The 144,179-nt window shown below is 36.6% G+C and overlaps 2 protein-coding genes across 5 annotated transcripts in view; one reads left to right on the top strand and one right to left on the bottom strand.

Annotated features, from left to right (window-relative positions):
• KCNJ1 (potassium inwardly rectifying channel subfamily J member 1) overlaps positions 1–46,882 on the bottom strand; it is a 57,654-nt gene extending 10,772 nt beyond the window's left edge. Inside the window, exons 1-2 of the mRNA XM_074303826.1 lie at positions 46,675–46,882; positions 13,529–13,696 (exon numbers count right to left, since the gene is read on the bottom strand). The gene's annotated coding sequence lies outside the window, so the exon portion shown is untranslated. The remainder of the gene's footprint in view (positions 1–13,528; positions 13,697–46,674) is intronic.
• Positions 46,883–90,792: 43,910 nt separating this feature from the next.
• On the top strand, positions 90,793–143,838 carry KCNJ5 (potassium inwardly rectifying channel subfamily J member 5). Of its 4 annotated transcripts, none has more exons than XM_074303824.1 (5): positions 90,793–91,094; positions 93,719–93,810; positions 126,098–126,184; positions 130,418–131,361; positions 136,115–143,838. In XM_074303824.1, the coding sequence occupies exons 3-5, from the start codon at positions 126,177–126,179 to the stop codon at positions 136,414–136,416; spliced, it is 1,254 nt and encodes a 417-aa protein (XP_074159925.1). In that variant the 5' UTR covers positions 90,793–91,094; positions 93,719–93,810; positions 126,098–126,176; the 3' UTR covers positions 136,417–143,838. The 4 variants fall into 4 exon arrangements, with proteins under 4 accessions (XP_074159925.1, XP_074159923.1, XP_074159926.1 ...); XM_074303822.1 differs by having other exon boundaries at positions 130,336–131,361; XM_074303825.1 differs by lacking the exons at positions 90,793–91,094; positions 93,719–93,810 and adding an exon at positions 105,105–105,450.
• Positions 143,839–144,179: the final 341 nt, after the last annotated feature.

The following is a 144,179-nucleotide window of genomic DNA, read 5'->3' as shown; positions in this document are numbered from 1 at the left end:
TAGATGTATGTTTCTTTCATGTACCTACTATCCTTTCTGACATTGCCTAGCAATTAAAGAGGAATGGGATACAGTGGAAAGTGGGATGGAATTGGAGTCCAACAAATTCAATCTAATCCTGTGTCTCACTTGTATGACATTGGACAAATGACTTAATTTCTCTGGGCCTCAGTTGTCTCATTTGAAAAATGATTATTCTGCCAGTTCTAATTGTATAATCCTGTGAACCTGTTGTTTACTATCCATCTTTCAACCTCCCTTATGTCAGCTGTATTCTGAATTTTGACCAGCAGGAGATAATGAGTTTTTAAGTGTTCATATAGTGTCTATACACATATACACATACATATACACACACGCATGCATGCACATACAGAGAGATAAGTGCCAACTAACATTAAGATAGTTTCAGGGGAAAAAAAAGATTTGGCATTAATTTCTACAAGCAACATTCACTATTTCATTAGGGAAAACCTGTGGTACTTTCTCACTGAATTCTTTGAACAAAGTATGGTATTTATACAGAATGCTTTTTACAAATACTTGGTTACCTCTTAAGCTATCAATTTATTCAGTAGTGACAGAATTCTATAGAAGATGATAGGGTACAGAAGAAATTCATCCTCTACTAAACCTATTATTCCCATAACAAACCTATTACTCACCTGTCCAATGTGATTTATACAATAGAGAATAGTTCAGTCTAACCACAGATAAAGTTAATATATATTTTACAGATTATTAAGAGATTAGTGATGTTATGTTATATAATATGCAAACACGTTTTTAGGTTCCTTTCTGTTGAAATAAGCAAATTTCACTAACAATCAAAACTGTACCTGGGCTAATATTTACCAAGGTATTCTTAGTGGATTATATTATTACTGTTTTTTTCTCTTCAGTGTTTGTACATGTTGTAATCAGCAAAGCTCCTTACAATTTAAAACCTTTATGTAAACTTCCCAGTGTTACCTAATCTATATATTTAGTAATACCTAAGTAGTGTATGCAAAGATTGGAAGCCTAAAGGTTGAGGGGGAACCAGAATACCAACCAGGAAGCCTCAGTGGTGAGATCAAAAATAGGAATCCTCTTCCTGAGTTCTACTAATTTAGCAAAAAAGTCTATATATAAACCTTGAAACCTCTCAGGAGTTATATGAGGAGGACTTTAGAGATCATCTCTCTTGTCACACAATTATCTTTTGCCACATCTTCTTTGGCCACTAGCACCTAGGTATTACAGTTGCTAGTTAAGTACCAAATTGTTGCACTCTTCAAAGATCCACATGCAAGTTAATTTGTCATGCTATCTGTTTCAGTCAGTCTATTTCTGCCTCCTTTTAAAGACCAAGTTCCAACTCTGAAAATTCTTATCCTTGAAGTGTGATCTAGATATTTTCAGTACAGCTATTGCTGTGATCTTAGTCAATATCAGAAAAAAGGCCTCATCAATAAGGCAATAAGGACCTAGGCCAAGAGCATTCACTCTTTTTTCATATCATTTTCATCTTGGCCAAGTAATTCACATTGAATTCAGGAGATAGTAGGGAAAAAGAGGGATTTCCCTAACTTTATTTGGCAAATGCCCAGAATATGCCTGCTACATTTTCCCCTCAGCTAAAAAATGTTCTTCCTACATTTATACATCAGTGGCGTCTTCTACTGAATACAATGTTCTCTGTACCAGTAAATAGGAAGAAGATTCAATGAATAACACCTTTGATCATTATTACATATCAATCTATTCATAGGCTTGGCAGTCTGGGCATTTCTACAGTTACCTGATACTTCTGAAGAGTTCATCTTTCTACCTTCTAAATGGGGAACAAATTGCTTAAATATCCTTTCCTGCAGCACCAATTTTGAACTTTCTGGATGGCCTGAGTTGAATGAAGCTATTAAAGATTCAATCTCTGCAAGTAGTTCCAGTTCCATTAGAACCTTCAAGGATAAATTAGTGGATAGTGTGATGTTCGGGCTAGCTTTCTGGAGGTCCTCCGGGAGGGCCTTGGTCTCAGCAGGATAGTCACCATGAGGATGGACAAGAATAGAGTGGTTTAAAGTCTTTATTGTCTCCTTCACAGTCTGTCTCCTTCACTGTCTGTGTCTGTCATAGTCTGACCCAGTCTCAGTCTGACCCAGTTTCTTCTAGCAGTCTGCCAGTCTGCCAGTCTCAACCAGTCTCAGTCTGAGTCTGACTTTATCTGCAATTCTCTCAACCCTTAAATACCCTATTACAATTACATCATTACAGAATACTGAGTATATGCCAATCTAGAGTAATTATATCATATATCAAACTAAAGTGATTATATCATTATATCATACCACATATATATACATATATATATGTATATATATATATATATATATACATATATATATACATATATATATGTAAACTAGAAAACCATTATCTCATCAATTCCACAGAGTTAACACCTTTTTTCAAGTATACTTCTCCAGAGTTTTGGCCCTCTTCAGGATAGGAAAGGGATGACCTCCTCCCTCTTGGCCCAAAAGTTATTTTCAGACCAGGGAAGTCTTGGTACAATCTCCATTTTCTAAGACTATACCCAAATTTCTCTTCCTCTTACGTAAATTTTGACTCAGAGCTTTCCCATATGGACCATTTTATGGCAATACATTTGCAGGTCAGGCGCTCTTTCCAGAGTCACAGCTTTTCCTTGCACCTGTCTTCCTATTCAACAGAAAAGCCATTGAGTTCCCGTATCAACAAGGAATGATGGGGATGCATTGTCAACTGGGAATCTCACTTATTTTCTGTGGCTATTATCTAGACTGGCAAATTAGCTAATCTCTTGATTATTTAAAATCAGGTAGCTTTCCAATGATCTTCTATCTTATGTTTTCCTGGGACATCATTACTTTCGTAGTAAGACTCTAGGCCATCTGAGAGTAAATCTGAAGATTATGTGGTTGCTTTTTCTTCACTGTGTGTGTTTCCAAGAGGCATCACTAGATAGTAAATCTCTTTTATCTGGTCTCTCAGTCAAATGATATATTGGTAATGAGTCACACCTTTGGTCTTGCAATTAACCACAAATGTATTTCCATAATCACTGAATTTTTTTTATTTGATCATAAGTTATTATCATTCCATCTTTCTATGCCTAACTAGTCTTAGCCTATTCTTTGTCTTCACCATGACACCATGACCTTCAATCCTTCTACCTCTTAAACTAGATCCTTAGTCTTCACTTTCTTCCCTTCCAAGACTTAACCCTTTAGTGAATCAGTTCAACTTTAAACTACTTCCACTCCAAAATCCCTTATTCATTTGCCCTATCACAGTTCATGCTTTGCCAAACTCCAACCCTGAATTACCCTGAATTACAGATGTTATCATCTGCCACCTTAGCTGTTACTCACAAAATGCTTAACAGATCTAGAGGAAATCATGCCTCCAAATATACTATAAATTCATGTTATCTAATCTTAGCTGAGCCTTCACTGCATCAAGGACTTTGTTATTGTTCAGTCATTTCAGTGACATCCAACTCTTTATGACCCTATTTGGGGTTTTCTTGATGAAGATACACAAAGTGATTTGTCATTCCTTCCTCCAACTCCTTTTACAGATGAGGAAACTGATGCAAACAGGGTTAAGTGGCTTATTCAGGGTCACATAGTTAGGAAGTATCTGAGCCCAGATTTGAACTTAGGGAAATGAGTCTTTTTGATTTCAGGCTCAACATTCTATGCACTGTGCCACCTGGTAGCCTTATTAAGGACTTTTCACTTCCCTATCTGATTATCCTATTCTTCACAGTGGCTATTCTAAAAGTATCTTTTTTCCCCAAGATTCCCATATTACTCTTTCCATGACTTCTCTCAGCTTAACAACCCTGTCTCACACATTAACAAATTAATGTTTTTCTATGAATGGTGTATCTTCTTCCCCTTTGCCAAATCTCATAATTGCCTAAAGTCATTTTTCATTTATTTCCTCCTTTACTCAAGTGCTTAATGACAAACTGGTTTTTCTCAACAACATATCCCATCTTTTCCAGCAGATTATTCCTTACAATCATTTCATTTATCTCACTAATTTTCAATTTCCCCCTTTCTACTGTTTTCTTTTCTGCTGCCTACATTCAATAACCCCTTCCTTAAAATACCTTTAATATGTATCAGCCCATCTATATCCATAATTCCATAAGCCTGATTCCCTTGTGGTTCTGCTGGCATAGGATTTCCTTCTAGTTTCTATTCTAGTTTTGATCTGTATACACAGAGTCACTCCAGTTCTTAGCACAATGCATGGCACATAACAGACACTTAATACTGCTATCATACCCTGAATCTGGCCTGGATGCTGGATCCAATGAACTTGTATGTGGCTCATATGCCTTTCAGAAAGGATCAATTTACTAGAATTCAGTGTGATCATTATAAGAATTTCTCATAGTGCATAGTAGAAAAATCTAAATACTTTTGTTCTCACAACAAGGTGGGATCTGAAATAAAAAGCTGTGATGCCATGTAGGATTTGCACAGTACAATATGGTTTATGTGGTTAGTGAGCATTTTCAGGTAGAGCTCTAAGAAGACTAGACTGTGTAGACTGAAGAACCTTGAATAAGATAATTAAGGAGAACCAGCACACCTAGTCACAAGTGTAAGATGACCAGAAATATAATCTGGAAGGTCAGTAGTTCTCATTATTAGAACTCTGAAGCAAAAACTTTCAAATTCTCATGGTAGACAAAAACAAGATGTCTGGTGGGATTCTACCAGTTCTAATAAATGTCTCAAAAGGTTTTCAGGGGGCCCTGGTGCTTTTCTGTGACTCATGGAAAAGGTAGTAAGTGACACAAACTGCTTAGAGATGCTTATTTATTGGGACAATCTCATTATTTTTAGATGGATACTGGAAATGTGAATTGAAGCTACTGATAGCGTTAGATTAACTAGAAACTTGTGACCTAAAGCAGTCAATAGAAAAATGTCAGTGTGTCATCTATGGAAGTAAATTTTGTATCTGTAGGGGATGATAGGGGATACACACACACACATACACACACACACACACACACATACACACACACACAATAAGAGCCAGAGCTATGCTTAGTATTTTCAAAGGAAAATTCAAACTATTTGAGCTGCTTCTATAAGAAGCAACTCAAACAACATCCAGCCTTTGGATCCTGTTTATAAATCTCTGGATGGGGATTGAAAGGGCATGAAGAGCAGACTATGGGTGACTAACCACTTTACACAGTATACATAGGCTTACCCTACCATAAAGCAGAGGTTTTTCCAAGAAGCCAGAGAATTATGGAAGAATTATTCCTCTGTAGTGATTCACCTACTTAATTTGAATCAAGTTTCATAGATTTGAAAATAGAAAGGACTTCAGAAACCTTCTATCAAATCTCTCTTCCCCCATTTATAGATGAGAAAAACTGATGCTAAAAGAGGTCAAATAACTTGTCCAACAGCTAGGAAATATCTGAAGTAGCATTTGAACTAGGATCCTCTAACCTCCAAAAACAGCAATGACCTAGCAGAAATGAAGACCACTAAAGCAACTTTACCCCATCTTCAATTTGACCACAGCAAGTAGATTTTAATCACTCCCCTTTTAACATGCTAGGGACATGGATGAACAAGGAGAAGGCTTAGTGGACTCAACATGTGGCTTTTTAGTGCATTCCAACCATGCTTGAGGAGGTGGCCAAAATAGAATGCCGAGACCAAAATCAATAAGTACTGAGTTCAAATCCAGCCTCAGAAACTTACTAGAAGTGTGACCTGGGACAAGATATTTAATCTTTATCTGCTCCAATTAGCGCCTACATGCAAAGTTGTTATGAGGATGAAATGAGATATTTATTTTTTATTTTTTTATTTTTTGAAATGAGATATTTATAAAGCACTTTGCATAGTGCCTGGAACAGAGTAAGTATTTAATAAATGCTTGTTCCCTTCTCTTTCCCTTTAGGTTGATGTTTTAATGAGAGTTTGGCATCCAGCAATTGTAAGCCTTTGAGGATAGAGAAGATAGAAGCTCATTAGTAAGCATTTCTTATAGTGATTACTAAGGAATAAGCATTTATTAAATGTTCCTATGTTCCAGGGACTAGGGATACAAAAAACAAGTAAAGTGAAAAAGTACCTGCCCTCAATACATTTACATTTTATCAGGGCATACATACATAGATATATACAAAATACATACCACATTGGTACATGGTGTTGGGATGGGGGGGAGAGGCATCAGCTGCTAAGTAGTTTAGGAAAGGATCTACACAGAAGATGGTGCTTGAGCTAAGTCTTGAAGGGAACTACATATCGCTAGAGGCAGAAGTAAAAAGGGAGTGAATTTTAGGCATGAGAGATGCTAGGAAATATAGGTCATATATGAAGAATAACAAGAGAACTCATTTAACGGGATCTTAGTTTACATGAAAAAGAGTAATGTGGAATATGGCTAGAAAGGTAAATGATTGTGAAGGGCTCTAAACACTAAGCAAAGTCTTATAGTTGCTCCTAGATTTAACACAGTTAATACAGATATTTGTAATGAAGTGGTCAAGAATGAATTTTAAGAAAATCAGTTTGGCAATTTGTGGCAATTTGTGCAGTGGAGCAAGACTTGAGTCAATGAGACAAATTGCAGGGGCAGAAAGTATTATAGTAGATTAGAAAAGAGAAAATGAAAGCCAATTCTAGAGATGAGGACATTTGCAAGACATGTTACAGAGGGTAAATAGTAAATATTTGGCAACTGATTATATTTATGAAGTGAGGAACAGTGAGGAACTGAGGATGACATCCAGGTTGTGAACACAGGTCTTTAAAGGTGATGGTGCCCTCAACAGAAAATTGAAAGTTTGGAAGAAGAGTCGGTTGAGGTGGAGGCAGAGGATGAAAATGAATTGTTTTGGACATGCTGAATTTGAGATAACTCTTGTACATCCAGTTCAATATACCTAAATCAGTTAGTGAGTCAGGGCTTGAGTTCAGGAGAGAGACCACGAATGGATTTCTAAATCTCATTGTTAGCTGCATAGAGATAAAAATTGAATTAATGGGAGATAAAGAGATCACCAAGTGAGAAGTTAGAGAGAAGAGTACTGCACCTAAGACAAAACTTTGAGGCAAATCTACATTCAGAGGCTGTGATATGGTTAATGTTTGAAAAAAAAAGAACTAAGAAGTAGCAATCAAACCAGTGGATAATTTGTCCATTAGATAAATTGTCAATGGATATGAACAGAAATTTCTTAAAAAGAAAAAATAGTCATTAATAACCATGTGAAAATAATGCTGCAAATCTTTTTTTAAAAGCAAAATTTAAACAAGTCTAAGGTCCCATCTCTTTTCCATAAGATTGACAAAGATGACCCCCCCCCAAAAAAAATGAAAAGTGACAATTGTCTAAGGGATTGAGAGAAAAAAAACATATTAATGTACTGTTGGAGATACTATGAATGCGTCCAGATGCTCTGCACTATATACAAAATCACTGTGTGATTTTAGAAAGAGAAAAAGGATCTGACTATCCAAAATATTTATAGCAGCTCTTTATTCTAACAAAGAATTAGATTGTAAAGGGTGTATATTGATTGGGGACTGTCTGAACAATTATTGTGAGTGTAATAAAAATAATGAAAATCTAGTTTCAGAGAAATTTGAGAAGATATTCTTGAACTGATATAGAGTGAAGAAAGCAGAGCTCAGAGAGTAAATTCTATAATGATAACAACAAAAATCATATAAAGAAAAGCAACTTTGAAAGGTTTAAGAATTCAATCAATGCAATGACCTATACTATTTCAAAAGACTGATGATGAAGCTTACTGTCCCACAACTTGACAAAGGACTGAAGTTTTATAATTTATATATGTATGCATGTAAATGCATATGTATGAATGCATCTATTATTTGTATATATACATATGCATATATATACATAGAGATACACAATAAATGTGAATGTGCTTTTTTTTTTTTATCACTATGTAGATGAGTTACAGAGGTTGGATTTTTCCCCCATTGTTTTAGGGCAGAGGAAATTATAGGAGGATTAGAAGGGAGAATTCTACTAATGGAATGCTCCCCCCAAAAAACTGAAAAAGAGGAAAAGGGGGTCATTTGAAACATTTAAAATGCAAAACAAAAGGATGTTCAGAATGAAATACAGATAAATATCTGTAAAAAGCTACATGCTGAGTTTATTATATACTAATAAGAAAAAGAAAGCTATGTGAAATAGAGATTTGTGGTTTCATGCTCAAAATTATTTTTATGTTTCCTTTGTACCTGGAAATGCTCTTTTTTGATGCTTGTCAAAATTGGGGATTTTAAAAAACTTTTAGCAGAAAGAAAGGGAACAGGTGGAAGGAGAACCAAGAAATAGTGTGTCACAAAAACTTAGAAAAGAAGCTGCAGGAGAAGAGGTCGGTTAACAGTGTCAAATGCAGGAATGTTAAATGATGAAGATGAGGATTTAATTAAGACAAGGCTATGAGATTTAGAAATTGAGATCTCACTGATAATAGCTGAATGATAAGATTAGAAATCAGATTGCAAAAGAGTGAGAAATGAGCAAGCAGAGAGAAAGTGTACCCAACAAAAGAAGAAGGCTATTTCAAGGAGTATGGCTGAGGAAAGAGGATAAATACTGAATATTAGCTGGTCTAATGTTCAGCTATTAGAAGGTCTAAGAAAGTTTTGATAAAGCTAAAGGGAACTTGGATACATCTGTAGACAGCAAGAAAAAAAACCAATAGAGAGGAAGAGATTGAAAATCAGAAAATTGAAAAAATTAAGAAAATAATGCTTATGGAGGCAATCTTTTGGAGAAGATGGGAGGGAAGAATTAATAACCCATGTAGAGCATTTTGCCTTGAGGGGGGATCTACTTCATCATCAAAGAATGAAGTAAAAGAAAAAAGAATGCAAGATAATGTCAAGAGATGATGAGATAAGGGAAGAAAAATAAAGGCCAATGGTGAAAGTCCTGATCTATACCAGTATCATCATCATCATTATCATAGATAGCATTTACATAGTACTTTAAAGTTTGCAAATATTATTTCATTTCATCCTTGCAGCAACCTTGAGTGGTAGGTGCCAATACTATCCCTATTTTACAGGTGATGAAACAGGCTATGAAAGATTGAGCAACTTGCCTATAGTCTCACAGCTAGTCAATGACTGAGGACAGATTTTAATTAAAGTCTTCCTAAACCCAGGTCTACAACTCTATCCCCTGTTTATGCAGAAACAATTAGGGAACAAAATTAAAATAGGTATAAATATAAGCTGTGATTGACTAAAGGTTGCTATCTCAGGGACAAAGAGAGAAGTGATCATTCTAAAGCAAAAATAATATATAAAATGTGGTCTTTTAATTGGATCTTTAAAGATGGAAAGGATTTCACTGAGCAGAGAAGAGCATTGACTATGGGAGCACTCATGAAAAAAGTAATGATAGTAAATAAGAAAAATGTTGAGTATGAGACTGAAAAGAATGAGATAATGAAGAGACCAGACTAACTGGAGCAGAGGCTACATAATAGAAATAGAAGAAAATAAAATTTAAAATGGAGTTTGGGAAAGAGTGTTATGTGATACAGGAATCTGAAGCAATAGGACTTAACAGAATGTTTTGTTATTTTTTGTCCTTTGTTCTCAAAGAGGACCATGACATCAAGGAGATGATGCCATGAGATGCAAATGAATTGGATTTAAGTGAGGGAAAACTGTGCAAGGTCATCTGCCTTACTTTCCCCTCCAAAACCATCTGGATCCAGTGGCCAGACAGAATGCTTTACTGAATTAAAAAAAAAAACCTGGTTTCAAATATTTACATCTTTAATACTAGCTATTCAAACAAGTCACTTACACAATGAGAGATTCAGTTTCTTTATCTCTAAAATGGGGATGATTGTGATAAGTATTTATCACTCTGGCTTGTAAGGATCAAATGAGATAATTTATGTAAAATGTTTTGAGATTCTTAAACACCATAAAATATGTTATGATTATTGTTGTTATTGTTGAATGCCATACTGAAGAATTAGTGTCAAAATGAAGTTGAATTAAAGGAATTAAATCACTTTTTATTATAATGACAACATTCAGGAGTAACTTCAGCTAAAAGTGGAAAAATATCCAGGATTTTTGTTGACCTTCAGAGATTTTATGGTTTACCTCATGCTGGGATATGCCTCTGTTCTGAATTAATTATAGGCTATTACCTGAAGTTATGGGTATGGGTCACCTTCACTTTCCCTACCAGAAATCAGCTGTGGTTGGCACAGTGCCCCAATCTATAGGCATGAGACCTTTTATGCCTCATTGGACAAGAAGAATCTGCCTAAAACTATGAGAGAAACATTAGGGATCCTAGTTATCTAACCTAGAGAGAAACAAGATGAGTGGTATTTTTTTTTCCTAATCCAGTATTTATAGAATATGAACTAGGTTTCATCCATTATGAATTCAGGGCAGTGTAGGCTGGCATACAATATTGGTGGCCCAAATTTGGCAAAATTGTGAAAGGATAGAATTATGAAATGGTTAGTCTTCTGGGATTCTTTCCTCCTCCTCCTCCTTTTTTAAAAGTAAACTTTGTCTCCCAAACTTCTAGGCTCCCATTGCCCTCATGTTGCTCTATTCTAAAACTTAGCTAATTCACACTAAAACATGACTCAGTGGATATATTCTTTTTCAAATGGGAAATGGAAAGAACAATTTATATTCCAAAGGCACAAATCCCCAATTATGGAATTTTAAGCACTGTTGTACCTAAATGTGAGGACAGGGAGGCTATGGCCATGTACCATAATTTATTTTTTTGTAATTGAACACCCACTCTGCCTCTTTGCAAGCTTGGCTTTCTATATAACTCAGATCTCCTCTGTCCTCAAACAAAAAAAACATTATTTGCCCCTAGTATTTCTCATTTATTATTCTAGGTCTCTTGAGACTCCCTTTCACAGCTTATGATCCAGAAAAAGGAGTACAAACTACCTGTTATCATCCACCCCATGACAGCTCTCCTCTGATAGCATTAGCTTATTAAAACTTTATTTTTCAAGGTTATTAGTGATCTCTAAGTTGCTAAAACTGATACCTTCTCATAGTCCTCCTCCTCTTTAACCTTTCTTAAGGTTTTGGCATTTTGTGTCTTTCTTCTGGAGGATCTGTTTTTTGCTTCTGTATATTTTCTTCTTCTCTTGATGACATCATTTTCTTGCTCTTCTTCTACCCCTCCTACTATTCTTTCTGTTTTCTACACTGGTTTTTTCTCTTCCTCATCCCTAATGCCCATCTCTTGTATCTCTTTTCTTTATAATATCATCCAGTCCCTTGGCTTCAGGGATCTCTTCTTTTTTAGTTCACATATATATCTGCCTATCCAAATTCTACTCCATGAATTGAATCCCTGTGCAGCCACCTCCAATACAATTTCCTAAATTCCAGTTCCATATCTCTACCACAGTTACTGATCATTTCCACAATTTCTTATTGTTTTCTCAAACTTAGCAGGCTCAAAATTGAACTATTCTGTTTTCACCTAAGTTTGCCCATCGTCCTGGAAGTCCTGTTCCAGGAGAATTACTGGGTTTTAGACCAAAATAGAAACAATTAAAAATTAACATTCACTCTGAGCCAATCAGGGCCAAATAATAATCAAGTGGGCTTTGGCTTGGGATCCCTGCGGCGCTCTGCTTAAAGGAATGTAAATTTTCATAGCTGAGACCTTTCAAAATATCTTGGAGTTTATGGGCTAGGACCAAGTTTTAAACCCAAATCTCTTAAGTCTCTTAAATTGATCAACAATAGGTACCAGGCCAAGCCCCACTAGGTCACTGTTTGGGCTGGATTGACTCAGAGTGAATGTATAGCAATTGTTTCCTTACAAACCAGAAAGCCTGGGGGTATTCCCCTTCCAGATAGATTTTAGGGCAGTGTAGGTCATTCTCTGCCTCATTTCTTCCCTAGCCTTAATTATTAAATGAACATTGCCTCAGTCAGATTGAAATTTGTTAAAAACTTAAAAAGGCCAAGGTCTCCCATTTCATCCAGGGCTATATCCAGTCATCCTGATCTGTATTTTACCACTGGACCCAGATGGCACTGGTAAGGAAAGTGAGGTACACTTTCCCTTGCACAGCTCTCCCTCACTTACATCCAATTTTCTTGCATGTCATGGCATCATCTTCTTGATAATATGATCCTTTACAAGAATAAAGGACAAACAACAAGCCCTTCCTCCTAGACTCCCTGTTTCTATTGATGGGCTCATCATAATCCCAATCATTCAGGCTTAAACTTTTTAAAAAATCTTTTTATTTTCAAAACATATGCAAAGATAGTTTTCAACATTCCATCAGAATTGATCATCACATAATCTTGTTGCTTTGCACAATCCTCTCTTGGTTCTATTCATTTCACTTAATGTCAGTTCATGTAAGCCACTCTAGACCTTATTAGGCTTAAAATATTAAATCATATTTGACTCTTTTTCTTGCCTCAACATTCAATTAGCTGCTATATCCTGTAGAATCTATTTCGATAGTTTCTCATGTTTGCATCTCTATTAACATAGCCAACACCCTAGCTTGAGCGCGCATTTGTCATTTTTTACAAAACTATTTTTAGTAGTCTCCTTTCTGGTCTTCCTGTTTCTTGTCTCTCCTTGCCCTAATCTGCTCTAATACAGCTATCAAAATAACCTAATGCTATGCTCAGATGTGACCAAATCATTAATTCCTTTGCTCAAAAACTTTCTGCAATTATTAGCCACTGAATAAAATATAAACTCCTTAGCCCAACCTTTAAAGCTCTTCACCATCTTGTTCCAATCTACCTTTCCAGTCTTATTTCTCATAATTTCCCTTTAACAACCAAATTATTTCACCCAAACCTGAAAATATCTGCCTACAAGTAACATACTGTCCCCTCTTGTCTTTTATGCATTTGTGCAGACCTGAAGCATACTCTGCTTGATTAAATATTTCTCTTCTTTCAAAGTCCATTTCAAGTACCACCTTCTTCTTGAAGCTTCCCCTAATTTCTAGAGCTAAAGGTAATTTCTCTCTCTCTCCTCAAAGTTCTCCTTTGCCTCTATCACACTCTACTCTGTATCAAGTCATTTGTATAAATGTAATATCCTATCCTTGACAGCTGGGACAAAGTCATTTTTCACTTTTGGATCCTTAGTGCTTTGTACATAGTAAGCATTTAATAAATGGATAAAACTCTGGATCTGGAGTCAGAAAGACTCTAAATTCCAACTCATGCACTAATTAACTCTATCTGCCTCACTTTCCTCATGTATAGAATGGAAATAATAATAGCACCTACATTCATGGTTGTTGTTAGGATAAACTTTGTAAATCACTTTGCAAATCCTAAAGTCTTACATAAATGCCAGCTGCTTCTATTATTATTATTAAATGTTTTATGAATTAATTTGCACTAGAAAAGGACTGCTTTAACGAATACCTTGTTGATCTTTTAATTTTCAAATTACTTGCCTGTGTCCCTCAGAGCTCAGCAGATAGTTCTCAAAGCAGCATGTGGTGCTGATACACTTGGTGTCTATTGGGAGAGGTGATGTGGTTGGGATCCCAGAGTCTTGGAGCCTTCAGAGATGACCTGCTCCAATTCAGCAATTGAGGGTGAAGCTGAAGTTGCCAGGAGACCTGATGAAATACATCCACACAGTCAGCTGGAAAAAAAACCTGGAGAAAGAACTAGCTTCCATAAACCAATGGGTCTATAAATGGCAATACTTTTGATCAATCCAAATTGGAAAAGGTAGAAGGGTCAAGATTTTAAATTCTTATCCCAAATCTGCCTCAGAGTGATTGTGTGGTCTTGATTTACCTCCCATCTGTGTTCTATAAATCCTTCTGTTTCCTAGCTATGAAAGCTTTTACACATCAAAGTTTTTTCTGGCCTCAATGGTTGGAGAAAGTTTAGCTCTATTGAATGATGCAAAGAATTTTCCAGTCTCATTGAGCCACTTCTGTTATTGAAGGACTACAGGACAAAGATTCTTACAACAAATAAAATTATAGTGAGAATATTAGTATATTTTATTTTATGCATTAGATATGATGCCAGAAATTGTTATGTCAGTAGAATTTTAATCAGTAGAGATTTATTATAGATACTTTAAGAAAGAGGCAGCTTGTGATAGAGTGCTGGCCTCAGAGTCAGAAAGATCAAGATTAAAGATTTCTGTTTTACTTACTGATTGTGTGATGCTAGACAAGTCACTTAAACATGTAAAAGACCCAAGCAACTCTTTCAGACTATAACATTTAGAGAAGGTGACATATCTACATTGGCAGAAATGGTATTTCCTCAGCAGGAATATACAATTTCAATAATCACAGGTTTGGTTTAAAAAAGATATGGTGGAGGGAGAAGGAACTGGCTAAAGAAATAGTATGATAAAGTAGAAAAAGCATTAGATCTGAAATTGGGAGCCCTGAGTTCAAATTCTGACTCTCGTATTTCTGAGATAAATGACCACTGACTAGACAATTGAATTCTTTGAGCTTTTGTGTTCTTGTCATTTGTTGTTCAAAGCTATTTTCACTTTTTTTGTGGGGTTTTTCAACTGTGAAAATTTCAGTTTATTTGAAATGTATAGTCTCTCAGTTGATTGAAATCATAAAAATTTAAAAAATCTTAAAATTTTTCTTAAATGAATTCTAATATTGCCCCTATGTGCCCCAAAGCAATTTAATATTCAAATAGTCATAAATAATGGTTGAATAACTACCAGTAGAAATCCATATCTGAAATTCTGTTGATAAATTGGTAATCCTGGTTCTGCTTTTATTTAAAAGGAAAGGGTTTGGGTTTCTTTTAAAATTTTTGGTCAGTTATGTCCAATTCTCCATGACTCTATGGAGAGTTTTCTTGGTGGTTTGTCATTTTCTCCTGCTATTCATTTTACATATGAGAAAACTGAGATAAACATGAAGTGACTTGTCCAAGATCACATAGCTAGTACATGTTTCAGGCAAAATTTGAAAACTTAGGAATATGAGTCTTCCAGATTCCAAGCTCAGTGTTTTAGCCACCATGCTACCTAGCTGTGGTATATGGCTGGTGTCTGCAATGCTTAACAAAAAACTGGGCACAGAATACTCATTTAATAATGCTTATTGACTGACTCACTTATAAATGAGGATAATATTTTTGCATTATCTTCCTTGTACTGCTGGTGCTAAGAATGGTACTTTGTAAATCGTAATACACTTCATAAGTGTGGACAATTATTGTTTAAAGGAAGTCTTGAAACTGAAGATTGTAACTATCTTTCTTTTCTCAGCTTCATGACCCCCTCCAGGTACAAAGTATTAAGGGTTTAGGAGTCCAAACAAAAGAGAATTACATCCTACAATCACAAATCAAAGTCAAGGACTTTTAACTTCTGGACTTATGCAGAAAATTTAGATTTGTTGGCACTACATGTCAGTAGAGTTGTATTTTTTTATTATTGCTTTTTATTTACAAGACATATGCATGAGTAATTTTTCAGCATTGACAATTGCAAAACCTTCTGTTCCAACTTTTCCCCTCCTTCCCCCCACTTCCTTCCCTAGACGGCAGGTAGACCAACACATGTTAAATATGTTAAAGTATATGTTAAATGCGATATGTGTATACATATTTATACAGTTATCTTGCTGCACAAGAAAAATTGGATTGAGAAATAAGGTAAAAATAATCTGAGAAGGAAAACAAAAATGCAAGCAGACAATAATAGAAGGAGTGGAAATGCTATATTATGGTTAACACTCATTTCCCATAGTTCTTTAGCTGGCTGTAGCTGGTTCTCTTCATTACTGAACAATTGGAACTGATTTGGTTCCTCTTATTGTTGAAGAGTGCCATGTCCATCAGAGTTGATCCTCATACAGTATTGTTGTTGAAGTGCATAATAATCTCCTGGTCCTACTCATTTCACTGAGAATCAGTTCATGTCTCTCCAGGCCTTTCTGGTCAGTAGAGTTTTGAAGAAGTCTCAGTCTAAGTCAAGACACCTGAGCTCTTAAACTATTTACTTGCCATACAAACAAGTATTAAGAGCTTACTGGGTGTTCAGAATGAATGCAAGTTGTAACTGTGTCTGTTTTTGGCCAGAGAATCTTCCTGAACAATCTTCCCCTCCCAGTTTGATTAAAAAAAAAACTAGGTAAAAAAGGCCATTCTTTCCTTCAATTCTTATTTAGTCTTAATCAGTGATTGCATCAGTCAAAGTAAGACCTGGAAAAGACGTTAGCTTAAAAAGACCAAGGGTTACTATTATATCTGAGGCCATCTCCAGTCGTCGGGATCTATATCTTGCCTTTGGACCCAGATGACTCTGGAGGGGAAAGTGAATGGTGATCTTGCTCAGCCTTCCCTCACTTAAACCAGTTCATGTATAAGTCATAGCATCCTCTCCCTGATGTCATGGTCTTCTTCAAGAATATAGGACAGACAGCAATAACAACTGGTTACAAAACACTATACAGGCCTCTAAATTGCCTGATAATTCAAGGTATCGAGAGTGAGGTGGATTGCTTCAGGGAGTAATGGGCTCCTCTTATTGATAAGCAGATGTTCCATTGAGCCCTTCAGCATTGGACTAGATGAGATGGACTTTCAGAAGCAGTTTAGTGGTATTGTGATGTAGAGTTAAAGAGACCTGAGTTCAAATCCAGTCTCAGACATTAGCTATATGACCCTAGGCAAGTCAATTAAACTCCGTTTACCTCAGTTTACTCCATTTTAAGATGAGGATAAGAATAGCACCTATTTGGCAAGGTTGTTAATAAGGATATTAGATAATATTTGTAAAATGCTTAGCACAGTGTTTGGCACATAGCTTTATAAATGCCTATTTATTTCCTCTTCCTTTCCCTTTATTTCTTGCCCTTAGATTTTGTGATTCTTTTTCTTTGTAAAGGAGGTAATTTTTTTGTAATGCAAAAGCAAAACAAAAAACAACAACTACTAAAAAATCCTTTTGTTTTTGTCTTGGAAGGTGACAGCTTTTTCAAGCCCTAGTTCATGATCTCTTTATTTTGACATTTGATAGGCTAAGAACGTTTTGAAACTGTCTTGGAGCTCATTATCATTGACTTGGGCATTCTTCAATCTAAACTCTGATACCTCATTGTGGCCAGACTGATCCATCTATGCCCTGTGATAGAATCCAACTGAAATTATTAAGAAGGATCAAGGTTGTTAAGGATAATATGATCTAATGCCAAGGAAAAAAAAGTTATATAGCTAGAGATACTGAAATATGTGATGATGATGATGATGATGCTGGTGGTAGTGGTGGTGGTGGTGATGCTGGTGGTGGATATTATGCCTTGGAGCACTTCTAGGAGTCAATGATTATCCATTACTACACTTCTGCTGAGTTATCAGAGGCATATTTTATGGCCTCCTACACTCACTTCTCTAGGCCACATGTCCTCCTGTGTAATAAAGCCACTCTATGGTTATCATTCTTTACTCACTTCTCTGACACCTTTTGCCTGGAGAATAGTTTTTCTTGGGATTCTATCTGAAGAAAGTATTTATTTTTCTTTCCCTCTCACCTAGTCTTTCCCACCCCCATCCCCCAAAAGACCTTGTACCAAGTATGCATAGTCAAGCAAAACAAATTTCCCAAAGGTAGTGTTCATTCTCATTCTGCATATTTAATTAAGGAATAATTCAGGACTTTAAAGTTATTGTTATTATTCAATCATTCAGTCATGTCTGACTCTTCAAAACTCCATGATCCCCAGTACACAAAGGCCTCCTGTCCTCCACAATCCCCCAAAGTTTATATCCACGCTCATGTTCATTGAACATACTGAACCACTTCCAACCTGAGGGGCTCATCTTTCAATGTCATATCTTTTAGCTTTTTAATACTATCCATGGAGTTCTCTTGGCAAAGATACTGGAGTGTTTTGCCATTTCCTTCTCTAGTAGACTACCTTTTGTCAGAACTCTTTATTATGATTTTTTTTGTTTTTTGTTTTGAGTAACTCTGCTTAGCATATAAGGTCCATAGTTTCCTTGAGCTACATAAGCCCCTCCACCATGACAAGGAGGTGATCCAGGAGAAGTGAACTTAAGGTGCTTACAAACAAATAGATAACATAAAATGAACTTAATATCAAACCTCACTGACCATGATTTAATTATTGTTCAGTGATTCAGAAACTCCTCCATTGAGATTAAATGGATAGGTCATTTTTGTTGCTTTGTTTTGTCTTCTCATATTTTTCTTCCTTTCATCATTGAGCACCAGAAATTTGCTAAGTACCTCTAATTATAGAATCTTGAGAGCTGGAAGGGACCTAAGAGATTGTCAAGCTCAGCAATTTTCAATTTTTAAAAAAATCTCAGGACACCTTTGCACTTTAAAAATTAGTAAGGACTCCCAAAAGGTTTTTGTTTTGTGAGTTCTATCTAAGGGTTTGCATGTAAATGTTCAACTACTAGCTCTCTAGAAACATATATATATATGTGAGACACTAGTTGTGAGATTAACCTGCATTACTGACATTTCTCCATCACTTTCTTAATCTTGACAAGCTACAAAACAATAAATTAAGCCTTGATTTATAGCTTTTCCTGATTTCCAACATATTCATACTGAAAATTTAATATTTTTAAATTAAAAATTAAAATTAAAAATTTAATAAAATTTAATAGCTTTGAGCTAGCTCCAAGGCATCCCTGAATATCTTATCAATATTTACAATATTAGATATTAAAACATTTTAATATTATTATGAAAATAATTTTGACCTCATGGACTCCCCACTCTGAGAATCTAATCACATTCCCTCATTTTAGAGAGGAGGAAACTGAGACTCAGAAGGGATAATCCACTTGTCAAGGTCACATAGGTAGTAAATGCTACAGTCATGATCAGAACACAGATCTCCTGACTTCCAGTCCAATACTCTTCTATAATGTCACATTGCCTCCCTTGAGGTTCAATTATTGACATAAGGGCATTACTGTGTCCTAGTTTTATCATTATAGACCTTAATTACCATTATTTAGGACCACAAACAGAATCTCAGTTATTTGACCTTTCTAGTTGTTTGCATTCTAAGAAAATGGAACTGTACATTAAATCTGTGAGTCTCTATTTGGCATACAGATGAATGCTAGTTACCATGAGGAAAACTTTAATGGAGATTTCCAACTTGGCAGAGTTCCCAGCCTTTGGACGAACTCAGAAAACTGACCAATTTCTGTCCTCTGCTCCCTTACCTTGCCTTTTGTCTCCAAGTAGTCACTATCTAGTGGGTTTTGGACAGGGAAGAAGAATAGGAAAGATGTAAGGTGTGCTTTATTATGGAGAAGTTTCAGAATTCCAGAATGTTTCTTCTTTCTCTTCTCTTTTCTCCTCTGCTCTTCTTTTACCCTTTTTTCTCTTCTTTTTTTTAACAACTCCCTTTGCTTCTTTTCTGTTTCCTTTTGTTTCTCTTACAGTCCCCCATTCTTTCCTCTCTTCCCCTCTTCTCATATACCTCCTCACTTTTCTTCATTTTTCATCCCTCTCTTTTTCCTTGACCTCATTCCCCTCCCTTATTTTCCTCCTCTTATCCCCTTTTTATCATCTTCTTTCTTCTTTCCCTTCTTTATTGTTCCTTTCTTTTTCTCTTCTCATTCTTTATGATTCTTTTTTCTCTCCTTAACTTCTTTGTCTCCTTGGCTCATCAGTTCCCCCCTCCCATTATCTTCTTTCTCTTCCCTTAATCCCTTTGCTCTACCTCCCCTTTCTTCCTTTGCAATGGCACTTTCTGCCATCCATCTTCCCATACTACTCTCTAAGCCCCATTGTTTTTCCTTTTATGAGTTCTCGGAGTTCTCCCTGAAGTGAATAGGCTTTCTGGCATTACTGTAGCTACAGCTGCTGACATGTTCCTTTTACTGGTACGGCAAGACACTTGGGGGAGTAGAGAATGGAAAGAATTCTTCAATGTAAAACCCAAGAAGGGAAAAATAAGGGGGGGGGAGAAATTGGGGTATAGAAGCCCAAAGGGAGAGAGAGAGTGGGAGAAACTGGATGGTAATCAATTGGAATGAATGGTCTCTGGGCTGCAAAGGAGTTTCCAAAGGCTTGGTTATTTGTACTGGCAGGGAATTCATATGGCCCAGAAATATGGCACAAACCAATGATATACAGCTGTGCCATCTATGGCCAGGCTCTTTCCAGATTTCATAGACTGGGGATATGTAGAGCTTGAATGAGGCAGACCTCCACTGCTGGGGGAAAATGGTATTGTCATATCATAGTAGGGAGAGTTCCTCCCTCTGAATTAGCCCTAAAATGACTTTGAGAAGTCCTGATCCATTAGAAATAACTGTTTTTGGGAGAAAACACTATAAAGCAAAGGATTGTTCTTAGAATTTTAGATTAAATCACACTTCTGTGATGTGATTTGAAAGATTCCATAAAGATTTCTCCTTTCAGCTTTGTCACTTGTTATAACACTTGAAATTCTACCATGATAGGTTCCTTCCTTTAGGTTGGGGTAGCAAAGAAAAAGGATCATTGTATTTTCACATTCTTGACGTAAGTACAGCTATCCCTTCCACATCAAGATTTACCGTATTGTGGTTTTGATATATCTAAAGTTGGCATAAGAAACTAAATAGGAATTTGGAGGAAGTTTTGCTGAAGTTTTAGATGATTTGCAAAGGCTAGCAGGCAACGCAGAGCCTATGACAACTCAAATTTTACAATAAGGCATTATAAACACCCCATAAAAGAAAAGACTTTTTCTCTGGTACTGATTTTCCAGATCTCTATACCCTTAATAGTCACAATGTAGAAGAGATAATTGTAATATCAGTTTAGATTGAGTCTCCACTTAGTTTTAATATTACTTTTTAATTTATCATTTACTTATTTTAAACATTTTATGTTCTAGACTCTCTCCCTCCCAACCTTTCCCTACCTACTAAGAAGGTAAACAATATGATATCATTTATACATGTTAAATCATTCAAAGAAGGAAAAAGACTCACATGTGCAAAAATATTTATATCAGTCATTTTTTGTGGTGGCAAGAAATTGGAAATTGGTGCTCATCAAATGGGGAATGACTGAATAAGTTGTGATTTTTTATTGTAATAATATTGTTTGAAAAGAAATAATGAGCAAGCTGATTTCATAAAAGCCTGGGAAGACTTACATGAACTGATGCTGAGTGAAGTAAGCAGAATCAGGAAAACATTGTACACAGTGGCAATATTGTGTGATGATCAACCATGAAAGACCTTCGCTCTTCTCTGCAATACATTGATATATTAATAGATCAATGATCAATAGATAATTCTAATTGACTTGGGATGGAAAATGCCATCCACATACAGAGAAAGAACTATGGAGATTGAATGCAGATTGAAAACATACTATTTTAACTTTTTTTTTCCATTTTGTGGTTTCCCCCCTTTTATTCTGATTTTTCTCTTACAAACCTGACTAATACGGAAATATGTTTAAAATGATCGTATGTGTATAAACTATATCAAATTGCTTGCTGTCTTGGGAGGGGGGAGGTAAGAAAGGAAGAAAGAAAAAGATTTGGAACACAAAATCTTAAAAAAAATCACTATTGAAAATTATCTTTACATGTAATTGAGAAAAATACTGTTAAGTGAAAAAAATCACTCATAACCTATTTCCATATTAGCCATACCATAGAACAAAACACACACACACATATTCATGTACATATATATAAAATAAAATAATATTTCAATTTGTGCTCAGAATTCATCATTTCTTCCTCTTGATCAGAAAATTACATGTAACTTTTGCCTTCCTTTACCCTTTGCTTGGACAAAGACAACCCACTAAACATTCAATCTATTAACCACCAAGTATTTTACTAAGTACATGTTATGTGCACCTGATAGCTCAGAATACAAATACAAAATGAAGTAGTCCATTCCCTACTTTCAAGGAGCTTATATTCTAATGGGGAATATATCAAATACTTATATAGGTTTGTAGAGAATAAATTCAAATAAAAACAAGGTAGTTAAATATGATAGTTTCATGATAAGGGTAGCTGAAGACTAGAGGATTAGGATTTCACTTACAAGGTGATTCTTGAGTTGTGTCTTAAAGAAAGAACATTATTTTTTGAAGTGGTGGTTAGGAAAAGTTCATTCTGGATATAGGGTGACAAGAATAAAGATATAAAGATAGGAGATGAAGTGTTTTAGAGAATGAAGAGGCCAGTTTGGCAGGATTAGAGTGTGAAAGGGGAAGTAATATATAATAGAATTGAGAAAATAGACTGGGGCTAACTATTCAGAACCTGGAAGACTAACAGCTCAGAAAGCCTTTTTATTTCCTCCCTTGAAATGCCTCAAAATGTCCTCAAGACCAATGACTGGGTTAGGTTGTGAACTTAACCTGCCTATTTTTGATATGCCATAAGCAGATTTAGGAAATGGCTCATATTCAGCATAAACACTATGTGTCACTATTTTTCAACTGTTGCTTCTCCCTGTCTAGATTTGTAATTGTATAAGGATAAACTTTTTACTGACATATTTTGAAACATAATAAAATGAATTTTCACATTATGACAAGGTTAAACACAATCCTTCCCAGGAGTCAGAGCCATAACTAGGGTGCAGTGACTAGGACTTTGACCAAGTATTTAGAAATCTAGAGAGTGATGTCAACAAAAATTTTAATGATATAGAAACAATTGAACTTAGCATCTTGTACATAAAAATAAATTAAAATAGGAATCTTGAGAATGACCACAGCTTTGCTCCACCACTGCCCCACCTCAGGTGAATTCTCTCCTTCTCTCTTTCTCCATCATCACTGTCATAGGATCAGACTGATTGTTTCTTGAGATCTCCATCCAGACCATAGGGAAGGTATACTATTGTTTCTGATCTATGCTTTACTCACACATCACCACTGCCGACTGAATTTGTCTTTTAAAAATTCATTTAAGATAGTTTTCATGATGTTTGTCTTAGTTCTGTTTTCAAAATTTGTTCCAGGTGAGAAGAATATCACTATGGCAGGAGACAACTCTCAAAATTTGAATGCCTCTAGGAAGGGACATTTTAGCCCCATAGACTACCAAGACTTTTATATGAATAGTCCCTAGTCATGGCAATTTACTGAGGGGTACTTATCTGAGATCAGGGCACCAAGGAAGGGGAGTATTGATGCAAAGAGAAGAAGATAATTTGGAACATTTTCCCTTTCTAGGGAGACCAGCATTGAATAATGTATCACAAAAGAGGGCTCTGGGAAGAGTTAATAGGTACTTAAGATGTGAGACAGAGGAGGAGGGAAGACACTGGAGACAAATTTTGCCTGCTTTCTATTTTTCCCTGTGATAACAACCTAGGTTTCTTTGGCTATAGGAGATATTATGTCGTGCAACAACCTGGAAAATCACAGCCTCTGTCCCAATCTCCCCTAATTATTTCATATGAAAAAAATAGTTTTTCCTGAGGACTCTTTTATTAATAATATTTGCTGGTACTTTATCCATGTTACTCCCATTAATTGTGGGCATCAAGGGAGCAGCTATGTCTGCAAATAAAGTCATGAGCCTGGAATCAGGAATATCAGAGTTCAAATTCTATCTCAAATACTTACTGGCTGTGGAATTTTGGGGAAATATCCTTTGCCTCAGTTTCCTCATCTGTAAAATGGAGATAATAATAGCACCTACCTCCAGGTACTGTTGTGAGAATCAAATGATATGCCTGGCACACAGTAAGCACTATGTTTTAATATTATTCCCCAAAGCTCCATAATGACCTTTCTTCTTTTTTGTCCTATACTCTCTCACTTAATGATTCCATCACCTCCCATCGGACCATTTATCCATATCTATGCAGCTAATTCCCAAATCTCTATTGCCAGCCCTAATTTACCTCTAGAACTACAGCCCTATATCATCAATAACTCCCTTTTGTACATCTCAAACTGGATATTCTATGGGCATTCAAACTCAACATGTTCAAAACAAAACTTTTTTCTCCCATAACTTCTCCTCTCTTTACAATTATCCTATTACTCTTAAGGTTACTACTATCTCCCTCAGGTAACCAGCTTATAACACTGATAGCACCCTTGAGTCTTCAATCTAACTCACCCCACAAATTCAGTCCATTGCCAAGTCTTCTGCCTTCCTAACATCACTCATATTCGTTTTTGTCTCTACTCATTTAGCCTCAACCCTGGTTCAGGTCCTTATCACCTGACACCTAGGTGATAGTTGCAAAAGCCTTCTAGAACATCGGCCTCTTTGCCTCAAAGCTCTCCTAACTCCAATCTACCTTCCACTCAATAACCAAACAAATTTTGCTGAAGTGTAGATCACCGCTAAACAACAACCACCAATGCCTCCCTAATTATCTACAGGATCAAACATGAAGTTTTCTGTTTCATATTTAAAGCTCATTCTAATCTAATTCCTTCCTGCCTTTCCAGTCTTCTTCCACTTACTCCCTTCTTCATATTCTATGATCCAGTTACACAGATACACTCACTAGTTATTGAACACAAGCATTCTATCTCCATAATCCTAGCCTTTGCAATAACTGCCCCTATGTCCTCTAATCTACTTACTTCCTCATCTTAGCTTCCTTGGCTTCCCTCAAACTCAGCTTATATCCAAAGCCATGCCCTTTATCTTGGGCCATTATCAGTTGTCTTAATTTATATCTTGCCACTGGACTGAGATGATTCTGGAAGAGAAAATAAGGCTAATCACTTTGTACAGCTCTGCTTCACTTAAATTCAAAGTAAATACAATTCAAGACATCACTCTTATAAAGTCATTGATCCTCTTAAAGAATGAATGATTCCACCTCCAACATCAACAATAACAACAACGTATCCCACTATATGTGGAAAATTTTTCCCAGTCCTTCAAGTTGTTTATGGCTTCTCCCTTGGGATTACCTCTCATTTATTCCATAGATATCTTGTATGGCACTTAGGGTGCTCTATAAATAGATCTGAATTTAAATCCAGTCTTAAAGATACTTATTAGCTGTGTGACCCCAGTCTAATCATTTAATTTGTCTCCCCCAGTAACTCCATCTGTAAAGTAGGGATAATAATCGCATCCACTACTCAGGCTTGTTGTGAGGGTCAAAAAAGATAAGCACTTATTATCTTATTTAGCATGTGCCATGCAAATAATAAGCACTATAAAAATGTTAGCTCTAATTATTATATGATGGTTATTTGTATATTGTCTTCTCCACTAGAATATGAGCTCTTGATTAAGCCATTCTGGAGCCAAAGAACTATCAAGCTGTGCATATCTTTTGGTCTAGCAGTGTCATTAATGGGTCTATATCTCAAAGGGATTATAAAAGAGAGAAAAGGACCCACATGTGCAAAAATGTTTGTAGCATCTCTTTTTGTGGTAGCTAGTAATCGGAAGCTAAATGGATGCCCATAAATTGGGGTATGGCTGAACAAGGTATGGCACATGAATGTAATGGAATATGATTGTTCTATAAGAAATGATGAGCAGATGGATTTCATAAAAACCTGGAAAAACTTGCATGAACTGATGCTAAATGATCAGAACAAAAAACATTGTACACAATAACAGCAACATTGTATAATGATCAACTATGATAGATCTAGCTTTTCTCAGCAATACAGTACTCCAGTACACTTGGGATGAAAATGCCATCAACATCTAGTGAGAGAACCACGAAGGCTTTCTTTCTCGTGTTTTTTCCCCCTTTAGTTTGATTTTTCTTATGCAACATGCCAAATGTGAAAATATGCTTAAATGTATATGTATAACTTATATGAGATTGCTTGCTGTCTTGGTGAGGGGGAGAAGGAAGAAAGAAAAGAATTTGGAACTCAAAATCTGAAAAGTGAATGTTGAAAACATCTTTACATATAGTTGGAAATAATAAAATGCTATTAAGTGAAAAAAAAAAGAATATGAGTTTTTTGAAGGTAAAGACTATTTGTGCTTTTCTTTATATCCCCAGTACCTGGCACAGAGCAAGTTCTTACTAAGTGTTTCTTGACTAATGCCTGACTTCCTGATGTGATAATTGCCATTGTGTTGCTTCTTTTCCATGGATAAAGTTTGTATAGCCCTCCAGACTATAATAACTGAAAAATCCCAAAGAAGGCTATGTTTTGAAGTAACAGAACAGCTTATTTTGATATTTTAAGATTTAGAAAATTATTTCCTCACAAGTCTGCAAGGTATGTAGTTCAAGTATTGTACCCGCTTACAGATCAGAAAACTGAGGCTGAGGGAGGCTAAGTGACAAGATAATAAATATTCTCAATTTTACTTTACCCAAGGAATTCAATATACTGTAAAGAATAATAATACTAGGGGCAGCTAGGTGGCGCAGTGGATAGAGGACCAGCCTTGAATTCAGGAGGACCCGAGTTCAAATGTAATCTCAGACACTTAACACTTCCTAGCTGTCCCTGGGCAAGTAACTTAACCCCAGCCTCAGGGGGGGAAAAAAGGAATAATAATAATAATAAAAATACTGAGAACCCTCTGCTATCCATAAATGCCTCCTCCCCAAGAAAAGCAAAGAATTGGAACTAAATTTTAAAAAAAGCATGAGGGTGGGCATTCAATACTTTATTCTGTATGAAATATGCTACAAAGAAACATGCTAGAAACTTTGAGAAGTTTCTGCCCCTTGGAGAACTTGAAAAATGTAGAAAACTACTATTTTATCCTGAGTGTCTTAATAATAAAAACTCAATAGCCCATTAAGGTTTACAAAGCACATTCTTCATGACAAACCTGCAAAGTAGGTAATGCAAGAACAGAATTATTATCCCCATTTAATAGTTGAAGAGACTAAAACTGAGAAAATTGAAGTAAAAAAGTAATATATGGCTCTCAGTCCTGTTGAACTCATTGCCAGGGCTTGGGTTCAAAGGAAGGTGGATGGAGAGGTAAAAGTGATTATTCCAGATCAACTCCATAGCTAATATCAGAGTTTGATCTCAGGTTTTCTGTTTCTCCTGTTCATTATACATTATACATCATTATATGGTGTGACCTCCCCTTCTCAAGGGAAGCTGGTATTTTAATTTTTGATTACAGAACCATGGGTTGTCAGTGCTTTAGGGCAAAAGTGTCAAACTCACATGGACCCACAGAACCAGATAAAAATGTTTTAATTGGGAAACATTTGACAAAATAAATAAAAATTCAATGGAATATGTTATTATTCAGTTGTTTCAGTCACTTTTGATCTTTTGTGACTCAACCTGGGATTTTCTTAGCAAAGATACTGGAATGGTTTGTCATTTCCTTCTCCAGATCATTTTACAGATGAGGAAACTGAGGTAGATGGGGTTAAGTAATTGCCCCAAGTTTTCATAGCCAGTATCTGAGGCCAGATTTGAACTTAGGAAGATGAGTTTTTCTGATTCCAAGGCCAGTGCTCTATCCCCTCTGCTACCTAGCTTCCCACAATGAAGTGTAGTTAATGTTAATATGTGATTTTCTAAGTAGTTATGTGGCCCACAGATATCCTCAGGGGTCATTTTGTGGTTCAGTTTTCATTTGAATTTGATGCCACTGCTCAAGAGAACCTCAGATAACATTTAATCCAACCTTTCAATTTACAGATGAGAAAACCAAAGCTAGTGTTGTATTGTTGTCATAGATTCCTTGGATCCTATCTTATTGGCTTTAATATGTCACCACAAACCAAACAAAAAAATCTCCCCTAAAATAGCGTGAAGAATGGAGCAGCTTCAGGTGAGACACCAGTGAGGTGATGTCTTGCTTTTATTCTGTAATCATAAGTAAAGTACTCATCTGACATTGTCCCTTTTATATGCTTGAAGATCTCTAAATAGTAGCTTTCTGACCCCCTAAGAAGCCTTCATGGGTCAGCCAGGGAGAGCTGATGAATTTGGGAATTTCTGGAGGGTCTTTATCTTCATTACAATTCTTTTATGTGTCTACATAACAATATGAATACAAATTAGAATTAAAATCTAAAGGTCCAATATTTGTGGTCACTGGGCCTGACCATCCAATTGGGGAAATGAAAGGAGAAAAAAAAAGCATAAGATAGCTCGGGTTTCAATGGGGGATTCTTAGAGTTCCCTGTCTTTTCTTTCTCTGTTTCCAGCTTCATTTTACAATTTCCTTTTGCACACTCTAAACTTCAGCCAAGTTCAAATACTTTGTTCTCAAAATATTCACCGTGTGCTTCCTTTGTCCCTTTGCTTATATTGTTCTTGATGCAGAACCAAAACTAGCATGAGGCAACCAAGACTATGATCTAGGAAGTGACAAAGAAGGCATAGGAAAACCCTTTTCATACCCCCTTTAACACCTGCCATGCTACTGGCCCCATTCCCTCAGCCTCAGCTACCAGCCTCAGACTCCTGGGGTCATTCATAACCATCTTTTAGGGCTGCTTAGAAATTACACTCTGTGTTTTCAGTACCTGTCTTGCAAGAAGAAATTGTAGGGCCAATCTAGGATGAGAAGGAAGCAGTGATTAGCAAGGAGGATTGACAGTGGAGCTGGTTTCTGGGCTTGCTTCTCTTCCACACTTAGTAGAGGTACTGCGTAGAATACATGGCCTGAGTTCAAATCCAACCTCAGACATTTACTAGTTGTGTGACTCTAGGCAAGTCATTTAATCCTGTTTTCCTCAATTTCCCCAAGTGCAAAATGATATGGAAAAGGAAAAGGCAAAACCTCCAGTATCTTTGCTAAGAAAACTCCAAATGGGATCACCAAGAGTTGGACAGGTTGAAAAATAACTGAATAATTATATACCGAATTGAACTTTGGGTACCTTTGCTTCCCTTTTTGAAATCACTTTCCCCCCATAATTATCCATTCTTTTAGTCCTATCCAGAATGGACCTTGTCCTTCCTAGTTTCTATTTCCCTTTGAAGTCCCTATGCACTATGACTTCTAGAAACCTTTCTAGATCCTTTCTTCTTATAATCTTCTTGTACTTCGTGAAACCTAAAAAGCTCCCGTTTCTTGCCAAGGCTGAATGATCTTTCTTTCATATCCCCAGGCACTTGTGGTGGGTAGAAGGAATTGGCCTGCTCTTTACTTCTCACTTCTGCTCTCAGACCCTTCCTCTGCTACCCTCATTCAGCATTCATCTCTCTTCCTTTAATATCTGCTGAGTCCTTGTTGTTCCTCTAGCCTGCTATCCTGAATGCATCACCAGATATATTTATATCCATCCAGTACCTGACTCTTCTTTAACCCAATACTTCCTCCATTCAAACTACCTGATCTCTCAGTTCCAGTTCCTCAATCTCCTCAATCCTTGTGATCACCTCTAATTTCTGTCTGTCTCCACCATGCAAAGGAATGATCCCTTCTTAGCCCTATAACCAAATGAATTTACCATACATATCAGAATTCCTAGGTATGGTGCTTTTTTTCGTACCAGGAATGTCTTTTCTCCTCTTCTACACTTCTTGAATTCCTAATTATCCTTTAAAGTCCAAATCAAAAAGCATCTCCTCATTGAAGCAGATACTTCCAGGTTAAAATGACTCAGATTCTTTCCCCTCTGCAGAATTCACATATCATTTTTTTGGGCAACTCTTTAATGTATTTGTAACATACTTGAAAGAAGTCCTAGTCTTATCTAAATAGTACATCTCCCCCCAAGTCTTAGCATAACTGTGCATATTATAAGTACTTAATAAATGTTTGGTTTTTGCAATAATTAAGGTTTAATCATGTGTTTATTAAAATATATTTATCAGCATCAATCACTTCCAAAAGGCAAAAAAAATAAAAAAAATTTAATGAATTTAAAATGCTTAGTTAGAAAGAATTGAAATAAAAGAAATGAAACACAAAAGACAGCAAGAGATGAGCTCCCAGGTTTTCAGGGAATGGGTATGTGTTTGTATGGTTTTGAGATTGGGGGAGGTGATATTCAATGAGAACAGGTTGCAGACAGCACCTCTCAGTAACAAAAATCCTCCAGTTCTCTTTCACAGCACCTCTCAGCAACACAAAACCCTCTAGTTCTCTTTCCCCCTAAGAATCCATTAGGTTAAAGGAGGGAAAGGCTGAGAGAAGCTTTTATTAACAACTATTATTGTAACTTTTATCTGCCCATCTTTTCTCTAACATATAGGCAAGTCATCCCTGTTTCAGTCTTTCCAGGACTTCCCCCCCCCCCCAGCACTGTCAGTATATCCTTAAGGACATCTCACCATGCCTGAAGAGGAATGAAGATGTAACCAACATTCTGATTTGCGAACCACAATGAACAGAAGCCTGTTCTTCCCGGATGCAGGGAATAAAATTAACAAAAGGAAAAATGAGGATGGAGATCAGAAAGGAAAAAGAAATAATGACAATAAAAACATGAGATTAGATTAGATTGCAGAGATCAAATTGTAGCAGGCCAATTGGATTTCCTTTGAGGATTGCATGACAGAGTGTCTGGGTAAAGGAAAAGCTAGAAATGGATTCTCTCTGGGTTTTGATGAGCTTTTTTTGACAACCCTACAAAATCATTCTACCAACAAATTCCTATCTGGAGCTATATTGATGTCCTAAATCTAATTGAATACCATAATAACATGGAAAGGTCCATGCCTAATTTGAAAGTCAAAGTAGAGAAATAAGAGTGGATTATTGCCTGCTATCTCCCAAGTGAAGATTCCAAGGCCAATTATTTTACAATATGTTAAAAAATGTCTGGTTTAAAAGAAACATTAAAGATCTTTTAGCTCAACCTTTTTGGTTTTTAAGTGAAAAAATTGAAGTACGGAGTTGGCCAGTTATTCGGCATTTTATGGTTCCCTGACTCTGATTCCAATGTCTTTCCTCTGCCTCTTTAATTAATATAATTCAATCCTACATGATTATACTGTTAGGTACCGTAATTTTAACTTATTATACCTCCCAATGTTTGTCCATCTTGGATCCTATCCAAGGGGGTTTAATGGCTAGAAAGATGTTATTAAGGAACAGTCTCATTTATAACCCCATTCTATGACCCAGACCTCAAGGAGTGTATCCAGTAAGGTTCCAGTATCCTGGTGGGATCATTAGAAACTGGGAAGAAATAGTGTTGACTCTAAGCCAAGGCAGAGTAGGTGGCCACCTATGTGGTATGGTTTTTAAGGGTAGTATGATGATACTTTCACTTTATAGACTTGAGATTTGCAAGGCTGGTCATTAGGATATTGTTTTATTTCATCTTAAACACTTTACTCATAAGTCATATTTGTTACCACAGTTTGGACAATGATGCATTTTGGTTATGGCTTACGGTTCCTAAAACTGGGATTTCCATCAGCCATGCTAACTGGAACAACCAATCAATCATACTCAAGTATTTTTTTAAAGTTTCTCCTATAGGTAGGACATTATATTACTCACTAGAGACACAGATATAAAACTGAAAAAGTTCCTGACTTCAAGGGAGGCATTTTTAGACACTCTATTGTGTATTGCAAAATATATACATGAATATGGATGTTATGCAAATAAATGTCTATATCTGTGATCTTATCTGCGAAGTTATCTTTTGTTTGAAGAATTTCCTTTATCAATGAAGATTAGCCCCTTTTATGAAATTTGTAATCTAAGAGACTATTAGTTTAAGTGCCCAGGACACTGAAAGGTTAAATTACTTATCCAGAATCACACTACTTCCTTCCTAGAATGATTTTTTAACTAAGTAAAAGAAGACATTTTTTTTGCCCCAGTTCTTACCTAGTTTTAATAATTGAGTGGCTATTACCTCAGTCAAAATGACACCTGGAAAGGAAGGAAAGAGCTGAATTGGCTAACTTGAATTGGCCTTCATTTTGCACACGAGGACCCCAGAAAATGAGCCTACAGTCACACAAAGACAGATCCCATAACTCACAGTTGAGCTTAGTTTCATCACAATGTATCACTTTTTACAAACAACAACTCTTGGTTGAGCGATAGGGTGATTCAAATGGATATTTGGTTTGAACCTAGAGACTAGAATCCATCACCTCTTCTTCCTGTCACTGCACTACCTAGATAGAAACTGAAATGAACCTGGGAGTGAACCCCAAAAAAGCACATTATAAACAGCTTTACATACAATTGAAAGGATCAGATGTGTTAAGGATTCTGTCCTCCATGCTCTCTGATTCTGGAGATTGCAAAGAAACAATTGCATGCTCATCCATGTTGGAGTCTCTGGGTGAGAGGAAAGAATTGAGTAGCACTGCTTAGGGAGACAATGGAATTCAATGGAAACACATGAAAAATCAGGAATCAGTGACTTGCCCTGGTTCTCTTGGGAATTAGTTTTTACCATCTTAGGTTAGTCATTTGACTTCTCTCTCTGGGACTCAATTCTCTACCCCCTCCTTCCTTGGAGGGTTTTTGTAAAAATGAATGGAATACTGTCCATACATGAGAACATTCTGGAAAGTTAAATACACTATACAAGTAGATGGGATAACAGTTATTAACTCTGGGCATGGCAAGTAAAAATCTATCATGTCATTCTTTGCTTCTCTGCCATGACTTTTCTCCATCTCAGACACAAGCAAAGCCCAAGAATAGACAGCACAGTCAAGCTTTTAGCCTCCAGTCACCAGTAAAATGTGCTTTGAGTTTAATATATTTGCATTTGGAAATTAGCTGGGCTCTGGTCTGACTGTTAGTGTCCCTGGGGCCCCCCATCTCACCCACACAGTTGAGCAGTCAAAGATGGAAAATATTGTGCTGCCAACTTCCACCCACACCCCTTTCCAGAACTGAAATGACTAGCTGAGGAGACTAAAACAGGACAGTTTTCTGAGCTGCTCCGGTCTTCTCTAAGGGAATTCTAATGAATGGAATACAGGTAACTCGGACCAGCCAGGAGTAAAGATTAGTATCTACAATGGGAGAATGGCATGAAGGGCTACATGATAAGGACAGTGTTCATTTCTAAAATGCTGGAAATTTTCCTGCATGTGTAAGAAGGCCAAATGTGAAAGAAATGGTGTGTTCTGGCATAAGGAGTAGATGGTGGAAAATTGGGTAGTGAGGAGGGGAATGACCTAAGGGAAGATTCGCAACACCTCTTGGCTGGCTGAAACTCAGTGGTGCCTCTGAGATCTTAAGGTGTCAAGTCAGGGTGGGAGCTATGGGGAATTTGTATTCTGTGAGGAAAGCTGATTTATGGTAGAGAGTTTAGCAGCTTAAAGAAATTTTCAAGCCCCAAGAGCTGGCTGAGAAGTATTTTGTCAATGATCCAGCACCAAATTATAAGTCATTTAAAACCCTTCTTTGTTCTTGCTGTCTGGCCAAAATGAATTGAAGTATCTGGGGCAAACCACCTGTTACCAGAAACATATTTAGATGAGTTCATGGACTTGGAGTCCAGAATAGAAAGGGACCTTCAGTGGTCACCAAGTACATCTCCTGCTTCCAAGCAAGACTTCATCTATATCACTCCTGCAAGATTATATTACCTGCCTAGCCTTTAAAAATTCCTAAGAATCATATTACATATATTGCTTGGAAATTCATTCCAATATTCCTGGAATTCCTTCCTAATATTTTACCAGAATCCTTCATCTAATAATGGAAGTTTGCCTCCATTTTGTCTCTTGGAAACTGGGAAGCAACGAAGCATCTCTTCATATACTTGGAGAATCATCCATTTAAAATTTGAGGGGATGTTAAAGATTATCTTGTACCATCCATTCATTATACACACAACCTGAGTCTCCCTCAGCATAGCCCCTTGGAAGATATTCATTGGCTCAAAGGACACCTAGGGTCAGCATCTATTCAAAGCTCCACTGAATGAGCCCCCACTTAATGTTTTCTTTAATATCAATAGAATATATTAATTCAAGGCAATGATTCAATAAGTTTTTTATTAAGTGGTTCCTATGTTTGAAGCACTGGGGAAAGGCAAAAATACAATATTTGCCCTAAAGAGCACATAGTCTAATGGGAAAGACAACATGTAAACAATTATATATATGATAGATATAGACAGTAATAAATCTATATATAGCTATAGATGTGTCTATATATATACATATATATAGATCTATGTATATATCTGTCATATATGTACTATGCATATAATACAAACATGAATATTATAAATATATATAGTAAATATATATAATATATACATACTACATGCACATATCTGTTAGATGGGTAAAATAGATCTATATACAGTTATAAATCTGTATATTTATATGTATCTATAGATCTATCTTTTATACACATAAAATATATAGTATACACACTCTACATACAATGTAAATATATAATATCTAGTATATATATGTATATATATATATACAACATATTATATTACATGGAAATATATGTGTGTGTGAGTATTTATGTTAGATAAATAAGAGTAAATGGGAGGTATAATGGCTGGACTAACTTTCTGGAGGGCCTCAGGATCAGTCAGAGTCTGGATCAATCAAATTGGTCTTTAGGGGGAGACATGAAGGAGGCAGACAAGCTTTCACATGGCTTGCCAAAGATGAATCCTGGACTCTAGAGTCCGAGCCTCAAGCCTCTCTCCCCCTTGTCCTGCAACTGAGTGACCCTGACTTCTCCCCAGCCCTCCAATCCTTGCCTATGATGACCTCAACACCAAATATTCAGCAAGCACTAATCATGAGGAGAGCCAATAGTTTACCAGAATCCTTCATTTAATAATGGAAGTTTGCCTCCATTTTGTCTCTTGGAAACTGGGAAGCAATGAAGCATCCCTTCATATACTTGGAGAATCATCAATTTAAAATTTGAGGGGACATCTCATCTAAATATATGTATATAGAACTATTATCTCACATCGAATAGGTAATTACCCTTCAGTGCTCTGTGGTCTCAGATTCAAATACACCTTTTCAGAGTTCAGAGCCATAGGAGTAGAAGAACCAGAAAGGTTTCTTGCAGAAGATGAGATTTGAGCAATCTTGAAGGTCATGGAAATCAATAGCAAAGAGGAGAAAAGAGAAAATGTCTGCTATTAAAAAGACATGGATCAGTCAGAAGATGGAGTGTTAAGTTAAAGAAATCACAAGAAAGCTAGTTCAGATGGATTATAGAACAGTCTATGAAGGGAGGGTGAGGTGGTACAGTGGAAAGAGTTCCCAACTGGAGTCAGGAAGACTCACTTTTGAGATTTCAATTCTAGCCTCAGACACTTAGTAACTATGTGATTCTGGGCAAATCTCTTCCCACTATTTGCCTCAGTTTCCTCATATATAAAATAAGCTGGAGAAAGAAAATGGCATATCACTTCAGTATTTTTGCCAAGAAAATTCCAAATGGGTTCATGAAGAATCAAATATGACTCAACCACAATAATACATGACCAAAGAAAGATACCAGAATAGTTTGCTATTTCCTTCTCCAAACTAATTTTACAAACAAGGAAACTGAGGCAAACAGGGTGAAGTGATTTACCCAGGTTCATACAGGTAGAAAGTGCCTGAGGCCAGATTCAAACTAAGAAAAATGATTCTTCCTGACTCCAGCTGGTACTCTCCACTGCACTACCTAGCTTCCCCAAAAGAGAATCGGGAGAAAATAATGTCGCAAAAGCCTAGAGAGAAAAACGAGTATCTAAAAAAAAAAAAGAGAGAGGTCTGTAGTAGTATCAAGGCTACAGAGAGACCAAGATGTATTATAGGAATACCAAGACAAATAACAAGAAAGAAATTCCATTTTCTCTCTATCCCCACAAACATTTCCATAAAGTTGCTTACTATTTTTCATTTTATCAAGGAGAAAGAAAATACTTGTAACTCAAATTCATCATGCTCTTAGGAACATGTCTTAACTGAAACACCTTTTTGCCTTCAGAGCTAATGCTGCAAATTTGTTGATGTCTCCTGAAGGGTTACTTTCTCCTTTGAATTCTTTTGATCTAATCTGCTAGGCTGCTTTCTCTGTTAATTTGCTGTCTGCCATTCTCCACCAAATTCTTTCTGTGTTCTACTATTTCTCTTCAAAATTACTGTTGTTCCTTTCCAAAAGAGAAATAGGGTAGAACATTTCTGTTGTACCCAAGAGCTTTTACAGCTCTTTTATATGTATTCTACTTCCCAGACTGCTGGATGCTTGACAGCCATGCCCATGAGTCCTCGGCTCCTCCACTTAGACCATCACTTGCACCTCCTTCTTATCAGAAACCTGGATTTAACTCACTGAGTCCCTCCACTTTGAAAGCTCAGCTTTTCTCTTCTCTCCACACACCAATCTTCCACTTCCATGACAGGGCACACTCATCACATTTCTCCCTTTCTAACTCCTCCTTATAACTTGTCTTCCCTCACTAGAATGTTAGTTCTTTGAAGTCAAGGACTTTGTTGCTTGCTTGCATTCTAATCCACAGTATTTATCCCAGTCCCTGGTACATAGTCACTGTTTAATAATTACTCTGTCTATCTACCTATCTGACTTATGACTGCACCTATTCAACATAGCAGTGAGCCCCTCAAACCAAATTTATGTATTTACTTCCTTCTCAATAGGACCTCGAAAGATCCACTTAGCAGTTGCTTGGAATAAAGAAATCCCTTTAAAATCCTACTATAATCTCGACTATCAAAACAATATAGATTACTTGGTTTATTGTTCAGTTATTCAGTTATATGTGATTCTCTGTGATCCTGTAGACCATACTATCCCTGGGGTTTTCTTGGCAAGGATACTAATGGTTTGCCATTTTCTTCTCCAACTAATTAAGGCAAACAGGGTTAAGTAATTTGCCCAGGATCACACAGCTAGTAATAAATGTCTGAGATCATATTTGAATGAATGGTCTTCCTGACTTCAGGCATGGTGCTCTATCCACTGAGTCCTCCAGCTGCCTGGAATAAACTGGTTAAGAGACCTGGCCAAGACCAAATAGAAGCAAATCAAGGTCCCAACTACATTCCACTATTTCTCAGATTAAAATCATTTTCATGCTTTCCACTCTTTTAGTCTTAACTTTCCAAATGTTTATTTAATTTCTAAGTTCTGCCTCCACTGATTTTAGTTTATGCTCATAAAATATATGTTTACTCTTTTTTATTACTTCTCTCTCAGGTCTCACATTATTCCAAATAACAGCATCTATCAGGCCCTTCCCATCCACCTCCCACCAAACAGTATAAGGTTATTATTTCTGTAGACACCCAAATTGGCAAACATCACTATTGGCTCCAAAATAAATAATAGTCAAAATAAAAATATTTATCTCACAATATAAAGGTCTATAAATTCCAAATACTGCACCAAGTTTGCATCATTTTTCAGCTGTCAGTTTTAGATTTCTACTTACCTAGCACATCCCATAATTTGTCCCTTTTTTTTTCAGTTGTTTTTTGGTCGTGTCTGACCTCATTTGGGGTTTTCTTGACAAACATTCTGGAGTTGCTTGCATTTCCTTCTCCAGCTCATTTTTATAGATGAGGAAATTAAGGCAAATAGGGTTAAGTTACTTGTCTAGGATCACACAGCTAATAAATTGTTGAGGCCACATTTGAATTCAGGAAAAAGATTTGCCTGACTCCAGACCTAATGTTCTATCCACTGCCATCTTGCTGCCTCTACCCCTTGTTCCAGCATCATGTAATTAGGGAATCCTAGAGTTGAAAGGAATTTGAGAGATCAACTTTTAGAAAATTATGGACTACTGATCAGCCACTACTTCCTTATCTCTAGTAACAGAGAATTCATGATTACCAAAAGCAATTATTTTCATCTCTGAATTACTATAATTGTTAGAGGCATTTACATATATTAAACAGAAATATTCATTCCTATAGCTTCTTCTCATTTGATCCTAGCTCTATCAGCTGATCTTTCAAATAAGAGTTTCTCAAAGAGAATGTGATTTCTTAAGGGCAGGCATCATGTTTTTGCCTTTCTTTCAAGACAACAAACGTTTATTAAGACCTCACTATGTTCCAGGCATTTTGCTAAGACAAATAGGAGCATAAAGACAGTCCCAATTCTCAAGTAACTTACATTCTAATGGAAAAAGACAAAGCACAAGAGGGATTGTAAAAAGAATAAAATAAGGAACCTGAAGAGGGGGTAGAATAAAAAAAAAAACCCAGTGAGTAAGGATGGTAAATCTGAAGGGCAATGGAGACATAATTGGCTTGGGCTTCCTCCTTTAAATGGTGGTTCTGAGAGTTGATCAAAGGGAATAGCTTTAGAGGTATAGATGTGTTAAGTTTGGAGGTGAAGTGGGTTTCCAGGGTGAAGAGATTTCTCTGATATGGTATAGAAAGACCCAAAGAGATATAGGAATGCAGTCCATGCAGGAATTTATCCCAATTTTTTTGTATCTCTAATGCTTAAGAGAAGTGGCTGACACATAGTAAATGCTTAATTAACATTTGCTAATTGATTGTTCATTATAATAATTGGGAACTGACTCCTCTTTCACCTGACTACTTTTCAGATAGTTTCCACATATATTTACCCCAGATAAAACATGCCCTGTTGCTTAAATTTCCAGTCCTCTCCCCACCTTAGTTTAGCTTCTTCCAGGTATTTTTTTGCTTCTCAATATCCTTATTAAAATGTCAGGTTCAAAACTAGTTACAATGCTCTGGATACCATTGAAGAAGGATAGGTCCAGGGATCTTACTTCCTTTCTATCAATAAATGAGCTCCAAATTAACTTCCACTCTGGCTTGTAGATTTTTATGGAATACTTCATTCAGTGTTCCTTTCCTCTATCAATATGCAATGCATTATTCAAATCGTTCAGGCTTTGCTTCTTTCAGGAAGCCCTTCTAGATTACCAGAGCCTTAATTAAGTATATTCATCTTTGAAATTCTTAGTTTGTTTCTTTTACTTTGTCTGTTACTACATGCTGTCTATAGTCATGGCTCTTGTTTTTGGAAAAGCAAGATCCATCATCCAACCCAACTAGGTTGTATAGGATCTCCTGCCAAAGATCAAATAGAGGAGGGGAAGAAGGGGAAGCTGGGCCACAATTTAACAATTGCAAAGCTACCATCTCAGCTTCATTTTCCAAGTCTTATCTCCCCAAAGCAATTTCAAATTCATTGAAATCACATTTTTACATCTTGTGAATCTCAAACAGGTTCATTGAGTTCTTCCTTTTTGTAATGGTACTATTCTATTATAGAGAAACAAAAGAGAAATAAATATAAGCAATAATCAGATCTTATACTCCCTGTTTATTGGGACAAACCCAGAGTAGGGGGAATGAGAGGGACTAGGTCTATGTTTTCTTTTTTTATTGAAAACTAGTTGATGAAGAAACTTTTCCCCCATAATTTGTAGTCTTAGAGAGTTTCCTACAGTACTAAGAGGTGAAGTCATTTGCCCATGGTCATATAGCCGGTATATGTTAGTTTTCATATCAGAATTTGAACACAGCTCTTCCTGGCTCTGAAATCAGCTCTCCACCTAGCTGCCCCCCAGATAAGACTAGCAGATTAAAAATCTCTTCTATTTCCAAAAAAACTTCTGAAAATATAGTTCCTGTATCTTAAACTTTCTACATTCTTCTTGGACCATCCTTTAATTGTCTTCTCCAAATCCATTTTAGGTTGTCTATACTCTATGCAAAATTCATCAGTAACTCAAACCACATTGCAAAAGCAGAATATTCTTCCTGACCTTTAGAGGGTCAGTTGGTGCTTTGAAGCATGAGATTGTGATTACTTTTATCTCACTGAACATCTTGTTACTAGTTACAATGGATGTGGCCACCAAATGGCCAACTTTTATCAGTCTGTCTTTTCCTGTGGGAGGCACTCTCATTAGTAGAGAACTTAGGTCTGTTCCACCACTCAAGGACAAATAACAGATCTGGATGGAGCCAGAAACCTCTGAGAATTTAATCACAGTCAGTGAACCATGGGAATCTTCCCTTAGGGGTGATCACCTGAGAGGGTTTGGAGAGTTTAAATTCTCCAGCTACAATATCCACCTGATGTTTCCCAGGTATAGCATCCCATAAACAAATCCATTCTGTGAAGACAAGGGTACATGTTGCTGGACAGGCATTAAGTATCATTACTAAGACTCTAACTAATTGTTTTGAGATACAGAGGGAGAGAGTGGGAAAAGAAAAGGACAGTAAGTAAGTAACAAGGTAAAATTCCCAAGGCAAGGTAATTGTAGTTTTTGGCTTGGGATACTAATATATCCATAAAGATAAACAATTTTTCTAAGTAAAGAACCAACACGGGGAATTACCATGGATCCTTGGTTGCAAAACTAGAGACGGAAGAAGGAAGAAAAAAAGAAAAGTGAGGTAGATATTATTTATCCACAATGACCTTGGGAAAGCACATTCTTTATTCTTAATGAGGATGCCAAATGATTTCCTTTCCTGCTGGGGTTTAGATGTTGTATTCATAACAAGAATATTTGAGAAGCAACAAATTGGAATTGAACAATTGAGGAAACTAGAGCTGTTTAGCCTGATGAAGAGAAGACTTAGGGGAGACATGATAGCAGTCTTCAAATATTTGAAGGGCTGTCACGTGGAAAAAGGATTAGATTTTTTTTTTTTTTTGTGGTTCCAAGGGGCAGAACAAGTGGGTAGAAATTACAGAGAGGCAAATACAAAGAATAATGAAAGATGACTAAAAAGGAATTGGCTTCCTGTAAGGAAGAAAATTCTCCACCCCTGGAGTTGTTCAAACAGAGGCAAATTGACTATTTGATGGGGTTGAGTACTGAGCTAGGTGTCCTGGGTGTCCTAAAACTCACTAGCTATGTGGCTTTGGGCAAGTTAGGGTTCTAACTGGACCCAATCTGTAAAATAAACTGATTGCACATAATAATTTCTAAAGTACTTCCTGGCTCTCAGTCTCATTGATTCTATGTGGTAGAGGGACTTTCTACTTCAAGTACAGCTTGTACAAAATAACCTCGAGTACTCTGTGATTCAATTTACATAGAATCATGAATCTCTCACCAGCAAATCTTTTCACTTTTCTTAATGTAGACAAACTAATGGGGAGAGCAACAGACCCTGAAAATGGTGTGTCTTAAAGCAATTTTAAGTCATTCAGAACAAGAATAGTAGTATAGAAACAGTAGTAATTCACATTTTGTATCACTTCTTACAACTTTTTGCAAGTATTATCATCTCCATTTGATAGATGAAGAAATTGAGGCCCAAGGAGATTAAATAGACAAGTCACTTATTTTCTGTGGACTTTGTCACATGTTTGACAATTGGAGCCAGCACCAGAATCCAAGTCTCTTGGCTCCAATACCAACACTCATTCCATCAAGGCAGAGATTTTTTAAGCTTGCTTTTGAGACATGGATCATTTTGTAATCTGATGAAACCAACAGATCCTTTCTCAGAACCAAATTTTAAATATGTAAAGTAAAATATATAAAATTGCAAAAGAAGCAAACAAAATTGAAATACATTTTTAAAATATATTTTTAAAAAGTTCATGGACTCCAGGTTAAGCAGCAGAAGAATTAAAATATTCTCTTTTCCCCCTTCACCAAAAAAATAAATAAATAAAATCCAGTTTCCATGTTATTCCACTCTTCCTCAACTCCTGAGTGTAACTGAGAATGATTGACAGAAGAGTACTGTGGGAATGCCAAGTATTATTCAAAAGGGAGTGAAGGGAGCCAATGAAAGAGATGGACAGCATGGCCCAGATGTGGTCTAAACAACATTGCTATGAATATTCTTGAAATGAGTAACCCTTCTTCCAGATTTTCCCTCAGCACTCATTTTACTCCCCCTCATGCCTGCAGTCTGGAAGGTAATTGAAAATGCAGACAGACCATGCCACATAGAATTTGCCAGTTTCTGCCCCTCGTGGGTGGAGAGGCCCAATTTGAAGAAAAAAACCCAAAATGGCTCCAAGGGAAGCTTTAAAAAACCAATTATAATTTTTTCTCTTCTATAGCAATTTAAGCCATAAGCCATTAGCCTTTATTAATTCTTTAAGAAACCCTCTGATTAAGGGACCAACAGATCTGTTCATGATTTGCTTGTCACTCACAAGAATAATAATTAAGGTCTAAAAGATCCTAAATATGTACCCAAATATTCATACCAGCACTTTTGTGGTAGTAAAAAAAACTGGAATCAAAGTGGGTGCACATCAATTAAGGAATGGCTGATGAAACTGTGGGATGTAAATGTAATGAAATATTATGGTACCGTAATGTAGCATTACAGTGTTTCAGCAGTAGTGTTTCATCTCTGTGGGAGTAATAAGGCCCTAGAAATACCCACTGAGAGAAACAGAATTGACGATACTGAAATGTGCCAAAATCTAAGCTTGAGGCTCCCTATGTCCTTTTTCTTTTCACTCTAAAGAGATTTTTAGCTTGCTATTCAGGCTACAGAGAGTAGAGAAAACCAGGTCATTTGAACTAAGGCATTTTGCCCACTGTGTGAGCTGCCATGTGAGTAAGTGGCAATAGACTGTGGAAAAAAGAATCCTAGATTGCTGCTGTTTGGGCTTACCCTTCTGTCTATAATGACTGGGTCCAATGTCAGGATCCCTGAGACTGAGGCCAGGCTTTTGAGCAGCACAGGCCATATCCTAAGCCTCCTTATCTTCAGTGCTTGAGATTGGTGATAAGGATCATTGTCAATACCAATGCTGAGCCTGGAAGTGAAACCAAAGCATGAGGACATCCCCAGTATCAAACACTTGTCAAAAAGGACAGTCATTTGATTATCCCCCTCCCTCTACTTCTCTGATGTATTTATATTTGAAGATTAAGACCTGGGGGACTAGGATGCACATATCTTGCCAAATATTTCTTCTCAACAGTCTGTGAATATATAAAATTCCCCCACATACACCCAAGAGTAAATAAATAGTAGGTGGGCAGAGGGTTCCATATGGGACTGCTTATTATGCCTAATAAATAATATAACCAAATATGATGATAATGGAATTCTAGATTTAGAAGTTAAAAGGGATCTCATAGACCATCTAGTTATAAATGGGGAAAGTAAGGCCCAAAAATATTGAATGACTTACCCAGCATCTGTATGTAATAATTGAAAGAAGCAAGATTTGAAATTGTTTCCTTTGAGCACAAATCCGCTTCTTTTTCTACTATGAAAAATCAATCAGACTAGAAATGAAAATGGGACCCAGTCTAAGAGGAAGAACAAGATGTCAGAGATTACTGGCTTTTGCAAAGCCATTGTACCTGTATTCAGTGATTGATTGGGTTTGTTTGTCAGAAAGATGAAATTCTAGATAGAGGTGGGCTAGAAGGATAGAGTTCCTCCTTTTCAAAATATTCTGTATCATCCCCTAGTCTAAATTCAGAATCTGACATGCATGGGTTTTAAGTTAGCCTGATGCTCTGAGTTAGTGAACAATAGAAGTGAGAAACTCTTATGAGGCCATATTGCAAGTGGTTCAATTATAGTATCTTCTGGTAGGGCAACTCAGAGATTATACTCTCTGGCTAGATAATTATTAGTGACATACTGCCTTCTATAGGCTTGAAAAGAGTAATTTGTGCTGCTTATCCTATTTCTAAACCCTAATTGTCACCCACAGCCCATATGTGTCAAGATACAAAATAGCATATATAAGAAATTCAGAGAAACATGGTAAAATGTATGTTAATATATACAAAGTAAAATAGAAACAAGAAAACAATACACACAAATGGCTACAATAATGTAAACAAAACAAGAATGAAAACAAACACTTCACCATTGTAATGATCAATCTCACCCCTGAGAAGAAATAAAGAAATAAGCTTGCTTTCTTTCCTTGGAGAGATGGGTATAGAATTTTGCATATTCTATCCTGTGCCGTCACTTTGGCATTGGTATAATTCAAATCACTCATTTGTGGGGATGACATTCAAGGAGGAAAATACTAAAAATGATTAAAAATGAAAGGCAAAACTAAAATTTTAAAAATTAAATAATGTCTAAATTTGGCATATTTTCTTAAGAACTTTGAGTGCCTTATGGACAGCAAGATTTCCCTAGAGAACTTATTTCCTAAATCTTGTTCTGTCCAGTCATAAGAGAATAACTCTAGCATTAGGTAGAATTGAATCCATGATAATATTAAAGTAATTGGCAAGTTAGTGTCAGCCCCTAGAAATTAAATCAAATATTCTAGTCCCTTTCCCCATCCTTTCTAACTCACCCTTTGAATTAAGTACCTGTACTGGTGTACAATGTAATTTATCATACTGGATAAGAGGGGGCTGCAAAAGGCCAGAAACTAGGGTTGTCAGAAGTTAACAGCAAGGCCTTAATAAAATCCCATATGTTAAAAAAGAGAGGAATCGGCTTAGGTTATTTTGGGCCATGCTAGTTCTATTCCTCTTGTCCACTCTATTGAGTGGCTAGACAAGGTTTTATATAAGCCACTTAGGAGAGTGAGTCTCTGGAGAAAAGAACTCCAAGAATATTCCTGATTCTTTCTGAGGTCTGTGATCTATGATTCCATCTTCATATTTACCCACCTATAAAACTGGGCCAAGAGACTGGAGCAGTTGGGGGAATAAATATGATTTAAAATAATAGCAATTATGATAAATAACATTTATGTAGTACTTAAAAGTATTCTACCCATATTATTTTTTTGAGTCTTTCAATACCCCAGTGATATAGGTACCCTATGCATGATTATTCCCATTTTGCCAAAGAGCAATCTGAGATTCCAGAATTTGTAAGTAGCCTAGATGATGAAATATACTTCAGAAATCTCTTGAAAGGAAGCAATCGTTTAAAGCTGACTTATTCATTTGGGAGGCTTTATGAAGAAAGACAGCATGTATGTAAAAGTATAATAGCATTAGGCCTATTAACAATAATATAGCTAACATAATAGAAAAAAGAATGATAGTCTTCATGAAGACTAAAAACAGCAACAAAGATTAGTTTCTTAGATAGTCATGGAATTAAAATTTGTGACAAAACAAGCTTTTGGGGGATTTGCTATCTTTCCATTTAAATAAGGACCCCAGTTTCCTTTGCTATAAAATAAGGGAGTTATATTGAGTAATTTCTCAGACCCCAGATTCTATGACTGATTTCCTTGCCAGGATTCCAAAAACATCCCAGGAATCTGAGACCCCATGGGAGCCACATCATGGGTAGGAACCAGGGAGCATAAAATGGAATTTTGATCATTTAAAAACAACCAAGAAAACCACTGAGCTATCTGTAGACAAGAACAAGAAAACATATTGTAAGAAAAAATAAAAGGGGAGGGGGACACACATGAAGAGCTTTAAGATTTAACTTTTCAAAGTCTAGTAGACTTGGTATTAGCAAGTACCTTATCATAAAATCAGAGGAAAAACAAAAATACATCCACATCCCCCCAGTTTGACAAAGCTATGACTTTCCCCCCTTTCTTTCAGAGTTTTGATCTTCACTTGAGATAATGGGACTTTAAAGGTATCTTTACATGCTTATACTTTCACTGAATATCTCAAGTACCCAAAGACGGGATTGCTGGTATCATTTATTCTTTCCCTCTTCCCCTTCCAATATTTTACTGTTAAAATCAGATCTGGTTTATTTGTGGAAAGTTGATACTCTAGCAATGCACAAGAAAATAGGGCAAACCAAGCTTATATTTGAAAGGGAACCCACTCCAAGCTAGTTGACTCCTCTAGTACATGAGTAAGTGTAGATCAGCATGTCGGCATGATATATTCTTGAATTGCAGTCATGGACTGTTTTTCTTATTCTGTTTTGCTTATTTAGCGGAAAAATATTGGGGGAAATAGGTTTTTTTTTCCATAACCAAGGAATAAAGACACAAAATCCATATTGATCAAAGCCTTTGAATGTCAAACACAGATTGGACCAGTGTGTATGAGGTATGAAGAGATTTTCTCCTGTTTCTACTTGTTCTTGGGGCCATATAAAACATACCAAATGGTCAAACACCTGGCATCTGCTGGTGTTTTGAATTTGTCAGTTCTGTAGTTAGAGGACTAAATCATTATCAAGAATCCCCCATTCATTCCTCCCAATCCTTAAGAAGCTCCCCAAAGAAGTCCTGTTTTTTATGTGAACATATTAAGCCACAAGACTTATGCACAATAACAGAATATATTCGCCTTTCACCTGTCTAGACTTTCATTGCAAACCTCAACTAGTATCTTTATCCCCACTCTAGCAATGGGCTACCCACACAGGTAAGTTTAACCATGCAAGGCCACCAAAGACAGAATTCCTACATAACACATTTGTGAACCCTGGAGAAGACTGCTTCGGGTCTAAGGGCATTTTCTAGAGATTTCTTGCTAAGTAATGAGGTGAACCAGAAGTTACAAATGTCCAGGCGCCTCTTCTCCCTTTAATTCTAATGAATTACCCATGGGAATAGAGGAAGTCAGATTTTCTCCCCTCTTCCTTCAAATGTAATGTCATGATATAAGAAAGATGCTTTGGTTGGCATCCAACTTCAAAGCAGTGAGATGTCAAGAAGTGACAGGAGGCAATGAGCAAGGGATTGTCTATGCAAATAAAACAGGAGACTGGGATGGGAGAGAGACAAATTTAGCATACTCTGATCCAAAGAAAGAGGCTAGACAAATAATTAGGGTACAGGGGAAAAGGCTAAATCTCCCCAGTTTACATTTCTTTTCCCCCAAAGAAACAACAATATAGAACACCTCCCCTTACCTTGTGGGATGCCAGAATTGCTGTCAGGGCAAAGCCCAGCTGTCCTGCTGTTTTCCCAAGAGAACAGCAGATTCCTGGAGTGACAGGTCCCTTGACACTTTGGTCCAACAGTTCTAGTATTTGGAGTGAGACAGCCTTAGGCCCTGATGGTTTTTATGAGTCAACAAGTCAGCTCAAACTGGTTGCCAACTCATCTGTATGCAACCGCACAGCAAGAGAGCAGTTTACTTTATAACCGGATTTAACAAGAGTAGGAGTGGCTGGTTAAATGTGGTAGATAACATGAAGGTGTTGAGCTGCCAAGACTAATTAAGGGTGATTTGTTTATAAAACTAGAGCTCAAGACTGGGCACCTGAAGAAAGCCAATATTACACAAGGCCGACCCAGTCCAAGATTTCCAAATGACTTGAAGTTATGGTTGAATGAGTTTGAAACCCTCTGACAATTGGTACACTTGTAGGTAAAGAGTAAAGAAGGCTTTGGACAGGAAATGTCTCTAGAATGTCTACATTATCCTTTCATAGGATCACAAAATTTTTCAACTGGAAGGCCACTGAATGTAACCTGAACTCAGATAAGAATTTCTTCCACCACATATTATACAAGAGTGATACTGTGCAAAGAATGATGATTGAAAAGCCAAGGACCCCAACTCAACTGTAGTCTCTTTCACTTCAGAGCAGTGTGACTTTAACCTCCCTCCCCATCCTTAATTTCTTCATCTATAAAATAAGAGATGTAGACTAAATGACCTCTGAGATTTCTTCTGGCTCTAAATCTATTCATTCACTTATTTTATTTCTTCTTTTAATTTGATTTATGAAATAAAATCTAAGCATTTCCATAACATAGTATAATAAAAAGATGGTTACATATATACAACTTACTGTTCCTTTTAAATATAATAAAGTTATCATGTACATTTCTTTTTTTCTTCTCTCCTCCCACTCTAGAGATGGCTACCATTAGACACAAATAAAAATATATAAAATTATTCTATACATAATTATATTTATTAGTTCTTTTTCTGTATGCAGATATCTTCCTTCACTTGTCATTTATGGTTAATATGGGTATTTAGAATAGTCAAAATAATTTATTCGCTTGGTCATCTTTAAAACAATATTGCTACTGTGTACCACATTCTCTTGGTTCTGATCATTTTGCTCTTCTTCATCTCATGCAAGTCTTTCCATGTTTTTCTAAGACCATTGAATTCATCATTTCTTATAACACAATAATATTCCATCACAATCATATACCATAACTTGTTCAGCCATTCCCCAATTGATTATGGTAACAGAAGTAGAAATTGCAATGATGCCCAATACTCATTCATTTTACTGTTTTTGCTTCAAGACTTCAAATGAAGAGTTCTCTTGCTCTATGGCCTAGAATCAGTCTAAGTTTTCTTGATCCTCTGTCACTCAGACCCACATATAAATATGGGTTTTTAACCTGCCACAAAGAACCAATGAGATATCAGTGGCTCCTTCGTGACTCCCATCTCTTAACACACCCCCATTCTCAATTTTCAAACATCTAAATGGCAGTCCATTAAAGCAACAGTATAACAGATATCCAGAGGTGGAAGTGGCCCCAGAAAGCCAGAAACATTAAATAATTTACCCAAGGTCACAGAGGGAGAGTTGGGAGTTAAACCCAAGTCTGGAGGCAATGCTACACACACACACACACACACACACACACACACACACACACGGAATGGAGGATATTTCCATGGAGACATCATGAAAAGAAATAGCTTTCCCAACATAGTTAGATGTTTTCTTTAGGACTTGGTCACTGGAAAATAACCATTTCAATGCAAATTAAGCTCAAGGAATATTCAGTGGCAAGTTCTCTATGTTAGCCATTATGCAAGGTTAGCTAAGGAGGACAAAGATAAATTAGATGCCTACTTTGGAGGAACCTACTTTGTGTACTTTCAAACTCTCTATTTTGAAAGATATTTATCTGTGTATTTGGCATATCTACTATTTAGAAAGAGAGATAAGACAGGAACACCAGTTCCAATAAGAAGGCACATGTCTATATATAAGAGAATGGATTTACTTGGAGTTCACCTGAGGGAGGGAGCTGCTCCAGATAAAATCAGGACAGGTGCCCTGAAGGAAATTTCCTAAGACTAGAAGTTTATCACAAGCTACCTGAAATAACCAGGGACCAAATGATATCTTGAAAGAAAGACCTCCCCGAACCTCTTGAAAAGCCCAAGGACACAGACAGGCCACTCTTCAGAGTATACTTGAATACCTTCTCAGACCTGGTCAACCCCAAGCATTTAGAGCCTTTAAACTGATTTAAGAAATCAGAATTCTAGGGCTCTTGAGTTCTGGGAAGTCTCATATCCCCTTATCCCCACCCCAAGGTAGAACTGGGAGGGCCAGTACCACCCCATTACCTAAGGTATCCCATGTCCTTTCCTGAAGGACCTGACTCCCCAAGTGACTTGTCACCCACAGAGTCCATGCCTCAGTGAACAGATACCACCCAGGAACAACTCCAAGGCATGTTTTAAGGTGAGTTTGATAACTTTACTTCAGATGCCAATTTGGAGGGGTAGTGAACAAAAAAAAAAGCCTTTAAGGAGAGGAAGATGTTTTGTTATAGGTTGAATACCTAATCATTAAAAGCTATTTCCAGCAAGAAACTGGAAACTGGATGCCTAACAGTTGGGAGAATGGCTGAATGAATTATGGTATATGAATGCTATCAAATATTATTGTTCTATAAGAAATGATCAGCAGAATGATTTCAGAGAGGTCTGGAGAGATTTACATGAACTGATGGTAAGGGAAATTACCAGAATCAGGAGATCATTATTCATGGCAACAAGATTATATGATGATCAATTCTGATGGATGTGAGCTCTTTTCAGCAATGAAATGTTCATGCCAGTTCCAATGATTTTGTGATGAAGAGAGTCATCTACACTCAAAAAGAGAGAACTGAGGGAACTGAGTGGATCACTATATAGCATGTTTACTCTTTTTGTTGTTGTTTGCTTACATTTTTGTTTTCTTTCTCATTTTTTTCTTTTTGATCTGATTTTTCTTGTGCAGCTATATATATATGTATATGTATACATATATATGCATATATTGGATTTAATATATCTTGGATTACTTGCCATCTAGGGGAGGGGGTGGAGGGAAGAGGGGAAAATTTGGAATGCAAGATTTTGCAAGAGTCAATATTGAAAAATTATCCATGCATATTTTTGAAAATAAAAAACTGTAATAAAATAAGGGGAAAATTGGTTGAAATGCAATTTTAGAGATTCCAGAACCAATGCCCAACTTTTTGTTATTGTAGTTGTTCAATCATTCAATCATATCCTATTCTTCAGAGCCCTGTGGACCAAAATATTGTCCATGTTCTTAGAAAGGATACTGGAGTATTTTGCAATTTCCTTCTTGGGTGAATTAAGACAAACAGGTTAAGTGACTTATCCAGGGTCACACAGCAATATGACTTTAGAGGAACCTATTTCAAACTGTACCCAAGAATCCCTTCTATGCCATGTTGAGCATAACATTCACCTCGCTTCCAGAGATGGATAAATAATGGCCTCCTGAAGCAATCTGATCTTTGTTGGATTGTTTTTTCTATATCAAACCTAATCCTGCTTCTCTACAACTTCTAGCCATTGGTCTTTGTTCTGCCTTCATATCAGACAGAATAAGTTTAACATTTCCTGCAAATTCTTTAAAAATATTAACATGCCATAATAACCCAGCTCTTTAATGTTTGAAAAATTCTTTACCCATATTATATCATTTGACCTGCACAATTCTGGATGTAGGTGCTCCATTTGACAGATAAAGAAAGTATATGGCAGTCGCATGACTTGCTTAGGGTCCATTAATTCTAAAATTGATTCTAAATCTACAGTACTCTCTATATGTCATATATCTGTCCCATTCCAGTGATGTTTCTTCTTCTGGCTAAATATCCCAAGTATTTCAACCAAATCCTGAATAGAGTCATCTAGAATTCCCTCTTGATAGACCTTGATAAATGTTCTCCAACTTAATAAGACCTTTGTACAATAAGACAGTGAAACAACATGTTCACGATATAATCTCAGTTTGATCAAAATAAGGCATGATTATCACTTTTTTTCATTCTGAACTCTGTGATACTCTTAATCCAGGCCAAGATCACATGAAGTTTTTGCCTGCTCTATCACTCTGCTGACATTTTGAGTTTTGCAATTGCCTGAAACTCTGAGCTCTTTCTTAGAAGGATGGTTATCTAGTCTCACCTCATGTCCTTTTGTAGCTGTTCACTTTAATCCAAGAGCAGGCAGCATAGTGTGATGAAAAGACTGATGAAGCTGGAGAATAGCAATAATAGAGCAGAGTGACCAGACCTTTGGCCCAGCGTGCCAAGTTGTAGGACATTGCCATCATTAGCAGTCCTTCAGCAGCTTAGTTAGCAAGAATGAGTACTTAAAATAGAAAGCTACCAGATGGGCCTGAAGGGAACCTGGAGAGAGCCATTGACTTGGCCCATTCTTCCTTCTCCTCACCCCCTCTTCCAGCTGCCTCCTCAGAAATAGTCAGCATTTTGAAATCTGTCTCCTAACCCCTCTTCCCTCCTCACAACAATTAAGAATGGTTTCAAGCCACTTGACCCAGGCATGATAAGTAATATATGTACTGGGTATACAAATTCCTAGTTCTGTCTCTGATGTAGAATTGGGAGACCTGATATCAAATCCTATCTTTGCCTTATCATCTCATTTCTATGTGTCTTAGTTTCCTCAAAAATAAAATGAAGTTTTGATGACTTCACCTCTAAATTGATAATCCTATGAACTTTGCATTTTGTGAATATAGGAGGTATCTGTGATTTTCTTAGCTTGGGGAACTCCCTCTACCACCTTTTGTGGCAATGGTCTCTGACTTGTAGATAAGCCTTAGGGAGTTGTCTGGGGCCCATAATACCAACAAATATCATAGCAGATCTGTGACTTAAGGAGATAAGTCTTAGGGAGTTGCCAATGGAACATAGAGAATGCCCACGGTCACACCTAGTAAGTCTCAGAATTTAAGCCAAAGCCTTCCTGTCTCCAAGCTCAGCATGCTAACCACTAACCCCTGTCCTAGTTCTTTATACTTATACCTATTAGGTTTCATTTTATTAGATCTGATTCTTCATCCAATCTTAATGAGATTTTTTTTTAAAAATCCTGTCTCTGCTTTCTCCGCCATCTTCATGTGATCCATAAATTTGATCAAGTGAGCCAATTGTGCTTTTATCCAAGTCTGTGATGCAAAGCCAAGGAGACATTCCTGTGGCACTCCGCTGAAAATCTCCTTCCAAGTTGGCATGGACCACATATGAATGTAAGGGCAGCTAGATGGTACAGTGGATAGAGCACTTGACCTGAAGTCAGGAAGACTCCTCTTGGTGAATTTAGATACTGTTTCAGACACTTACAAGCTGTGTGATCTTGGACAAGTGACTTAAACCTATTTGTCTCAGTGTCCTTATCTATAAAATGAGCTAGAGAAGGAAATAGTGAACCACTTCAATATCTTTGCCAAGAAAATTCCAAATAACATCATGAACTGACCAATGATTGAAAATGACTGAATAACAATTTTTAATATAGATTAGATCTGGTCATTCAACCAGTGCTGAATTGATCTGACCGTACTATCATTTAGTAGTTTACATTTCTCCATCGTGTGTACTAGGAGAGTATGGAAATTTTTATAAAATACTTTGTTAAAATTCCTTATTCTATAAGTTAACAAACTGTCAGGAAAGGAAGTTAGATTCGTTTGGCATTTTTGATGAAGTCATGTTGACTCTAAGTAAGAGAGTCATGTCAAGGACCCATTTGGCAACCTGGTGAAGCACATAGATATCTTCTCAAAATAACATTTGATTGCCTAGATTGATAATGGAAGGAAATGCTAAATTTCAAGTAGAAGTTAGTGGGGAGAAAAAGGTGTAATTTTTCCCATTCAGTTCATGGATACCTCCTGATATCAACCTCAACTTAATAGCCCCTATTCTAAGTGATCCCCACTTCTCTTTTAAATGCTCACAACCCCATCTCTCTAATGATATGCTTTAATTTTTCCAGAGAATGATGTCAAGGCTCAAAGGGGTATTATTCTGTTTTTTAGAATACTCTCAATCCATTTTTGAAAATCTGAATGACATTTGCCTGTCCCCTGTCTGTGGGCATCCTGGTACGAAAGAATGAATAGTAGATGTGAAGTCAGATGACCTGAGTATTGGTCCCAATCTTTTATATTTATTACCTTTATAACTTGAGGAAACCCCTTATCCTTTCTAGACTTCAATTTCCTCCTCTATAAAATGAAAAGATCAGACTAGATGACTTTTAAAGCCCCAACCAACTATTATTCCATAATAGATAAGTCTCACTCTTCCTTTAGTCCCTGCTTTTTTAAAAACCACTTAGTGATAGAGGGTCACCAATCATAATTGCCAGTTCCTTCAGAACTTAATGAAAGAATATAGATGCTCTTTGACCATCACTTACCTTGGGCTTCAATTCTACATTAACCATTTTAAATCTATCTTTTCAGAATCCTTCCTAAGTATCCTGGGAGAGGAGAAAAAAAGCAAAAGAAAGAATGAATAGTTCCCCCTTCTCTTTGTTACCATCTTATCTCTTCTTTGTTCTTCTTCTCTTCAATGTAGCTTCACCGAGGACAGGGAGCAAGAATTTGGAATTTATTGATAGCTGTGACTTTTTCTGAGTTTTGCTGTTCATGGTATTCTTCTTAGTGGAATCTAGGAAGATTTCCTATAAAAAGGTGAATTGCTCTGATTTACCTTTACATTAGCATCACCAAAACCTCATTTAAATCAATTATTTTCACCTTCCCTCACAATTCATCAAATACCTTTCCTAGAGTTTCATTCCTTGGTTTAATGTTTTTGATGTTATTATTCCTAAGATCCTCGACAAATAAGATAAATAATCCTTGACATCCATTGAATTAAACATAGACCTTAAGTGACATTCTTTATATAAAGCAGACATAAATACAATATGTTTTCTTGGGAATCTGCCAAGAACACCTGTCTCAGGGTCCCTCTCCCTCCTGAGAGAAACACAGCTATATGAACAAGTAAGGGACCTTTGTCCTTAAGTTGGAACAGACAGCATCCCATTATCGTTTCTAGGAACAGTGATTGTGAATAGAACAATATTATATTGTTCTGTTTATTCATTAATTTGCCAGAAGGCTTTTGAATTGTCCTAAAGACTAGTAAAAAACTAGAGGAGGTGCGTGTGTGTGTGTGTGTGTGTGTGTGTGTGTGTGTGTGTGAAAGAGAGAGAGAGAAGCAATTTGCCTTAGTCTTTTCCTATCCACATCCTATCCACTCTGAAAATGTCAATGACTAAATTTACATGCATAGTTGGTTCTTTGTTGTAAGAATGGGAGAGAAATATTCTGAAATGGTAGAATTCATTAATTCTTAGACAAAAACATACTTGGTGCTCTGGGTGAAAAGGAACCTGCCTTTTGCTCATGTGCAGAGGAATTAAAGGCTGCCTGCAATGAACAGGAACAAAGATCTAATTGGTCATAGTGTAAGTAAGTAGGAAAGAATTCATTCAGAAATAAGGCAAGGGAAGGGAGCAAAAGAAGACTAGAGAGATTGATGAGAAACTCAGAAATGTGGCTGCCTTACTTCCTTTCTTCTGCTTCCTGAATCTTTCTAACTATGAATCATATTAAACAGCAGGTGTGTCAGACAACTGCAAGGTTTAAAGTTAAAGTCAAGGACTTTTCATTCCTAGGTTTTCTGAACTAGAAAGGCATTTTAATTGGAGAAAAGCTGAATTCATTGATATTTTATGTAGGGAAAGTGCATGGGAAAAGTACCTATGTTCTGACCCTACCAGTTGTGTAGCACTCAATCAATCAATTACTAAAGGCTTACTATGTGCTAGACAGGAAGTGAGGAAACAAATTGTTGTTGAACTTTGTTCTCAAAGATGACCAAAATGACATCTCCATGTTAGAGTCATGTTACAATGTGTCTGACTATGGTTGATCAGACTTAGAATGCTTTACCACAGTTGGGCACAAATACTCCATATGAACACTGGGGTAGATTCTCTAAATTTGCACATTTTGTGTTTCTTTTGAACTACTTCAATTCTTCTTTGTTCATAAAGTACAGTGTCTTCTTTGATGTGGGTATGCCATTTGGGGCAGTCCATTGTCACACAATCAATCAATTACAAAGTTCTTCAGAGAAATGGCTTCTGATCTCCCTGTGATTGCTTGCCTTGTAAGATACAAATTCAAGGAAAAAAAAGAAAGTTCTTGCTCTCAAGGATCTTAAATTCTAATGAAGAAAGAAACACATTAGAGAGAAGCTTAAAAGCTGAAAGGGAAAGGAAAAATATCAGAGTGGATCATAGTAACTAAATCCAAAGAATGAGGGATGGCTGGTCTGGTCCTGTTCCCAAAATGGAAGTTACAAGAAGACTTCACTTCTGGGAAAAGAAGATTAGAAGAGCTGAATCAAGAGGCAATTGAGACATGGTGGTTAGAATCCCTGGAGAATCAGGGAATTCATTTTTTTTTCTATTTTTGTCCTAAATTTTCTGAAGTTTAGATTTACCCAGAAGTGGAATGGACTTTCTTAGGAGATAAAGTGTTCCCTTATAATCAAAGTCTGAATGACTACTTGTCAGTGGAGGAGACTGTTGCCTCAGAGACAGGTACAACCATATGGTTTCTCCAATACCTTCCAACTCTGAGATTTTGGTATTCTACTGGGAATGAGGAAAAAAGAAATGAAAGATGGAAGATGTACACTTTCCCCTTAAGGTTATAAACTAATTAAGAGAAAGGGGAGAAAACAAGGTTATTACAATAATTTTTTAACAATCACCTCTGAAGCAAAAACCCCATGTGAGTGGAATTTTTTGGCAAAGATATTAGAACTAGTTTCCATTTTCTTCTCTAGTTCATTTTACAAATGGGAAAACTGAGGCAAACAGTTAAATTATTTGTCCAGGATCACACAGCTTATAACTGTCTGAGATCATAATTGAACTCTAATCTTCCTGACTTCAGGCCCAATGCTCTATCCACTGTGTCAGTTATCTACCTTGAATTGTGTTATTTGCCAATTTCTGAAATGTAAATATGCTTACACTGAAAGTTTAACAATCTGCTTTGATAACTGGTTGATGCTAGTTTTAGCATACCCCTGGAATAAATCTGAAGCAGAAGAACATCATCCAAGCAACGTCAACAAGGTAAGATGTAATATAAAAATAAAATGAACAAAATGGAAAAAGGTAATCAGGAAAGATCTTCTGGAAGAAATGAGATTGGAGTTGCTGTTTACCTCAGTAAATGCCTCCATGAAAGATAATTTTTCTAGTATCTCACTTTTCCTTTCTATCAAAGTCCCTTTCCATTTCTTGCATAGAGAACTTGAAGGTTGTAGACTTTTACTGCTCCCACTATTAATGTAAGTCATCCAGGAAGAAGGAGATATGGACCTAACGATGCCCTTCCTTGCTATAGTGCTCTAGAGAATGGTGGAGTTACTCAAAGAAAAAATTCTGAGCCTCAGAATCTCCATTCATCATAGGAGAACAAGACTAAGCTTGTGGTAAATATAAGTGACTTTATTATTTTCCATCCAGGTCATCAAGGATTCTCTTTGTCCCTTCCCAGGAAGCTTCTGGCACTGAACCTGCATCTTTCAGACTAGCAGCATGCTTAAACATTCTACAAGTACAACACCTCTGTCCAGGGTATCTCTTGAGGCAGTATTGTGTTTTAGAAAGACTTTTAGTTTTTAGTCCTAGGACATAATGGACATTTTGTCCCTTAATAATAACAATTGCCAACATTTATATATCATCTTAAGGTTTACAAATCAAACCTTTACATATTTTATTTTATTTGATCTTCACAACAAACCTGGGAAATAAATGATATCAATTATTCCGATTTTACTGAAAAGTGAACCTGAGCAAATTGATTTGCCCAGAATCTCACAGCTACTAAATCTGTGGGGCAGAATTCAAACTGAAGCCCTCTATACTTTGTTTCTTCATCTATAAAATGGGAGTAATAATACCACCAACCTTATAAGGTCATTGTAAGGAAAACATACTATCAAGCTTATGGCGTCATGTAGGAAATTGGAGGCATAGTAAATAGTAATGGATTTGGATTCAAGAAAACCTGACTAAGTTCAAATCAGTTTTAGTCACTTATTAGCTGTGTGACTCCAGATAATTAGTTTTGCCTCTCAGTCTAAGTGTACAAAGAATTTAATCATGACTTATTATTGTTATTATTCAGTCTAGATTCCTATCTTCTCAGATCACCCAAGGTACAAGATGATGGTTCCTAACTCCTTTCTATGCCCTATTGTCTCTTAAACAAATATGCAATCCACTCTTTACACACACACACACACATACACACACACATATACACACACACATATACACACACTAATGTTCATTTTTGTACATTTTGGATTCTAAATTCTCTCCCCCATTTCTGCGCCTTTTCCACTTATCGAGAAGGCAAATAAATGACATACATATGAAGACATGTAAAATATATTTCTATGTTAGCTTTGTTGTAATAATAATAAAAAGTAAGAAACAAAGAAAATGAAAAAAAGTAAGATTCAATCTGTAGTCAGAGTACTTCAGATTTCTCTCTGGAGTAAATTTCACTTTTCATCATAAATCCTTTGGATATGTGTCCTGATCATTATATTGATCAGAGTAGCTGTCTTTCTTGGTTGATTATTGCTACAATATTGCTGTTACTGTGCACAGTGTTCTCCTGGTTCTTTTCACTTCACTTCACATCACTTCATGTGATTTTTCTGAAGCCATCCTGCTCATCATTTGTTATAGCAAATAGTATTCCATCACAATCATAAACTACAACTTGTTAAGCATCCCTTAAATTTTAATTTTCTGCCATCACAAAGAGCACATAAATATTTTTGTTCAAATAGGTTCTTTTCCTTTCTTTGATGTCTTTGAGATACAGAGCTACCTACTCTTTTGGGCATAATTTCAAATTGTTTTTCAGGATTGTTGAATCACTTGACAAATTCACTCCTACTAATTGTTTAATTTCATCTTCATTGGCAGTGCATTTGTCCTTTTCTTTTTAAATACCAAAAATTTGTTTTTCTTCTTTCTTTTTTTAAAAAATAAGCAATCGGCTTATCTATTTTATTGTGGGGTTTTTTCCAATGAAACCAGGTCCTAGTTTTATTTGTTAATTCAAAGGGATTTTTACTTTCAGTTTTATCTTCTCTTTTATTTTCAGAATTTCCATTTTGATATCTAATTGAAAACGTTAATTTGTTCTTTTTTTTCTAATTTTTAGCTGCATCTCCTGTTCACTGATCTGATCTTTCTCTCTTTATTTATGTGCATCTTACAGATATAACATTTCTCTTAAATGCTGCTTTGGCTACATCTCACAAACTTATTTTTGTCACCCTATTTAATGAAATTATTGTTTCTATGATTTATTCTTTGACCCACTCAGTCTTTAAGATTGGATCCTTTAGTTTTCAATTACTTTTCAATCCGTGCTTAAATAGTCCTTTATTGAATATAATTTTATTGCATTATGGTATGTAAAGTATGCACTTAATATCTTTGCTTTTCTGAATTTGGTTATGAGGTTTTTAATGCAGTAAAGCTTGGCCAAATTGTTTTAAAAGTGGTCTGTATAGCTGAGAAAAAGGTATACTTCTTTCAATGGTCTTTCAATTTACTACAAAGCTCCATCATATCTAACTTTTCTAAAATTACATTAAACTCATTTTTTATTTTATGGTTAGATTTATCTAGCCCTGAGAGGAGAAATGTGAGGTTATCCACTACTATAATTTTATTATTTTCTCCTAGAATTTATTTAACTTTTTCTATAAGAATGTGGATGCTATATCATTTGATACATATGTTTAGTATTGATAGTATTTCATTGTCTCTGGCGCTTTTTAGCAAGATGTAGTTTCCCTACTTATCACTTTTAATTAGATCTATTTTTGCTTTTGCTTTATCTGAGGTCATGATTTTGACTCCTGCATTTTTAACTTCATCTGAAGCATAATAGATTTTGCTTCAGTTCCTGCATGTAAAGTATATGTATATATTTCAAGGTTATTTCTTTTCAGCAGTATATTATTGGATTCTGCTTCTGTTTTATGGATAAATTAATCATATTTATAGTTGTGATAACTAACTATATTTCCTTCCATCCTATTTCTTTTTTGAATGCCCTGAATCTTATAATTAGAGGATAGAATAGAAATTGAAAGAATCCACTGATTATTACAAGGAGATCCCAAAATGAGAACTTCCATGAATATTATAGGCAAATTTCAGAGCTCCCAAATGAAAGGGAAAATATTTCAAGAAGCCAGAAAGAAACCAATCAAAGACTGTAGAGCCTCAGTCAGATCACACAAGATTTAGTGACTAACACATTAAAGAAGTAAAGGGCTTGCTATACAATATCCTGGAAGGAAAAGGAGCTAAGACTGCAAATAAAAATAACTGTCCCAGAAAAACTGACTATGATCCTTCAGGTAAAAATGAATATTTAATGAAATAGAGGATTTTCAAGACATTCCTGATGAAAAAACCAGAACAGAATAGAAAATCTGACTTTCAAATATAAGACTCAAGAGAAGTTTAAAAAAAGTAAATATGAAAGAGAAATCATAAGGGACTCAATAAATTTAAATTGTTTACATTTCCATGTAGGAAGAGATGCCTGGAACTTACAAGAACCTTATCATTATTAGGACAGTTAGGAAATCTTTACATAAACAGAGAGGTTGGGTGTTAATTATATTGGAATGATTTCAAAAAGAATGGAAAATGGAAAAAGACAGAAAAGAAAAAAGAGAGAAACAATATGGAAATATCTCTCACAGAAAAGTGGCCCACAAGGAAGAATTATTTCTTGGAGCATGGCTTTCAGCTAGTCAAGTAATCTTAAATTATCTCTACTCAATTTATTTCCATATCAGTTATTTTTCTGGTAGGTAAGATATATCACATTTTAAAAATTATTTATTGTTTTTTGGTATCAAATGGAGTCATTAGCTTCCATTTGCTCAATTCTAATTTTTAAGGAATTATTCTCTTCAGAGAGATTTTATAACTTTTCTTCCATTTGACCAATTCTGTTTTTAAAGGTATTGTTTTCTTCAATATTTTTGTATTCCTCTTTAACCAGGGCATTATTTTTTTTCATTCTTCTATCATTCTCATTTCTTTTCCCAATTTTTCCTCTAACATTCTTATTTGGGATTTTGAATATAATTTTAGCTCTTCCAGGAGGTCTTTTTGGGTTTATATCCAATTCATATTTTTCTTTGAGGCTTGGCTTATAGATGTTTTGACATTATTGTCTTTCTAAGTTTGTGTCTTTCCTGTCATCATAGTAACTTTTATAGTTGAACTCTGCTTTTGTTGTTTGTTTTTGCTCATTTTTTCCCCTGACTATTCTGGACTTTGGATGTTATATAAAAGCTTTTTTCTGTTACTGGTAGAGTAGGGCCACTGTCCCAAGTTTTAGACTTTTTCATACCACTATTTTCAGAACTAGTTCTGAGGGTTTGGAATTCTTCAATGCTTCCAAAGTGATGTGATCCAGGAAAATCAATGGTTACCACTCCTTTAAGATCAGAAGATTTACTGTTCCCTTAGCCCAGCAAGTGCTTTTTCCCTACCCTAGAACTGTGACTTAGAAATATGTGTGGACTAAGGGAGGAGGTGGGGGGGAAGGGGAGATAAGTTGGAACAGAAGGTTTTGCAAGGGTAAGTGATAAAAAATTCCCCATGCATATGTTTTGTCAATAAAAAGCTATAATAAAACAAAATCAACAAAAATAAATAAATAAATGAAAAGGAATGTGTGTAGGCAATGGAATTCTCTAACAGTTACCTGTCCTATGTCCAGTGCTAGCATAAAGGTCCCTTGCAGTCTTTTTTTGAACAGGTATCAGATTCCTTTACCTGTCTCTAGTTTGAGAACTCCTGAAGCTGCTACTGCTATTTCTGGGGCCCACCACTGGTCTTATAACACATGACCTGCAGCACAGCCTCCACTTCAGTGTTATACTCCCTCCTAAGTCATCTGGAAAAAATGTTTCATCCTGACCTTTTGTTAGTTTTATCGCTCCAGAATTTTGAGGCATAATTTTAAAGTTGTTTGGTGGGGAATATTGATAGAGTTGACCAATTTCCTTTTCTCTGCCATCTTAGACCTCCACTCAGAAGTACCACAGTTGATTCTTTAAAATATATTCCTTAAAGGGATTTACTGCTAGAAAAAAGGCAGTAGCTGCTAATAAATACAGGAAATCAGGACAGGACTTTATAAAATAATAAGATGATTACAAAATATAGAAAATTAAAGCCTACTTGTAGTGAGTGGTAAGATCCTAATTTTTTAGTGGAATAAGAATGGAGCTATGTTTGAATCTTCTTAGTTTGTGCTTCCATTTACTGACTCATCTTTTCTTTACTTACCATAGGAGTAAGCCTCTTCATGAAGATAAAAAAAATTTAAGAGAGAGTTTTATTGCACAGACATGTCTCATCATAATATAGTGAGTTTGCTGTAGTTTATTTTTATAGACCAAATTAGTAAATCAGTAAGTATTTATTAACCATCTACTGCATGCTAGTCAGTGTTCACTAAACAAAACAATAACAATAAAACTAAACAAAAAAATAAAATTGAGTCCTGGTTGTCAAGGATATTGTGGTCTAATACATAGGATAACATGGAAATAACTATCTGCACACTATATGTATGACAAATAGGAAATAATCAACAGAAGGAAGAAACTGAAATCAAAAGAATTGGGAAAGGTTTCCTGTAACAGGTAGGATTTTAGCTCGGACTTGAAGGAAGCCAAAGAGATCAGGAGATAGAGAGGAAGAACATTCCAGGCATGGAGGGCAACCAGTGAAAATGCCTGGACTCAAAGGTGAAGTGTTTTATTCAAGAAACAGCAAAAAGATCAGTATTCCTTTATTCAAGAATGTCTTTGGGGGGAGGGGATAGAGTAAGGAATAAAAAAGTAGAAAAGTGAGAGGAGATTAGGGTGTGAATGACTTTGAATGGCAAAAAGAGAATTTTATACTTGATTCTGAGAGTGATAGGTAGTAAGTGAAGTTTATTTATAGGGGTAACATGGTCAGATCTGAGAATTAGGAAGACTAATTTTACAGCTGAGTGGAATATGGACTAGAATGAACAACCCACTAGCTTACTGCAGCAGTCCAAGCATGAGATGGTAAAGATCTGTACCAGAGTCTAGCAACGCCAGAAGACAGAAGGAACACATATCCAAGAGGTGTTAAGATTTAATCAACAAGTTTTTAAAACAAATTGGATATGGGGTGGAGTTGAAAGGAGTAAAGTATAATATCTAGGTTGTAAGGCTGGGAGGATCGTCAGATCCTTAAGCAGTGGTCCTCAAACTTTTTAAATAGGGGCCAGTCCCTCAGACTGTTGGAGGGCCAGACTATAGTAAAAACAAAAACTCACACTCTGTCTCCGCCCCTCAGCTCATTTGCCATAACGGGTGCATAAATGTCCTCAGCAGGCCACAGTTTGAGAACCCCTGCTTAATAGAAACAGGAAAGTTAGAAGAGTGTGGGTTGAAGATTGAGGGAAAGATGAGTTCCGTTTAGGAAATATTGAGATAATTATGTAGAAATCCAATTTGAGATGTCTAAATATATCAATGAAAATGGGAAGGTTAGGAGACAGGTTAGAGTTGGGTAAGATATGGGAATCATTGGAATAGAGATGATAATGGAATCCATTGCAGTTGGATGAAAACACCAAATGAAATAATATAGAGGAGGGCCCAGGACAGAGCTTTGGGATACACCCACCTTTAATGGGAATGACCTGGATTAAGATCCAACTAAAGAGGGTGAGAAGGAGTAGTTAAACAGTAGTTAAAAAGGGGGAGAACTAGGATAGAGTGTTGTCATGGAAACCTAGAGAGATGGCATTAAGGGAGAAAAGATGAACAGTATCACAGACTGCAATGAGATCAAGAAGAAAGAGGATTGAGAAAAGACTATTAGAGTTGCTAATTAAAAGATTATTAGTTACTTTGGAGAGATCAATTTCTGTTGAAAAATAAGGTCAAAAAATTAACTGTAGTTGCTGTGATTCATCCTTCAGAAAATTAAGGAGTAAAAGAAAAGGAAGTAAAGACATCAATTATAAATAGCTTCTCAAGGAGTTTAGACATAAGAAGAAAAACAGATATGGCATGATGGATGGATCAGGCTTCTGAATTTTCCCTTCAAGTTTCTAGCATGCCCTGAAGGATTTTGTGAAGTCCTATTTTCTCTATCCTCAAGACCCTATCATCTGAATTCCTTTTCCCATTATGAAACATCAATGATTAGAGCCTGTTTAACATTTTGCCACTTTACACTTAATAGGTTTTACAAACAAATTTTTACTTCAAATATGTGACAAGAACAAAGTACAAACACTTCCTCTCAATATCTTGAAGCACTTATTATCCCCCAAGAAACTTTACTCTCTAGTAAGTAGAGAATCAACTTAGCTAAGGTCCCATATAGCATTGGTCCATAAAGTTCATTTCTGAATATGGAATGACTGCTGGAAATGTTTTGGTCTAAGTCCCAAAGGTGGTTTCTTACTTCTAAGGCTATCAGTGCTACACTGGTTGAATTCTTGTGCATGCCAAGTTATTCTTTCAAAATTTCCAACTTATAAGGTCATGAAGATTGCTGTAGCTTCACCTAGAACCAAAAGGAAAAAAGGCAAAGTCCAAGTACCCTTGGCCATTTTACTAGGTCATATGATCTACAAAAGATGAGACGATCTCCTACTCTTTTTCTCTTGCAGCTGGACATTGGATAGTGTGAGTGAAAGAATCTGCCAAGAGTAAGATGTAAGATTGGAAGTGGCTAATGATGACGGGCCTTTTTTCACATCCTGGAAAGGATTACATGAAATGATGTGAAGTGAAATGAGCAGAATCAGGAGAATATTGTATACAGTTACAGTAATATTGTATGATGATCTTCTGTGAATAAATTAACTATTCTCAGTGATATAAGTATCCAAGACAATTCTGAAGAACTTATGATGAAAGACACTGTCCTTCTCCAGAGAAAGAGCTAGTAGAGCCTGAATACAGATCAAAGACACCTTTTCTTTATTTTTCTTGTAGTTATTTTGTCTTTGTTTTCTTTCATAGCATAACTAACATGGAAATATGCTTTATATGACTACATGACCTATGTCAAATTGCCTGCCTTCTCAGTGTGAAGAAGAGGAGAGAGAGAATTTGGAATTCAGGATTTGAAAAAAGAATGTTAAAATTTATTTTAAATGCAACTGGAAAAAAATTTTAAATAAATTATATACCAACTTGACTCTTGATGGCACTTCTTTTACATAGCATCACATCCTTGTCTCTTCCATAACACACATATCTGACCATTTCCCCCTCCTCTCCTTCCAGTTCCTCAATAAAAAGATTTTCAGTGGTTCTCTAAATAAAATTCAAAATCCTCAGGTTGGCATTTAACACTATTCATAATACAGCTCCTACATCTTCAGTCTTATTTCATATCATTCTCCTCCAGGCATTCTACATTCTAATCAAACTGATATGTGAATTGTTCTCCTTTCATAACATTCTATCTTGTTCTTCCTTGTATAATACTCTGTCTACTTCTCCAACCCTTCTCATTGTCTTTCTCTCATGCCTAGAACATTTTCCTTCTTCACCTCCATTTCTGGTTTCCTTTAATATTCAGCTCAATTTCTACCTTCTGTAGAATATCTTCTTAATTTATTTTTCTTTATCAACTCCCAGCCTCATAATACTTCCCCTTTGAGATTTCCTACCATTTATTCTGTATAAAATTATTCCTTCCACATTTTGATTTTCCCATCACTGTTTCAACATATAGTGAGGTGACATAAGAAATTAAATGGGAATTTGGGGAGGGGGTTTGCATAAAGTATAGAGGGTACTAGAAGATCAGCAGAGACATAGAAAAAGTTGAGAAACTTAGAAGTGCATAAAACATATTCATAGTATTGTATAATATCAACAGATTTTATCTTTTAATACCATACTCATTCAGACCTTTTCTGATGCAAAGCAAGGACCAAAAAATTCTGGAGATTTTCCAGATTGCAGGGACATCTTGCTCCTAACCTTTGCAATATGGAAAGGATAATTGTTTGTATGTTGTCTTCCTCTTTAGAATGTGAGTTCCTTCAAAGGAGAGGCTTTATTCAATACAGTGCCTGGTGCAGAGTGCTTAATAAATGATTGTTTACTATCTCTCATTTCTAGAATATTTTACCTTCTTATTTATATCTTTTGTAATCCATAACTTCAAAATGGCTCAAATAACATCTGCTAGGGGATGGGGTATGTGATTGGGTGTCTTTCACTCTAATTCAGGGAATTTTCCTTTTAAATTTCTTGAAGCATGTTGTCTAGGCATTTTCTTTGATTAAGACTTTTTCTTCTTGCTTTATTTTTTGGGTCAATTGTTTTTCCATATATTATTTCACATTTTCTTCTATCTTTTCATTTTGGTATGTCTCTTGGTCATTAATTTCCATTTGTCCATTTTTAATTTTTAAGGAATTGTTTTCTTCAGTGAGTTTTTGTATCTTTTTTTTTTTTTTTTTTTAACATTTAACCAATTCCAGTGGAAATCTTCAACATAAAGAAGAGCCAACTCACTTCCAGTTGATCAATGATGGACAGAAGTAGCTACACCCAGAGAAGAAACACTGGGAAGTGAATGTAAATTGTTAGCACTAATATCTGTCTGCCCAGGTCACATGTACCTTCGGAATCTAATGCTTATTGTGCAACAAGAAAATGGTATTTACACACATGTATTGTATCTAGGTTATATTGTAACACATGTAAAATGTATGGGATTGCCTGTCATCGGGGGGGAGGGAGTAGAGGGAGGGGGGGTTAATTTGGAAAAATGAATACAAGGGATAATATTATAAAAAATATATAATAAAAATTATTAAAAAAAAAACATTTAACCAATTCCACTTTTTAAGGAGTTATTTTTTACCAGCAACATTTTGCATTTCTTTTACCATTTGACCAATTCTGGTTGTTGAGGTGTTATTTTCTTCAGTATTTTTGTGCCTCTTTTACCAAGCTTTTAATTGTCCTTTGCTTGCATTTCTTTACCTATTTTTCCTCTACCAATCTTATTTAATTTTGAAAATGGTTTTTAGCTCTTCCACGAATTCCTGTTGGGCTTGTGTCCAATTCACTTTTTTTTTCACTATGAGGCTTTGCTTATTTTGACTTCATGGTCTTCTTCTGAGTTGGGTCTTGAGCTTCCCTGTCATCATAGTAACTTTTTGTGATCAGGTTCTTTTTGTTTGTTTGTTTTTGCTCATTTTCTATCCTATGTCTTGATTTTTAACTTTATGCTAAAGTTAGGTTCTGTTCCTAGGTGGGGAATAAAGAGAGACAGTCCAAATCTCCAGGCTTTTTTGCATTGTTGTTTCACATTTTCCATCACCATCCTAGCATCATCACTGCAATGGCAGCAACTAGCAGCATTTTCTGACTAGATCAGACTTGCTTCAGAAAAGCAAATTCAAATTCAAGGCTTTAGTGGGAGGAAGGGAATAAGCATTAATATAATACCTATTATGTATCAGGCACTGTGCTAATCATTTTTACAAATATTGTCCTATTTGATCCTCATTATAACCCTGTAAAGTAGATGCTATTATTATCCCCATTTTATGGATGAATTGCCTAAAACATTTAGAGGTTAAGGTAATTTGCCTACAATCACTCAGCTAGTACATGAGGCCAGATGAGATTCTGAAACTCACATCTTCAGCTGTTTCTTAGAAACTTAACAGAAAAGCTAACCCATACTTAAGAGAATTTCATGAAAACCCAAGATAGGAGAAAGGACTTAGAGCAACCAGAAGCTATGAGTTACTCTTTTGCCATTTTCTGAATTCTGTATTTATTGAAAAGTTTAACAGAAATTTTTTTCTAGGGAGAGGAAGGGGAGCAGAATGTTTTCTATCAATTATACTGCTATAGCAAAAACAAAACATAATGAAGAATCTTTCAAAAAGCTAATTAAATTTGGCAAACTAATTGATATCAAATGATCATCATGGATGGAAGTATACTAGTAGGAGCTTTATGAGCTATAGCATTAAGACAAAACAACTTGTCCAGTCCCTTAGACCCTTGGGATAAGTAACAGCCACACTGCTGGTGCCAATAGTAGGATGGGAGAGGAGTCACTGAACTGTCCCCAAGAGATTTTTATATTGATTATATTTATAAATATTTGTTCAATTGGAAATTAAACACCCTCATTATTATGGAAACAGTTTTGATCTTAAGAACCTCCTACAATATTAAACAAAGCACACAAATATTGTACCCATTCCTCATAGAAGAAAATTAGAACTTACAAGAGTTTTGTGACTTCTACATACCTAGTTATTATGAGAATAGGGTTTCTGACCCAGGTTCCATCTGACTCTGGGTCCAGTGTTCTCGCCACCATACCACACTATTTCTTTATTTTTCAATTAGAGCTGGGAAGAATTGTTTCTAATCTTTGTATCCTTCTCTCCTTTTAGGGACACCAAGCAGCAGTGAGAGCCTCAGATGAATCTGACTAACATGATTAGCAATTGAGAGACTAGAAGAAACTTATAAAAATTCCCAGTTGCCCCCTAGTAAAGTTCCCTTATTGCAGCCTTCTTGCTATGAACAGTAATTCATTTATACAGCAAGAAAGCTTTTTCCTGAATTATTTGACTGATCCCAGTTTCTCCCCCTTTCCAGAAGAAAACAGCCTGGAGATGTAACTATATATACAGCTTACCCAGTGAACAAAGTCTAAATCTTTTCCTAAAGGAATTGCTGCTCTGGGCTGCTAATCTTGTATTGGTAGAGAGTCTGGGAAACAGCAATATAAGCTTTAGGACTTTAGGTCCTCATTGTTTGAGTGAAGCCTAGGTTGGACTTAAATAGCACAGCTATAAACTTTGGCTTGATGGATTACTCCTTTTTTATTTCTTTTTTCAACATCTGTTCTTTTATTACTCCAGAACTCCTGAGGGCAGAACTGGACTTTTATCTGGTAACTTTGTATAAAAATTGTGTGTGTCTATACATACACATGCACGCATACATACATATATATGGGTACATAATATCATATTTGCATTCTGTGTGTATGAAAACAAAGTATATAAAATATACATGTATATATACTGTAGACAGATTCAGGCAACTTGTTATAAATTGTGTATATGGTCATATACATGTTTACATATATATATATATATACTTATATACACACATATAGATGTATATATATGCATTTATATATCATGTCATATTTGTAATATAAGTATGGATATTTGAAAATAAAGCCTATAAAATATACACTTGCATACACAGTGATTCAGGCAACTTGTTATAAATTGTGTGTGTATATACACACATACATGTTTATAAATATAGAGCATATTTATGTATATATGTGTATGTATATATATTTGTATATATATAAATATGCACATAGATATATTTTTACACATTTATGCATCTTATGATATTTATAATATATGTGTGGATATTTGAAAATAAAATTCATAAAATATACATTTGTATATATAATAAATAGACAATTGTATAAATTATGTATGTTTATATATACCTATATAATATACATGTTTACACATATATACACAGAAATATATATACACATTGGTACATCACATGTGTAATACGTATGTGTGTTTGAAAATAAAGCCTATAAAATATACTTGTGGAAGTAGACTTAAATCCTCAAGCAGTCAGTTACTGGGTAGGCTGATTGTGATGAATACAAATGGAAAAGAATAGAGAAGATACACTGGAGATAGATAATGACTGTGTTGAGATTTCTTTGAGTACTTCTCATTATTTTCAATCACATATCCTGATTTTGACTCTATTATCAATCTTTCTAAGCTGAAATTTATCTTTCCCATCTAAAGAACCTTAACAAAACTAAGAAAAGCCACTGAAAGGAGCAGCTAGGTGGCACAGTGGATAGAGCACCAACCTTGAATTCAGGAGGACCTGAGTTCAAATGTGATCTCAGACATAACACTTCCTAGCTGTGTGACCCTGGGCAAGTCACTTAACCCCAGCTCCCCCCAAAAAAGGGAAAAAAAGCCACTGAGAAGAAAAGAATTCCTCAGAGAATTTGGTGTGAGATCACCCAAAATCAGATCAACAGGAAAGCATTTCATGAAATTTAAAGCAAAGCAGTAAACAAATGCAAAATAGGAAACATCTATTGATTTTGTAAAGATGTTTTTCTTTTGGCGATGATAGCAAAATCATTGCATTATACTCTTATTAGTATGTGATTCAAGAGTTAGCAAAATACTCCCTCCACTCCTTCACCTCTTAAATCTCATTTGCTTCAAGACTTAGTTCAAGCAACATCTTTTTTATTATTAGTTTTTGCTTTTTTCATTGTAATAGTGTTTTATTTTTCCAATTACATGTAAAAGCAGTTTTCAACATTCATTTTTATAAGATTTTGAGTTCCAATTATTTTTCTCCCTCTCTCCTTTAACCAGCAATTTTATATAGGTTATACATGTACAATCATTTTAATATATTTCAATATTAGTCATATTGGGAAAGAAAAAAATCAGAACAAAAGGGAAAACCATGAGAAAGAAAAAAAGTTGAAATATGATGTTTTCATAGGAAAATGGGATGCTTCCTCTCTACCTCATATTCCTAGTACTCTTCCTCCTAAAGTTTCCTGTTACTGCTTTGTATTTAATCTGTATCTATATATTTATTACTGTTGCATCTCTGATAGAATGTGGGCTCCTTGAAACCTAAGTCTGTTTCACTTTATCTTTCTTTGTATCTGCAGAGTCCGAAACATTAATTGCTATATAATACTTATTGATTAAAAAATCAGAAATCACTGCTAGAACTGGTCAAATAGATACTGTATTAGAGATAACTCCATTATAAGATACCCAAAGATCTTTTCATTCTTTTAGAAATTAGGGAAGGTCACAATTATTGTTGATTGTGCAGCTGAGCCGCTTGGGAGCTTTGACCTGCTGTATTTATTTGACCTGGGTTGATTCAACCTTTCCTAGGCAGCCTGGGCTCACAATTGAGTAGCAGGAGGTAATCACACTGAATAACATTTGAGAAATTTCATTGTGTATTCAATGATTTTTAAATTGTTTGCTATTACAAAAAACAGGTATTTAATTTCAGTATTCTCCTGTGGGTAATGTATATCTAGAATTCATAGAATACTCAATCTCAGAACAATCGAAGTTATAAGTAACCCAAAGGATAATGGAAAGTCACATTATAAGCATCAACAGGCTACAGTATATTACCTCAATTAATTGAATGCAAGAAGTAACATAAAAATGTCATCAAGGTATGTGCCTCAACAAAGAGTTCATGTAGTGAGAATAAGAAAGGAAAATCTCTCTGGGTTGATCATCTATGGAAGATTTTTTGAAAGATGTATTAAAATTACAAAGGAATATGAAAAGATACAGTGATTTAGAAAAATGTTCATACCCTTTGACCTGTAGAATCTACTACTAGAATTATCCTTTACAAAGCTTCTTAAATTGTGGTATGGATGGGGGTCACATAACTGAAGGAGGGGTTATGAAATTATTATTATCAAACTTATTTTGTTGACATATACGGGGGTCATGTAAATATTTCTCAGGTGAAAAGGTGTCAAGAGTAGGAAAGTTTAATGAGCCTTGCTCTAAGGATGTCATTGACAAGAGAATAAAGACTTAACTTTGTTTAAAAAATATTTCTAACATCATTAGCTATTGGAGGGGAGAATGACAAGCAAACTTTGTGCTCAACAATTGAAGAATGGCCAAATAAATTATAATATGTGAATGGAATTGAAAGCATTCTAAGAAATCACAGATATGTGGATTTCAAAGAAATATATTTACATGAAAAAAACAAAGAAAAACCACAAGAAAAATATATACTAACTACATGTGTAAAAAGAAAGCACTAGTAGTATCTAATTTCATTTTAAATACTCAGGTCAATTTAGCTACCACTCTGGTGAAATAATATATACACACATACATACATGTGTGTGCATACATTTATGAACATACATGTGTGTATGTATATCTCATATTTCTTTTTAACAACCAGTAACTATTTACAATCAAAGAAGCATAAATTCAGAGTAAAAAGAAATATCAGGGATCCAATCATGTCTGACCAAGGCTAAAATCTTTGACATGCCTGCCAGAAGCTCACGCAGCTTTTGCTAGATACTAAGGGAATGTTCATTATTGGAAAATGGGTGAATAAATTTTGTGGTATGAATGGAATGGAAAACAACTGTGCATAAGAAATGATAAAAGATATAGCTTCAGAGAATCCTGTCTAAGGCTTGTATGAATTGGTGGAAAGTGGAGTATAACTAGGAGAACTTAGCGATAAGCACTGTAGACCAACAACTCTGAAAGATTTAACAATGCTGATCAATGCAATGATCAATCACAATTCCTGGGGACAAATTTTTAAGCACTTTCTGAGAGAGAAGTGAAGGACTCAGTATAGTTTGAGATGTATATTTTTTGTAGCTTATCAATGTGGAAATTTATTTTGCTTGAATATTTTAGAATAGTTTTTGCTTTCCTTTTTTTCTCAGTAGCATAGTGTTTGGAATGAAGAGAAAATATATTTTGATAATTTAATTTTCCTAAAAGACCTCCAGTGAGGGGAATCTACAACCTCAAAGTGGCCCATTCCACTTTTAGATAGCTCTAGTTGTTTGGAAATCAACTTTTACACCAAGCTTAAAACTCTGTTCTTGTAATTTCCACTCATTGCTTTTACCCTCTGAGATCTAGTGGAATAAATCTCTTTCAGGATACTCTCCGATTTATCAAGGTTCTTCCTAAAACTTAGTACCCAAAATTGAACATAATATTATGGGTAGAGTTCATGACACCATCACCACCTTACTTTCAAATAGTTTGCCTTTTTAATGCAACTTAAGACCCTATAACTTACTTTGGACTATCATATCATACTCATATAAAGCTTACACTCCAATAAAACTCCCAAATCTTTTCCCAGAAAAATTGATGTCTATTCATACTTCCCTCATTTTTTACAATGAGGATTTTTTTTAAATAAAAAAATTGACTTTTTATTTATCTCTATTATTTTTCAGCCCATTTAATTTGGTCAATTTCTTAGTCTTTCAAAATATTTTTGGATCCTGACTCTATCATCCAGCACTTTAGCTCCCTCTCAGTAATGTCATTTACAAATCTGATAAAAATTCTCTGTTCAGTGTGCCTTTATTCAAATCATTGATTTAAAAACAGTATTAAACGGGATAATGCCAAACTTGGATCCTTGGTTAATTCAACTAGTCCCCTAAGAAGGGGACCATTAATCAATCTGGTCACTTGGCCAGTTCCAAATCTAAATTAAATTATTACCATCTATCCCACATATCTCCACCATGTTCACTAGAATAGCATGACACTTTCTCAAATGCTTTACCAAAATCTAGGCAAGTTCTTTCTCTCTCTCTATCTCTCTCTGTCTGTCTCTCTGTCTTTGTGTGTCTCTTTGTGTCTCTCTGTGTCTCCCTGTATCTCTCTCTGTCTCTGTCTCTTTCTCTCTCTCTTTCTCTTGCATCCCCTTCATCCAATAATTCTATCAAGAGAAGAAAGAGGTCATTCTAATATGACCTGCTTTTCATGAATCCAAATAGGTATTTTATGTTCAGTAATTCCTTTTTTTCTAGATGTTAACTAGCCAGAATCAAAGTTCAATCCCTTGTACCCTTCTTTTGTCTTGCAATACTTTCACTTAACCACATTTTTTAGCAATCACTGACTTTGGCTCAGTTACTATATCAACCAGTTTTTGTTTTTGTTTTTCAGCAGAAAAGTAACTAGAGCAAGGTGACCAAAGCTTTGATGCTAGTGTACCAAACTGTATAAAATTTTTAAATAATGATTTTTGAAGACTGAGAGAGTTTAAACTGTTATTTATATACTTCAACTATATAGAAATGACTTAGAAACACTTATTAAGTAAACTAAAAACCTTCCTAATAATACATTTCCTCTCCTCATCTCGTTTTACAGATAAACACTAAGTGAACTTCTCCCCGGTCTATTTCTTTTCCATTCCTTTGGCTGGCATCTTCCCCAGAAAAAAAGGTTTGAAATACCCAAGTCCCAAGATTGCCAGATTCTTTTTCTCTTTTCTATAAACTTGATGTCCCATTGTCTCCCCTGCTTCATTAGGTTGGTGACCAAAAGTCTTTTTCCTTGCTATTGATTTCAAAATGAATTCAATGTTGCTTGTTCCACATGTCCAAACTGTTAGCTATGTCTTTTTTTTCAGTGTCATCCTGACATGTAGTTTTTCTGCACTTGAGCACTTGAATTCATCAAAATCAGCTCATTGCTCTATTACTTCTGTCTCTACCTCCCTACTTTCCATAATTCCACAATAGAGAATTTTGCGTAAATAAGACTTTTCGTTTCCCATTTTCCTGCAGGCTCATCAGGGAGGTTGTTAAGAGTGAGGGTAGGATAGGGGAGGAAAAAAGTAAATTCCTCTTTACCCAGATCCTTGGCAGGTACTTTTGCATAACTACATGCAGTCACCTGCTTAGTTCGAGCATTCAAATGATCCAGAGATCAACAAATTGCTCAATGACAAAACAGCTGAGTCCTGTACCTATCTGAGTTTGGCATATGACCTTGGGCTTTTTGTGGTTGTTTTTTTCACCTTCAGTTAGATGACACAGGCAATTCATTCCAACCATGAACAGCTCTTTCATTTAGAATGTAACAAGGCTAGTTAATATTGAGGGAGGGAGTACTTGTAGTGAACACAGAACATATCAGCTATTTGCATTTTAGTAGCAGCTTCCAAAGGACTTTGGATCACATTTTCTGCTCACATCCTTGGCGTTGTGATAATTTGTGCTATTGGATGTTGCAATGATGTGGAAGATGTCGGTCAGTGAAAGCAGATATGTATTAGTAGATGATCTCAGAGTCTTTGAGTGACAATTTCAGTGACTGGGCAAGAGGATCATAATCTAGGGAGGCACTGCCTTTAGACTGCCTGGAAACCCAGAAATATTTTTAAAATAATAGTTTTTTTTTTAATTTTCAAAATACATGCAAAGGTAGTTTTCAACATTTACCCTTGCAAACCCTTGTGTTTCAAAATTTTTCTCTCCCTTCCCCATCCCCCTCCAGTAGGCAGCAAGTAATCCAACATAGTGCAACACAGTGAAATTTTAAACATGTGCAATTCTTATATATGTGTATATATATATATTATATAAGAAAATCATTTCAAGAAGAAAAATGGCACAAGAAAAATCATTTCAAAAAGAAAAAAAATGAGAAAGGAAAAAAAGTAAGCAAACGACAACAAAAAAGGTAAAAATACTAAAAATACTATATTGTGATCCACATTCAGTTTTCTTTGGATGCAGATGGCTCTCTCCATCACAAGTCTATTGGAATTGACCTGAATCAATTCATTGTTGAAAACAACCAAGTCCATCACAGTTGATCATACACAATTGCTGTGTACATAGTTAGTTCTCTTAGTTCTCACTTCACTCAGCATCAATTCATGTAGGTCTCTCCAGGCCTCTCTGAAGTTAGCCTGATCAGTAATATTTTGTAACATTCATATATCATAACTTGTTCAGCCATTCCCCTACTGATGGGCATCCATTCAGTTTTCAGTTCCTTGCTACTACAAAAAGGGATGCTACAAACATTTTTGCAAATGTAGATCCTTTCCCCTTTTTTATGATCTCTTTGGGATACAGATCCAGTAGAGACATTGCTGGATCAAAGGGAATGCCCTTTTTGATAGCTCTTTGGGTGTGGAACTCAGAAATATTAATTCTTTCTCAAGCTCAGCTACCAGCACATGGTGTAACTCTCTATGACCTTTATGCCTCATTTAATGAGATGTATGATGGAGATGATGATGGTCGACTCCAGTGCCTTTTTAACCTATGGGAATGAAAAAACAGGGGACAGATATGATGACTAAACTATTCTCTCATATTAGCAGAACAATGATAAAGTAAGAAAATAGATTAGGTGGTCTGACACTCAGGAAGCAGGAAAACTAACAGTGAATTTCCTGATTTCATGAGTCTTTCCACTATTCCAATATAGGGAATGAAATCCAACACTGATAATCTGGTTCAAGTTCCTGGAATGTGGCTGATCGCTTAGACCCATATGACAAATAATCAGTTATATTAATTAATAATCCAGTTTTCATTACAGGTTCATGCATGTGTAAGGACACACACACACACACGCACGCGCACACACACACACGTGCATAAACACACTTAGATCTATCCCTGGTGAGAAAGCAATACTTTGTAATGTTCCATCCCTGGTATATGTCATACTCTAGTCCTAAGTCAGTTATGACCTTTGTTACTGAAACTTCCCAGGTTTCTCCACCAATTATCTAATTATCTACCTACTAATGAGACTGCATCATCCAGATTTATTAAAGACCAGCAGTTTTTTCACCTAGGGATTTTCACTGGTGATGATCTATAGAGCTAGCAAGTTGAATTCCATTAAATAAATGTAGTTTTGTTTGAGAGAGTAAGAAAGGGAAGTATTTATTGAGAAGTATCAAATACATAGACTATCTATATAGGGCTTTAGCTCATTACAAATGAACCTATAAAATTACTCCTATAAAAGAATAATAGAATTCTTATCAAGATGGATGATAAGGATGATAAGAAACCTATATAAGGTTTCTGATAAGATAAATGTTTCTGATAGAAGATTGGCAATGGATTTCTCTGGGCCCAGTTGGGCCTACTTTGATATGTGTTACTCACCACTTACAGAAGGAAGAGAAAGGAAAGACAGAGATAGAGACAGAAAGACAAAGACCCAGGAAGACAGACAGACAAAAAGAAAGGAAGGGAGGTGAAGTGAGACAGAGACAAAGACAGAGACAAGAGACAGAAAGAGACAGAGATTCTTTTAAAGGAAGAAAATTGTTTTTAATTAATCTGTCTTCTTCATGACAGAAAACTGCTTTGTGTTCATAGCATTATAGATTTAGAGATAAATAGGTGCTACCGTGAATAGAGTGCAAAGCCTAGAATTAGGAAGATTCATAACTAAGTTCAATCTACCCTCAGACATTTATTAGTTGTATGACCCTGGGCAAGTCAGTTTATTCTATTTGCCTCGGTTTCCTCATCTGTAAAATATGTTGGAGAAGGACATGATAAACAACTTCACTATCTCTGACAAGAAAAGCACAAATAGGGTCACAGTCAGACACAACTGAATTTAAGGAGCAGAACTAAAGTAGAAGAATTATCAAGGATAAGATATGAGATGAATACAAATATATTAACAATTATCAGTAGTAGAATTTATTAGGAAAAATAGTAAGAGTAACAATCATTGATCTCACTGTGAAACTTAGTCAATCAATAGAGATATCTACATTATATCATATTGTTTTAGAGGTATGTATATCTTTGTGCATATGCACATATATGTATGTGTGTGCATATATATATAGACATACATATACATACATGTATATATTCATCTTAACTGTACCTGCTTTGGGGAGGTAGTGGGGAATAAAGAAAGTAAAAAGTGTGCAAAAATTTACAAAAAGTAAAGATGGACAGTTATGAATGTAATAACTTCTAGTAATATATATGCATTCTTAAAATAGGAATTTATTAATACATATTTTGAATCCTCCCTGATGCTCTGCTGGGCTCATGACAGTGTTTTTGTTTTGTTTTGGCTTTTTTGCATTTGAATTTTAAATGAATAAATATGTTAAAAAAAAAAAAAAAAAAAACGTTGTCAGTCACACTCTCTTTTTCAGAGTCATCAAAGTCCAGTGGCAGGATAAAAGTCAAAATTACTGGCAATGACCTGGGATATAGTAGGTGACCTTGGCAACTTTGATATCTGGCCTACCTTTAAGGGTTCCATAGAACTTGCTTCAGCTGCCTTCATGGCCATTGAAACAAATTGTTCTCATTTGCTCATTCTCATGGAAGAAATCATCATGTGCTCAAAGTAGACATCCACCTTCCTCACTGGTGAATTTAAATCTTGTGGATTATCCTCAATCTGGTTTAGCCCATTTGCTGGGGCAATTTTTCAAGTTATGGCCCCTATGGCCCCTAGACATGCTATAGCTTCTCAGAGTCACAGGTAAGAGTTGGAAGATAAGTAAGCATGAAAGATAGGATGAGCAATCCTGAAAAGGTTTCAGTAAGCCTTCACAAGTCTTTCCTGAACACCCCAAACTGAGCCAGAGATTAAATGACTTGCTCAAGGTCACACAGCTAAGAAGTGTCTGGACTTGTATTTGAACTCAAGTCTTCCTGATTCTAGGTGCATAATTAAAGCCACTCTGCTACCTGACTATTGTGCCAACAAGCAGATAGTTAGTAAGTGCTAGAAGCAGATTTAAACATAACATCTCCTGATTCCAAGTTCTGTATTCTTTCTATTACATGGCAAATGTAATATACTGACCCTTTAAATATTCTCCATTCATATAAAGTAGTTTAGTGCTAAAGGAGATAGGGACAAAAAATTATACAAATAAAAAGTTACATCAACTGTCAAAGGATGCTTGAACAGAGTAAGTAGGAAAAAATTTTATTTAAATAAAAACCATCACTATATGTATGGGAAAAAACAATTTTCCTATGGCAGTAAAATAGCTTGAGACAGAAAACAAACTATGGCAAAAAATATAAAGAATTATATCCCCTTCTGAAATGATGTTTAATGATGTATCATTTTTATGATAAGAATGTCATGGTTCAAAGTGGAAGAAAAAGAACGTCTACTTAGTATAAATTAGGAAAATATAAGTACAAACAAAAAGTTCTATGACACAAAATAAATTGAAAGCTTGTTTTGCAAACTGGAGCTATAGAACATTGAAATCCCTCAGCACAATTACACATAGTTGTTTTATAACTAAAAAGGCAAAACTTTTTTTAGAAAGGGAGAAAGAAAGAAAGAAAGAAAGAAAGAAAGAAAGAAAGAAAGAAAGAAAGAAAGAAAGAAAGAAAGAAAGAAAGAAAGAAAGAAAGAAAGAAAAGGAGAAAGAAAGAAAAGGAGAAAGAAACAAAGAGAAAAACGAAAGATATAATGAAAGATACAGGTTTGATTTTATTTTTAATAACATTTTATTTTTTTCCAATTACATGTCAAGACAATTTTGGCTTCTTGTGCTAGGGGCTGAAAACACTGGCTCTTTACCTCGTGCTGCTTTTTTGTTGCCCTTTAGCCCATGGGGGACCCTTGTGCTGCTTCACTAAGGGTATAGGGTGGAGTGTGACTGGGACTGATGGAGGCTGTAGGTACCTGATGCTGAGCTAGGATCCTAATGCTAGTGAATGGGTCCTGGTGTTAGTGTTTGATTGTTCCACTGCATTGGGATTTGTTAAGACACTTCTTGTCCTGAATTGTGAATTCCTTTTCCCAAGTGAGATAGACATTTTTCTAACAATCTTCTAAGTTTCTTGGGGCAAAAGATTGATTCACCCCGTCTTTTGCTGGTTCTATTGTTCCAGGATTTGTTTGGGAGTGCTATTTTATGATTGTAGGTGAATATCAACAGATGTGATTTTAGAAGGACTATAAATTTCGTAAAGGAAATTTGGTGCATCATTAACTTTTAAGTGAAATGTAAATCATTAAATACGAGAAAGTTTCTGTTTGGATATATAGGAACCTGATATAGGATGCTAATGATAAGAAGAATCTGTGACGAATACAGAAAGGAGAGTTGGGATAGAAAAACTGTGCCATTGGAATGGTGGCAGTTAGATTTAGTCACATAACTGAAAGCTTGAGTTAAATGATTCCTGATAGATGGGAGAGAAAAAAGATATTATATTGGTCAACTGTTTCAGTGACAGCTATTGTCCCCTGGCATCACAAAGAGTTGGAAAGATGAAGCTTCTCATTAGTATCTGCTGCTCTCTGCTGTCAATTCTGGTTTAAGGGGAAAAAAGAGAGGGGAGAGAGACAGGCTTTGCAGTTGTTTTAAAGCCTGGAGAGCCGGCGAATTTGTGTGCTTTTCTTAAAGTATCAAACAGCTATACTGTTGTAGGCTCTGTTCTGATTGGACAATGCAAGATCCTAGTGAATAAATACATAACTGACTTTCTACTCATTTGTTAAGCTCCCACTATATGCCAGGAACGATGCTAGAAGCTAGTGATACAGGTAAATATGAAACAATCTCTGCTTTCTAGAGGATTACAGCCTATTGTGGAGGAAAAGATATATAGACATGCATATACATATACACATAAACATATGGACTGTATAAAATGTGTGCATGTTTACATATATTATAGACAATACATAAACATGATACTTGTATCAATGGGTTTTATATGCAAAATAATTTTGGGAAAGAGCAAAATTAGCCACTACAGTATTTAAGAAATCCATTATGTAGAAGTTAATTCTTGAATCGGGCTTTACAAGGAGCAAAGGATTCTAAGAGACAGCTGCCAGGCACGGATGACAGGCTGTTCTGAGACATGGAGATAACGTTCTCTACATGGGAACAAGCAGGCCATTTTGGCTGGAATGGAGAATTCATAAACGGGAGTAATGTGTAATAAATCTGGAGAGAGAGGCTGGGGCCAGACTGTGAAGGCCTTTAAATGCCAAGATGAGCACTTTGCATTTTATTGTTAATAAAATGGGGATAATAGCACTCCCACGGGGATGTTATCAGGCTCAAATGACATAATAATAATAATATCTTATCTTTTTATGGTTCTTTAAGGTTTCCAAAGCACTTTCTGATCATTATCTTTTTGGATTCTAACAACCAGCTTTTTAAGCTGAGAAATAGTCACTCATACTTATGCTTTGTGATTTGCAAAATGTTTTTTTTCACACAACAATGCCAGGAATTAGGTACAACGAGTATTATTAGCTCCGTTTTACAGATGAGAAAACTGAGGTCCAGAGAGATTATGATGGACACACAACTAGTAAGTAACTAAAGCAAGATTTGAACCCTAAACTCTTGAGCCCAAATGTTTCTTCTCTAACTCTACTCCAAAGGTGTCTTACTCACCATTTGGTTGATCAGAAAGGCTCAGGAGGTTGATACAAGGTCATAGGGCTCTCAGTCCCAGACTTTCACTCACAATGTCACTGCTAATCAGTAAACTATCTCTTCAGCGGGCTAGTGGAGCTGAAATACCTTACATAAATGTGAATTATAAATAAATAATACCTTACCTAAATGTGAATTATAAAGAAATAAAAAATTAGCATTTAGATTCCTCTCCTAAATCTCTCTATCCCTGTGGTGGTCTCTTAATCTTATGTTATTCAGCAAACTCGCTCTCCCCAAGCCTGTGGTACCAGTCATAAATGTGGATAATTAAAAGTTCACAATACACAGCAGAGACAGATATCTGACCTCTCTCCATTGAGCCTACCTTAAATTAAATTCTGCTGGTGAGAAATAATTCATTGCCAGTAGGTGGCACCATTGGCCACTGGAGGAAAGACTAAACAGAGATTTTGCATCTGGTGAGCATCTGGGTGGGATTTCCTCAAGGAAATTAGCAATACATTAGATGTAATTTAAGGCCTGGTAGGTTTCCATTGCCTATTCAGAACAAAAGGAAAAGGAAAGCCCTAAGGAGAAAAGAAATTTGCCCCAGAGTCAGTCAGGGCAAGTTAGATTTAGTCAATGTACCTAGTTTTGAATCCTCAGACACTTTCTAGCTATGTGGCATTGGGCAAGTATCTTAACTTTTGACCTCAGTTTGCTCGTCTACAAAATGAGAGGATTAAACTGCATGATCTCCAAGGTCTCATTCAACTCTAAGTGTAAACCAAGGTCTAAGTGTGTTTCTTAGAGCAAGTCTCCCCATCACTTTACAGAATGGAGAAAGGGAGAGATGAAGGGAACAGGAAATAGAGAGAGAGGAAAAAGAGGAGGGAGGAGAAAAGGAAGAGGGAGTGATAATGAAAGAGGAAGGTAAAAAGTGAAAAAGGATAAAGGAGAGAAAGGGGGAGGAGAGAAAGAATGAGGAACAAAGAGGAAGAGGAGAAAGGGAGAAAAGAGGAATGGGGAAAGGAAGAGAGAAAATGGGGAGCAGGGAGAAAGAGAGGGAGACGGAAAGGGGGAGGAAGGAGAAACAGAGAAGAGGAGAGGAAAGAGGAGACAAAGACAAAGAAAGAGGGACAAAGAGAAAAAGGGGGGAGGGAGAATAGAGTTCAACTCCTTGGAGCTATGCTGCCTAATTCTTCTATAGGGGATGGGGAGAGGGGAAAGTTAGGGATAGTGGGAAGGAAATAAAGTGAGAAAAGGAAGGGGAGGAAGAAGGGAGAAGAAGAAAAGAGTGGGGGAGGCTGGATTTTCACTGTCAAGCCTTTACACAGAATAGCATTTGAGAATCCAGGATCATGGAAACTTTAGTGCAATGAGGACCTCAGTTCTATTCCTGTTTCTAAAAGAAAAGTCATAGGCTTTTTGTTTATGAAATCAGTCTCATCATTGTGGTGCCTCCCACCTCAAGCTGCCAGACAGTCTTTCAGCCTGTAAGCTCCAGGACCCAATACAGAATTTTAATTCATGCAGAAAGAACTGAGGGAGATTCATGGTGCAAGATCAGTTTGGTTTTTCTGCCTTCATCTGCCAAGCTTTTTATTACTTATCTTTTTTCCTGTTCAGGTGCTCAAGTACATGGGAAAGCAAATGATCATAATGGATTGTACATCAGACATGTATGACCTTTGCCAAGAGATACAGTTCTTATTACAGTACTTCCTTATTCCAAAACCTTCAATGGCTACCATATTCCATCTAATATAAAATTAAATACAAATAATTATGAAGATTGGTTGAGTTCAAACTCTGTAGAGCTCTGAAGAATTCAGCTTGACTTTCCATTTTATTTTCCACACTTTATCTCAGCACAAACCTGCTATTACTAAAAACCTACCATCTTCCTAAAGCCTTTCCTAACCACCTCCAAACAATACTGGTCTTCTCTCACACGCTTTATCATACATACTTTATTATATCATTTGTGGAACACTGAACTTCCTTGTAAACTTTATTATGTCTAATCTACACCAAAAAATGGTGTTCTGAGCCTAAAGTCCCCTAAAGATTCATTATTATCTTAATAATATCATTTATTATTCTAGGCTCCACAAGAACAAGAACAATGTCTATGTATAGAGGGAAACATTTTTGTTTCCCTTACAGTTCCTTGTGTGTAGTAAGTCTCAATAACTACACATCTACTATATCTGAGGTAATTATTTGCTGATAAGGAAAACTTGATGTAACATTGATATGACATTGATGTAATACTTAAAACTCTGCTTTATATGCAAACTCTCATTTGATCCTCAAAACAATCCTTTGAGGGAAGTGGCACAGATAATATAACTCCCATTTCACAAATGAGGAAACTGAGGCTGTGATAAAGGTGAAGTGATTTAAACTGAGATTCAAAGAGGTTGACTGATGTGACAAGGGTCACATAGCTATTCAGTGTCTGAGCCTAGACTCAAGTTCAGTACTCTATGATTTATGTAACATTACATAAGATATATCTACTTATAGATTGCCACCAGGATTTACTTGAGTTATAGGGGGACAGGCTAGTGACCTAGGAGAAAAAGCTTAAACTATTTGTCTTGGTCAGACCCTAAGAGATTTGACTGGGAATACAGCCTATAAATCTATTACATTTTAATTAATATTTCATCTAGATGTAAATATTTATGAGACATCACCAGCCTTATAAATACAAGAGTAATGTCTATAAATATCAAGGAAAAAATAATGTCCTACAAGTGATGTATTTTTTATAGAAAACTTGGACAATGAATTTAAATAATCCAGAACTTGGAATCAGGAGAAAGACTTGTTTTCAAATTCTGCTTATGATATTTACCACCTATGTGACCACTGTTAAGCCACTTCACTTCTTCCAAATATTGGTTTTCTCATCTTTTAAAAAGTAGATACCTCCCACAATAAGGAAGCCATATCCTGTACAGGAATAAATCCAAGACCTTGGCATTATGAGCAAAGCAGGACAAAGGAAAGCTGTGAAAATCCAGGACATTTCCATCTCAAATCTTCTAATGGATTACCTGTGCCTGACTATGGTAGAGTCTTTCAAGCTCATATTGAACTGATCAGCCACAACTCTACCCTGACCCCAATATCATGATATCATGTGTCCTCTTCAAAAATAAATGATGAACAATACCTTCCAGGAGTGTTGTATAGATTAAATGAAATAATGCATTGTAGGGCACTTTACAATTCTTAAAGCATTACATAAATGTTTGCTGTATTATTATTATCTTTAGTTTTATTAATGATGCACCAAACCAAATGCTAGTTTTAAAAGATTGGAAAAATCACTGTCCCTATTTCAAAGGAGTTTATAGTGTAGTAGAAAGCTACTATAGAGAAGACAAATGCTAAAAAGAACTGTGAGATGAGGTACAAGAATAAAAGAAATGACCAAACAATGGTATGAGAGCTTTGAAAAGGAAGCAATTACTCAGTAGGGAAGTTAGGTGAGGATATGGCAGAGAAGAATTTCTGAAGGTGGAACTGCAGGGGAATCATTACAGATAGAAATTGTTCTTGTTGTTTGTCCTTTGTCCTTGAAGAAAACCAAAGACATCTAGGAGAATTATGTCTTGACTTGCAAGTGAATTAGATTTAAGTGAGGTGGAGCTATACAAAATCATCAGCCTCACTCTCTCCTCCAGAGTTATTGAAGTCCAAAAAGACCTAGGTCAAGATAAGTGGAGATGGCCCTGGATTCAGTGAGAGATCTTCACAGATAGAGAAGACAGTGTGAAAAAAAAGGCACAGGGTTGAGAGGACAGGAATAGAAAAAAGAATGGTTAATAGTTCAGTTTTCACAGCTTGGAAATTGGATTGTATTGGAGCTAGATTGGACCTCAGGCTCTTTCTAGCTCTGAAGCTCTATGACCAATGATTTTTCCTTGCTTATATATTGTTCTATTTTCCCCTCACATTTTGTGGGGAAAGGGAAAGAAGGATAAGGGCTAGTGATTATACTTATAAAGAGCCCTCTATCATCATTCTAAGGAGGGGAGAAAACTTGTGTGCACATATACACATACCAAATACATTTAGAATAGCAGGTGAACTTAGAGGGGAAAGCACCAGAACTGAACATTGAGACTGGAATGGGGAGCAGGAAAGATCTTTTGTAGAAAGAACCATTTGAGCTGACTGAAAGAAATTCAGGGAAACAGAGAACTATAAACTGTGTAAATCCAGAGATAATTTCATCCCAAATGAGAGGTAAGGATAAAGAGGGAAAATATTTCAGGAAGGGAAAGTCATTGCAAAGATAAGGAAGTAGAAAATGGAAAATCATGTGTGAGAATAGACAATTAGGCCAGTATGGCTGAACAGTGACCTGAATATGTAGAGAGAAAAAATGGATAAAACCAGGGAAGTAGGAAGGGGTAATGGTAGATGATCTTTAAATGCCAAATGGGGGAATTTATAATTAATCATAGTGGTATTAGTAGCTACTTGAGTATATTGATCAGGGAATGAAGTGCTCTGCTGCCAAATCTAGACCCAAAGTCTTTCTACAATAGTCAGACCTGTCAGATCTTGCTTTCCAAAATCATGGTCCTTAAGAATCCAGGTCACATTCATATCATAATGAGGCATTTAGGTAGTATCCTTAATAAATCCGTAATTTTAAAAAAAACCTTACATTTATGTAGGATTTAATGTTTGTAAAGTTTAAACATTGCCTCATTTGAGACTTCCAGGTCTGAAGTTTTATGATCAATGACTCTTCCTTGTTTATAAACTGATTTGTTTTCTCTATGACCTAGATATTATAGGTATTATTCATCAGACTTTCCAGTAGTGTGAAAATCATGATAATCTCTTGGCATAGATTGTGCAGCCTGGGTTCCCAGGGCATACATAAGAAATAAAAGCAGCTCTGGAAATGCATCCATGGTTTGCTTAAGAGGATTAAAGCAGGTAAAAGAGAAAGGTAAGATAAGTCCCTGGTCTCTAATTATCAGGGAGAACACACAATTCTCAGCTGCTTTTAAGCTTCTCATCATCAATTTTCAGCTTTTGAAGGATGTATTTAACACCTTTGTTCCATAGAGTATTCCAGCTGTTATCTCAGCTATAACCAGCCTCTTCTGATGGGAGAAACAGAAAGCTTATGGGGGTGTGGCTAAGCCATTTACTAAAGTTCTTACAAACTAGGATTAAAATCACCAATGATTTCAATACCCTGATCTTCTGGGAACTGAATCCAGGTCTACTGTTGCCCAATTCCTACTACCATTGGGCAACTAGATAGAGAGACAGGCCTGGAGTCAGGGACACTCAATCTTCCTGAATTCAAATTCAGCCTCAGATGCGAATTAACTGTGTGATCCTGGGCAAGTCACTTAACCCATTTTGCCTCATCTGTAAAATGAGCCAGAGAAGGAAATGGCAAACCACTCCCATGCCTTTGTCAAGAAAACCTCAAATAGTCAAATATGACTAAAAAATTACTTGATTAGCAAATACCATTGCTTAAACCAGTTTTGCAAACAAATGAAACTATGGCTAAAGCCTTTTCCAGTTCTGAAGTTCTGTGATCAATAACTTTCTTGTTTATAAACTGATCTGTTTTCCCCTTATCTTTTTTGGGAGGAAGGAGTTGGGAGCTGGGGATTGCACCTGTAAAGAGGACTCTCTCCACAGATGCAAGTTGGCAGCATTTTGATAATTTGTAGTCTAGGAAAATTGAGGGACCACCCAGAGATTATTTGACTTGCTTGTAGTCGCTTTGTCAATATGTGTGCAATATAGGATTTCCTGACTCCAAGGACTATTCTTTATCCTTTATACAATGATGAATTTCCAAACCAGGAAGAGAGAGTACATAAATAATATCAAACATCTTTCTTTTTCACTAATAATAATGGAAATTGTTACTTACTACTCATCCCAGGAGAGATAGCTTGGCAGTGCAGGATAGTCAATAGCATTTTGCACTGAGCCAGAAAGAACTCTTCAATCAATCAATACATAAGCATTTATTAAGTGCCTACTTTGTGCCAGGCATCATTTGATACTGAACATACAAAGATAAAATGACAAATTATGCCAGGAGTTTCTATTCAAATACTTAAAGCAATATTTATACAGACAGGCTGATTCCATATGTATGATAACCATACACATATATTTTTATTTAATGTATGTATGAATATATATATATATATGCATGACAGGTAGGTGGCATAGTAGACTGGACTTGGAATTAGAAAAACTCATTTTCATGAATTCACATTCAGCCTTAGACACTTATTACCTGTGTAATTCTGAACAAGTCATTTAATCCTGTTTACCTCAGTTCTTCATCAGTAAAATGAACTGGAGAAGGAAATGGCAAACTATTTCAGTATCTTTGCCAAGAAAACCCCAAAATGGGATCATGAAAAGTTGATCATGACCAAAATGACTAAAGAACACAAAAGTATTCACAAAGGATACACGCACAGAGAAAGAGAGACAGAGACAGAGAAAGAAAAAGACACAGAGAGAGAGAGACAAAGAAAAAGACAGAGAGAGAGAGAGAGACAAAAAGACAGAGAGAGAGAGAGAGAGAGAGAGAGAGAGAGAGAGAGAGAGAGAGAGAGACAGAGAGAGAGAGACAAAGACAGAGAGAGAGAGAAAGAGAGAGAGAGAGAGAGAGAGAGAGAGAGAAAGAGAGAGAGAGAGAGGGGAGAGATGTGTGAGAGAGAGAGAATAAATATAAAGTACTTTTATGAAGGTATTAACAGTTAGGGGAGGGAAAGGCCTCCTGTAGGAGGTAACCATGGATCTGAAGAGGTGAAGGTGAGGAGACAGTGCTTTCCAAACATGGAGGAACGTTTAGGCAAAAGCATATATAGGGATAGGAGATAACATGTCATGTTGAGTATACAACAAAAAGGCCAGTTTAACTAGATTTCAACTGAATATGAAGGAGAATGATGTGTAATAGAAGCAGTTAAGTGACTCAATGGATAGAATGCTGTAACCCAGAAAGAACTGGGTTCAAATGCAGCCTCAGAAACATATTATCTGTGTGACCTTAGGCATGTCACTTAATGCTGTCTGCCTTGAAGAAGGAAATGGAAAACCACTCAAACATCTTTGCCAATAAAACCCATGGACATTATAATCCCCAGGATTACAAAGAGCCAGATATGACTGGATTGTATCAACAAATGAGTAATAAGTTTGAAAAGCTGCTGAAAAAGTAGGCTAGAGCCAGATTGTGAAGGGTTTTGAATGCTTAATCCCAATTTGTATTTCATCCTAAAGATAAAAAGGAGCCACAGGGGCTTTTGGAGTAAGGTCATGACTCAATCAGAAGTCTGCCTTAAGGATATTAATTTGGTATTTTGCAGAGGATGAACTATAAAGGAAAGCCTAGATGCAGAGAAAATAATTTGGAGATTATTACAAAAGTCCCTTTGAGAGATGAGACCCTGAGCTATGGATGCTAATGGTGGAATGAGAAAAAAAAAAGAACTGCTGTTGAGATGATAGGAAAGTAGGATTGAACTGAGTTGGCAAGTGCTTGGATATTGTGGTAAAGGCAAATGATGCACCAAGGATATTTCTGAGGTTGTGTGTCTGGATGATTAAATAAGTCATTCCCTCTCCCCCAAAAAACTAGGGGAAAAAAGAGAAGAAGCATATTTGGAATCAAAGATAATGACTTCTACTTTGGTTATTTTGTATGGTTGTGACACCAACAGGCAATTGATGATACATGACCAGAGTTCAGGAGAGAGACTCAGTCTGGATATATGAATCTGTACATATATTGTGGGTTGGCATAAGAAATTAAATGGAAATTTTATGGGAATTTTGCAGAAGCTGCAGACAGCATGTGAAGACCTGCAGACGATACAGAAAAAGTTTAGAAACTCAGAAATGCATAAAACATATGTATAGTATTGTATAATATAAACATATTTTATCTTTTAACACCACAAAAATTCAGACTCCTCTGGTCTGAAGGGAGGGCCAACCTTTTTATGTGGATTTTCCAGATTGCAGGGGGAACATGCCCTTAACCTTGTCATGTGGAAAGGCTAACTGTAGGTCATAGTGGAACCCATAGGAATGGTTGAGCTCATAATAATATATAAAAGAGAAAAGAAGGTTCTGATCATAGTTTTTGGACACACTTATATTTAAGGAGTATAGATGATCAAAAGAGAATTATCCAAGAAGACAGGAGAAGCAGCCAAATAAAGTAGGAGAAACTAAGATGAGCAATGTCAGGAAACCCCAGAGAGAAGGGAATACTTATGAGAGGATGATGATTCTGCCAAATGTCACAGATGGATCAAGCAAGGTAAGTATGGGAAAAGCCCCGTTTAGCCCCACAGAATCAGTCCTGCCTACTCTTACATAGAAATTTGGTCAGGGCTGTTTTAGACAAATGGCTTTGGAAAGTAAGAAACCATTGGTAACTTTGGAGACAACCTTTGGAAGCCAGATTGCAAAGTGTTAAGAATCTAGTGAGAGAAGAGGAAGTAGAAGCAAAGAGAATAAGCAGCTTTTTTCAAAGAGTTTGGCTGTGAAATGCAGAAGAGATATAGGATGCTAGTTTAAGGGAAGGCTAAGGCCAAGTGATTTTTTTTAAGGATACAGGAGATCTGACCATATTTAGGTTGCAGGGAGGAGAATCAGTTGGTAGAGAAAGATTGAATACTAAAGAAAGGGGATGATTGAAGGTCGAGGGGTTGGGCTAGAAAAATCTTCAGATTTATATCATCCATCTGCAGACATCAGCTTAATGACAGTGGACAAGTCACTAAATTACTCTGACCCTCAATTTCTCCATTTGTAAAGTGTTGATGATAATATTTAAATTACAAAGTCTTACATACACACACACACACACACACACACACACATATATATATATATATATATATATATATATATATATATATATATATACATATTTCCCCCTGAGGCTGGGGTTAAGTGACTTGCCCAGGGTCACACAGCTAGGAAGTGTTAAGTGTCTGAGACCAAATTTGAATTCTGGTCCTCCTGAATTCAGGGCTGGTGCTCTATCCACTGCACCACCTAGCTGCCCCAAAGTCTTTTTTATATTAAATGAGATGAAATAGGTATAGCACTATACTAATATCAATTATTATTGGAAAGTGCCTTTAATTAACCTGGAAAAAAATTGAGTTGCTGTGGTATAGGAATTGGAAGAATAGTTCATGGAATGGTAATCGCTAGAGAGAAATGAGGCAATAAAAATTCTTTACTTTGCCTACATGCCTGAGCCTTGTTTTTGTTGCTCAGCTACTTAGATGGCCTTTTAAAATTGTGCTTGATATCTTTGAAATATCTCAATCTCCTACTGGATTTTAATCAAATCTCCCTGATCATTTCCACCACAAATAATAATGATGGATTACATTTACAGTTTACCCTTATACATTTCCTGGGAGTTAGGGACATGGAAAGGAGAGATGGTTTAGAAATAAAGACCACTTTATGAATTCTTGAAAAGTTGCTTCTTTCTCACTATTCTAAATTGAATTTGAAATTGATACAATTTTCTATTTTTTCCTTTAGTTTTTCAGTAGTTTCCAGGTGCCTGCAAAGGAGAGTTCAGATAATACCTTGACCTGCAGTGGGCACCTCAGAAAGTCTGGGCAGAGGATTTGAGATCAGACAGAGCATAAACTGGAACTCCATTTCCAATAATTCTAGATTTAGAAATGTGAGGCACCTTAGCAGCCACAGAATCTTAGATCCCTCATTTTAAGAATGAGGAAACTGAGCCCTAGAAGAGTTATGATTTGCCCAAAATCACAAAGGTAGAAAGATCCAGAGCTAGGATTCAAATCTATATCCTCTGATTCCAAATCTATCCCATTTTATGTCGGTTTTCAAGACACAACTAAAACACTATCTTTTAATAGAAAGTCTTTACTAATAAGCTCTTAACCACTAATGTTTCCACTCCCTAAACTATGCCTTATTTGTTTTTGTTAGTCTATATATGCTTTTATATATGGCATTATGTATAACATATTATTATTATATTATATATATTATATATGTACGTAATGTTGGTTTCATGAAGGTAGGGTCTATTTTTTCATTTTCTGCCTTTGTATCCCAAGTACCTAGTACATAGTTGGTGCTTAATAAATGGTGATTTGAAAAATACTATAATCCTCCAGTCCACTGTGACAATCCCCTATCTGATTTCTGAATTTCTCCTTTCTTTCTCCTATCCCCATCCACTCCCATTTTTTCCCTCTGTTTTTACATCTGACTGACAAGAGAGGTCTTGGAGATCAGAGGTGACAACTCAGCACACCTGGGGAAATACAGCAAGTGTGCATTTTCAGCGTCTGGCAGGAATAAGGGAGAGGGAATAGTAGAAGAGATAGCTGTAGGCAAAAACAAGGGGCTGGGGGAAAGAAAAGGAAAAAACTGAGATGTTTTTCTCCCAGACCTTTTACTCACTCCTGGAGGAAACAGCTTTCTCTCCTTTCTCCCACCTTTCCTCTTTTCATTCAGATATGATGTTTCAGAATCACATGGGATTACTCTAGCTCTCTTGCTTTCTAACTCCCTCCTCTCCTTGCCCTTTAAATAGGTTTATTATATAGAAAATTCATTTACCGGAAAAAGAGAAATTGGTGGGGGGGGGGGGGGAAGGGAGAGGGAGACAGGAGTGGGGAGTGGGAGGAGAAAGAGAGAGAGAGAGAGAGAGAGAGAGAGAGAGAGAGAGAGAGAGAGAGAGAGAGAGAGAGATGGCAAAGACAGCTAGCCAAGAAGCAGAAGAGACTGGAGGGGGGAGTGATTGAACCCGTGGAAGAGAGAACAGGATGGCACTATCCAGCTTCCATCCACATAGCCCCAGGCCAAGGAGAGGCACAGGTAGGAAGAGGTTAAGAAATCCTGAGCTCCGGAGACGGAAGCTATCCGTGTGCTGGTAATGGTTCGGATTGGAGAGTTCCCGAGGGAATCCTTGACTGTCCCTGCGCTGGATCGACCAGTTACCCCCAAAGTTGCTGTTAGCTGGACACGGGAAGCACCCTTCTCACAAGTAAGTTGTCTTCTTTTTCTTTGTCCTCTATTTAGCAGCCTGGGAAACCTGGGAGCGATCAGGGGAGTTGATGAACTGAGCGAGCCTTTGAGGTAGAGCCGGAGGAGGCGTCCCTGGGGGATGGATGTGCGTGCCAAATTCAGCAGGTGGCCGCACTGCCAAAGGGCACCTGCAGCGGAGGGATTAGGCTGGGAGAGGGATCCGGGTGGGGTTAAAAGTTCAGCTAGGAAACTGGGAGACAATCTCGCCGCCGGGACCGGTGAGTGGTTCAGGATTGTAGCTTGAGGAATTCTTATTGCCTTTCCCTGGTTAGTGCTGACTACCCTAAGGACTATTGGGAAGGTTTCTGTAACGGTAACGAAGCTCTCGGTTCAAGGATGGGTATGAGAAAAGAATGAGAGGAGAGGGGAATAGAGATGTGTAGGGGTCTCTAGGCTTTAGATGGGAAGGGAGATTCCTAGAGCATCAGCCACTTCAAAAGTGTGGGGTGGGGGTGGGGATGGGGGTATCACATATAGGATGCAGAGAGGGATCTGCTTGCCGAAATCTTAAATTAATCCAGTCTTTCTCTTTTAAAGTTTGACAAGCAGTAAACACTGTTCTTCACTATTACTCCCCCTTCCTGAGCTTTAGTCCAAAGTAATGGCAGCTTAAAGGTCATCTGGTCCAATACTTTCATTTTACAAAAGCAGAAAATGAGGCCCAAAGTGTTAAAATGGCAAGCCCAAGGCCACAGAGTTATAAATAACAGTTTAAATTTGAACCCAGATTCTCTATCTCCTGAAGATTTTTCTCTATGCCATATATTCTGGTTGCTGGCTATCTAGCTTCTTATAATGTTTATAATTATAATATTATAATGTTATAATATTATTCAATGAATCTTGTGGTCAGGATCTCTGTCAAGCCAGGCCTGAGGGGAATAATTGTATAATGGGAAGAACTATGGATCTGGATTGAAATCCTGGCTTTGCAATTTGCTGTTTGTGTGACACTGGGGAAGTTAATTCTTTGTGCCTAAGTTTTCTCTATAAAATTAGGAGTTGGACTAGAATCTTAGGGGTTGCTAACTTGGACTTCAGGGGGTTAGCAAAACTGAATGAGAAAAAAATTACATCTTTATTTTTATTATCCTCTAACTGAAATTTAATATTTCTTTTCATTATTAAAGTAGGCAACAGGCATTCTAAGAAAATGTACATTGGCTTCAGCAAACTGCCAATGGGGTCTATAATGCAAATAAAGTTAAGAACTCCTGAATCAGATGACCCACGAAGTCTCTTTCAGCTCTAAATCTTATGATTAATATATTTAACCACGGTGAATCCTTTTACCTCCTTACAGAGAAACCCTGTAAATTCTGTCTATAAGCTCTGTATACCTTTCCACAAGATAGTGAAAGATCCTTGGGGCTGGGTTTTATCTCTTATCTGCATAAATTCATCTGGATTTTAAAACAGAACAAGGTCCTTTTTTCCATACCTATTCCATCCCTAACTGTCAAATGTTCAAAAGTTTCTATCTAGACATGAGATTGAGTAGCATAAGCTCAGGAATTATACATGAAAGTCTTGTCAAAGCATCAAGGACAGAAGTGTGGTCTAGCCTTTCATATGGGTCCTGCATTATCTAGTACATATTTTCTGGCACTATCTCAAAGTTCACTAACTGGTAGGAATTCGATCCTTAGGCTCCTAAAAAGACAGGCTGAAGAGCTGAAAAAGACTCAGCAAAGAGAGAGTTGTAGAGGATATTTGCAATCTCTAGAACAGCTCTAGACCCACATTATCACACTTTGAAAATAATACAAAGGTGTCTGGTGTGGGAAGTGTGTGATAAAAAGCAAAGAGAAACTGTCACTCTAAGAAGAAATGACATCATTCCACTTACAGGTGTAATGTAATAGAATTTACCCTATTCAGTGGTGAGGGGAAAGTGAGGGAGACTGGGCAGGGTGCAAAAGTTAGGTCCAGGGAGGGTGGTTTGAGAAAAAATAGAACTAGACTCCAGTAATATATAATGTTGGAGTTATTATTGGGGATGTCAGCTCATATATATGGTGTGCACAGACATATCAGGACAGGGCTTCCCCAGAGCAATACTCCATACCCTTAAGAGCCATCATCCATCCTAGTCTCAATACCCCAATTCAGCCCCAATTCAAACCCTCCTAAATCCACAAACAGCTGGATGTACCTGCTAGGAATTATGAATAGGGCCCAACCAGGTATTTCTTACCAAGTTCCTGTCCAGATGGTATTGAAGCATTATGTCTACCTTTCTAGAGAGATGAGTCCAGTATGCCCACACTAAAAGAGAAGAAACCAAAGGGTCAGTCAAATTTATGAAAAAAGAAGAGGACTTCCTGTACCTTCCTGTGGATAGAGCTTTATGGGTCAGGACGATCCAAGCCACACATCCCCAGGGTTTCCCAAACAACTTTCTCTCAAACTGTGCTTTGCCCATCCTGCCCAGAGTATCCTGTGCACTTCAGAGCCTGTCCTACCATGAAATCCAGCAGAGACATCAGGTCAGCTCAGCCACAAACAGCAGTTCCTCCATGATTCCCCAGCTGCCTGCTGCATTCACATCAATCAGACTGAATCTCTTTGTTGTCCCCACAGATGCTTCCCTTGGCCCCAGATTTTTCTGCTGTGCCTGGCATGAACTCTGGTCTGGGGATTCTGATGTCTGCTTCAGTCTATATGTGATGAAGGTAATAAAACAGCAGGGGAGACCAATGGGAATCCCCATTCGCCAATTTTCTTTTCCTCTGCTTTCCCTGAAACCTTCCTGAACTTTTATATTTTTAATAGCTAATGGGTAGCCAAACTCACTCCACATAGTAGAAAGGCACCCATGACCTATTTGTGTTTAGTCCAGAGGCTGTGTTGTTACAGCATGGATCCAGGGCACTAGAGCGGGACAGAACATCCTCCTCTAGTAGCTTGCATCCATGGTCTCTCAGTTACTCCACCAGCAAGAAAGCTCAATATCCCATTTCCACAGTCTATCAATGAATGGCCTGTTTTGCATAATGCTGTGTCCTTAGAGTTCATCTAGATTGTTCCCTCATTTTACAAATGAGGAAACTGAGACCTAGCATACTTTATGATTCTTCCCAAGTCCCAAAGTTAATCAATAACAGGTCATATGCACCAAGTGGTGTAGTGGAAAGAGAGCCTGACTTAAAGTGAATCAATAGCAAGGTTCAAATCTCACTTTTATTTGATCACTGATTAAAGCACCCTGCCTCCTCTCTAAGCAATCATTTCATCATCTGTAAAATTGAAATAATAATATCTGTAATACTTATTTAACAGGGCAGATAAATGGCATAGATCACTGCCTAGAGTCAGGAAGCCTCATGTTGCTGAATTCAAATACAGCTTGATCCTGTGTAACTCAGTTAACCCTGTGTGCCTCAGTTTCCTTATCTGTAAAATGAGCTGGAGAAAGAAATGGCAAACCACTTCAGTATCTTTGTCAATAAAATCCCAGATGGAGACTCAGACACAACTGATAAAGACTGAACAATAACAACAACCTACTTAATAGGATTGTGTGTGTGTGTGTGTAGGATGTCCTAAAGCCTTGTTACATTTTTAAGCATTTATAGCTTAAGCTAGGATTCAAACCTCAGATCCATTATTTATTCCTCCATACTATGGACAAGTCAAAGGAAATCTTAAAATCCTATCCTCCATTAAGTGTCAGGGTTACCCCTTTTCTGTTGATAGGTTTTAAGTGTTCCGGGGAAGCCAAATCATAGTCCTGAACTGGAGACTATTCTGAAAATGAATCAGCTCCCTCCTCCAACTCCCCAGTCATAATCCCATAAAACTCTACAAAGCTTATCAGAAAAAAGCTTCAGATTCTCTCTTGAGAAATGACTTTGGATTCTCTGTGCTGATGGAGGGGAGCAATGACAGAGAATTGTCTATGTGGCCTTGGAGTGTATTACAGGATCATTTTGGCAGCAAATTTATATTTCTAATTATGTTTTGCTAAAGTTAAAATGTGTTGTAATCCCTGATCAAATGTTGTCTTAGTACTTTGGGGAAAGAAAAAAAATTGAGGGAGGGAGGGACAAGGAACTGGGCCAACTAAGTGATCTAAGAGAGATATGAGGAGATTAAAAATTCATTGTAATAACTCAAGGTAGCTTAAATACTTTGGCTACATAGTGAGAAAACAGAATTCATTTGAAAAGGCCCTGATGTTGGGAAAGATTGGAGGGAAAAGGAAAAGGGGAAGGTGGAAGATGAGATGAATAGATAGTGTCATGGCAGCAACTAACATGAGTGTGAAAAGACCCCAGGAGATAGTGGAGGATAGAAGAGCCTGGCCTACTTAAGGTTCAAGAAGAGTGAACATGACTGAATAATAGCCACAACAAAAGTAGACAGGCCATCTTCAGAAATATTTGTTCTATTTATTTGAAAAAACAAGAGTTGGCTATATTTTAAAATATGGTTATTCTGATTAGGGTGGATACTACCAACAACAAAAGGCTTTTCTCAACTTCCCTAAAGATAAAATAAAAATCAGTAATTTTAAAGTACAGTAGAGATAATTAGGCTGAGCAAAGAGCACTAGAATGTGGTCCTTGGGAGACATTTTTTAAGTTAAGGAGTTGGCATCTTCTTCCTAGGAGGACTTTGATCCAGCCAGCCCTCCATAGGAATATTGAGATAGACTCGATGAATCCCTTCCAGCCCAGTGTCATTCTGATTTTTTTTAGTTCTTCCCACCTTGGCATTTTGATAAGCAGGCTATTCTTGTGAACAGAGGCCCTGGGGGATAGCTTTCCAAAGATCTTTGCTGCAAGTTAAGAGTCTGAATCAGGCTTTTAACACGTGGCCTTAGAGGCTGGTTCATTATCTTTGTAACCCAGGGAAAGAAAGAGACAGCAATAATCTGATAGGCTATAAGCCACTCTATGGCCAACTAAAGGCAAAAAGAGGGAGAGTCTGGCTCTTAGTCATCTGTCTTTGTATCTCTCTCTCCCTGATGACTGTCTTTGGGTTTGAGGACTGTTTGCCCCAACTGGTTTGGGTATGTGCTGTTTGTCTCAATACAGCTAGTATTCTCTGCTTTAAAGCCAAGCAGTCCCCGCTTTTATGAGCCAACATTTTCTGGCTTGCATTAGAAAAGAGGGGGATGAAATGTTTCTAATACATTGAAAAAAATGCAATCAATCATTGATTGCATTTTTTTCAATGTATTAGAAGCATTTCTAATTATCAACAATGATTGATAGCCCAATTCATTGTACTTAATTGTATGCATTCATAGCACCTACTACCATGTTTTACTTAAGTCAGAATAAAAAGATATATACCTATATATATGTATATATATACACACATATATATTTTACTTAAATCAAAATTTAAAAATGTATGTATATATTTTACATAAGTCAGAATAAAAAGATATATATTTATAATAGAACCCCTGCCTCAAGCCTATTTTAGATCTATCATTTCTTCTGTAATCCCACCATCACTGCTTTAGCCCCAGGGCCTTTTCCCTTCAGACCTAAATTATTAAAGCAATCTTCTAGTTGATCTCATTGTCTGAAAGGTCTTAACCTTCCAATCCACCCCACATACCATTGTCACATTACCAAATAAAATATTGTGGGTTCTTTGTTTTTTTGTTTTGTTTTTTTCTCAAAAATTTGCCATACTACATACAAACTACACAATACATACATACATATATACAAACTACACAATTAAAAATCTTGTGCATTCCAATGCACTCCATACATACAAAATTGTATTTCTTATTTCTAAGACACCTTGTCCATTTCCAGGCAGACACATTTCACTGCTTCCAGCATACACTATTACACTTAAAAATCTATACTATATTAAAAATGTATGTACAACACATATAATATGTGTCCCATTTCATTATATAATATAATTTGTCTGTTTTATTATACATCACTCCCTTTTGGGCACCATTATTCCTAGTCAAACTAGCCAGCCTGCCTCATAGCACATAGTAGAAGCTTAATTAGTGTTAGTTGACTATCTGTCATCTCACATGACATCTCATCTTCCCCCACTGTACCTATACACAGACTGTCTCCCATGACTGAAATACACTCCCCCCCTCTCTACCTCTTAGGATATCTATTTTCCTTCAACATCATCAGCTTTTCTAGATTTCTCTAGCTGCATCTCCAAAAATTGTTTATTAATTTATATGTAACATGTTATTTTTCTTGCTGGAATGCAAGTTTCTTAATGGTAGGAATTGTTTCATCTTTGCTTTATAAACCCTAGCAGAGTGTTTGACATATTGTAGGTGATTACTTTATTTAATGATTTCATATAACAATATATTCCCTATCTGGACCATAAGTTACTTGAGAAAAAGAACTGTATCTCATACTTAAGCTTCAAAGAATATCGTGCTAGAAGAAATCCTCTGGAAATGGCAAACCAGTTCAGTATCTCTGCCTAGAAAACCTCATATGAGGTCATGAAAAGTTGGACAGGACTAAAATGACTGAACAATAGAGCTAAGAATCCTATTCTTCTAATACTCAGACCAGATAATTTGAACTCACAGAGGACAACTAGAAACCTCTTACCATCTCCTTATTTATTTTGAAACAGAGTGATAAAATGGATAGATCACTAGCCTTGGGATAAGGACTTGTGGGTTTAAATTTTACTCAGATATTTGTTAGTTAATTATGCTTCTGTTATATCACCACTCATTGCCTTTGTTTCCTCATCTATAAAATGGGGATAATGCTACTTGCAATTTTTGTCTCAGAGAATTGCACAAATAACACACCTTAAAACACTATAAATAAGTTCTAGTTCTCCTTAAATATATTTGGCCTACAGTCTTCAATTTGAAAGTCACTAACTTTGATATGAAAAAATTTTCACAAAATAAGGATTTTGTAGTTTTGTTTTTTGGTAAACATTTGTGACAGCACTTTATTAAGTACTTAATTGTGCGCAGAATATCTACACCAAACAGTAGTCCTATCCCTTTCTTGTTTTTCTTGCCACATAATATGCTTTAAAATACTTTTTTAAAGTTATCCTTAGCATTTTTACAAGCATTAGCTCATCCTGGTCTTTAGCATTAGAATTATCACATTTTAGAAATTTAAGCAATGGAATTAACCATCCCTTGACCAAGAAAAGTATACTTCTGATACTTTTTTTTTTTTTTTTTGCATTTTCTTGTTTATCTTTGTTAACCTTCCATTCTTTGGTAGATATGTTTTTTTTTTAATTTTTATTATTTTGTTTTTAATTTATGGAATAAAACTAGCCTTTTCATAACATAGAATTTTATAAAACATTCTTTTTTAAATTAGAGAGTTTCTTGTGCAGCAACACTAGTTTCTAGAGAAATTATTCCTCCACTCTTTTCTTTCTGATCCCTATAATTTGCAGTTTCATTGTCAGAATTTCTGTTTTGAGTCTCCTATTTTTCTTAAATCAGCTTCTTTTTTTGCCTCAGGTTATTGAAGTCTGTGTACATGTGTGTGTGTGTGTGTGTGTGTGTGTGTGTGTGTGTGTAAGTTAGAGCTAATCTGCTAGTAGAAGAAAAATTGAAACTCTCTATCCATACTCTGTGCATTGGTTCAAAAGCATGTAAAAATCATATACATTGTTTTCAGCCCTTTCCTCTATCACTGCCTTCTACCAGGTCCCTTCTCTCTGAGATTTCTTCTATATCAAGCTCCTACAATCTACAATCTGCTATTATTTTTCTTTTCTGCCACTCAGTTATCCTCCATACTTTTGCTGTTGTATTTGAACCTTTTTTCTCCCTCCCTCTCACACTTTTAGAACTAAAGTTCCCTGATCAGACTGGTAAACCTCCAGCTAAAGCTGTTTTTCTTAGTTTTCATGAGAAGAGTCTTGAACTCTATTCTTTGTCAAGATCCCATCATTCTTAAGCCATAGTCCAGAAAATCTAATCTTGCTCTTTGATACTATCTATGTGACCACCTGTTCACTTAATGCATTCTCTCTTGGCTTCCAAAGTCTTAACATTTCACTAGAAAAAGAGATTATAAAATATCACCTACATTTCAACACTTTTCACTCTTTTCCAGGACTTCCATATCACTCAAGATACATGCTTGGTTTCCATGAGTGTTTCTCACCTACTACTGAGTAAATCAGCAAACATCTACATTCTATAGCTTGACCTCTGCCAGAGACTTCTGGCAAGTATGCTTCTAAGTTTAGTAGAACCAGGCCTAATTTTTAGTAGAACCTTAGAAAAGTGAAAGCATTAAAGAAAGACCTTTAATTTTACTACTACACTGGAACCCATAACATTTTCAAAATCATATATTGTTATGATGGGAATTTTTAAATGCATTTCAACAGAAACCCAAGGAGATTTTCAAATGTAGAAGTGTGTTGCTTCCTTCATATCCCCAGAGCTTTATTTCTACTCATAAACTCTTTACCTGAGATCCAGTCATGTGACTTTAGCCACCCACTGTGCATTTCCACTTCAATAACTGCTAGAAGCACAAACCCAACTTGTCCCAAGTTAAGCTCTCCATTTGTTTCATGAAAACTAATTTCCCCTTCCTTATTTTCTTCACTCTAAATACAACAATGACATCCTTTCAGGTGCCACATTTGAAACCTTGGAAACCTTATCCTCTTGAAGTCTTCCTTTCTTCCTTTCAAATGCCACTCAAAACATCTCTTCTTCTTCTTTCTTCTTCTTCTTCTTCTTCTTCTTCTTCTTCTTCTTCTTCTTCTTCTTCTTCTTCTTCTTCTTCTTCTTCTTCTTCTTCTTCTTCTTCTTCTTCTTCTTCTTCTTCTTCTTCTTCTTCTTCTTCTTCTTCTTTCTTCTTCTTTTTTTTTTGGTAAAATTTCACGGCTTCTACCTTATGACAACTCTCCCCTCCTCATGCTTGGGTTGAGAGGTTATTATTCCAATTATTCTTCCATCTACTAACCCCGATCTGCTCATCCTTTTTCTTTATAATTTTTCTGATTACCTTTTATTGCTCAATCTCATCCTTGTTATGCCTTGATAATTAATTTATTTTAGAGGGAATAGTATAAAGATTCCTTGGATGAGTCAGAAGATCTGGATTTGCATCCTGGTTTTGTTACTTATGAGACCTAAAACAAAGCACCTTGGTCTCACTTCTCTCTATAAAATGAGAAGTTTAGTTAGACCAATAGTTTTTAACTGGGCTGGGCTGGGCTGGGCTGGGCTGGGCTGGGCTGGGCTGGGCTGGGAGGGTGGGGGGAGAGATGGAAGCTTGGTGAGGAGAGTAGGAGACTGGAAACTTATTAAATATTCCAATAATTGTGTTTTGATATAATTGGTTTTCTTTGTAATCCAATGTATTTTATTTTATGCATCAAAGACAAATTATTCTCAGATAGAGCCCATATGCTTTTCCAGACTACCATAGAGGTCTAAGGCACATAAAAGTTTAATAAGCCTTGGACTAGCTCACCTCAAAAATCTTTTTTAGCTTTCAAATTTTATGATCAAGTGAGATAGTTCATATAAAGTGCTTTACAAACCTTAAAGTGATATATAAATATAAATTATCATATTCTCATGGTTTTTTATTTGGTTTACATTAGAGATAGATGAAAAACAACTAATTCATAGATTATATCTTAAATCCCCAAAGCCTTTAAATTATGACATAAAATATGACATAAATTATGACATAAAATGGCTCTGGCATCCATTTGAGGAAGGCTGGTATTCTGGGTTTCTGTCAGAAGATTCATCCAGTAGTCTAGCTGTTTGGGGGCTGCCAGGATAATTTCATAATCTTTTCTACCTTTAGGTCTATTTGGTCATTCATTCTGCTTAGGATTGTTTTTTATTTTATATTCTCTAGACTCTTTCCAAGACAGATGAAATAACTACTTTTGTAGTTAAACAAAAAGCATTAAAATATTGTTTTTGTAGTTTTTATTATTATCTCTTTTTAATGGATTTCAGATAAAAGTTATTCTGCAATAAGTGACTAGTCTGCCATATTATTCTTTTATATTTAATGCTCTGTGGATGATTACACAGATAGATTAAATAACTGCTTCCTATAATTTAGCAAAATTATTGGAATGTGAACTCACTCTTTGTAAGATCCCTGAAATCATCATTAGTATTATGCTAATAGTAGACAAGGCAATAGGGATAAGTGCCTCTTTCTATTCCCACAATAGTATTTATTTCCTCTGGTAGGTGTCTATATTTTGACTGACTTTTTTCTTTTTTGTTCTATGTAGCTGGGAGTATTTGATATGGCAACATCTAAACAAACTATTGTTTTTAAATTGTTACGGGCTGGAGATCATACACAATAGGATTTTTGAATTTATTTCATTTTCCCCCATGATAATGCTCTACTTTAGGCATCCACTAGGCACAGTGAATAGAGAACCAGCCCTACAATAAGGATTTGTCTTCCTGAGTTCAAATCTGACCTCAAATACCTACTAGCTGTGTGACTCTGACCAAATGGCCTAAACTTATTGCCTCAGTTTTCTCATCTGTAAAATGAGCTGTAGAAGGAAATGGCAAATCACTCTGATATCTTCACCAACTAAAACCGAAACGTAATCACAAAGAATCAGACACAACTGGAAAATAATTAAACTCCAGTGTTCTAGTTTTAGTATAATTTATTTTGAATTTTGAAGGCTATTTTGAAGTCTGCATTTTTGTCCTTTGTTAATTTATGAAAAATAGAGAGTTTTTGATGTATAATTTTACCTGCCAAATCATGTCATGCTAGATATTCAGCAGGTGCTCAGATTTTGCACCAGGAGGTGTTACATATTTCCTATCGTATAATTATTATTATTGTTGGTCTCAGAGATCAGCTAGTCCAACCCCTCATTTTATTCATAAGAAAATGAAAGTTCAGATTTGATAGTGTGATTTTCCCAAGGTCCACAGCTAATAAATGCCAGAATCAGTATTTGTGATTCCAAGACAGAATTTCTTACCCTTTTTTGTATCATAAATCCCCTTTGGTAGTCCAATAAGCCCATGGACCTTTTCTCAGAATAAGGTTTCTAAATGCATAAAATCAACTACATGGAATTATGAAGAAAAGCATTTATGTTGAAAGACAGATATTACATTAAGAAAAAAAAACCAACAATGAATGATACAGCTATAGAACAGGCACAGAATGACTGTTCCATGGCCAATAGTGCTCTATTCATTCTACCACCCACTATCCTTCTTTCTAAGGCTCCATTTTACTCTGGTTCGCCCTGTTTTGACTTTATATTTTTGTTTTCTCATTCCCTTTGATTCCTTTCTATCAATGTCCTAGAGTAATGTCTGTTGCCATCTTACTCACTCTCTAAGGATCTCATTTTCACTCTTTGGTGTCCCTTCTGGCAATCTCAAGCCTGTATTTGACTCTTAGTTGACTTGTTTAGCCAGGATTGGTTTCCCTGGTTCCAGCTCTAGCTGCAGGTATGAATGTTCATCTTTTCTCATCTATTCATATTCTTTCTTCATTCCTTTACTGGATCCCTTTGATGCTTTTCTCTCCTCTCTTACATTCCCAGTCCTCACTGATAAACCAACACTAGCCTGGAAGTCCATTCTTTGGAATATCAAAAAGATGCAAAGATTTTACATTTTGATTTACTTATTAAGCTTCTTTATTAATTAATGATAATAGCAGAGATTTATATAACAGTTGATGTCTTACAAAGGATCTTTTTAGGTTGTCTTTTGTAATCCTTACAGTATACCCATGGTAAAGTATTATTATCCCCATCTTGCAAATAAAAAAACTGAGGCTGAGAGAAGTACAAGGATGTCCCCTAAGTCACAGGGCTAGTGAGGCAGAACTACAACTCATACTCAAGTCTTCTGGATCCAAAACAATGTTCATTACATTATTACAAATGTGTATGGCATGTATTTATATATAGGTAAGTATATATATATATGTATATATACATATATATGCAAAACACATTTATGACACATGTATATATGATTAAATGCATGATACATATATGCTTGTGTTTACACATAAGTACGTCTATGTGGACACTGTGTCTTATATAATCACACCATACATGTGTAGCAAGTAGTCATGAATACGTGCACTGTGCTTGTCCATATATGATGTGATGGAAAGGGCATTGCTTTGAATTCAGAAGACCTAGGCCAGTGTCCCAGTTCTGTCACTTACTAGCTCTGACTTAGGGCAGAACTATCGAACATACTACTAGAACTAAATTAACATATCTAGTTAGCCAAACAAAATATAATGCAGTTCTTCTTAAACTTTTTCTACTTGTGATCCCTTTTTGCCTGAGAAATTTTTACATGACCTCAGTTATTTAGGTATATAAAAACATTTACTAATAATAAATCATAATTTTATGACCCACACAAACCCTATATGGGGTCACAACCCACAGTTTAAGTAGCTGGGCAATATAACTTAGCTAGAGCTAATATTTGGGGTTTTGAAGTCTATGTTGTTTAATCATTTCAGTCATGTCCAATTCTTTGTGACTCCATTTGGAGTTTTCTTGGCAAGGATGCAGGACTGGTTTGCCATTTCCTTTTCCAGCTCATTTTATATTTAAGGAAACTGAGGAAAACAAGGTTGAGTGACTTGTCCAAAGTCACACAGATAGTAAATGTCTGAGATGGAATATGAACTCAGATCTTTCTGACTCCAGACCCAGCATTCTATTCACTGTGTTGTCTAACTGCTCCTTTTCTAAATCCACATTTGAAAGGATCTTTATGTACAATGTCTTATTGCCTCTCTGAACTTCATTTTCTTCATATGCAAGATAATGGCAATAATATATACATACGTGCATATATAATACTTATTTCTATATGTATAGAATATATTGAAATAGTCTATGTGGACATATACATATATATGCATTTATATATAATACATGCATATTATAAATACAAAGCACAAATGAGATGAAGTATATAGCCCCCAGTTCACAAAGAAATGCTTTAGTAGTTTTGTATGATTTATCTAAGGGGGCATTCCCTTCAAGGATACAGAAAGCAACCCATGCACTATTCCTAATCCTGGGCCATCCTTTACATCAATCTTCCATAGCAGATCTAGCAACCCAATCCTTGGAGGACTTGTTTTTTGCCTATTTTCTGAATACCAATGAAGCACTCTTTTAATGTATTATTACTCATGCTGCATGCATCCATCACTACAGAGACATCTACAGTTGTTTCTATTGTTTCTGCTGCTTTCTCTGTCACTTTTCTCTTTTCTCCTGAGAGTCACTGGATCCCTCTTTTATTGTTATTCTTCTTAGGTTTCATGCCTGACATTCTCCAAGGGCCCAGCACTAGGACTGTCCATCTCAAAACTCTTGTTCTTTTATATGATCAGTTCCTTTCCTTCTCAGATCATATCACCTTCATTTCCAGTCATCTCAAAAATGGATCTTGTTATAGAATCAGCATATTGCAGATCTTCAGATGCAAACATTTAACAATAATTATCAAAAGGAATAATAGGAATAAATTATCTCTATAATTCTGAAGAATATAAGTTGCGTATCTTTGGATAATCCACAGTTAAATGTGAAGTAAAATAAATTTAGGAAACCAGAGAAAATAGCCCTTTTCAGTTTCTCAGCTCTGAGGGCCACTTGCTCCCTTGTTGGTAAGCAAACCTCCCCACAATAGAAGTAAAGACCCAACTAAAAATGTTCCAGCCTCCAGAGCCAATAGGTTTGCTTAGCAAACCCTTTTTTTTCCTCTTTTTTGAATTACTCCAAAGACAAACATCAGACCTTTGAAAATTCATAGTCTCTACTTGTAACTTGTTTTCAGCTTCTCCTAACCCTCCCTATAATTTTGAATTGCTAATTTATTCAAATAAATATTAAAAACTTCATTCAAATGAAGAATGCTTTTGCCCCTGAATTTTTTTCAAAGAGAAAATTATTCTAGGAAAGATCAACTCCTTCAGTCTCTTATCAGATGCTGTACTGTGAGCCTGGCCTTCATGAAAAACAGATACCATTTTAATTGTCTTCCCCATTTGCTTTTAACTTTAGTTTAAATTCTGCTTGGTGGTTTTCTTCTTCTTTTTTGTAAATGACAAAATAACTGTGGGCTTTGGTCATAGTTCTACTAATAGGGAATTTGTTTCTCTCCAGATACCAAAAAGTAATTTATGATGCTTTGTTATTTTCTCATCCCTGTGATGGGGAATCCTCAAAGGATGCAACCCAAATGAGTAGCCAATTAGCCAGGGGCATCTGTCATACTGAAATCTGGGAAATGCTACAACAGTATCCTGGCAGCCACAGGACAAACAAAGCATTGGGTGAGTTTTCTGACTGCAGCCCACCCTTCACCTCCCCAGTCCCCAGCATCCTCTTCCCTTCACCTGGCATCAAAGCCAACAGTTACATCATAGCTTAAAGACTTTCAGGGTTTTTAATCTAAAATTATTGGTGAGTTTTACCCATCTTCCTCCCTTCACCCCTGTGAATAAGGTATATGGCATCTTGGGTAAGATAAAAATAACAATTCTTTTCCCCTTTCATTTTTGAGTTCTCAGTACCTAGCTCATCTAGTCAATTTAAGTTCCTTTGAATTGATCTCTCCAGACCTCAATATCTTTATTTAGGAATTGGGATTAATTATGCTCATAATGAAAACTCTGTGAGACAATTAATGTGCTTTGACGGGAAATCATAATTATTATTTGTGTTATTATTATTATTACTATTATTTTTGATGACCATGTTAGCACCCTGGATGCCTTAGAATCAGCCAGAGTCAGGATAAATAAAAGTCCTTAGTCTTTACTCTTGATCTTTAGCAGTAGAAGTGAAGGGAATGGACACGAAGGATCTCCGCAATCTCACCTTTTCATCTTCTGCCCAGAAGTGACTCTGGCTAGTCTTACTCCACCCCTTAGTCCCTCCTACAATTCTCTGTATACATCAAATGATTGGGGCATCACAGGATAGTGGGAAGGGCCATTTTCCAAGCATATTCTAATACTGTCTAGTGGGTAATTAGCCTTAAGTGCTTTGATGTCTGACATCAGTGCATTAACTCAAGAGTTTTAGCCCTCTACAATTATTATCATCGTTATTTTTATCATTCAGGCTCTAGAATGCAAGGCAGAAACATTATACATTGGAAAGAACACTGTTCTGGGATAGAAAGATTTGGTTTTCAGACCTAACTACTATTTATTAACTATGTGACCTTGCCAAAATAAAAGTAATTGCAGGCAAGTGAAGTAGGATTAATTCTGAACTCAGTAAGGCCCGAATTCAAATCCTGGCTCATAGACTTATTCTCTGTTTTATCCTGGTGAAATAACTCAGCCTGAGATTCTTCATTTGTAAATTGGCAATAATAATAATAATAATAATAGCACCCATCCCACAGAATTGTTGTAATAATCAAATGAACTCATGTAAAATACTTTACAAATTTTAAAGACATATAAATGCTAGATAATAATATTGATAATGATTATAAGCATCATGGGGTCAAAGTCCAATCTCTAAGGAAGAGGGGCAACAGATCAGTTATCTGAGTTGGCAATCTTAAAATCTTCTTTGACTCTTCCCTCTCACTGAGGTCCTGATTTTGACCTAATATTATTCAACATTTGCATCTACCATGTGTACCTTGTCCAAGATTTCTCATTAGAGAGGAGGTAGGTATTCTATGCATTGGGAGCATCATGAATAGTAACATGGAGGAAAAGGGAATGCTTGGCTCTCAGAACAGCAAATCAGCCAATTTGGCTGGATAATAGTATAAAATGGAGTCATAGAAAGGCAGGAGGCCATACGGAAAAGTTTTAATTATAAAAATGTGTTTGGACTTATTCTATAGGCAATAAAAAATCCCTGAAAGATTATTGAGCAAGGGACTAACACAGTTCTATCTGAGCTTTGGGAAGAATTTTTGGCAACTGTGAGGAAGGAAGACCAAAGATGAGAAATACTGGAAATGGGGTGATCAATTAGGAGGAACTTTGAGAGTCCAAGAGAGACCTAGGAAGAGCTTAAAGTAAGGCATCAAAGTAAGACCACTCTCTTCTCTCTTGTTTAGCTGTTTATAAGTTATATCCAATTCTTTGTGAGCCATTTAGGTTTTTCTTGGCAAAGATGCTGAAGTGGTTTGCCATTCCTTTTTCCAACTCCTTTTACACATGAGAAAATTGAGGCAAAAGTATTAAGTGAATTGCCTAGGTCATGTAGATAGTAAGTATCTGAGGCCATGTGAGAAGAAAAGGAATGGATGAAAGAAATATTGAAAATAAATATAAAGACCAGAACTGATTTGACTGGTATAGCAAACTCTTATGGGAGCCTCCATCTACCAATGAAGATTAGAATCTTTCCTGAAATTTGTAATCTTAGAGCTTTGCCTAGATCAGTGGTGTCCAAATCAAATAAATGGGGTACCATTAACCTATTCATAAGAATCCTTACAGGTCACATATTCTCTTAGAGAATCACAATTAACATTATCTATGTTCTATTGTCTTTTTATTTTGTTAAATATTTCTTAGTTACATTTTAATCTGGTTCAGACCATACTGGGGAGCTCCTGGCTAAGTGTTTGATATCTCTAGCTAGAAGTTGACACACCCAAAGACACGTATATGTCAGAGGTGGATTTCAATTCTGGTTTTCCTGATTTTTGAGGCTGGCTATCTAGTTAATATATCATGCAGATTCTCTTTCAAAATATATTATAGAAATAGAATTGGCAAGAATTATCAACTGATTAAATGTGAATAGATAAGAGAGAATGAAAAGTCAAGTGTGAGTTCAAATTATGTATTTGGATGACTAGAATCATCATAAGGTCACAGTTTTAGACCTGGAAAAGGCCCTAAAAGCCATGTCCTCATTCCTTTCTAACTGGAACTTGGACTCTGGGCTCTGACAGGTGAACCTTATCATATCTAGAACTACTATGATATTTCCTAACCATTTCTAAACCAGGTTACTTAAACTCTGACCTTACTAATCACTCTCCAACAAACTTTGTCTTATCTTATCAGGAACCAAATCACAATGCCACATTCTTCTCTAGTATTGTTGTTAGTTGTTTTTCAGTCATGTTCAATTCTTTGTGACCCCATCTGGGGTTTTCTTGGCAAAGATACTGGAGTGGTTTGACATTTCCCTTCTCTAGCTCATTTTACAGATGAGAAAATGGAAGCAAACAAACTTAAGTGATTTGCCTAGGATCACATAGATAGTTAAGTGTCTGAGGGCAGATTTGAACTTAGGAAGATTAGTCTTCCTGACTCCAAGCCCAGTAGTCTGTGGTACCAAGGTGCCACCTAACTGTTCCTACCCACTTCTCTAGATCCCCCTTAGGTATTTTCTTCTCCCATTAGAATGCATTCCTTGAAGGCAAGGGACTGTCTTGCTTGTATTTGTATCACCAGTATTTAGTACCTAGCACATAGAAAAGAAAGGGCTTGACAAATATTTTTCCTTTATTCATGGTAAACAAAACCAAAAAATCCTGAGCCTCAATTTCTTTATTTGAAAACAAAAGTGTTGGATTACTCATCTCTAAGGAGCCTTCCCAATCTAACATTCTATGAGTCCATGAAAGAAATATTAGAATGAAAGGTGGAAAATAAGAGCCTTTGAATTAGTTCTTGAGGCTGAGAGTAACAGAAACAGTGGAATAGTAATAATTCATTTTTCTATAGCTTCAGTTTTCTCATTTATAAAATGAATCAGTCAAATTACATGCTCTCCAAGAATTTTTTCAGCTCTAAAACCTATGACCTTGGGAGTTTCTTGTCAATTAGTAGAGACCATATATGAGACCACCAAATATCTTATTTCCCTTGGAGCTTCTCTGTGAGTCACTTAGTCTGGAATAATTCTCTTCTGTGCCCCAATCCAAATCTGAACTTAGTCCCAGAGAATTATGTAAACTCCCTAGCAATTCCAAAAGAACAAGGCTTTTCAGGCTTTCTCTTTTATGTCCCTAGCCCATCTTCTATAGAGAAAAAGGAAAGGCTCTCATATGGATGACCCAGCCAATTATAGATCAAAGGTGATCTAAGAGTCTGGTGATTGTAGCTTCTCATCAGAAAAAGAATAAACTAAACTGGGCTGCAGAGAAATCCAAGCTTTCATTTTCTTTAGGAGGATTTATCATTAGCATTTATACACCATCACCTGTTTGTAGACTGCTTATTACCTTGACAATTGAAGAATATCTCTTAGGAAGACAACTCTCTAGTAATGAATAGAATCCATCAGACATACTTTATTCTGAGCCTTCTTTAATAAAAGAGATCTGCATTCTTTCCATTTGTAGTCTTCAATGCAAATCTTAGTCAGCTCATGAGACATCATCATTCCCCTACATGAGCACGGACAAATTTTTAATTTCTTGAAGATTGCAATAATGTCATGAATTATAAAATCTATTCTCTTGCTCCCACATTGAAATAAGGGAGAAGCTGACAGGACAATCCAAAAGTCCTTTTCCATAGGACTTTGCAAGTTGGTAGATTTCTGCTAAAAATGTTCTATTAAGATATTTATATAAAAACAAATTTGCATTTCCTGAGCACATACAAATTAATAGCAGGGGGAGACAGAAGAATGCTGGGTGACATGATAAAAAGCAATATAAAAATTTTAAAATTCAATGCTTGTCAACTTGGAGAAAAGTCTTTAGTGAAGTATCCCAAGGATCATTTGTTCAGCATTTTTATCAATGGCTTGGATGAAGTCCCAGAATACATGTTTTTCAAATGTACGGTTAACAGGCAGGAGCCAGGGCAGAAAGTAAATACATTGAATAAAAGGGTTGGGATGCTAAAAGAGCTTGCCAGGTTAGAATAATGTGCCAAATCTAATAAGATGAAATTTAATAGGGATGTGATTTTTTTTAATTGGCTGCAAAACTATAGGATGGAGGAAGAATGATTCAACAATGTGTTTAGAGGGAAAAAAAAGATATGGATGTTTTAAGGGGACAATAAGATCAACAGGATGATTTATCAGCCACAAAAACTAAGACAATATTAAGCTACATTATTGCACAATAAGATCTAGAATGGGGCATGGCATTTTTCTGCTGTATTTGTTCTGGACATGCCACATTTAGAATATTCAGTTCTAGGAACCACAATTTTTAGAAGGACATTGACAAATCTGAGCACATCTGGAGGAGGCTGACCAAAATAATGACAGTAAGAGAATTGTCTAATTCAGAGTTAGACTTACCAGGGCAGGGTATGCCTGTGTTCTATTCCTGAGCCCATACCAAGGCTGTATCATCTCTGTTGGAAGAAAATGGGTATAATTAGCTTAAAAACTAAGACTTGAAAAGAGAAAAAGGTGACATGATAACTGGCTTCTTTTATTTGCTAGATTATCTTTCAAAAGAGCAATTAGTAGAGATAGTTAGCATATACAATCAAGGCTTTGCCTCAGGACCAACATGGGATATGGTGGAAAGAACTTCTTCATGAAAAGGAGATATTTCTTCCTCAGAGAAACATGATTCCTTTTTCATTTTGAACCTAACAAACATCAATCAGTATGAGTATTTCAATATACAGAGAAAAAGAAAAGCAGATTCTGGAAGCACATACAGTTTAGAATTTTCAAAAGTATATATTAAATTTGAAATGATAGGAACATCCCCTCTTTGTCTGTCTCCCCTTCTGAATTTCCTTCTGCTTTCATATTTCTTTTTTTAATGTTTCACCAATGATCCTTTCTTTTTATAACACCATCATTATTCTCCATCTCTATCCCTATATGACTCCTCTTCCCCCAAACAGAAGTCCTTACTTGTAACAAATAGCTCTAGTCACACAAAAGAAATAGGTGTGCCATATCTGAAAGAGTCATTTTTCTTCCTTGTACTTCATTTGTTAGTCTTTCAAAGTCCTGTGATGTCACTAAGTACAACTGCCTCTGATCAGCCCATCATTGTGGATACCCGTTCCCAAGGTCCTCCTTCCCCATCATCCTTTGAAGGAATAGAAACTAGACTTTCTGGGACACAGGCATACCCTCCCTGGTAAGTCTACACTCTGAATTAGATGATTCTCTTACTGTTATTATATGTCCACAGCCAACCAACTGAATTTGCCCCAGCCACAATAATTTCTAGTAATAGTTCTACAGGCTAGCCCTGTTCTCCTGAGCCCTGTGTGAAAACACTTTGAACAAAGAATAGAAGTTACAAAGAGACAATTTTAGGCAAGAGGAAGGAAAATCTTCCTAATAATTAGAATTGTTTAGGATTTCTCAGAAGGTAGTAGGTTCCCCATATGATGAAATATTCAAAAGGAACTTCATTGACTACCAGTGATCTAATCAAAGCAATTCTTTTTTAGGTTCTGATTGGATTACATTATTTTTTACTTCCTTTACAATGCTGATATTCTATAATTCTATGAGTGATCTGTTGAAATACCTACTAGTGCAATTATTGCAGAAGCTCAAAAGAAATGTGAGATGTGCAAATTTAGAAACATCCCATTCCCAAGTGATCATATAGATTATTTGTGCCTGACCAGCAATAGTCTTTTGAGCTCTTATTGGTATGATTGTCCACAGCGAGACACACCACAAATTGATCCTGGCATTGTGATATAATTTTGATCCTCTTTGAACAAGAAGACAAATAACAGCAGTGCCATTATTCTGATTTTTTTTTCTATTTATTTCTCTATTAGTAACAAATTTCCACTGACTCAGAGTCAGAAGGGAGTGCCAGAGGTCAACAAATCCATCCCCCTGCTGTCAGCACTAATTATTTATACTGTTCTTACAGCTCTTCAGGGAAGAAAATTTTTACAGCTTACCTAAAATGTTTACAAACAGTCTTATAGTCCCTCTGGCAACTTAAACCCATGTTTCTTTCCTTATCAGAAACAATGAGCCATTTTATTACTAAGAACTTGCTCTCCTAAGCATTGACTTTGTGGTTTGCTCCAAAATTATCCCCACTTTTTCTTTTCTCTGTTCAGTGTGAGATAAAGGGAAGGAAAAGCCTCTCAATAACCCATGATATCAGACATCTTTGTGTATAATAATTCAGTCCAATTCAAGAAGCTGAATTTGGGCAGATGTTTCACTGCTTCTGTTCAACCAGAAATGGTTAAGGCCATGATAGCTAGGGAGCTTGTGTTACTCCCCATTAATGCCTTTGAGGCTGCTGGCAAGAACAATTGGTCCCAAGCCTCCAGGTCTGTTCCTCCATTCACTGCCTGGGCATCCCTCCCAGTAACGAAGTTTCTGGATGTACACTGAGCAGACAGGGGGAAGCTGTATCTGAACTCTTGCCTTTGGAGATGTATCCCCTGATTGTGCCAGGATATTTTAACCTATAAAGTAGGACAAGGAGATAGTGTTCTTATAAGATCTCAAGAATGAAAAAAAATGTTTGATGGGTTCACCAGAGAGAGAATGAACCAAGTGAAATTGTCTCAGCTATTCCAGAAGAGATCAGAGAAAAGAGCATTTGATGGAGATCCCTGAACTGCCTCATCTTCTCAGGATGAAAGAGTAGTCACATTAAGACAAATATTCCCATCAACAACCTGCATAGTGAACTTTATTTTTTTACCTAGAGAAGTTCTCAAAGTCTATCTAATAAAGTAAAAAGAGGTTGGCTTCTATATTGGAGAAGAAAGCAATTTTTTAGTTTTTAATATTTAGAGATAATATTTCTTGTAGTAAAATAAGGTGATATAAATTAAATATATATGTATATATACATATATATATATATATATTTACATACATTACATACACATACACACTCACACTCACACTCCCATATGTTCTGGAATGGAAAAATGCCCCTGTGAGATTAAGGATGCACATACCATATAGGTAGTAGAAGATTTCTTATTCTTCCTCCCTGTTTTGCTTATAGAATCTCTATACCTTCTTCAAAGTCCAATTCAAATACTATCATGTCCAAGAAGCTTTTTCTTATCTTCCTAGTTGGAAACAGTTGCTCCTCCTGCCACTGACATCATGTAGCACTTAGTTATGTGAAGGGATAATGAACATTTTCCTTAAATTTAATTATTTTTTATCCATTTGGTAAACATTTATTTTCCCTACTGAAAAAAAGAAAATATGCTACAAATATCTATAATGGTAACATCCAAAAATATATCTCTCACTCTGTAAAAATGTATCACTCACTCTTGAATCCGTTATCTCTCTGTCAGAAGATGGGTTCATCATCAGCCCTCTGGAATCATAGTGGATGCACTGACAGGAGATAATCAAAGCTGTTTTGTCATTACAACGTTTTTGTTACTGTTTAAATTGTTCTCCTGGTTTTAGTCACTTCACTGTGCATCTATTCAAATAAGCCTTTCCAGGTTTTTCTGAAACCTTTGATTTCCTCATTTCTTACAGCACAGTAATATACCATCACATTAATATGCATAATTTGTTCAGCTATTGCCCAATTGATGGGCATCCCTCTGGTTTCCAGCTCTTTGCCACTGCAAAAAGAACTGCAATAAATGTTTGTTCTTATTCAGTCATTTCAGTCATGTCTGACTCTTCATGACCTCATTTGGTGTTTTCTAGGCAAAGATACTAGAGGGGGGTCTTCCATTTCTTTCTCCAGCTTATTTTATAGATGAGGAAACTGAGGCAAACAGCTAATTGACTTGCTTAGGGTCACACAATTAATAAATTTCTGGGACCACATTTGAATTCAGGTCCTCCTGACTTCAGGCCCAACACTTTATCTACTTTACCACCTAGCTGCTCTAAGTATGTTAGTAGTATGAGTTCATTTGGATAATGCCCTTACCATTTAATATTGTATATTCTATCTATCTTTGTTGTCCCACTTATTTCTCGACTATGTTCACGCCACAAGGAGAGCTGTTATTATCATTGTATCTCTCTTAGCATCTCATGGAGCTATGCACAAAGTAAGGACTTATTATATGTGTGTTGAATGAATTAAAAAATATAGAAGAATGGGGTTAGATGGTCCAATAGATAGAGCACCAACCCTGGTATTAGCAGAACCTGAGTTCAAATTCAGCCATAGATACTCAATATAAACTAGCTCTGTAACTCTGGGCAATTACCTTTCAAAAAAAATTAGGGAAGAAGAACCAGACATCTCATAATGGAAAGTAAATAATAATAATGATATTTAAAAGTAACAATAGTTCAAATATATATGATATTTTGTAGTTTGCAAATAAAAAGCAGTGAGACTTACATGGAGGTTACATGACTTGTACAACCACATTTAACTACTAAGTTACAGAGTTGCAGTTTAAAGTTAAAGCTCTGAAATTCAGATCTAGGTCTGAATCTCCTCACCCTAAGATCAGAGCTCTTCCTACCATGGAGGGCTTCCCTGGTCATCCTGAACCAAAAATATTTTCCCAAATTGCATGAAATTCAGCTTATTTTGCTACACCATTTGTAGATTCACTAATTAGGAATAATTGGATTATTAAACATGAAAATGCTTGTACAGAATTTATAGAGTGAGAGAAATGTTTGTGTGGATTTATTTTGCTTGAGAGTGCTTATTTTTTAAAGTATGTTTTGTCCTTTTGTATTTGTGGTTGGAAGATTTGAAGATGGGGAGCAGGGAGCTATTGTTGGATTGTCTTCCCCCACAAAAAAATGAGGATCACTGAATCATATCTTCAAATGCATAGAAGAGAGTAGAAGGAAATTCAGAAGGAAACACAAGCAGGACAGCTTTGAAAGTTACATGTTGAAATTTTAAATATATACATATATGTGTAAAATATTAAAGCTTACTTAACACAGGTTTGAATTTTCATATATAATCTTTCCTGGTTCTCTTTTTTGATGTTTATTAAATCCAGATCATTACTTTTTTAATTGTATAAAACCTGGAAAGATTTAGATCATTCATGTTTTGGTTTGGAAAGACCTTAGATATCATCATCCCAACCATTTATTTATGGATAAGTAAACTGAGGCTGGTAAGTAAACTGGTAAGTGATAAAGCCGAAACTCAAACTAGACTTAGGACTCAGAATCTAATGATCTTGCTATGATACCATACTACTTCCTACTTAATCAAACCATGATTTTCATAATTAGTCAAAAACTAGGTGCTACATAAAGACCAGGAAATCTGGACAGCCAAACAGTCACAGGAGGTCTCAGAGAGTCCCATAGACACACCAGTAAGAGTAGGACAGGCACAGAATGAGACTTGGGAAAGTACCAAAACAAGCTTCAGAATTTTACATAAGGCTCTTCCAATTTTGGAAGTGCACAGGAAAACTAGAAATTGACTAGATCAAAGAAGAATTTCAGGAACAATTGCAATAAATAGGGTCAAGGCATTAGTCATTAGGGTAGAAGTAAGGAGAGATAAAAATATGTCAATATTATTATCATTAATAAATAAATACAGGGCATTTGACAATAGGATGGGTGGGGAAAGATATAAAAATGTCCTCAAAGCATTAGATAAAAAGGCTCAGAGATGACTAAATAGATTCTTTTCCTTGGTTTTTACTGAGGAAAACCTTAGCTTCCCACTCCCTTACTATCTTTTGAAAGAAATAAATTTAAAGATAACAATCAAATAAAATAGCAGCAAGTATACCCAATAGACTTACATAGCTTTAGAACAAAGATCACAAGATTAAGTTAAAAGAGACCCCAAAAGTCATTTAGACAAATTTCCTTACTTTTCAGTTATGAAAACTGATGCTCAGAGAATATGAAATTATTTTTCCAAGATTACAGAACTGACATTGGACTAGAGCTACAAACAGTATTGAGGTTTCCCATATCTCAGCCTTTGTTCTCAACATAATCAATTTATATTTTGCTCCCTGGAACTAGATGGCAGCACCAACACAGAAGTTTTGAAGAAATGCCAGTAGGAAACTGGAATTTTTGTCAGAAATGTTTGATTTTCCCTTCCAAACATTCACTGTGCCAGAGGATTGTTGGGTTTCATTGTGATTTCCCCACCTAGAGGAAACCCCATATGTATAACCAATGAATCTCACTTCATACCAGAGAAGCCAGTGAAATCTAAAATAAGAGTAGTATCACTAGACTTTTAATCAAATTTAACCAACTTTACACAGTATTTAACCTGTGGAACTTATCAGTCTAAGAGGTAGCTTAGGTAGACAATATTGTGAATAGCTTTAAATCTGGGCAGCTAGGTGGAACTGTGTCAGGCCTAGAGTCAGGAAGGAATCATGTTCTTAAGTTCAAATGTGACCTCAACTACTGTGTGATCCTGGGCAAGCTACTTGAACCTCAGTTTGTCCATCTGTAATGAGTTGGAGAAGGAAATGGCAAATCACTCCAGTACCTTTGCCAAGAAAACTTGAAATGTGATCACAAAAGAGTCAGGCAGACTGACTGGGATGACTGAACAATTTAAAAGATAATTAATGAGTGATTTATGAAATAGTGTGTTTCAGGAATACAAATGTAGTAGAATATAATCTTTTTGAGGTCAGGAATTGGGTCATTTAAATTTTTTTTGTTTCCCTAGCACAGTGTTATCTACAGAGTAAATGCTTAATACATTTTTGTTGAATTGAATTAAATATTCATTATATTGTGGTTGACATCAGGAGAGGCAAATTTACCCTCCCACAAAATGTGTCATAGTGCCAACTGTCAGACATGGAATGCTAAATTATGTGGACAACCTTCTCAACCAAAAATTAATCTCATCTGTGAACCTGGGAAATCTATTCACAGGTCTGGCATTGCTGTAATTTTCCTGGTCTGCTGGGAAGAAATTATTCATTTTGGGCTAGAAAGGAGGGCAGGCATTGCATTTTAGGAATTCTGTTCTTACTGAGAGTTCCCCTAGGGTAGGAGAAACCTTTTTTATTATGTTCCCTAGAGCCCATTGCCTTGGCTAATGACACATCACCTAGCACAATTTCATGCTAGTGAGTGGTTGAGGGAGGCCACACAAGAAGCTGCTGCCCCCAGATACCCAGATGGTCTATGGGAAATTCCAGTTAACTGCTGCAGGCTGCCTCTAGCAAGGTCACTGAGTCCAGGAGAGACAAGCAACTTCCTTTCCTGATTCAACTACAGATAGCCTCAGTCCTAATATTCCTCCTGCTCAGCAATCATACACAGAGAATGTACATCCACACATGGTGTCTTTCTCTCTGTAAAGCAGTAATGGGTAATTGTGTAGTTTGTACTGGTTTTTGTATTTCCATTGTCTGTTTTCAGGTCATTTTTCTCTCTTTTTCCCCAAGATTCCCTCCCCTTTTTATTTCATTTCTATCACTATCTACTGCTTAAGAGAAAGAAATATTTGAGGCATAAAGTCTTAAATAGTTATTTGGAGGCTCTAAGACATTTAATGACCTGCCCAGGATTGAGAAAATCAAATATCAGGATCATACAGTCAGTAGATGACAAAAGGGGTAGGAAAGGGAATGGAATAAGTTTTAAATAGTATCTACTATGTACCAGGCACTTGTATTAAGGTCTTTTTACAAACATTATTTCATTTGATCCTCACAACAATCCTACAAATAGATGTTGTTATAATCCTCATTTTAGAATTGAGAAAAGTAATGCAAGGTTAAAGGACTTGTTCAGAGTCTCATAGCTAATAAGTTGGATTTGATACTGGATTTGAATTCAAGGATTCCTCCTGGTCTCGTGCTCTATCCACTGCTCCACCCACCCATCTGGAGGAGAGTTGGACCCAGATCTTCCCCCCTGAGGCCAAGTCTATTCATTACTCCAAGCTACCTTCCAATAAATGTGACTGATTACTTATTGATGGAGCGTGAGGGTAGGAGTGAGAGGATTCATCTCTTCTAATCAACTTTGTACCAAGCTCTGTAGAGGTAGGACACTGACCTGGACAATAGCCAATTCACAGCAGCTCCATGCAACACTAACAAGGCATCCCCAAATAAGGAAAAAGAAGGAGGGCAGGGAGGGAAGCATCTACCAGGGGAATGTGCCAAGTCACCATTGGAGCAAGAAAGATAGAAGCCAATGGAAATGGGGGTGGGGGGGCAGGCTGTAGCTAAGTTAGGTTGCCAGGCTCAGACAGTCCTACTTCAGCCCAAGACTCAAGAAATGATTGTTTTGTTTTGTTTTTTCTTTCATTTATCTGGGTAAGTTACAGTGAATACCCCTGATCAACCCATACTCCCAAAAGCATACACTTACAGACACACGCCTCTGGAGTTTTATTTACTACGGTGGATTCACTGAAAGCTTTCATCATTAGGCCAAATGTGGCAGAAATAGGAACCCTTTACTGCTTCCATCCCACCCTAAAGCCAGAATTTTTCTTTTTTTGGATCCATATTTATGATTTCATTGGTATGATAAATTTTAGGTATGGAAACTTCCTCTACTAATATCTGAACAGCTTTTCTACTTCGTAACTTTAGAAAGTTGCTTGGACCCACTGAGAAATTAAATCACTTTCCTATGACTAGGAAGTCAAAGGTAGAACCTGACCCCTAGCCTTCCTGTTTCTGAATCCAATTCTCTTATCACTGTGCCACATTTCCTCTCAATACTAGGCTCAATGCAAAACAAAACAGAATTGTGTATATGTATTATAAAGAGACATAGACTCTTCACTCTGACTCTCTCTCTCCCCAGGAAAGCCATCTTTCTTTCCTATCTTTCTAGGAGGAGGAGGTCCTGCTAACTGGTTCCCCCACTGTGAACGTCATACTGCGTTCAAAGAGGGATTAGTTCTCCCTACAGGCCAGAGCTAGAGCAAGGTGTTTATAAGCCCTAGGCAAGACCTGAAATTTGATCCCCCATGTTATACAAGATCTTTGAGCTAATATCAAATACACTTCAACCTACCACAAACGAGAAACCAAATCCCATATGATTCTCGCTCTAGAGCTGTCAGAAACCTTGGCAGTCATCTAGTCCAAACCCCACATATTAAAGATAAGTAAATAATGAACCATCAGGACCTACCATGTTGGAAAGGTTTTAAGTATGGTTCTGTTGACAGACTACATCATTGTCACTGGAGGACCAGCTTAGCCAAATTCAGAAAGACTCATGGCTCTGGAAGATCAGCCACTCAATAATAAGGATTTTAGGGTGGTAGCTCATAGGATAGGGTAGCTCATAAGGATGCAGCCTAAGTTATTGAAAGTTGTACACATCTTAGTGAAATCAAATAGCTGCTGAAGATTTCTTATACAAATTAATTTTGTATGTAAGCTTAAACACTTGTCCCTAGACCTTACCATTCCCTTTATGAATTAGCCATAGAGGAGCCAGGATACCCAAGAGCTCATTAGTTAGATACTAGAGTAAAGTAGTGTTAGACATGCTGGGGCTAATCCTTCCCTGCTTTTATGACCCTCCAACTACTTGTTATCTCCATTCATCTCTGTTCTTGATATTTAAAGAACTTAGAAAAATCACTACTGTTTTGTAACTATGTACTCAATCCAGTTCACAAACAGTAAATGCTATGTACAAGGCACTTTCCTTGGTACTTTGGAGTTGGGGAATGGGGAAGAAGGAGATATTAAAATTAAAAGCCAGTCCTACTTTTAAGGACTTTACTAATCTAACAGAGGAATAAGTTTCTCCCCAATCCCAGCAAGTAATAAAGTTACTGGAAGAACTTTTGGCAAGGTCATTTAACTGAGGAAACCATGCAAGAGGCTTATGGTCGTCCAATAATATGTGTGAGCAACTTCAAGTTGTAAGCCTTTGAAGAATAGAGGAACGTCATCTTCTCTGAGATGAATCAGTACTATCCAGGCCAACAGACAGAGTGGCTATTCTGAAAGGCTCCTAAAAGATGACTGGGAAGACAAAACCTGGGTTTGAGCATAGATGACACTATAGCCTATTATAGCTGAATATCAATCATAATTGACATTTAAGTAATACTTTAAGATTTATTGTGTCCTATGTACATTATCTTGATCTTCACAACATTCCATGAGGTAAATGCTATAGGTATTATTGTCTTCATTTTACAGTTGAATAAACTGACAATACCTAGGGAAAATGACCTAGAGTCAGAAGTGGCCACCTAGTACAACCCCCTCATTTGTTAAAAAAAAAAAGTGGGGGGAATTGGACTTGACCTGTACTTTTCCTTCTTATCCTTAATCAATTATGTCATGATAACTCCCTGCAATATTGGAGAAAGGTATTTCTGGAGCAACCTACATTCTCCCAGGGGTTGCTGAAGGATGGGGAATGTTTTTTGTAGTCAGCTGGAAATTGACACCCATGAAAATGAAATGACCTATCACTTAGGTAATAATCTCCAAAGGGGATATTTGAGCTCAGACTTGCTGATTCCAGTCCCTTTCCATTGAACCAATTTTTAACAAGAAAAAAAAATCATCTTTACCCTAGAAAACAAACAAAAAGCCTTCAGAATTTAGAAAAATTTCTGCTATTTTATAACTATGTGTTTAATCCAGTTCAACAAACCATAAATACTATGTGCAAGGCACTTCCCTTGGCAGGAGTTGAGGGAGATTGGAGATATTAAAATGAAAAACCGGTCCTACTTTCAAGGATTTTACCAATGTAACAGAGGAAAAGGATTTACTAATATAACAGAGGAATAAGATGAATAGCTATAATACACTGCAGAATAACTATGCCTGTTGCAGAAATCAACAGACTTTAAGAAGTGTCCCAAGAGTACAAAACATTCTGGGTTTTCAAATGGGAGTTCCTTGTGCTATGAAGGATTGGTCTGGTCTCTTATCGGTTTTAGTCTTTGTGCTTTTTATCTTACCTCCTGGGATTTTATGCCATTCCTTAGGGAACCCAAGTCCTTGTTAGCATTTATAGGGTACTGAAAATTCTCAAGCCCTGAAGAGCCCCTACAATCTCTGCTGGAGGGCTCTCTAAGCTCATGACACCAATTGGACCAGCACCACAGCAAGATGCTCTATTTAAGCCCTTCAGTTGTACATTAGTGACTACTAGTAGCATCCCTTCCAACAACCATCTTTGTCTGACTTTGTCTACAGAAGAATCAAGGGAGAAGGTGGGTTGCTCCAGAAATATCTATCTCCACTACGACAGGGAGACACTATGATCTAATCAATAGAGCATCAGAAGGAAAAATATCAGTCAAGTAAAGGTCAAGTCCAATTCCCACCTTTTACAAATGAAGAAAAGAAGTCTAAAACAGATGAAATTACTTGACTAAGATCACACAATGAGTAACTGACTAATGCAAGTAGGCTTTATGACTCTAAGTCTCTGGTTCAAGGAAAAGAGTGTTTTAACATTGTAGGTGCTGGATTCAAATCCTGCCTCTGTGACTTATTACCTATGTGACCTTGACTTTGCATCTCTGATGTTTGTTTTCTCACCTGTAAAAGGAGTGTAAAAGTGAAGTGGTATATTGGATACAGTGTTGTGCTAAGTCAAGAGAATTCTTCCTTCTGAGTTCAATTCTGGTTTCAGACACTGATTAGCTATGTGACTCTGGACAAGTCACTTAATTCTGTCTCAGTTTCCTGAGGGAAAAACCACTCCAGTATCTTTGCCAAGAAAACCCCTCATGAAGAATTGAAGATGACTGAAAATGACAAAAAAAAAAAAAAAAAGGATGTGGTTGGACTAGCTGATCTCTGACTATATTATAATTATGCTGTATTCTATATTTAGTTATCTTATTCCATCCCTCTATGAGATGAGTGAGGTCGTTAATAACAAGATAGGTTCTGATTCATCCTTGAATCTCCCTCTTTCCCTTCCCCCAGCTCACCTCTTTATGATAACAAACCCCAGAATCTGAAATAATTTTAGAAATTCATTAGATTGTTTGGTAGGAAGATATCTGGAAAGAAGGTGTGGCTCCCTCTGTGCATCTTTGTGAGGTTACATTACATAAAGACATTAACCTGACTGGCCTAGTATAGGCTGTAGGTAATCTCCAGAAGGGCAATTGCAGATGTGATCAGTGGATAAGTCAATCTACCTTGGGGAATGCAAAGCACAAGCTTTGGGTAGACCCAGAAAAAGATCTGGCATAGTCATAGTGTCTCTGAGGTCAGCTTCCCCTCTAAAATAGGCTTTTGAGTTGGACAGTTTTCTAGCTACATAAATCTGGGTTCAAATAATATTAGTAAATGATAAATAATAAATATTTTCTCCATCCCTTCAGGCACAACATGATTGTTGAATTGAAATAAGAAATAGAAAAGGGTAGGAATTTTTAAATCTCAAAGAGAATGGTGTGTGGGGGGTGTGTATGTGTACCCAGGCTCTTTGCCATTAAGCTTTAGGTAATATGGCAAATACTGCCCTACAAAAAGATGCAGAGCTTAAAATATAAAAAATTAAAAATACAAATAAGGCCAGGTCAAAATGATTCATGGGATTCAGAAGGTAGCAGGATTGGAGTTCATAGGCTTTAGAGCTTGAAAGGGACCTTTGAAATCATTTAGTCCTGCTCTGGGGTCTGAGCCATCAGTTACATCATAGTTATAGGATTTATGTGTTTGTTTTCATTGTAAAATCTCCTACAGTTCATTTTAACCCATATTCATAGCCCTTTCCTACTGAACAAGGTACAATACTGTGACCTTAGGTAAACCATGTCACCCATGTAAGCCTCAGTTTTCTTACTTGGGAAAAAGGAATAATAATGGAATAAATGTCCCTTGGTATGGTGAGGACCCAGTAATATGATCCAAGTCCTTTGAGAATAAAAGCACTATAGTAGTGCAAATTATCATCATCATCATCATCACTATCATCATCATCATCACTGCCATCACCATCATCACTCCTTGAGAACAAGCACTAGCTTGGTTTTTCTTTGTACCCTGGACTTGGCACCAATAGGCTTGGGCCCTAGCCAATTGTATGAACTTATTGGGATGGAACATTTCTAGTGACATGACAAATTTACTACTATCCTTATTATTTTTATTATTATCACCCTAGGCTCAATTCAATTCAATAAACACTTATTAAGCACTTACTATATACTATGTTAAGTACTAGGAAAATAAAAAGATAATCCCTGCCCCCAAGGAGCTCACAATCTAATAATTGGTAGAGTGGTTTTCAGTGTACAATCAAGGAAGCTGAGGTATGATTAATGTTTATCAACTCATTACCTCCAGGCCAGGCCAGAATAAGAATTCCAACCTCTCCATCTCACTCTACTTTGTATCCTGGATCCCAGTAGCCCTTTTCCAACTTGGTCCTAAAAATATTCCTGGAGAAGAATGAAAACAAAAATCCAAAATCTGTTCTTTTTTTTCCCAGCTCAAGGTCACATAGCTAGTAAGTGTCAAGTGTTTGAGATCAAATTTGAACTCAGGTTCTTCTGATTCCAAGATGGGTGCCCTATCCACTGCATCACCTACCTACCCCCCCAAACCTGTTTTTCAAAGGAACAAAAGTTAATTGTGCTTTTTAAAAAAGCTGTGACAGGTTAAGTTTAAAAAATAAACACACAGAGTCAAAAGGAAACAATATGTTGCAGCAGACAGAAACCTGAATCTGGATACAAATAACGAGTTCATATCTCATCTCTGCTCTTGAGTAGCCTGTGTCCTTTAAATAAATAGCATTCTCTTATTAAGATTGTTTCCTCATCTATAAAATTAAAAGGCTAGCTCCAAGGATGTCCTTAAGTAGAAGTATGGAGCACTCTGTCTCTTCCTCATTGCTGACAATCTGAACAGGTGTCTTTAGCTGAGGAAAATGCACAGCAAAGTAACCACCTCTTAGGTAATAGGGGCGCCAAATCTAGTCAGGATTAATGGACTAAAACTCATCACCTTTGAATTGTTCTGGGAAAACAAAATGGATTCCCATTAGTTTCCCAGGGGAAGGGAAGGGGGACATTTAGCCTCCGAGCTCCCTTTTTTCAGCCTCTCTGAGCTGCCTGGTGGTTGCTTTCAGAAAAGTACTATTTTTTAAACTGAGACACAGAAGGGAAGCCTGGGCCACGAAAGAACGGCGTCTCGGTTTTTTATGTTTCCTGGCTCAAAGCAGGTGGCCGTCAGGGGACCAGAATCCAGGCAAGAGTCATGAGAAGTGTTTTAAAAACACCAGTCAGGATGTTTCATCCTGAAGCAGCCTGCTGAGAAAGGAATTCACATAAAGTCCCAGGGCCTTAATTGAATTTGTAGTGCCATCTCTTCGTGAGGAGCCTGACTACTCAGGCTAATTGCTTTGGTACACTAGCTTGCTGCAATGCAAACACAATGATATTTTATGTCTGTGTGCAGTCTTTCAAGGCCACACATCTTTCTCCCACTCCTGTCTCCAAACTCCTTCTTCCCCTCAGTATTTGAAAATCTTTGTTTTTCTGTCACTTTTCAGGCCTCCCCCCTCACCAAAAACTTGGGTGCTTTGGGCACATAGTGCAGCCATAGACCGAAACTGAGGACAGAGCAGCTGTAAATCCTCAAAAAGATAGGGTGGCCAGGGGAAAGAGCCCTGGGACTGGCTGAGGGTCTGGGGGGAGAGAGACAGAGACACATAGAGAGACAGAGATAGAGACAGAGACAGAGAGAAAGAGAGGAGAGGAGAGAGAGAGAGAGAGAGAGAGAGAGAGAGAGAGAGAGAGAGAGAGAGAGAGAGAGAGAGAGAGAGAGAGAGAGAGAAGAAGAAGAAGAAGAAGAAGAAGAAGAAGAAGAAGAACAAGAACAAGAACAAGAACAAGAACAAGAAGAACAAGAAGAACAAGAACAAGAAGAACAAGAAGAAGAAGAAGAACAAGGAGAAGAAGAAGAACAAGGAGAAGAAGAACAAGAAGAATAAGAACAAGGAGCAGGAGAGGGAGAGGGAAAGGGAGAGGGAGAGGGAGAAAGAAGAAAGAGACATGTTGCCCAGCTCCTACAGGGGCAGCTCCTACTCACAGAGATTGTCCTTCATTCTCAAAGATGATTACTATTATAATGCTGAAGAAACTGAGGCAAGATAGAGATTAGAGAGTTTTAAATATTTTATTTGAGTTTCTGAAAGGGAGAGATAGTCTGGAGGCAGAGGAGAATCCATTCTGCCTCAGGGGCTGAACTGGACTTTCTTCTCAAAGAATTCAGCATCAAAGTGAGATTATAATGATTTTTATTTCTCTAATGATCAGAGGAGACAAAGGCAAGGGGTAGAATCTGAACACTGATGAACACAGGAATTTCCAGAAAGGGACCATCAATTAAATTCTGACAGGTTGGGGGTAGGACCATAAATTCTTGATAACTTAGGTGGACTTGGGAGCCAAGATGTCTGAATGGAAGATCTTTCCCTTATCTGAGATTAAACATTTACAGTTTATGACCCTAGAGTAGCCAGCCCTAAATTATATCAGTCTTAATAATCAAGGGAGGGTTGCAACCAGGGGGATTGAGGCAGAACAATTCAGGGAAATTGAGGTAGCCTAAGTAGGAAAACTGAGGCAGGACAATAAAAGGAAACAACATTATGACATCAAGGAGGTGACACCATGACATGCAAGTGAATTGAACTTAAGTGACATGCTATTCTATATTTAGTGGCAAAGATATCACCAGAAATACCTAGCCATCCCAAAGTATAAAAGAAGAAATCCATCCAATATAAATATTAAACCAATTATAATTAAAGACTCCTAAACCAATTTTTCTACTTTCTCCTTCAATAGAGCTGCTTTGGACTCAAAAGATTTCTCTTTATCTTCTAAGATGAAACCTCTGTTTTATTAATCATTAACTCAGGAAGTTTACCACCTTCTCTCCTACTGAAGAAGTGCTCATATGATCCAGGTATAACTTTAGAGGTAAAAGAAAAATTCCTAACTCCAGACCATACAAATTCAAAAGTTCATAAGAATAGATATCTTCCCCTATTTGTATTTAAAGATTGAGGAAGAAGTGAAGATTATGATTATTCCTATTTTACAGATAATGAAACTGATCCTGAGACAGGGATATCATATGTTTAAAGCTTTTTTCAGGAAATTATGTGGCTTTTCAGTTGCAGGTACTATCTGACCAGGGATGTCAGTGATTTCTGACTTCCTACAGCTACAGCTTGGAGAAGAATCCCTATCACTATGGATAGGTGAGTCCTATTGTCCTGGGGAGCATTTAAGCTTGTAGAGAGGAAAGCATGATTCACTGGTGAACCAGTTTAAATAGATATAGCCTCTCTTCCTTTTTTCTACCAATGTCTGTCCTTTGGTTTTTGTACTTTTCATATCAAAGAGATTAATCTGCTTTGTTGGACCTTTAAACTTTGCCTTTCCCTAGATTTGATCACATCAGTGTACCATTTCCTATTCACCTTCAAAAGAAGATTAAAGTTAAGAGAGCCCTAATGAGCTTGCTTAGATTTTAATAAGATTTGCTAACATCATTGTCTCAGTCTGCATCCTTCAGATTACAGGTAGAGGATCCGGGTATTTGAAGATATGCCAAATACTTTCCTTGTATGTTTCTTGAGGCAAGTTTATCAAAGCCCCTGAATCCAAAGAAAATATTCTGAATTTTGAAATGTCCAATTAAATCCTTTTAACTTTAGGAAGATTTTTGGAATAAGGATTTTTGCAAATCCTTGAAATGAATTCAGAGAGTTAAGGCATGGTCAGTAAAATATATAAGCTCCTTGAGAGCAGAAACTATTTTTCACTTTTAACTTTCTATCTCTAACACCTTGTATTTAATAGTGTTTGTTTGTTTTGCTGATACCAAAAAATGTTGTTCTTTTTTTTCTTTATTCAATTTTTTTGCTACTCTTTAAGTTCCAAACTGTCTCCCTCCCCCTCTTCCCACATGACACTAGAGAAGAATTTGGCACAGATTTATAAAAATATGTAAAAATATCCATGCTTCTATTTATCAGTTCTTTCTCTTGGAGTAAGGATAGCATCTTCCTTCATAGGTCCTTTGTAGTTAACTTGAATATTTGCAATACTTATAATAACTTAATTTTTATTGTGAACTTAGTAGTTCACAATTATTCTTTAAACCATATTGCTTCAATTTGTACGAATCTTTCTCTTGGTCTTGATCATTTCACTTTTCATCATGCCATTTAAGTTTTTTTTTCATTTTTTTTCTAAAATCAACCATTTATCATTTTTTATAGCACAGTAGTATTAAATCACAAAACACTTGTCAAATTGAATTGTTTACTAGTTAGTGTTGGACACATTATTTGGACTTTCCATGCCTCAACTTCTTCATTTTTAAAACAAAGCTTATAATAATAGTTTATGTTTTCATAGTGCTTCCTAAGACACAAAGAACTTTCATTTATAAATTATGATTTATCTTCAGTAGTAGTTTGATTTGTATCTCTATTTTATGCATCTACAAACACAGGGTCATATAAAAATTTCTTGGATGAAAAAGAATTGTGAATGCAAAAAAATTAAGGTAGGCCTAGTTAAGTCAATATATAATCAGGAGAACTGAATTGTAATTATATCTCCAACTCTTAACTAGATGGATGACAACCTCTCAAAGCCTCAGTTTACTTATACATAAATTGGGAACAACAATAATTTCCTTATCTACTTCATTAATATTTTAAATATTATACAGTATAGAAAGTACCATATAAGCTTATTATAGTTATTTTAAATCACTATTATAATTAATGAAGATTATAAAATATCTTAAGAATTATAAATTGCTACAAAATAGCATTTAATAGTCAAATTACCCCTTATGAGTCCTTTTATAGGAGAATTTCATATATGAGTATTAGTGCTTAGAACATCCTTATTTTTTTTAAAACATGCTACAAAGATTTGTCTTGCAATTCTGGGTGAGAATAAGTCGAATAACAGAAGAAGACAATGCAATATTGGCACAAGGCATTCTATAACAATTGTAAGAGAGCAAACCTAAAGTCTTCTCTTTTCCTGAGTACATCCTAAAACAGCATACTCATTACACACAAAGTATATACTGGATCCCAGCATTTAAAATTTTCATGATACTATCACTTAGAATGCTAATAACTGATGTTCAGAATCAGTTCTATTGTTGGATCCAAAAGTCCATTTGGCCCATCTCTGGTCATTGTTCATTTTGGAAGAGTAAGATTTCTACCCTCCCGTCCTTTCTTTGTAAATGTAAACCCTTTGGAGTCAATAACTTTTGTTGTTGTATCACAGTATAGTGCCTGGCATATTAAGGGTGTTTCATAATGTTAGTTGAATGAATAAATGATTCTGACGAAAGGATATTATACTTCATGAAGAGCTATATTCAGTCCTAGACTTGATTTTCAACTTTTCTGCAAAGAAGCTCTAAAACCTTCCATCTTATTGTCTCATTTATCCTTGTAAGTAGGCTTGACAGGGAGTGGAGAGCAGGTGATGTAGTAAAATAGGAAATGCACATTAAAGTTACAAAGCAGATAGTGCCTTGTATGACCCCATCATTTGATTTGGGGAAGGTCTATATGAACCTGCTAGGCTTGGCCCAGGAAGGGAAAAAGAAAGACTATGTTAGGGGGCCTTCTTTAGTAGAGGATATCCAGGAGAGACTGCTAACTGATGGATTTATGTGCTGGTAGATTTATGAAAGATGTTTTGCATTTGTTTAAACAACAGTCCAGATTTTTTATTGAGATGAATGTAGGTTTAAAAAAAAAGAAAAAAGCCTACTCATAAAAATGACAAAGGATCTAAATGACTTGTATCCCTTGAGGTGACATTAAATATGATCTACTTCCTGGAGGGGGCAATTAAAATAGTCAAAGTATAAATCATGAACTACCTTAGTTTGCAGGCTCCACATATTCTTAGCCAGCATCACAATAGAAATGTTAATTCTTTCCAGTAGCATGTGAAATAAACTTGTAAGAACCCTAGGTTAGGAAGTTGTATAGAACTGGATGTCATTACTTATCTGTGGGAGCAAACTGGATAAAGTATGAATCCCATATCAACCATCTCTGGAACACATTTGGAAGACATTGGGAAATTGATATTCTAAATCTAGCTCTACCACTCTTTGATTTGATGAACATCCTGCCATATTGTTGTTCACAAGCTCTTAGAAGGCAGGGGCTGTATCTGGACCACCTTAGGACAACAGGTCCAGCAAGGTTACACTTAGTAATGTGGCATTTTAAGGGTGGTGGTGGTGGTGGTGAGGATTTTATATAGTTATCTTCTATTAGGTATTCAAACTTTTGAACTGATTGATCACTTTATGTTAGTCTATATGTTTAACATCTGTCATATCACCCCCTCCTATCTACTGCTATAACCACTACTTTAGCACAGATCCTACTGATCACCTTTCTAACCATTTCAATGACCATTTGAAACAGATCATTCTGCCTTCACTTTCATCCCCCTTTGATCTATCTCTTATATCACTGCTAGAATAACCTTTCTCTTGCATTTATTTAGCTGTTTTTCCCTCTACACAAAAATGTTCATTGGTTCTCTATTGCCTACCAAATAAAGATTGCCTACCAATTAGATTCCTTCACAACCTGGCAACAATATACCTCTCCTGCCCTTTTCTTTTCTTTTTTTCTTTTTTTTCCTCCTCCTGCCCCTTTCCAACCCCAACTGCTCTTTAACCACAAACATGACTTCCAAGCCTTTGCTCATACAGTATTCACCTAGAATATTTGTTTTGGAAATTCTTATTAAAGCTACTTCCATAAATTCTCCTTGATTCCCCTCAGTTGATAATAACCTTTTCCCCTTTGAACTTTACATGGTATTTTATACCCCTCTAATTTACTTATCATATATTATTTTGCTTTATAGTTTCTGTGCACATGTACACATATGCGTGCATATATGTTTACACACACATATATGTATATATACATATATATATGTATATATATACACACACATATATATCTCTACATAGCTTCCTGCTAAAATGGAAGTTCAATGACAATAAGGACCTCTAAACCTATATCTTCCTTTCACATTATGTCTTCTCTAATAGCGTCCCCCAAGTAGTCATATAATAAATGTTTATTGAATCAAATTTCCATGCATAATAAAACATTGCATTCTATGGTAAAAACTGCTCTCTTGCAGTTTGAGGAATAATCATGTAGAGGAAAATATCAAGAGACCTAGATCCTAGTTTAGTTCTGCCATTAAGTTAACTTGGACAAGTCACTTCGTCTCAGTTTGCCCATATGCAAAGTTGGAGAGGGTGGAAGTTACATGTTTTTTATGGTACCTTTCATTACAATAATTCCATGCTTCTCTGTTTTGCTAGGTTTCTCTACTTAGGACATACATACTCAACTGAACCAGAAAAGTCAGTAGTGCTGATTTATGTCTCTTTTACCCCAAACTAGCCACGCTATGGCTGGAGATTCTAGGAATTCCATGAACCAAGACATGGAGATTGGAACTACCCCTAGAGACCCCAGGAAAATTCCCAAACAAGCCCGTGATTATGTCCCCATCACTACTGATCGGACCCGTCTCCTGACGGAAACCAAGAAACCCCGGCAGCGATACATGGAGAAGAGTGGCAAGTGTAATGTGCATCATGGAAATGTCCAGGAAACCTATCGCTATCTGAGTGACCTCTTCACAACACTGGTGGATTTGAAGTGGCGCTTCAACCTCCTAGTCTTTACCATGGTCTACACCATTACCTGGTTGTTCTTTGGCTTTATTTGGTGGCTCATTGCATACATTCGGGGAGATCTGGACCACGTTGGAGACAAAAACTGGGTTCCTTGTGTTGAGAATCTCACTGGCTTTGTCTCTGCCTTTCTGTTCTCCATTGAGACAGAGACCACCATTGGATATGGCTTCCGGGTCATCACAGAGAAGTGTCCAGAGGGAATCATCCTCCTATTGGTCCAAGCCATCCTGGGTTCCATAGTCAATGCCTTCATGGTGGGCTGCATGTTTGTCAAGATCAGTCAACCCAAGAAGAGAGCAGAGACCCTCATGTTTTCTAACAATGCAGTCATTTCTATGAGGGATGATAAGCTTTGTCTCATGTTCCGGGTGGGGGACCTCCGAAATTCTCACATTGTAGAGGCCTCCATACGAGCCAAGCTCATCAAGTCCAGGCAGACCAAAGAAGGGGAGTTCATTCCCCTAAATCAAACAGACATTAATGTAGGTTTTGACACTGGGGATGACCGCCTTTTCCTGGTATCCCCTCTCATCATCTCCCATGAAATCAATGAGAAGAGTCCTTTCTGGGAGATGTCCAGGGCACAGCTGAATCAGGAGGAGTTTGAGGTGGTGGTCATCTTAGAAGGCATGGTAGAGGCTACAGGTAAGACATTACCAATTGTCCTCAAAGTCCATGGAAAAGCTTGTTTTAGTGTGACCTTGCTATGTCCCTGTTCTACTACATATTACCTATAGGCACTTCATCTTTCTGAGATTCAGGACTCAATGACTAATAATTCTAAATCTCTAATTCTATGGGACAGTCACCATGTGTCTCATCCAAGAAAGTCAGACTCGATCTGAAAGCATAATGTCCAGGTCCTTGGGAGAAATTAAAAGTTATTTTACCACAGATTTTGAAATTCAAATATATATTTGAAACATTTCAACATGTCACGGTTAGGAGGGACTAGATCAGGAGTTCTTAATGTGAGATCTATGAACTTTTAAAAATATTTTGATAAACATATTGCAAAATAATTAGTTGGCTTTCCAATCTAGTGCATTTTGTTTTATTCACTTAAAAGATATTATTCTAAGATTCTCCGGATTGCCAAAAGATGGAATATAAAAAAGGTTAAGGAATCCTAGACTCAAGTTCAGAGAGAGCATAGAATTTAGGATAGAGAGAGCAGGATTGACTCCTAGTCTCTAATTTGCTTGCATTAATCTCATCTCTCTGATTTTCAGCTTTTTAACTTATAAAATGGGGAGGGGAAGAAATGCTTGCATCTCTCCCTTGCAGTGTTGTTATAAAAGAGTCTCACTATAAACCTTAAAATGCTATGGAAATTGGAGTAGTTATGAATATAATTTAGTCTTTACTCCTGCCCCCTGAACAATCCTAGAAGATTGCTTACCTACTTGTTCAGTTCCCTTGTAAATAATGCTGCATCTTCAATGAGACATAAATACCCAGAGGTACCATGGAAAAGCATCCTGGTGCTCTGGCCTGGCACCTTAGCCTGGGACTGTTGCTACTACTTAAAGATACCTGCTTGGTTCTGTGCCAATGTAGCACACTCACAGTGTGGTTTCTAACAACCAAAGGTTTCTGAGCAGACTCTTGGTCCTTGACTCTCTCCTCTCCCTCCCCTAGCACAGCCTCCTGAGGAATCACTGGATCAGTAGTATAGAACTTAAAGACAGAACCAACCAACTCATTTTTACAAGTGAAAATACTGAGACCCAGAGAGATTGGGTTTTATCCAAGTTTATAAAGGCAATGAGTAGGTGAGGATTCAAAGGCAGGAGCCAGGATTCTAGATCCCAACAACTTGCCCTGCCCTTTCCTGTCACTGATTTTCTGCCTTATATCTAACCACTCTTCTTTCCCCCCATCTGCCATACCTGTGCTTTCTGCCTTTCCTGATTTGGGCATATCAGGAAATGATCCAAATCTTCCCAAAGCATCATCGGAGAAGGAGCCTTGATCTGAAGTGGGGATGCAAGTTGTTCTAGAAGGAACTAAATAACACCTTCTATCCCCAAATCCTTCCCATTTTAGAATCATGCCTAGAGATATTTCAAGTCTAAACCTGAAACAGCAGGTATTAGTAAGTGTGGTTACCAGGGGCTGTTGGAACAGGACCTCTCTGGTGATAGCCACAGGGCCATACAATTAGCCCAGGCTGGAGCGTCCATTGGAGCTGTAGAGAATTGCCAAATGGCACACACTGGAAGCCTCAGGAATCAGTGGAGCCATACATAAGCACAAATGCTGGAAGCTAATTGCTGTCAACGCTTGAGGACAATAAGTTCCTCAGATTCTGAAAGACACTTTTACCATGGTCTTGGAATCAGAATCAGAGCAAGGAGATTCTCAGGCAAAAAAATGGTCTTTCACAGATACATTAGTGTCCCCCAAATCCATTATCATCATCAATGAAGATAATAAACAGGCCAGAGATCCTAGTCAGAACAAATAAAATAATATGTGAGAAGTTTTTCCCCATAAGCCTTGGTGTCCATTGGGAAGCAGTAGAGGCAATCCAATGCCAAATTTTCATTTTCCCCAAAGAAGTCATGAAGAGTACCATCACCATGCCTGCTCCTCCTAGGGAAATGAAAGGGGGGAAAGTAAGCCCCTTCAAACTCCCTGAGGTCCTGCCTTCAGAGGTATATCTATAGAGAAGCTCAAGCAAGAAAAGCACAATTGCCATTTGTCTTTACACCATGAAATGTTACTCTTGACCCAAATGCAAAACATTTTCCAAACAATGGGACAACACAATCCCAGTAGCCTACCTGTCAATCCTAGTTCAGAAGGGCTCACCCTAAATCAAGGCTCAACAATCTCTTTGGTACCAATGCCATTTAGGGGAACCTGAAGTACTTGTTTGTAGCTTTGCATGATTTCCTATCCTTCAGTAAGTGGTACTCTCCATAATGAATAATAATTGACTTTTGGAGCTTATTTCCCCAGTGGGATCTATATTAAATGAATTAAAAATTGTTTTGGCAAACATGTATGATAGAATGATAAATGGTGACTGAGGAAAACTGAAATATGGGTAAACTTTAGGGTTAGCATACAACTATCTGGCTTATTTCTTGGAGCTCTTTTAATATACTTCTCTGAGTGGCAGTTAGCATTCTTCTGCTTTTCCTTGAAATTTTTAAGGGTTACACTTATATACCCTTTGTAGCTCATAGGATTGTCATGAGGTTTACATGAAATACTAGATAAGAAAGCACTTTGAATAGTATGACTTGCTGTAAAATACAATCAAGAAATTATAATATGAGGCAGCTAGAGGGGCATAGGTAAGAGTGTTCATCAAGAAGATCCTAGTTTGTAAAATACTGGTCATTAGAAAATAATGTCTAGTATTTATATAGTGCTTTAAAGTTGGAAAAGAACAACATATGTGTGATCTCATTAGAGATCACAACAACACTATAAAGTAGGTGCCATTATCATTCCGGTTTTACTGATGAGGGAAGTGAGACTGAAGTGGATTGAGGGACTTGTCATTGTTAACTAGCTAGCAAATATCTAAAGCAGAATTCTAATTCACTTCATCCCACTTCTAAGTGCAGGATTCTCATCTGCTACACCACTCAGAAAACACCTAGCCCCAGAGTTAACAGGAGACCCAGGGACCAGCAGTGTTGGGTGTAAGGTACCCTAGAAAGATAGCTTTCCTTTAGAACAGTCACACCAAGATGTACCTCATCATCAGCCCCATTCAAGTGCTCCTTTGAACCTGTGCCATTCAGGGGAACCTGAAGTATTTGTTTGTGGTCCTGCATGATTCCATATCCCATGGGAAGGAGTACTCCCTATAGTGACTGTTGGAATTAATGGAACTTATTTTCCCAATGGCCTAGACTATATAGAGAGGAAATTAAAGAATGTTGAAGAAAGGCCATCTCCCCATGTATGCCCATGTATGAATCTCAGCCACCTTGTGGCCAATGTTGGGTGGAATAACTAAAGCTAAAAAGTTAGAAACTGAGGGAGAGAAACAGTGAGAAATTAAACTATTTGTCTGGTACAAGCTGTGGACCAGCTTCCCTCCAGTCTTTTCTTTCTGGATGAGTCCTTAGAGGCAATCTGCTTCTAACTTATTCAGTTCCCCAACATGGCCATGATCATCCCAGTGTGGGAGACCTGGCCCAGGCAAGAGCTTCTGAGAGAAGGCAGCACGTGGCCTAGAACCCTGAACCGGCCTTGATAATGTAGGAAAATCTAAACTGGTGAAAAATAAACTAACACTGACTTTAAACCAGGATGCCTTGATGTGAGATCCAAGATAAAAACATTTCTCCTCCATGCTCAGAGGGTCTATTTCCTCAGACCAAAGTAGTGGAGAGCTGAAAGGTTACTTTCCTATGTTCCAAAACAGAGAGATTTCCTCAGCCATAAAATAGAGCTTCCCTCCCTCTCTGGGGAAAAGCCTAAATCTAAAAATACTGAGAGCATAGAAAGCTAAGAAGGCTAGAGTTATGTTGATGGTGAATTAGAGATGATGAAGTATTTAGTGTCCCTGAGCAAAGAACAGAGGATGTGTGGGTGTACATATTTCTTTCTTTTAAAAGAAAATGTGTATTTCAAATAAACAGAGTAGGAAAGGATTATGGAGGTGACTAGTAATTATTGATAATAGCAGTAGCACTCGTTTTTGATATATGAACATGAGATTCCCACTGAAAGCTTCTCTGACACCTTATTGGGGTCAGAAAGGAACTTGGGATTACTGGAAGCAGTGCTAGTGAAGCCCAAGTTCTGATAGGTACAACAAATGTTTTGAGTACAAGCTGACCATAAATGCTAAGCTCTTTATCCAAGGACCATCCTACCTACCTAATTTTAGAGACATCTATTCCTGGACTGTCTACTGAACAATACATGTCTTTTCTTTTTTCCTCTTCTTTTCTTTCTTTCTTCATTTCATTCTTTTTTCTTTTTCCTTTTTTCCCCTCAACCTACCAATCAATAATAAACATGAACATTTTGGAATGCAATGAAAAACAAATAAAATAAAATAAAAAAATAAAAGGTTTGTGAATGAAACCCTGTACTTCATGAAGACTACCTCCAATATAGTGCTACGTAAACAGTGCAGGACTTGGAGATAGGAAGACCTGAGTTCAAATACAACCTTACATATCTATTATCTATGTCATCCTGGGCAAGTTATTTGTCAGTCTCAATTTCTTCATTTGTAAAATGGGGATAAATTATAGTACCTAATGCAGAGTTATTGCAATGAAAAGATGAGATGATCTATGTGAAAACACTGCAAATTTTACAGCAATAAATAAATATTTATATATATATTAAATAAACATTAATAAATACCAGCCTATCCCTGTGGGGATCAGTAATTCTCTGTCCTTTGTTTTCCTAGGGATGACTTGCCAGGCCCGCAGCTCTTACATGGACACTGAGGTTCTCTGGGGTCACCGCTTCACGCCGGTTCTCACCCTAGAGAAGGGCTTCTATGAGGTAGACTACAACACCTTCCATGACACCTACGAGACCAACACCCCCACCTGCTGTGCCAAGGAACTGGCAGAGGCCCAGCGAGAAGGGCGGCTTCTTCAGTACCTCTCCAGCCCCACTCTGTTAGGGGGATTGGGCCAAAAGGCAGAGGAAGGAGAGGAAGAAGCTGAGCGGGGTAGAGCCAGAGAGACCAGTAGCTCTGTGTGACTGCCATGCCCCAGAGAATGGAACACTGCCTTCTGGTGGCTTTTCTCCAGCCAGTCTCCTTATGACTCCATAAGGCAAACTAACTGAGATGGGTAATTTAGGTGGCTGGAAATGTGAGCAGCTCGGAGAAGATAGGTATTCTAGACAGCCCTCTTCTTTCCCAACGAAATGCCATCCTGAGCACCATGACACATACAAACATTGCTAAGCTACCTGCTCTTACACCTGTAAGGGTTATAGTTCTGTCCCTTCCATCTTGTCCCAACTGAATGATGTCTAGGGGTCCGAGATGAAAGTGAGACTTTCTGTCTTATAATTATCATGTCTTTGCTTTTTGCTGCTTAGCCCCTAATTTCTCTTCCCACTGACCCTGGTGCTTTCCCTGAGCTGGATTTCTAGGCTGCTCTCAGTAGACATTGCTGAAGGGCTGGGATGGAAGTGGGGATGGAAGGGGCAAAAGGCACTTCTGCCCTCGGCTCCATTAGGCCTTGAAGTAGATTCTCAAAAGAGGCATTCCCTGCCTTCAGAGAAGGAAGCACTCTTTATTTGAGAGCTTTTGCCAGTTGGTGGGGCTGGCATTGAAGAAAGAATACTATTTGAGATGTCTATTATTAGTGTGTTGAGTTGGGTTTGTTTTTAAAATGTAATCTATTCACTCTCTTAGAAGTTTCTAGTAAAACCTGGACTTATGTCTTAGTAAAACCAGACCAGGGATGTCAGATTAAATTTGGTTTTTATTAGCAATTTATAAAAGCATATTCTTTATTATGCTGTGCACTTCAAATATCTTCCAGATCAAGGAACACCAAAAACTGGTTCTGTCCCAGAAAACTTTTGCTTAAGGAACTCAAAATACATCTAATTTTCATCTTATTTTTCTTTCATATACTAGAGTAAGCCTAGATGAGAACTGCAGAAAGTGAGGTTTACAGACAATGTTAAAGCTGGGAGGGCAGAGATGAAAGTGGGGGAGTTGGGAGGGAAGCAAAGAGGAATGAAATTATAGATTATTTTTAAACAATCACCTGCAAAAATTAGTTCCTAGGATGTCCTGATTTTCAGTTCAATGGCCTTCCTATTTTTAGGAACTATCATTACAGGCAAGGGGATAGTCAAAGATAACCTTTTCACCAAAGCAATTAATATATCCAGGATGAGCCAGGTGGCCAGGTTTAAGTTACTAACAGTGTTGAAAGAATTCCAAGACTTAAAGCAGTGGGCCTATAAATGGTCAAATGGAAATACTAGGTGCCCATTTGATGTCAAAAAACTAACCTTAAGCTTCATAATTAGGAGAAACTGTATAAAGCCTGTTATTAGGAGCCTCTCTCAGTTTAGCAAAGTGATAGCCTTAATGATAGGGGACAAGGAGGTAGGGCCTGAGGCAAGGAAACACTAAGAAAGAATAAGAACAGGACTCCCTTTCTTTGACTTCTCCATCCTCATCCCCAAGGGAAATCTCAGAAGAACTAGGAATCCATGGGGAGATGGGAGGTAAGGAAATATAACAGGAAAAAAATCTCAAAAAAATGTTACCTTTTGTAAGAGCTTAACTATTTTTCATCTGAAGGTATAAGGAGAGTAAAGTTCAATGCATGTAACTCAGAGAGTATTTAGTAAACAAAATTTGGAGGGTGAGAAGAAAGGAATGACTTTTGTCTGTCTGGTTAATGGAATAGGGACAATTCTAATTAGCTAACCAGACTTGGAAGAAAATTTATCCAAAGATATCAGGGCTTCAGAATCCTCTCCAGCCTCCAAAGTTGACATTGCCTCTATCCACGTTTGTCATTTATCATTCTGTTAGCCATCTTTTCCTCCTGTTAGCATTCCTTTACCACTAAGCCAAAAGAATGCAGATATCTTGCAAAGCCAGGATTCTTTGTCAAAGAGGTTTCTAGATGAGCAATGATGCTGCTTCCCTCTTAGCCAACACTCCTCTTCCGGCCTTGGAATATGTACATCTTTCTCTGTTCCCAGCTCTGATACCTTTGTGGTCCTCTCAGCTCTACTTCTGGACTGTCAGTGACCCAGAGCAAAGAGGAGAGCAGTAAAGTTCTCTGCTAGACCCTAAGGCTTCTTCAGGCTATGAGCCAGATCACATTCCCTTTGTATGTGGTGATAAATTGCTGTGATTTTTTAACTCTATAAAACACACTGGTAACATGGAAACTGCCCTCAACCTCTCAAGAAAAACAATAATAACAAATCATCCTCACAGAGTACTTTAAGGTTTACAATACACTCTCCTCAACAAAACTCCATGAATGAGATATTGGATTATCTGATTTTTGTTACCTATGTTCCTAGGTACATTATGAAAATGACTTTGTAAGTACCTGGGAAAAGCCTTGGAATCTTTTCCTGAAAGGTGGGACATAAAATAGAGGAATCATTCTGAAGAAAGAACATGCTGAGGGCAACATGGCCTTTGACAAGCCCTATTCCTGGCCTTTGACAAGCCTTATTCCCATTCTTTTCCTACCTTTTCACAAAGTAGAAACTTTAGTACTACCACATCTTAGATATAAAGTTTTGACCTCATAACATCAAAACTGAGAGAATGTCTCTCTCTCTGAATTCTGCAATAGGTTGATGGCTTTACAAAGACAAACTGTGGATTTTTAATATTCGCATGTTTCCAAGGCATTTTGTGGTTTATGACATTCTGAAAGTTTCAGAAGCTAATCACTGACCTCAGTTTCTGTATATTGGAAATTACCTGTGGTAGAGGCTTTTATTACCTTTGGTAGAGAATTTGGATATTTTTTAAAATAGCTCTGATGAAGTAGAGTACTCCTTAACTTCCCAGTGGTCTTAGTATCCTTATATGTAAAATGAGGGATTGTACTAAGTAGTCTGTAAAATATCTTCATTTAGGAAAATTAGAGAAGCAAAAGATCACTCGGTACTTAGGTTGAACAGATCCAAATAGGAAAGTTCTTAATCATTTTGGCAAGTATCAGCATTGAATCATGACCTGTAGAATTTAGGAGTGAATATTTATGTACATTTTCTATGTACCCCCAACAACCCTTTTCCCTGCACAATATCCCTATACCTCACAGTGTACTAGAATTCTGTGTAGTGAAATATCATAGAAACCTAATTACATGCAGAAATTATGTAAACATGCCCTTAAACAATCACTTCCTGAGACAGCCTCACCATGGACATATGCCCAGAGAATGGCATAAAAACTAATGGGCTGAGCATTGTGTAAGGTCAAGAATAAAAGGAGTCCATGTCTTATGATTAGGAAGCTCCAATTAAGTCAGTCGTTTTTACTGAGCCTCAGCTTTGATCCACCTACAGTATTCTCCTGGTGGCAGGATAATTGGGAAAATACCTTTTTTTCCCCTTAGTCTCTGGAGAATTAATGGATTGTGAAAGGCAATTAGATGGTAAAGAATGGCTTTCTGGGGAAGGAATCATTCATCCTATCTGCCTTGGTTTTTGCTAAAGAAGTCACTGAAACTGATGTGTCAAGTCTTGTTCTGCCTGTGTGGGATTTTTTCAGCCTGCTTATTAAAGAAAGAAAATGCCATTCTGGTGGCTAAAAATCCATCACAATGAAGTGGATCTGATCTTCCCAAACTGTTCCTTATTAAAAACAGGCACCTACTTGCATTGCATTTCAACTCCTACACTTCAGACAGGCTTAATGCTCTTGCTCTTTTAATAGTTTTAAAGAAAAACAGTCAGTGACAATGGCACTATTGTGAAACTGAGGTCTGAAAATGAGGAAATGAAGAAAGAGACGAGTGATTAACACAGTCAAGAGGCAAGAGGTTGGTTCCAGTTCTGAATGTTGGATTGGGTTAGCACTCAGCCTTTGTATAGAAAAATAAAGGGGAGTACTAGTAAAGATAGAGATAATTCAGGATATTGGAGGGGGGAGTCCAATACCAATGCTTCATCATCATGGAGATGACTCTGAACATTTACTAGAAAATTTTAGAGAATTGGGACTTGAATGCTGTCAAAAGATCAACTTATCTAAATATTGAAAAGATTATCATTCGTAGACAGGCCACCAAGTGATAAAATCTTTGATCAAATAATTTCATCAGTGACTGGTAGATAATTCATAGAAAAAAATTCATTTTGAAAGACCTTAAGTATTTAGAAGAAAAATCTATTTACTCTGACATGGTGAATAACTGGTTTATTCAAATTGGATAATTGTATAGAAAGAAAAATCCACTTTGGGATAGATGAGAATAGAAAGTTATTTAGAAAGAAGGGCAGGGCTATGTCATAGTGAAAGTCTGAATCGTGGAGTCAGGAAGACCTGGATTCATACCCTTTGCCTTCTCAACAGAGTAACTATAATAATGGGCAAGTGACTTACTTTCTCAGTACCCTCAGGTTGGGATATTCAGAGAGGACCAGCACCTTTAGCATGGTTGCTCAGCCCTTTTCAGAACTTGTCATCTATGTTTGGTGTTCACCTTCACCCAACTCTCAGTTGTAGTTGTAACATGGACAGTTTCGGCATTCCCTGGTAAAATCATCTTGACAAATGGGTAAAGCCAAGCTGAGGTAACCTGCAGGACTCAAACCAATCAGTGAGTTAGAGGCATGTCTATAGCAAACATATGAAGACTTCCTCTAGTGGAATAGGTGGATAAGAACATATTGTTCAACTGGTGATGAAGGTGGTTCAAATAGGCATTGTAGAATACCAAGAGCCTGGTCAAACATCAAAGATGCCAAGGTCATCCATTGTCTTGCCACTGGATTTTGATGTCTTTTGAAGAGAAGATGAGGCTAATGATTTTGTGCAACTCTGCCTCACTTAAATATAATTCATGTGCAAGACATTATCCTGTGATGTTATTGATCTTAAAAAATGAAGGATGAACAACATCCTAGACAACTCTCTAAGTCGGGGTCCTTAACTTGGGATTCACAGATCCCTTTTAGGTTAGGGGGAAAGATACATCATTATTTTCACTAACCTTTGAATTCCTTTATAATCTTATGTGTTTTATTTTGTGCATTTCAAAACATGATTCTGAGGAGTCCATAGACTTAACTAGAACTCCCAGGGAGTCCAGGATCACAAAAATTAAGTACTCTGATCTGTATCAACTTTTTCTGTTAATCAAATTATCCACATGATTGTCAACACTATCCTTCATTTTTGGACAGTGTAGACTCTATTCAAATCTCATCTTTCTTTTAGGCAACATGGTCACTAGTACCAAGCTCATTAAAGGGATTGTGAAACTAAACATTTGCAAAGTACTTGGAGATTCTCCAAGTTAAGACCAAAGCTTCATGTGGAAAATGTCATCATCAGAGGAGAATTTGAGGCTGACGTTTTAATTAACTATGACTACATAAAGGCAAATTTAAAAGCTCAGATTTATAAGAGATCAAGTCAGCAAAAGCTCCCTAATTAAATGGCACCAAAACTAGACACCTTTTCAATAAGTTAATTAGTCTGGCCTGGTTCTTTTAAAATCAACAAAAATGGGAGGAGGTGGGAAATGAATATTGTAACTTGTAAAGAATCAGACCTACATTGATGATGTATAGGCAATTATGATGTCTGGTTCAATTATGTCCCCTCCCCACCATCAACTTAGCACAAATGGTTGAGAGCTGATTCACAAGCATATTGGCACCATCCCTGACATGGACTGAAAACAGGTGGAGAGTCTTTAAATTAGCACTAGATAAACACAGGGGGCAATATCTGAGAGGAAATGGCCTTCTTGGAAGTGAACATACAAGGTCCAGGTAAAGAAACTGAAAGCTAAGTAAGCAGTCATCTGTTTCCCTACAGCAGACTTGGTTATTCCCAGTAACTTATCTTCTGAAACTCTCATGAAGTTCTATAATGGTTATTGCAATCAGTGGCCAAGTGAGGAAAGAAAAGAAGGAAAAAAAGATTGCTGAAACATATACTAGGACTCCTAACTACATTACTGAGCATAGAATGAATTTCACTGAGTCCCAATGAGTCTACATACAGCGGGGAGGGGGAACATCTCCTTAATGCAATAGCATAGACATGTATGATCTCTGAAGAATTCACTGACTAAATTCTAGGCTGGTTGCAAAGACTATGCAGCACACTCCATCATTAACTCTCCAGGAAAGAATAATGGACATATAAAGATTTTTTTTTTTTGCCAACTAGCTATTTTTTTTTATTCTGGGAAGCTGCCATTCAGATAATATGTATATAGAACTTTATATTAACAAAACATTTTTACATACATTGATTACTTTGATCCTCATGTCAATTCTTCAAGAGAGTAAAAGTAATAAAAAGTAGATATATAGATAGATAGGAAGGAAGGAAAGAAGAAAGAAAGGAGAGGAGAAGAGAAAAAAAGAAAGGAAAGGAAAGGAAATAAAATGAAAGGAGGAAGAAAGGAAGGAAGGAAGGGAGGAAGAAAGGAAGGGAGGAGGGAGGGAGGAAGGGAGGAAAGGAGGAAGGAAGGAAGAATATAAAAGGAGGGAGGGAGGAAGGGAAGGAAGGAAGGGAAGAGGAAGGAGGGAGGAAGAGAGGGAAAGTAGAAGGAATAAAGGAAGGAAAGGAGGAGATGAAAAGGGAGGGAAGAAAGAAGGGAAGGAAGAAAGAAGAGAGATTCAGGGAAGGAGAGGAGGAGGGGGAAGGAAGGGAGGTCAGAGAAGGAAAGGATGGAGAGACAGAGAAAGGGAGAGAAGAAAGGAAGGTGGAAGGAAGGATAGATAAATAGATAGAAAATTGGATGGATAGATAGGTAGTAAGACATCAAATTGGAAGAAACTTTAAAGATCACCTAATGCAACTCCTTCATTTTAGACATAATGAAATTAAAGTTTTAAAAGTTAAAGTTTAAGATCATATAGCAAGCCATATCTAAAGTCTGGTCTTCTGTCTGCTGGCATAGAACCCTTCCAATTCACCAAGCTGGTTCTATGACAGATGAAGAAAATGAAACTCAGAAAAGTTAATGAAGGTCACATAACAAGTGCTCAATGGAATCCAAAGTCAAACCGAGGTATTTCTGGTTCCAAATTCAGCGACCTTTCTATATGCTAGACCATATTTCCTAAAAGAAATTGCCTCACATCCCCAATATAGAAAAAAAATTGATTCACTAAAATCACTGACCCTTTAGCAATATTGGTGGAGAAATCCAAAGTATTCTCCCTAAAACAGACTTGTCATTTTATAGAATAGTCATTTTATAATAGTTCCCAAGGACTATGGCCTATACTTTTCTATAATCAAAAACCTAGTTTGGAGATAAGTTCAGAGATTCAGACTTCTTTGGGGGTAATGATACAATCAGCTAGAAAGTAGTGATGTCTTCTTTGTGTTTGTAATGTGTTTGTCTCCATAAAATGGAAAGCAAATGTCACTGTCATATTCAAAACCACCATTGAAATAAAACATGATACTAAGGTAAAAGATTAGTATTTCCCTCTGCCTGATTTGATGCTCTGCTGGAGTAACAGTTCCCCTCCCAAAACAGTTCAGTTGCTTCAAAATTGAGCCAGTAGTCATTCATGAGTTCACACACCATCTGTTTCCCCTCACGCATGAGAGCTCAGCTGTGTCTGGCCCTCTCAGACAAAGAAGAGAGAGGAGAATTCCAGATTCTGGTGCAGACCGAAGTTCTTTGCCCACTCATCCCTTGAGGTTAGAAAACTGACTATTTGATTCAATTAATTTCTATTCAATAAACATTTATGAAGTGCTTACTATATACGAGGAACTGAGCTGAATGCTGGAGATACAAAGACAAAAATTGTCC

Source organism: Sminthopsis crassicaudata, chromosome 3, assembly GCF_048593235.1.
Source record: "Sminthopsis crassicaudata isolate SCR6 chromosome 3, ASM4859323v1, whole genome shotgun sequence".
NCBI lineage: Eukaryota > Metazoa > Chordata > Mammalia > Dasyuromorphia > Dasyuridae > Sminthopsis > Sminthopsis crassicaudata.
Note: the sequence above shows the minus strand (reverse complement) of the source record. Positions and strands in the feature narration are given on the sequence as shown.

Coding starts and splice junctions, on each gene's coding strand:
- KCNJ5 (XM_074303822.1), top strand. CDS start 130,395: ATGTCTCTTTTACCCCAAACTAGCCACGCTATGGCTGGAGATTCTAGG. Junction 131,362..136,114: donor AGGCATGGTAGAGGCTACAG/GTAAGACATTAC, acceptor TTGTTTTCCTAG/GGATGACTTGCCAGGCCCGC.